Source organism: Ixodes scapularis, unplaced genomic scaffold (genome assembly GCF_016920785.2).
Source record: "Ixodes scapularis isolate PalLabHiFi unplaced genomic scaffold, ASM1692078v2 PGA_scaffold3__209_contigs__length_174095766, whole genome shotgun sequence".
In the NCBI taxonomy this organism is placed as follows: Eukaryota; Metazoa; Arthropoda; class Arachnida; order Ixodida; family Ixodidae; genus Ixodes; species Ixodes scapularis.
The window spans coordinates 73,572,275-73,694,465 of record NW_024609868.1 but is presented as its reverse complement, the minus strand read 5'-3'; the positions used below and the strand labels follow the sequence as shown (position 1 = coordinate 73,694,465).

Genomic DNA, 122,191 nt, shown 5'->3' with positions numbered 1-122,191 from the left:
GGTCACGTGACCCAAAATTCCCCCTCGTAGGGAAATCCGGTTAACCGCGGTTAGTTAACCAGCTTCGAGCAAACGGGCCCAGCTCGTTTGCGCCCTTACCTTTTGTTCATTTTTTTCTAGTTGGCGTCAAATTTTTGTGGTTGGCTATGTGGCTATTTTGGGCTATTTCTAAGAATGCGGCGAACTTTTGTCGACCTCAAGTTCGACGCCGAACATTAAGGTTCGGCTAGTTAATTTTCGAACTTTTAATCAGTTTCGGAGAAAAAATTGTTTCTTTTGGTTAGCCGAGAGGAGGAAGAGGAAGGAGAAAGACTTCAAACTTCTACAAACTTCGGGGTTTTCACAAGGCGCAGTGAACCAATGCTTGCAGAGTTCATGCGGCCTCCCTACAGTGCAGTGGAGCAAACCAAACAGATTGGCTATTACCACAGACCCACAGGTAGCGTGCCTTCAACCCGGACGCATATGGCACCCAAGTTTGTAACAATGAGAAGTCCGCAGTTTTACTGCGGAACAATATACTACCTTCCAGTCGTTGTCCAACCCAAGAAAGGACAACACAATCCAATATAGCGTGAACATGAATGAGTGACACTAATATTCTTCACAAAGAAAAAGAGACGGGTGGGATATTTGTAAGGACCCGAGATATTGGGGTTCTGGTTTGAAATACCCAGCGTTCTGACTGTTCAGCTTCTGTATTTTGTTCTTTCACTGTATGATCATATCTCCCGGACTTCACAATAAAGGTGTCTGTGTTTTGTATTTCTGAAAACCTACGAAGAAAGATCCAGTTTTGTACGGATTTTCATTCTTTCGAAGCTTTTCTTGAAAAATTCACAAGTAACATAATGTACACAAAAGACGGTGCATCTGAGGGTTGAAACAGAGATTGTAACGTGTACGGTATGAGTGTGAGATATTGTTAACATAAAGCTTAAAAATTGTTTTTAGTCTTGGCTATTTTGGGCTATATTTTTTTCACGGCTTTGGCTACATTTGGGCTATACCTCCCAGTCGTTTGGCGGTTTTTGGTGGGACCATCTGGCAACACTGACGGCCGACGTTCTTCAGGCCTCCGAACTCGTACAGTGTTCTTGACGTGACAGCGCACTCGCCATCCCTGGAGATGAAGCGGGAGATAGCCCCAGACACACGGGGAAGTGATCACTTCCCCATCCACATCACCATCAAGGGGTGTCAGGGGGCAAGGAAAGTCTTGCGTACGTGCACAAACTGGGACGTTTTTTGAGCAGCGCTGGATTTGAGCTAAGAAGAAATTCCAGCAGCTATAATTCAAGCGTTACAGATGGCCGCACGCACTACTTTCGTCACAGAATGGCTCCCAAAGCCGGACCTCACATTTTTAAACTTTCAAGCGGCACGAACCAGGGCGCAGAGGAGGTACCGCCGGACGAGAGAGCCCGAGGACAAGACCAATTTCAACAGGGTTTCGGCCAAGCTGCGAAGACACGCAAAGGTGCTGGTCAGGAATCGATGGAAACTCATGTGCAAGAATGCCAACGCACACTAAGCTGTGGACCGTCCTAGGGACAATGACTGGGAAAAGCCGTTCAAGACATACCCTGCAGGTCTTAACGCTGGCGGCCAACGAAACACCAGAAGCAGCAGCGGAGATTCTGTGCGCCCTGTACGCCCCGGCAGAGGCGGCGGGAAGACCTGGGGAACCATACACCGCGTCGGGACCTCTGGATGCCCAGTTTACAGTCCAAGAACTTCAGAGTGCCCTTCGCAGATGTCGGAAGAAGAGCGCAGCCGGACCCGACGGAGTCCCGTACCAGGCACTCACGAACCTCACCGAAGAGGCCCAAGATGCCCTGGTCAAATGGTTCAACGCTATATGCAACTCCGGGGACGTCCCAAACGAGTGGAAAGAAGCAATGGTGGTGCCTGCTCAAGGCAGGGAAACCGCCAGGAAAGGCGGAGTCATACCGCCCAGTTTCCCTAACCTCGTGAGAGGATGGTGCAAGCTCGGATATGCTGGTACATGGAAGAACATCACTGTCTCCCGAATTGCATGACCGGTTTTAGGAGAGGGCTGGCAGCCCAAGACAGTATCCTGGACCTAACAAGTGATATTGAGGACAACAAGAACAGGCGGAGGAACACGATTGCGGTGTTCTTGGACGTGGAACGAGCTTACGACAGCGTGCCGCTCCCTACAGTCCTTAAGAGAATGACTGAGATCGGCCTGACCGGTAAAATTCAAAAGTTCCTGGCAAATTTTTTAACCGGGCGAAAAATTCAGATCAGGTCCGAAGGTACAGTGTCCTCGCCAAGGGTGCTGCACAGAGGGTTGCCACAGGGAAGCGTGTTGAGTCCGGTGCTCTTTAACATCGTGATGGCTACACTACCGAACGCCATCCCACCAACCGCACTCCCGGTAATGTGTCTATCTATGCAGACGATGTGTGACTCTGGGTGGCAGGAATATACACAACACAGATACACCGGAGCATACAAGCCGTCGCGCAAGCAGTAGACGAGTTTTTGGCTGAATCGGGGTTGTCCCTGTCAAAGAGCAAGACAGTCTGGATGCCGGTACGGGTGAATGGAAGAAGGTTTCAGCCGCCAGGCATCGTGTTAGCGGGGGAGAACGTCACAAAGGTCACCAAGCAGAGGTTCCTGGGAATCGTCATCACAAGCAGGGTGACGTGGGCACAAGCCGTAAAAGCGACATCGGAAACATGCAGGCCTGCCATGAATGCTGTTCGCCGTATGACTGGAACCGCGTGGGGATGCACGGAGCGGACCATCACAGCTGCCCACACGGCGCTTTTAACGTCAAGGGTAATGTATAGACTCCCATACATGGCTCCATCTCGGACGGACCTGGAGAGGATGGAACAGCGACATCGGCATGGACTACGAACAGCACTGGGGATTTTCAACGCTGCCAGGAACGACGCGGTAGAGCCCTGCACGGGCCAGATTTTCTAGGCCCGGCCCGACCCGGCCCGGCAGAGGCACGGCCCGGGCCCGGCCCGAGCCCGACAGAATATTTAATTTCTAGGCCCGGCCCGACCCGGCCCGGAAGAGACATAGCCCGGGCCCGGCCCGGACCCGGCAGAATTTTTAGACAGAAGTTCGAGCCCGGCCCGAGCCCGACAAAAATGTTTTAAATATAAGCCTGAGTCCGGCCCGAGCCCGACAGTTTATATTCATGAGCCCAAAAAAGTTTGCAGGCTTTAACCTAAAGACTGTCTAAGCATAAAGCGAGCATATTTGATTTAAATTTCTTTTGGACTTGGATCGAGATTTTTTGACACAATAAATATCCCGACTTGGTGCATTTTCGAGAATATTGGCGAACTATGCAGTGTATAAGTGATTTAAAGAAAAAAAGTGCCGTATTCTTTATTTATGCATTTCTTGAAGAGATATCGGGCTTCTCGTTGTTCGATTCGTTTCAGAGAACTTTCCTCTCTACATCTTTTTGTGAAGAAATAATCAGAATCAGGCTAGTGCATATTCAAAAAGCTGTATAAGCATAAAAATATCTAGTTAGCTTATCTTTGGCGGCATAGTAAGGCTCCCTGCACGAAAGCAAAATCAAGCTCACGTTGTTTTTCTTGTGTTCAGTTTGAAACGCAGAGGAAAAATACACTCATGTTGTACCCTGCGACTGGAGTGTCCTCGGTTTCTTGACCGTACTTTACCACTATGGTGGAGGAATCTATACGTTTCCTTTTATCCACGTGAAAGCTTTCCAAGTGCAAGACGTCTTTTTTTTTTTTTAACAGCAGTTTAGTAATTTTGCATTTCGCTTGTTTGTTTACATTGAACCGAGAAGATAAATGAGCACCTTGTTATTAACAATTTAAAATTTGTGACACACCATTGCTCAGTCACGGCCCGGGCCGGCCCGGGCCGACACGGCCCGGAAAATATTTTGTTCAAGCCCGAGCCCGGCCCGGGCCCGAGAAAATGCGTGCTACCCGGCCCGAGCCCGGCCCGCGGGCCGGGCCGGGCTCGGGTTTTCGGGCTGGCCCGGGCCCGTGCAGTGCTCTACGACGCGGTCCTTCTGGAGGCGGGGACAGAGTCGCTCGCAAGACAGGCCAAAGGAAGGAGACTTCACCAGCTGGCGCGATTATCTATGACCCACCCGGGCAGATGGTTCCTACATCGAGAGAGAGAGAGAGAGAATAAACATCTTTATTATGAGAAAGCGATGGGGAGGAGTCCTTAGTCCAAGACGCCTTGAGCCTTCCCTGCTTCCACAGCCCTCGACACGAGCATGAGCTGGTCATCGAGGTTGGAGCTGGTCAGTGCTCTCTCCCAAAGCTCGTATGACGACTGGAAGGGGTTAGACGATTGTCCAGGTTCGGATGAAATCGCTATGGAGCGAGGCGGTAGAAGAGTTCCACAATGTCACGGACCCACTACCGACGAGGACGGACAAAGCAAGGATGGCTCCATGGGACGTAATCAAGGTGTCCAGTGACGTAAGAATCAAGCACCTGCGTTCCAAGAAAGATAGGCCAGGCATCGCTATCAGAGCAGCAGTTGAAGCACACTTGTAAGAACACCATAGGGGAAAGCTTCGAATATACACGGTCGGGTCCGTAAACAAAGCAAGAACCTCCAGCACTGCGGCCTACTGCATACCAGAGAAAGGCTGGGAGTAGGGCGGGAGACTTCAAGCACCCACATCCTCCACGGTGGCCGAACTGGTTGCCATCGATAAAGCCCTCCAAGCGGCCATCCTGTTGCCACCACAGGGAATGGTGGTGCTCACCAACTCAAGATGCGCCCTTCAGAACATTGCAAAAGCAGAGTGCGGGGACCCAGCAACGACCGCCGTAAGAAAGTCACTAGCATCGTTGGAAGCACGCGGATCCACAGCGTGGCTCCAGTGGATTCCAGGGCATGCGGGGATCGAAGGGAATGAACAGGCAGATAGGCTGGCCGCAGCTGCTCACTTGGAAATCCCGGCTGTCCCGTCACCAGCAAATCCGCAACAGGCTGCACTTGACGTCCGCTGGTAACTTCTAAATGCAAGTAACGAGCCGGCGCTGCCAAAAGGAGCCCTGTCTGGATTGTCACGGGCGGCAGAGACCCTGGTGCGACGCCTGCGCACAAACACGGCCCACACGAAGGCTTTTCTGGTCAAGATGGGAAAACGGCGGATGTCAGAATGCTCGCAATGCGACGAGGAAGGGACTGTGCACCACATTCTCCGCGTCTGCCCGGCATACGAAGCTCAACGAACTGTGCTGTATGAACAAATCGGCATGGATAATCCGGGAGCAACAGCCGATATCCTCTTCCCAGATGGACCTCGAAGGAAGTGCCAGAAAGTGTTCTAGGCAGTGCTGCGCTTCCTGCGGGACATTGGCTTGATCGACCGACTGTAGTTGTATCTAAAACATAACAAAAGAAAGATTTTTTTTTAACAGCTCTTTAAGAGCTCGTCACCTGTCCATGCCAGCTAATTGGGGTTAGGCTAACCTACGTGACGTAAAACCTAAACGGCGCACCACCACCACCACGAATAAATTTCAGCTGTGTTTGAGACTGTGTTTGTGTGTCCCTTCTCTCAGGGTTTTTGTCAACTGTCCATAAATTATTTTCTTTTTTACGGGTATCCCATGTTCTCATTTTATACTTGCGGCGTCATTAATAGGCAGAATGAGTGATTACTAATTTCTGAGCAATTAGTAGTTATGCCCAATAAACTTAATGAATATTACAAAATAAAGGACAATTGTTTTTAACGAAGTAGCAAATTCTAATTGTGTTACATTGCCTCGTGTGACGCACAATCCGCTAAGCTAGGAAGAAAAAAAAAAGTCGGTGAGCTTTTCTTTGCATAAGCTCAAGGGCCGGTGAGATTTTCTCCGCAACTGCCGGTTTTGCGGTGAGCTTTTCTCCGCCGCCCGAGCTTCTCACGCGAATAGTTCGCTGTACAAAGCGACGCTCTTCTCATTTAGAGCCCAGGCTGATTCCGCACTAATTGATCGAACGTCAGTTGCCGTTGTGAGCAAGCTTCCCGGAGGCCGTCCGCGACGATCATTGCCGAAACCGTACACATCCGGGTATTTTCCCGGCGTTTTTCTAGGAACCTTGAACCACCGAATGCCATACCGCCAGCTCAGCGCTTGACCGTACTATAAGTTACACCTCATAAACACGCCTAGCTTTTTGTGTTTTTTTTTTCTTTTTACTCGGGTGCAACAAGTTCGTCCGCCAAAGAAAAACATATGCCTTTTTTTATATTATCATTAACCTTGGTTGGATATACGTGTGTCGTCCGTCCGTTCCGGGCACGTGTGTAGGTATAGAGCGTCACAAACGACATAAGGAATGGCCTTGTGCAAAATTCGCCGTTGGTCAACGATATCTGGCACCATGTGGTAGCGAAATCACGGATGGTGCATAACCACGTGTCTCGAAGAGACGCAATCTAGTATTATCTCAATATCTAAAATTCGTACAAAAAAAAAAAAAAAAGCCAGTTATTCGCTTGGCTTTATATAGTCAATAATTACGTGCACTGAGTGACGCACGGAACTGTCCTTCGCTCTTTTTTTTATCTCAACTTTGAAAACGCTGAAGGCCACGTGTGCCAGTTTAAAGCTGCAGAGAGAGTGGATTCAATGGGTCAGCACGTGTGGCGGAAGTATTCAGTTTCTAGAGCAAAACGCTTGTGTGCTGGTGTGTGCAAATTCGAGATAATTGTTAAATGGTTCATTAAATACCGTGCATAAACAAACAAACCAAAAACACGTGTGAACACGTGATCAGGCATCGCCCAGTGAAGGCAAACTTCTAACTAAGGGGCCTCAATACCTAGCTCGGGGCCCCGCTGCTTAGGACGTCTCATTGCGCATGCGCCGGATTTCTGCGCAGCGCAGCGCGATGCCCCAAGCAGCTCGAAGAACCCAAAGCGCTGGGCGCCCATCTTCTAAAACTCCCTATTAACTGCGTTGCGGATATGTTCAAAAACTGGGTGTTAGTTTTCATCAAGGGGTCATTCATGTATCCGCTGTACAGTACGACTGCTAATCTGAGGTCTTTAATCTGCATCGTGCAGTACAATAAAAACGCGAAGAAATGCCGGTACGATGCTTGTCCAGATCAAAACGGTCAGGTGTGTGTATTGAACACAAGATATCTGGGTTCTGCAGCGCGAGCTTTCAATCTGAGCCCCGAGCGCGTCATTGCAACGATGTAACAAAATTTGTCAAATTGTGCTCCCAAATCAAGAGTTTGGAATGTAGTCTATTACGAACAATCCTCATTATTTGCTGTTATTCGTATATTTAATGGGCAAAATAAGAAACTATTAACTTACGTTTTCGTGTTTCTTTTTTTTTAACACCTTGTTTTTTGTTCAATATATTGCTTGTTAGCGTTTCAAAACCAGTAGAAGGCTATGACATTAAGTAGGATTAGTAAAAAACGCTGTTCGGTCGAGATTTTATAACTTCGTGAACAACGTTTTTGACATTTGGGTGAAGTAAAGAGTACGCGTGCACAGCGACGTGCACAGCAAGGTTAGAGTGTACTAGAAAGTACGAGAGGGACGAGCTAGACTGCTAGAGGCTCCGCTCATGCTTTCAGTTGCACCTCAAAATGTGGAAAGCGATCAGGGAATATAGCTATTATATATAATACAATAGCTATCTTTATTACCGTAAACAGTGCGTAGTAATAAATGATTTTATCTGTAACCCCCAAACGGTGTTAACTGGTGTACCACAGGGCTCAGTTCTTAGGCCCATCCTTTTTTCTCTTTGTGTAAATGATTCTCCGTTGTTTTTAAAATACTCAGAAGCATTAATGTACGCCGACGATACGGCACTGATTTTTGCTGGGAATAAGATAGGCGAAACGAAGGAAAAAATCAATGAGGAATTGACTAGGCTACTGACATGGTTCACGAGGAATCAACTTATACCCCTGTCAGACGGCAGCTAAAATGGCATTTACGCCAAATGACATTCAGGTTTTCAAATGACATTCATGATGGGACCTGCCAGACGACAACTAAAATGACATTTAAGTGATGTCTATTACAATTGCGATCGCAAATTCGTCTCGTGCACATAGAACACGTTTTCGTCAATAAACAATTTTAACACGGCAAAACACTTGTTTTTGTGTGTGTTGTCTGCTGGGACAAGAAAATATAACAAAAAACTGGGACAGAAATTTGCGCTCACTAGTTTCTGACGAAAAAATAAAGCGAAGCGTGGGGCGAAATCCGTTAGCCAACCTAACGTCGTCATAAGCCGATCCGTAAGCCGAGCCTCCCGCGCTCCGCCACTACAGCTGACAGCTTGCTCGCACAGTTCTTTCGTTAATTTCGGTAGTGCTTGCTTGCTCTGGCTGTCCCTCACGCTCGATCTTCGGCTGCCGTGTTCACTTCTACGTCTGCGAGGGATCTTGGATGCCGTATTGCGCTTCCGCCGTCACTATCACGGCGGTATGGATTGATCTTGGTTCGAGCGTCTCCGGCTGTTGAGAAGGCCGTCCATCATCTTCGTCGTAGACGGATTCCGCGAGCTTCGGTTTGAAGACAGGCTACCGTACCTACTAACGTACTGCGTCTTCAAGCAGGCGTTTGGCTGATGTCGGCGACGTGATCAGGCACCTTGTGAATGTGTGTCGGTGTTACATAGAGTGCTTGGTTCGCCAGGTGACTTGCGTGCACCTAACCACCCCAGTAACCAAGTGAGTCGGCGCTGCAAAGCTATACTCTCCTGCGGAGGACAGAGCCATCGCCAACTTGCTCGTCGTGAGGCAAACCACTGCCAAGTGATCGCACCCCTCCGACGCGACTGGCCGATGATCTTGAGCGCCGCCGCGACCGCTGAACGGTTAAACACACATGGGATAACCGAACTGCCCCAGGACTCCCTCAGGTCATAGGGAATCGCTGTAGGAATGCAACCTGGGACATCAAGTTTCAGCACCAGCGGCTACCAAAGCACAATAAATATAGTAAGTACCCTTTTTAGCGAAAACCAAGAAAAAAAAAAAGAAATAATGTTTAAACTAGTAGAAATAATATCCCTACATGTTTTTTTAGCTCTTAGAAAATGCAGGCAATCTTGTTTCAAACTCACAAAAGTAAAAAGATAAAAAAAATTCACTTGTCTTCCTTTTACTGAATGTCACTCAAAACTAACTGATATAGCTCCTGTCAGCATTCTAAAGTTATTCGTTAACTCGTTTTAATGTGAATAAAACAACTGGATTGATCATCTTCCCAATTGTGCATCTTTGATGAGGTGAAAATAACTGAATAACTGTTTCTAAATACGAGACAAGAGTGCCAGCTTCTAGCACTGTAAATACTATGTTTAGAAGCTATAGAATGTTTGCCATTCTGTGAAGTTTCCAAGAAATATTCCAAGCTAGCTGTGTGGTGAAATTTTGACTGCTCTGCTTCCCCATTGAATCTACAATTTTGAGAATAATATGTCTAAGGTGTAAGATATTTTATGCCTAGAGGACTGATGCATCTGTTGCAATGTTTCTATCCAACTACAGTGATTCCTCTGGCTCTCCTAGACCACTGCTACCAGTTCCAGTATCTCAATGTTGGGATGCTGAAGCAGTTTCGTGACCATCTTCCGGAGGTTGGCACTGGCTAGCACTCGGGAAGCAGTGACGCCCCAGGCACATATGGCCACAGTCAATGGGACCGCCGTGTCCCCACGGATCCTGTGTAACCACGTGTTCCTGATAGCATTCAACATGCTCGAACCTTGCCCAACCCAGGACATCATCTTGCAGGGAACGGCACGTCGATCAGTCAATTCCGTACATGCGACGACCCTCCCAGACTTCTCAGCATCACTCCCAACTTCTTGTAGTGATGGATAAATTTCAGCCTACTACTGACTTGGAGAATTAGAGTGGATACAGGGGCTATGGTTTCATTTACTTCATGTGCAAGTGAAGCTGAAGCTATGAGCATGAGCATGTTGCCCTGAACGATGCTAACACTACATGACCGTGCATGCTTGGTAGCGACATTGAAAGCCTGGATCTTGCACTTAAAATGAAACGAAATCTTGCGTCGTGAGTGTTGTGTGTGCATCTGGCATCATCGGCGAGTCGGCAGAAGTCAAGCCAAGGCGAGTCAAGCTGGTTTTACCGAACCGTTTGTCATTCTGGGGACTCGTCGTAAACCACGTGTCTCTTGTCTAACTCCTCTTTTCTGCACGGCCAAGTCGGCCGCCTGAATAAAGCTTTGGGCAACAACGAGAATGAAGAAATTCAAACTCCGAGGCACGCAACCACACTTTTTTGAGCAACGACAGCTTCGTGGCAACTTGGCAACGACGAGAGCATATGGCGAAAAAAGACGAGCCTAACGTTGTCATCAAAGGGCGGCTGAGACATCTCGAAGAGTTCGACCCAAAAAGATTGAAACATGGCCCCTGTACCAGGAGCGACTAAACGTTTTCTTCATTATACTCCACATCGTCGAGGAGTCCCCAATATGCGCAGTCCCGTGTAGCGTTTGTGGACCGACAATCTACTCCGTCGTATGCTCGTTGTGTGTGCCAGTGGACTCCCTATGCGGACATTGTGTTGGAGCTCACCGTCCACTTCACACCGTGCCTGTCAGTGATTGTTCAGTGCTTAGCGTTTCATAAGTGCAGCCAACAGCCTGGAGAAAGCATCTCGAATTTCGTCCCCGCCCCACGCCGCTTCTCCGAACACTGCAACTTTGGTGAGACCTTGTCAGCCATGCTATGGGACCGTCTGGTGTGTGGTGTCCTGGACAAAAGGGTGCAGCGTCGTCCGCTGGGCAAACCAGTGCTGGAGCTCAAAAAGGCGTTTGAGGCTGCAGATCCTTTGCCTTTGTAGGATTTGCAGCAACGACATTGATTTCCGTCAACAGCCTAAAGGGGCACTCAAGTGGATTCTGAGATTGTCTATTTATTGGCGTAACTCAATCTATGGGCTTTAAGCATTCTAAAAAACCCAAGATAGCATTCAAGGGCAGCCGATTTTCATAGTAAAAATCCAATTAAAGATTGTGGCACGCCACCTTTTCTGTGCCGTAGCGCAGAACACCAGGGGGTGCCACCGACGGGAAGGCAGCATGGGAGGGCACGCGACAGCCAGTCACAAGTGACGGCTTCTCGGCGGACTGATTTTTCAAAGGCGCACATGTTTGAAAATTTAGTGTGCCGGGAAGCCATTATTCGTAATTGGCTGTCATGTGCCCTCCCCTGTTGCCTTCCCGTCCGATGGCACCCTCTGGCGTTCTGCGCCACAGCGCAGAAAGGAGGGCATGCCGCAATTTTTAATAGAATTTGAAATAGCGAGATTGACCGCCCTTGTATGTAATTTCGGGTTTCTTAGGATGCTTAGAGTCCATAGATTGAGTTATGACATAAAATAGACAATCTCAGAATCCACCTGAGTGCCCCTTTAAGACGATGACCGCTTTCTTTATTGAAAGTAGCTACCCACTCAGCGTTCTGTGCAGTGCGAGCAGTCGCGTCTCTAACATTTCGCGCCACAACGCTCTATTTCCCCAACCAAGATCTAAACCACCATGCAACACCCTTATCATCACGTTCCATCCCTCCATACCCAGGCTCAGCAGACTAATCATCGAGACCACTTTCCACCTGGTAGACTTACAGTTATTTCTAAAGCACCCGCCCTAACTTCCTATCGAAGCCCAACTTACGATCCCTTCCAGTATGCAGCAACCATTCCGAAACCCCCTCATCTTTACGTTCCATCCCTCCGTACCCAGGCTCGGCAAACTAATCATGGAAACCACTTCCCACCTCAAAGACTCTACAGTTATTTCTAAAGCACCCGCCCTAACTTCCTATCGAAGCCCAACTTACGATCCCTTCCAGTATGCAGCAACCATTCCGAAACCCCTCATCTTTACGTTTCATCCCTCCATACCCAGGCTCGGCAAACTAATCATGGAAACCACTTCCCACCTCAAAGACTCTACAGTTATTTCTAAAGCACCCGCCCTAACTTCCTATCGACAGCCCAACTTACGATCCCTTCCAGTATGCAGCAACCATTCCGAAACCCCCTCATCTTTACGTTCCATCCCTCCGTACCCAGGCTCGGCAAACTAATCATGGAAACCACTTCCTACCTCAAAGACTCTACAGTTATTTCTAAAGCACCCGCCCTAACTTCCTATCGAAGCCCAACTTACGATCCCTTCCAGTATGCAGCAACCATTCCGAAACTCCCTCATCTTTACGTTTCATCCCTCCATACCCAGGCTCGGCAAACTAATCATGGAAACCACTTCACGCCTCGAAGACTCTACAGTTATTTCTAAAGCACCCGCCCTAACTTCCTATCGACAGCCCAAGTTATGATCCCTTCCAGTATGCAGCAACCAGACCACAAAGCCTCAGACTTTGCTCCCTGGTACCACGCCGTGCGGCACTCCCACATGTCTTGCGTGCAAACACACCGGCCCTCCTTACAACCTGCCAATGAGAATTCCTCCGGCCCTTCAAAAGTGTCACAAATATTAGATAATGCTGCTCTCCAGCTAGTGAAGGCACATCTAAGATATCATAATGACCACTGTGCCCAGTTACGCCAAACGCTCACCGTCGCTAAGACTCCTCAAGTCCCTTGAGTCATCTTTCGATTCACACTCATGCAAACTTGTTGACAAAATTCTGGAAGTCAACTCATATCTCTATGCCGATGGTCTCACCTGTAAATCAAGGAAACTATACACTCTCTTGCCCCGAAAAGATGAGGCTTCCGTCCAACGCATTGATGATGTCGCCATACGAGACGATTTACCCCTCACTGCCCCTGAACACGTTATCTTATCGAAGGGCCCGTCCTTCGTTCCTGCACTTCAAAGCCGACCTTACCCTTTTTTGTTTTTACATGTGGACAGAAAACAATTCTGATGCCTACTTTTAGATGCCCACTTCACCCAGCATCCATCTAACTTTAATTGCACCATGTTCGACACCATTAACCCAAAGACTATTATCCGGACCCTGCTTCCCGCCAAACACCCTGAAACTGACAGTTCAATCAAAGCATGTCGTAGCATTCTTGCCAACTCCTCTAGCAAACTAATCTCTAAATACCGCAACGCAACCCCACAAGAAGTTACTGCTCTAAACTCGCTTCGAAACCGCACTAACCTCGTAACCAAGCCAGCCAGTAAGGGTGGAAACGTGGTGGTCTGCACTCTGTAACGCCTACCCCTCCCTCAAGTTTACCTCACTGATATCGAAATGCGCTGTCAACTTCCTAGACTTAAAAGTCACTAGTGACGGTCACAGGTTCCACACCTTTGTGCACTATAAACCCACTGACAGCCATAGCTACCTTCTTTACTCCTTGATCCATCCTAGATCCCAAATCAACTCTATTCCCTTCTCACAATTTCTTCGCCTCCATAAGATTTGCAGCGACGAAATCAATTTTCGTCTTTAAGACGATGACCGCCTTCTTTACTGAACGTAGTTACCCACTCGACCTTCTGCGCAATGCGAGCAGTTGCTTCTCCAACATTTCGTGGCACTGCTACTGTGACTCGCATCTTCCGAGTGCTCTAGTGGGGCATGTCGGGCTGCTTCAACGAGCCGAAACAGCTTCTATGGCTATGTGGCCTTTTCCTTTTCACACTTGTCAGCTCAGCTGCACGTTACTGTGCAGCTGTGCAGCCCTTATACCACTGCTTCGTCGGGCTGTTCTGGTACTTGTGGCATCATCACTGACATCGCCACTAGTCTCAGGTATCTTGGCGTCAATACCAGTGACAGCCTTGATGCTGGCTATTGGACTGTCATCGTCAGCCTCACACAATTATTTTATTGCTGCTTTTCTAGAAGGTACCTCACCCAGGTTGCTTTCTGCGATACTTTTACACTGCACGTCTGAAAACAAGTGAGGAGAATGTCACAAAAGTGGCCATGACTGCAAGAAACTGCCACTTATTTAGAGACAGTGATCCCGGGAACTTGTAGATTCCTTTGTAATGTAGCCAGCTCACTACTTTGCCTACTGCTATGGTGGCCCCCAGCAGCAATGTTTTCTGGAACACGTAAATATCTCAAGTAGCAACTGTGCAGCAACTGTATTCAATGTATATAGGCAATGCATTATTAAACAATTTGTAGGATGTTTTGGAATAAAATTGTGCACGTATCATGTAAACACACGTAACATATTTCGCTTTGAAACAGTATGGGATTATCCAACATCAAAGAAAGCTAGAAATAGAAACATTGAGAGACTGACTTCACGCAGCATTTATTTTTATTTCTTTTTGGAGGATGTCAATGGGAATGTAAAAGCCGGTCAAAAGTCAGGGTGACGAATACCTACACTACGTTTATTAGAACAGGGCATTTACAAGATTTGTATCACTTAAAGAAAAGTAAAATCTTTTTGTCGTATTGTAGTGAGTGCGCAGGCGAGCTGGTGGAAATTAACCATTATGATGTTAGCCTGAGACTGAGGCGTGAGAGACGTATCGACTGTTCCTTTTTCTTCTACTTTGAAACTTCCTCTTTTCCTGCCTCAGTCTCAGGCTAACATCATAATCTTTTTGTCGTATTGCATTCTTCCCAGAATCTCTACTTCGCGGCAGCCAAGTAAAGATTCAGCCAACTTCGCAAGCTTTTGCCAGAGCAACAAACGCGAAATTTAAAGCGCTGCTAGGCGAAGTCAGCTAGTATGAACCACGACCAAGCCGGCCGTGCAATGAACTCCTTCGAGGTACGCAGTACTCGTTCGAGGTACGCAGTGCTGCGACGACCCACACACACAAAACGAATACTAGGCGGCCGTCCGCTCCGATAATTGTTTTGCGTACTCCTGTTGGCTATGCCCACCGTTTAAGTTATATCTTACCCAAAAATGTTCCTTGAGGTTTCGGTATTGTGATGGAGCGCGACGTATATCTCGAGGAAACGGAGGGCTTCTCAAATCGCCCGTAGGCCGGTGCAGAACCCGCCGTTCCGCTTCTGCTACCGAAGACCATTCGAGGTGCTCGTCTCACATAGTTTGAGTACCGACGTCTCGCGGGACAGGTCGCCTTTTTTTGTTGGCAGGCGCTCCTTCCGATATCGTAAAAACGCGTAAATGAGGAGCGCTTCGCAAGTGGAACCAACGAACCGAGAGCCGACGGAGGCGAGCACACGACAAGTTCAGCGGTTCAGAGCCATTAGGCCTACTGGGTAACTGGAGTCGTGAGTAGGTTAAACAATTAGGAACGTAAAGTGCGTGCGAAATACGCGTTAAAGAAATTATTTTCGTAATTAAAACGATGTAAAAATTGTTTCCGTAATATATGCCTTCTTTTTTTAAAACAATCCCGTAATATGTGTCGAGCGCTGCCATCGAGAGTACGCTTTGCGAGCCGTAAATGAGTTTGGGGAACTCTGTTTACCCGAAATGGCATTTAGGTTAAATGCCATTCGAGTTGCCGTGTGGCAGTGCCTAAATGACATTTACACTGAATGTCATTTGGTGTAAATGCCATTTTAGCTGCCGTCTGACAGGGGTATTACAATCAACCTAAATGAATCCAAGCATACAGTGTTTCACCCCAAGGAAGGGGCGATTAATTAAGACGAGATAGTTATGCAATTAGATAATACAGAATTACAATATGCTACTTGTTATAAATATTCAGATGTTCTGTTTGATTATGATATTTATTTATTTATTTATTGTACTTTTCCGGTGCCCCTAAACAGCCCATAGGCCTACATAAGGGTGCACCGTTGACACCTACATGCAGTTTTGCATAAAAAAGATGCACGCAAACGCATACATAATTTGAACAAACAAAAACGGGAAATATAAATGTAAATGAGAAAAGTGCATAAAGTTGAAAACAACACTGTTTGCCAAAAAGACTGATACAAGATATGCACTGGAAAAGCCAAATTAAGCACGTGTGTTCAAAAATTGAATATGGTTGTTATAGATTATTAAAGGTGCGCGAATGTTTTGATTTATTCATTTTGCGCATACTCTATTTTGCCTTCGTGCACAGTCAGCTGGTTTATTGCATTAAATCCTGGCGTAATACTTACGCTGCATACTTAGATCCGGTAACTCGCTTGCAAAAACGAGGAATACGATTTATAACAATTTCAAGGAACACTAACCCTAGTAGACCTCTTTTCCAATCGCTAAACGTGTTGCCATTCAGTTGTATTTACAAATTAAAAACAGCTCAAACAGTTCGTAAAATCATAAAGTCTAATGAACCCCTTTCTTTGACCCTATTTTGATCTCCCAGAAGACAAACAAGGGCTGCAGCGAATTATATGTTTAATTTACCGCCATGCCATAATGCATATGGACAAAGGCTAATTGAATTTTATGGTGCTCTAGTTTGGAACGAAATACCTGTTAATATAAAGTTAGAAAATAACTTTCTGCCCTCCTTAAAAAGATTCTTTTATGATTAGGAAATGCAGTTAAGCTAATTACTTTCTAGAACGTGATTTCTTTTGTTTTGCGCATTACATGAGTGTATTGTATTCTGCCGCTTTATAACGTATATTGCGATTGGACCCCGGACTAGCCCTATGGCTATGGGTCCAAACAGTTTTTGTGTATTTTGGAAACAAATTTGGAAATAAAGCATTGAATGAATCAGTTAGGGGCTATATTGTATTTTTTTATGATTTTCACATCAGAGGTAACGTCAAAGCACAACGACACCACGACGTGTTGTTAAGATGATGCCGCGACGTCATCGTCGACTACGACGTTACGTGACGCCGAGATGCCGTCGTAAGGCCGTCGTGACATCCCGTCGCGTCGAAGACGACGCTGTTTCGCGACATCAAGTCGCCGTTGTAACGTAGTCGTGACATCGCGTTGAGGACAACGCCGCTACACGACATCAAGCCGCCGTTGTGAGGCAATCGTGACATCGCGTTGCGCTGAGAACGACGCCGTTACGCGACATCAAGTTACCTTTGCAACGCGGTCATGACGCCGCGCGCCGCGTCGAGCACGACTCGGACGTGGTCGTCGATGCCAACGTTGACTTCGACGCCCCGCGCAACGTCAAACATCGCTACGACGTCACGTTAACGTCGTCCTGACGTCATCGTTAACGTCAACGAAGCCTTGACGGCGTGTAACGACGTCGCCTTCGCCAGCATCAACGTCGACGCGCAGTCACGACGAAGTCTTGACGTCGTGTAACGTCGTCGACGATGACGTCAACGTCGGCGTCCTGACGTTGTCGGGACTCCTTCGTGACGTCGAGTTGCGTCATGTCGACAAGGGCGTCGACGAACTGACACCAAGCGTCCTTATGACGTCGCACTGAAAGGATGCCGTCATCTTGACGTCCCTTGACGTTGCCGTCATCGTCATCAACGTCAACGTTGACCATGTTGAAATAACCTGAGACTGGGGTAGAGAAGAAGCATCAAATCGTAGAAGGGACAAAAAATAGACAGGACGACGTCTCAAAACGACGTTTTTGAGACGTCGTCCTGTCTATTTTCTGTCCCTTCTACGATTTGATGCTTCTTCTCTACCCCAGTCTCAGGTTATTTCAACATGGTTAATATTCACCAGCTCGCCTGCACCCTTACGATTTTTTCTATGGTCAACGTTGACATCGTCGTCGTTGTCAACGCAATATGACGTCAGAACGCTGTCTTGATGTCGTGTAACGCACGTTGTCAACATCGATGACGACGTTGACGTCAAGCGTCGTCCTGATGTGGAATGGCGTTGTGACAAGAAGTCAGGTCCGGTCGAGCTTGGGTTTGGAACGAAACGCGTTTTTCATAAAAGACGCCAATCCCAACCATTTCGCTCGTAGGGCCCGAGAGGGCGCCACGAGCGAAGTGGCTTGGATTAGCCGGTTTTTTCCACATGCGGAGATACCTAAATAGCACTCCGGTGGCCCCACTCGTCAGGGTTGCCAGGTTGGGCTATAAGTAGCCAAATTGGGCTAGTTTTATTTTCAGTTGGCGGGAAAAAATGGTAGTTGGCCATTTGGCTAGTATTGGGCTATTTCTGACCTGTGCTGGGCACACCAAAATGCCTCAGAGCACTTGGGTTTATAGGTTCTAATGTGGTATTTTAGAGTACAGCAAGCAAATTCGCCTGCTCTTTGCGCACCTTGCGAAATTGTTTACCCCCGAAACTTGTCCGAACGCAAGCGTGTGCTGTTATTTCACTATCTCAACCAGTGACGGCGCAATTCCTTGCGGCCCCAACAGCACCTGCTCTGCGCATTCTTTAGGTTTGCGTGCACCTATACTTTGTGTTTAATTCTGCATAGTTTTCCCGGGATGTCATTCTGGTCACCATGCCCCGATACTAAGCGTCCTCTTAATACAGTGGAAGGTACGTTGCCATGCGCGTGTGCGAGGGTTTCAAGAGGTTCGCCGAAGGTGAAAGGGACGCCATTTCTGGGGCATTTCGGCACCGTTGCAGAACACACAACACGGTGTTCATCATTTATGCTATAAAACCTTAAAGACTAGAGACAAAAAAAAAAAAAAACGCGACGACACGTGTATCGTTTTGTCCGCAGTGATGTATTAGTGCTCTGCCGTTGGTTCTGCGAAAAATAAATTAGGTTGTGTGTATGTCTATGCAGCCTAGAACTTGGTCTGCCTGAACGGGCCACGAGTCTCTCAGCTTTAGGTGAGAAATTAAACCAGCGCAGTATAACCGGTAGCCTGGGGTCTTTAAGGCCACGGTCCCACTGAATGTGGCAGTTTAGGTACTTTTTGGCAGGTCATTAATCATCTCCTTTTAAATACTGTTTTGTGGGATTGATGTCATTCGAAAGGCGATGCAATCATCTTTCATTTGATATTATGTATGTGTTGGTTTTTACTGTTCATGTGCATTTGTAGCGTTGCGAATATGAAGGCGCGGACCCTCACTTGCTCCGCTAGTTCATGTTTTATGAACGATCTAATAAAGATAACACGGTTCCAATATAGCAGTTTTGTTAAGATGATGTCGGAGCAGAATGTAACGATACACTTTTTCAGTATTTGCACTACTTTGTTTTTTTCATCCCTTCAAATAATGCCCTAAAATTGACATTTTTCAGAACAAATATGTTTTTAATGATAAGCGCTAGGACAATGAATTTAGCTACAGATGTAATGCTTATTATTGGTATTATGCAGAAAAAAAGTTTAATGTTGTGTAATTTTTTTTGTTTGTTTAGATATTTTGTATTAAACGTAACACTTTTTGGTGCTTCGAGTCATGGTACTTCAAATGCCGCTGAGGAAATAATTAAACTATGATAACATATTTTGTAACATTTAGAGCTACGATGGTTGCCCAAGAGGTGGACGATGGCTTTTCTTTTCATTTTCAAAGTCATAACGCTCCAGGAGCCCTTCAAATTTACCTGTTTTTGACGCATATCTTTTTTGGACATCAAACAGATTTATTGACGTCTAATAACATTTATTGTTTGGAATAGATATACATTGCAATGTATTAAATTTTCACAATGATATTGCTTTGGTTTTTTAATAGGTGTAGAGCTTAGATAACTTTAAAAACAATTAAAAACTGTTTGGGTGTTTTGTTGCGCTACCTGGCGGATGGCAGACAAACGACTAGTGATGCAGGTGGTGTGAATATTTCTATTTGATGTATAAAAATGTATTGTTTATTTTGTGTTTAAAACAAATGTGTCAAATGGTCAGTTTTTTCAGGTTATTTTGGGCTATTTTTGGGCATTGACATTTGGCTGTTTTTGGGCTATATGTCGTAGTAATTTGGTGGGTCAGAGTACAAACACCTGGCGACCCTGCCACTCGTCCCTTCTAGTACGCTCTAGCAAGATCTGTGAGCGCACGGGTGCCCATATTGCATTGGTTGCAATACCTTAGAAAGTTGTCTCTACCATGCCTTTACTTATTGTCATTGTTTTCATTACGTTACTGGCGTATAAATAAGAAAAAGAGTGGCCAAGATTTAGTGTGGTATTAAAAAAAAGGAAGGAACAAGTCACTTATGTTCTGGATCTTTTGAATTAAAATATTCTGCTTTGAGAGTTGAGACTCTTATTTGATCAAGCACGCTTCGTTCTCCTATAGAGTTGTACAGTGCTCACCAAAAGTATCCGGAACACGCGAACGGTGTCTTATCTCATGAGAGCTTGATCCTTGTAGCAATTACAGGACTGCTTTATGTGGTGGCGCTCATGGAACGGTTCAAGCAGGGGCGGCCGCCGCTCGGTCAGGACAGAAATTGCAGATCGGCTACAACACAGCAAGTCTGACAGCAGGGTGATCTGCGCTTTTCGCTTCATTCAATAAAAACACCAGCAGCTTACCGATTGAATCATCCAATCACTATTTCAACAGTTACCTATGCATCTTCGTGCAAAAAGGTGGCGATAAGTATAGGCCTCCTGCACTGAAGCTTTGAACAAACTGTGGCGCTTTCTCCTTGGGTATAGACCCTTTCCGAAATTCAGTGCCATCCGGTGGTTTGTAAAGCAGTTTAGGTTTTGCGATATCAATGGCGGAAATGAACTTGTATCGGCACCGTCACTTTCCCAAGTCAACAGCACGCGAGGAATTGCTCAGTGTGAGCTCTTTCTCGAACACTTTCAGGTCGATGGTGACCAAGGGCCTGCATTCAGAACAAAGCTCCAACCCACTCAGATGCCTCAAGAAAATTCTATACACCAAAGTGCTTTAAAGCCGATTGTGTGCCACCCACAGATTGACTGAATCTGAGTTGTTATAAATAAACGCTTACGTAGCTCTTGTGTTCCATTCCTACGCCGCGTCGTACTGACCCCCCGAATGTACAGGCCTCGCAAGATCCGCTGAGGAGCATCTTCAACGTCTTCCTTTATCAGTCACTAGAAGGCCGCCATTTGTATGGCACAGATGCCGTTACACAGATGATGATAGTGATCAAAGTGGCCAGACTGAATTTCGGAAAGGGTCTATTGCAAGCTCACCTGATTGGGTTTCGCGCTACTTGTGGCGCCTTCGATGAGTTTTCTTTTCCTTCTTTGTATTGCTGAAGGACGGGAAAACGCCTTTTGACGTCCAAAATCGGCTATATTCAAAGTCGTAAAACAACTTAAAATGAAGGATTCATGCCACCACCCGTAGGGTGAGAGTCACCCATGTCTTGGCGATGGCGTCAGAATCTCAGGCGTCGCATCTTTGTGTTTCTTGTTCGCTTGCTTTTTTTTTTTTGTGTGTGTGTGTGTGTGTGTGTGTGTGTGTTACTTAGAGGTAATAGAACGACGTTTCTTTGCTCACTTTTAACCTGTACGTGTGCAACAACAGCGTCCGAATTCTTGCTGTTTCTTTGCATTTTCGTTGTGATCGCGCTCCGCACCAGAGCAGACAAGCTTATACACGGTGGGAGTTCGTACCACGAGGGCGCCACAATATTTCGTGTCCTAGTAGATTTCCGGCCGTGTATTTATTTGTTCCTCAGCAACACGCAGCGACCGGGTAAAAAGATTTTCCTTCGAAGAAGTACCTGTAATACGCTTTTAAGTATCTGTGCGCTTTGCAGAACGTAGTACAAACAGAAGGATGTGTGACAAAACTAAAAAAAGAGGAAAAACGGAAGCGCGCAGAGGTCCGCCGATAGCGAGCGGCAGCGAGATTTTTGCAAACCAACATCAGTTCACTCTTAAGCTGAGACTATAAGCTCCGCCTTCAACGCGAGCTTTCTGCCCTTGCTAACACGAGTGTGAACGCGCAGGCACGCGCTACCAAAGCAGTGGGGAAGTCAGCGAGCTCGCGCTGAAGAAGGAGCTTCTAATCTTAACTTAAGTGCAAACGCAGTATAGTGTGGCTAGTTTGTAATACCCGAAATGAGTCGCTTTTCGCGGCGCCCCCTGGGCAGGCAGGGGGCCTATGCGCCAAGAAACTGAAGGTGAGGGGGGGACGTGAGCGAGGGGGGCGCCAGAACGCCGAGCTCTGTATGGAGCTTGGCGACTAGACTTAAAACTAGCTGCCTTCAGTTTAGACTTAAACCTAGCTGCAGTAAAGACATATTTGTCTTCACTGCGCTCGTCGAACGTATTCTAATGCAAAAGCTAAACGCAAGACGCCGGTGTTCCGCGTTCTAACACGTTTGACAAGAGCTCGGCCAGCTCGGCGTTCTGACGTCCCCATGCGTCTCCTTATTTCCCTCAGTTTTTCGGCGCATAGTTTGACCGACCGACAAAATTGTTACTGTGTCAATTTTTATACAGTGAATGACCTGCTTTGCTCGGGCTGCTTCATTGAGAGCTACGTCATGAAGCAGTTCTTCGGCTGCCGCCAGGATATCTCTCCCAGTGAACACTGTACGTGCATCAAAGCACGGGCACCAGGCGAGGAAGGATATCGCCATGTCCAAAACACTTCTACCTGCCAAGGTGAACTAGGGTGCCTACATCTCTCTCTGCCTCAGGGTGAAGACATCGTTTGTTGCACCGAGTGGACCAGCGCTTGACACGCTCGCGCATTCGGTACGTAACTTAGCCCGTAAAATGGAGTCTAACCATAGGCAAGGTCACGCGATCGAGCTGGGTCACACGAGACTGCACGCACTTCAAAAGACATTAAAAAAGAAGGATTGCGCGAAAAACCGGCTGAGATGTCAGCCCTCAAGTAGCCCACTTTAACTGCACTTTAACTCAAAGCAAGAGTGCCTGTGTGTATGAAAGCACTCTAAAATTAACATCGCTGAAGCGCCTCTATACTCCGTTTCACCTTATGTTGTACTGCAGCGAAGGCTGGAAGCGCGAGCTCATAGCGTTGACAGCTGCTCTTACTGCACGAGAGCTTGTGCCGCCGAGATCTGCCCCAGAGCAAGGTGCTCGCGCTTACAGCCTTTCCTGCGGTACAACATAAAGTGAAACAGAGTATAGCGTTTTTCTTCACGGCGGCTACATCGCTCGTGCCTATTGGTGCACGTGGCATTCTATCCTCGTGCTCTCGAAACAGGACACCGACCACATATCTGCTGCATCGAAGATATTGCCCATTGCGACTATCTTTGTACTATTATCCTGCCTTTTGAACGTCTTTCAGAAAAATCGAAGCCCTCACATTTGAACGTCGACGAAGCAAACCCCTTGGAACACGGCCGCTGGTTTCCGGGACACAGCAGACGCGTTCCGATCATGCCGGGCGCCTCAAAAAGCGGTCAGTACCCCAGCTTCACCTTTAACAATCTTGATTTATACGCCTATTCAAGGCATAGTTTATTTTGGATAGTGTAGGGTCAATTTACTAGGCTTACAATATTTTATTTAGTGGGACTTGAACTGGTTGAGGTACTCATGGAGACAAACTAGTCGCCTTTCCTTGAGGTGGGAAGAAATGAGCATCGTATGGGCGGTTTAATAATAATAACAATCTTTATTTCCATTAAAAAAAATGGTGGAGCAAACGGGAAAAAGCTTCAACAAGAAGCTTGATTAGCCCTCAGCCCCATCGGCAGCCATTGAGCAAACAGTTTTCGTGCAATGAAAAAAAAAACAAAAAACAATATTATACAGAAAATTGTACATTAGCAATGGAATAACAGAAACAAGACACAGAACGCTCAAATATGTAAAAATATGTTACGCAACTCTTTAGGAGATCTTGTTGCTAGATTTCTGTTTGTTTTTTGTTTTTTTCTTCTTCAAGGCTGTTTAGAAGTTTTGAGATTGTATACCGAAGCATTTGCTTCCCATAATTTGACCTGCATGTGGGAACCTTCCAATATTCATTATAGCGTCAATATTCATTGACAATTGTATTACAGTAATCGACACATCGGTATACATGGTTTTGCGCAAAAAAGACAAACACAAGAGAGAAACAAACACGAGCGCACGAGCACGAGTGTGTCCGTCTTTTTTGCGCAAAACCATGTATCCAAACGTTCACCAACTCGCCCAAAAACAAACTATTTTACAGAAGACATCGGTAGTTCAGCGTCATGTTACAGTACAAATCACTTCATCCAAACTGCGAGCTAGAAACGTACCTTTCGTGTAGAGCTGGTCAAAATATTAGGCGCTCGTAAAAATCAGCCATCTGCGCTAAATTGTTTTCTCAACCTTTAAAGTTTTTTTTGCTTAAGTTCTGCCAATTGAAATGCTCAGCGAGAGTGACCAAGAATCCACTTGATCACGCCACCCCGCCGCCTCCTTCCACATGATAACATCCTCCTGCTATGGTCAGCGTCCACATGGCAACGAAGTGTCTTATCTACGGAGGAACGCGCGAACGCAGCACCTGAAGCCAGCAACGACCTTTGATATCATCCAAATGCCGTGTGCTCAAGTGAACACGGCAACGCTAGTTAAACTAGTTAAAGCGGATGCACCACCGTTGTGGAAGTCGATTCTGAGGGGGCGGTCCCCTGGAGAACCTCTGGCGTTTCCGACGAGGCTTGCTACACACCCGCGCTTGAGATTTTGAACTTTCGGTAGACCGTACGCTAGAGGTTCGCTTTGCTAGCATGGGCTTGCGCCGTCACTTCGAAGCATGGATTGAGCCCGTGCCCGCTGCGTACGATCTACTAAAACTCTGTAATTATAAAAAGTTTTGATCGTACGCTACGGAGACCGGGCCCAGCTCACGTGTGCTCAATCCATGCTTCGAAGTGACGGTATACGAGCACCCGCTATCTCAGCGTGACTCTAGAATATGGTGTTACACTTTAATATAGTCTTTTGGCACGGTTCTTTTGCACCCGTTTCCGGGTTGAGCGCCGTCGGCGTCGGCGCAAAAGCGCGCGTTGCATTATGGGACGTTTCCCCGCTAAAGTTAGCGGAGAAATTTCCCCATTAAATTTAGCAAGAATATTTTCCGCTAAGTTTAGCGGGACGATTTCCCACTAAATTGAGCAGGAAATTTTCTCGACAAATTTAGCGGGGAAATTTTCCCGCTAAATTTTTCGGGGAAATTGATGCCACGTAATCTCAAACACCAATTCCATTTCCCCGCTAAATTTAGCAGGGAAAATGACGTCACGACTTTGTGTCACGTCAGCCATGAACAAATTCAGCGGCAGAAGGACACGAGGAGGAAGGGAGGAAGAGGAGGGAAGGAGCAACACCTCCTAGAAGACAAGGCCGTAGCGCTCTTCTCGTGACGTCGCGAAGAAAGGCCATCGGGGGCGCGCGGCGAAGCGAAGGCTACGCGCGTGGATCGACCGTCGTAACGCGTTTTTAGTCACATACGCGTGTCTTATTAGCTAAAATGAAAGCTGCACATATCAAGGGGTCCCGAAAACATTTTATTACACGGGCAAAATATTACACCGCTAAATAATCGATATGAAATGGTACGAAATATGCGTATAAGAGAAAACATTGAGTCACGCAATTATTGCTGTAGGAATGCATATTTTACACAGAAATACTTCGACGAAATGGCAAGACACGCAGTGACTGGACACAGCAAAACAGATCGCAGTTAAAAATCAGGTAGACGTAGTCAACGCGGACACGGCTAGATAAGTGTCACTTACGATCATGTAAGCGATGTTATCGCGTGCAGTCACTGAATTCTTGTATCATACCTCGACCACATGGCAAAAGTAATGTAATTTTGATCGAATGACATTATGGGGTCGACAAATGAGCTTTGGATTAAGTCCCATATCATTGAAGAAAATATATTAACCTTTCCGTGTGGCAGAGGTGCTAAACTTACTATTTACAGTCAACTAATTTACTTCTCCCTATGCACTCGAGCCGCCTTAGAACAAAATATAACTTGTTTTGTATACAATAGTACTAATACCTTAATATAGTTAAGATTCTATTATAAAAACGGTAAAGGCAATAAAAAAACATTAGCATAAATAAACACAAGCACAAACAACGCACTTCGTATAATCACACAAACTTGTTATTCACCTTCCAGTGAAAGCTAGAATATTACTACGCATATTTACAAATGTCGACGTAACCGCACACAGATAGCGACGAACAAAAGGTCATTCGATCAGGAAAAACAAAAGCAAAAAACAACCTGACTGCAGCACTTTACTCGCGTCCCACATGACCAACAAAGCCCATAAATAAGCTGTTTCTCACCTGTCGATCGTATCCATTGGTCCCACAATATCCGTGACGAATACATTTGAACACGAACTTTAAGTCTTTCTCTGTCGAGAGAGAGGTCTATCGATTAATCGACCAGAGTCTTCGTTGGCTAGTTGCCACACATGTCACTCAAACCGTAGCAGGACTTGTTCCGTGAATCCACGTAAATGCAGTAGTATCAAGCGAACACAGAAAAGCTACTGGAGACTGCGGTGACGACCAACAAACGACGGGAAGGATCAAAACCACACACACACTCAAACACACACACACGCACACACACGCGCGCACACACACACACGCACGCACGCACGCACACGCGCGCGTACGCACGCACATACGCGCACGCACGCACGCACACGCGCGCACGCACACACACACGCGCACGCACGCACGCACAGACAGACAGACAGATGAGAGCAGCGGGCGACAGCAATGTGAGAGGCTTGACGTCGTCGACCCATCTCTTGCTCGCGTGCGCTCGCCTGCCATGAATAGATATTTTTTCGGTTCCCTTCCCTTCTGAAAGTCTCAGCGTTCATTTTTAGACAGTCTCAGCTGCTCACACACAACGTAAATTTACCAGAATCGGAGCCCGTACGAGGGAAGAAAACGTCGCCGCGGACCGGTTCATTCGAAAGTGTGGGGATCTGCGGGATTGCACGTAGTCCCGCGGTTACGGGGATAATCGTAAATATAAAATTGGTACAGTCTCCGGCGATATGAAAGACCCACTGGGAGTGCGTGGCCGAGGCGGTGGCTGGCGGGGGCGCTGCGAGCGCTCCGGGCAATTCCATTCTGCTTCGAGGGGAGGACGCTCACTCAAGCTCAGCACAAAGTGATAGGAGCGCGCTTTAGCTGAGCCCCGAGTGAGCGTCCTCCCCTTGAAGCAGAATGGAACTGCCCGGAGCGCTCGCAGCGCCCCCGCCAACCACCACCTCTGCCACGCGCTCCCAGTGGGTCTTTCATATTGCCGGAGACTGTACTTTCAACCTTGGTAGCGCGTTGTATATCATGTCTATATTATATATATATAATAAATTGTACAATACTGCGCTTTTAGGACATATATTAATGTCGGATAAACGCTCACGAACACCCCGCGCAAGAAACGTTTTTTACACGTCAATGCCAGAAACGTTTTCTCACGTAGTTGTGCTACGGACTTCCTTTTTCGACATTGAGCGCTACGGCCTTCTCTTCTAGGAGGTGTTGGAAGGAGGATGAGGTAAGAGGAGGAGAAGAGGGTACATAGGAGGAGGAGGGCATACCCTCCCTTCCGTACTCTCCCCTCTTCCTCCTTAATAGCTGCGCTCTAGTTTCGCATTACAAAGTGTTGTAAACGTCTTTCTTTTCTTTTTTTTTTTTCTTTTTTTTTCTTACTAGTTGACTAGTTTAATAGGGTAAATAAAATCACTATACTCACAAAGTGAGAACGGCAGGGCGTGTCTTTCGAACGCCTGGGCTCCAGCACGCGCCATATGCCTTCCGTCGTGCTTTGACTGCGCACGCGCGCTCGATGTGCGCGAGACGCCGAAGCGTTGTCAAGGGTAGAAGGCTCGCGCTGGAGGCGGGGCAACTGAAGCTCCTCCCTACCGTTCTCACCTTGTCAGATGAGAAACTTAGTAACTTCTGACATCTAGTCAAGATGTAATACGTTCAATAAAAAGCCAACAGGAAGTATCTAGCTTATCTATTGACAATGGCTACAGGGAGTCAACTGAACATTTTCAACAAAAGTAAACAGGGCGTCTGCAGTCTTTCTGATGACACTGTCAACAGGACGTCAGCAGAAAAAAATCAACATAGAGTTAATAGAAAGTCAACGGGTTTTCTTTTCAATCAAGCTGAAGAAAATCATCAGAAACGTTGCAACACAAAATGAACAAACTATCTGGTGACCATGTCAATAGAAAGTCAAAGTCAAAAGAAAGTAAACTGAGTCAACAAGAAGTCAACGCGTTTTCAAGAAAATGTCGAAACGCATTTTTATAGGGGGACGGGCACGCGCTTCGGAGTATGCATCGAAGTGCCAGCACGAGCTCCCCGGCCGCTACGAAGAGCGTGGCCTGAAAACAAGGTCTACTAAAACTCTTTATAATAACAGACTTTTAGTAGACCGTTTCCAGAGCTACGCCTTGATAGCGGGAGCCCGTGCCGTTACTTGGAAGCATGAATTGAGCACGCGGCCGCTGGGCCCGCTCTCCGTCGTACGATCTACTAAACCTGCATAATAAAAGTTCTGCGTGCGTAGCAGAGCGAAGCAAGGGGGGATAGCGCGTAGCGCAGTCGAAGCCTAGCTTAGAGCCGGAGCTTGCCTTGCCGCGCAGGTAGTATAAACGAAATTTGGAGGATGGCGCGGCTGTAACTGGCTGAAGATGCTGCGTTTGCGCGTGCCTCTGCTTTCATTTGGTGGCCATAACAGACGGACTTTAATGTGCGGAGGACGACGTTGCGGGGGGGTGTCGAGATCGGGTGCGTTTATGGGCTCGTTCGCCGTGCTTTTTAATTGGTGGAACAGGAACAAACAATCTTCAAAATAAGAAACTTCATCTTTTGGCATAAGTGTTCTAGCCAGATGCCTAGAAATATAATTTTATGGGGAGTTCAGTGTCTCATCTAAACAAATCAAATTCCAATTGTCATACTTTATAAAAAATTATGCAATAACACCTAAAACAAAACAAAAAAGTCAGGTTTAAAATAAAATGCTTGCTTACGCACCGGGAAAGTGCTTTCAAACACTTTCCTCGGTTTCCTTACGTACAGTATGGATCGGTTCAAAGCTTTTCAGCCTCATCTCCAGAAGCACTTGCTCGCTGAACTGCATTGACTGGCCCTCCAGCCGCTTTGTGCGGGTTTAAGCCCAGAGGAATTTTTGAAAGTGTAGATAAATAAAAAGAGACTAAAAGCCGCTCGTATAACCGGGAGTAAAAAATGTCGATTGCAAGCACACGGTTGCAGCACGAGCTACATCTCTTCATTTTTTTTTTTTTTTATATTCCAGGGCTGGACAAAAAGAAGGCGTCAGCAAAGACGCTTGTAACTCTGTTTCCAAAGGTAAATTTTTATTAAGACCCGAGCGAAATGTTCGATGTGTAATGATCTAGTTACACTAGTGCTCTTAACTGTCATTAAGCCAACGATCGTTGAGATTTTTCAACTGTCATGGAGCTCAACTGAGTTCTCCGGTGTTACACGGTACTTAGACCTAACAACTCTAGTTGAGGTGCGCGTCAAGGGACTGTTATGTCCAAGGAGCCAGCCAAATGGCAGTTGGGAGCAGAGGACAAAAGACATACGAAGTGAAGACGTTGTTCGAGCAGTGCGTCTGTCGCCATGTTGGCGTTGCTCACCGCGTTCCGATAATAAACGGAATTATGAAGTAAAGACTGCTAAAAATGGACGTCAGCCACTCGAGCAAGACTTGCCAGCTTCCATTACTTGTGGTCCAAGGCCCTGGATGCAACTTGCTTTGACGTAACTGGTTTGGACCACTGGGCATTTAGGTCACTGTGATTCAGCAAACCACACACAATGGCAGCATTACACAGCATTTACAAAAATTTCAGTCAGTCTTTTCCAAGACCACCAGTGGTCATGTAGGAACACCAGTATACCTGGATTTGAGAGATGAAGCGCGACCCAAGTTTCTGAAAGCGCGGCACGTCATCTTTGCGCTCCGTTCAGCCGTCGAGACAGAGATTGACCGCTCGGAACATCAAGGCATTTTGGAGCCTACACAACATTCTGACTGGGCCACACCGTTGGTGTTGGTGAGAAAAAAGGATGGAAGCATTCGTCTCTGTAATGACTATCGCAGCACAGTGAACGAGGCCACGAAAAAGGCGTCTTATTATTTGCCAACGACGGAGGAAGTGTTGAGCAGTCTGCGGGGAGGAACTACATTCAGCACCCTCAACCTAGCGCAAGCCTACCAACAACTTCACGTGACTGCAACTACGGCTGAGCTGCTCACTGCAAACACAGTAAAAGGACTGTACAAGGTGAAGAGGCTTCCTTTCAGTGTGCCAGCAGCGCCAGCAATATTTCAAAGGTTCATAGAGACCACCTTGAGTGGGCTAACCGGTGTCTGTGTGTACTTCGACGACACCATTGTCAGTGGTGTCACGGAACAGGAGCACAAGGAACGATTGTCAGCCGTGCTTAAGCGACTGGCAAAGGCAAACTTGTGGCTGAACAAGACTAAGTGCCGCTTCAGTGTACCGGTAGTACAATTTCTGGGCCACACGATTGATGCTAAGGGCGTACACACCACAGACGAAAAGGTACAAGCGATAGTGGAAGCACCCGCTCCGACTACTAAGCAGACTCTGCAGTCATTCCTGGGCATGCTGGCCTTCTACGACCGTTTTTTAGAACAGATAGCCACAGTAGCATCCATATTGTATGAGCTGCTACAGAAAGATACTCCGTGGCAATGGGAAGAAAGACATCAGAGAGTTATTGAAGAGCTCACGAAACTGATCCTGAAGAGGACATTCCTGGCGCACTACGATGAGACAAAGCCACTACTGATCTCATGTGACGCCTCACCATATGGTGAGGCGTCACATGCGGTGCTAGCCCAGCAGGACAGTCAAGGCAGGGAAGCATTGGTAACCTTCGCGTCCCGGACATTAGGTGCTGCTGAGCGCAACTACGCTCAACTTGATCAGGAAGGCCTCGCTGTGGTGTTCGCAGCCAACCAGTTCCAAAAATATATTGCGGGACGACCGGTAACCTTCGTGACCGACCACCAGCCATACTGGGAACTCTCGAACCGCAGAAACCGGTCCAAAGATACTTTCACCCCGCCTGACACGCTGGTGTCTAAAGCTTGCAGCCTACGACTACGACCTAAAATACCGAGCCCGCAAGTTGCATCAGAACGCAGGCGCGCTAAGTAGGTTGCCGTTACCAGATCGCATCGAGGAACCTTACGTTCCTGGTGACATCCTCATGTTCGAAGCCCTTTCAAGTCCGCCCCTTACAGCCGAGTTGGCGGCAATATTAACGCTGGAAGATGCCATCCTGTCCAAACTTTACAGAGCAATTCAAGAGGGCACGGTATACAGCAACTGAAGGGAAACGGCTTCACCGCTTATCGAAGAAGAGCCACAGAGTTGGCGATTCATCGCGGATGCATTACCTGGGGCGCAAGCTTCGTCATGCCAACAGCAGCCCGCAAGCAAGCAATGACACTGGTTCACGCAGGCCATCGAGGAGTCATGGCCATGAAAACCTGTGCGCGCAGTTATTTATGGTGGCCACGTTTGGATGACGACATTGAAACAACAGTTGGAGCATGCAAGCCATGCCAGCGCACGCATACGAATCCGGCAGAAGCTCCGATTCCTTCGTGGACGAAACCATCGGCACCACGGCATACGCTCCATGTAGATTTTGCTGGTACCTTGGAGGGACGTACCTTTTTGGTAGTTGTGGATGCCTATACTAAGTGGGTAGAGGTGAGACAAGTAGCTCGTCCCACATCGGCATCGGTCATTGATGTACTGCGCTCACTGCTCGCGACATTTGGGATACCACACAAGGTGGTGTCAGACAACGGAACAGTGCTCGTGTCTGTCGAAATACAGAACTTTTACAGGGACAATGGAGTTCGGTACGTAACTTCGGCTTCATACCATCCCGCTACCAACGGGCAGGCAGAGCGATACGTTGGCGAGTTGAAGAGAGCGCTGGCCCGAGAACCATTTGCATCGGTGGACTTGAGACTTTCACGGTTCTTGTTCCGTCAGCATAGTAAGGTTCACCAAACAACAGGTGTTACTCCAGCTACGGCCATGTTTTGTCAGGAGCTACCAACTCTCCATGATCACCCCGTACCGACAGCAGAGTCACCAATAGTAAGAGAAGTTATTGTCAAACAGGCAACCGCAACCTGGAGAAGAACTAATGGTTTGGCAGTTTCTGAAGAAGCCCAACTGGATTCCTGGCACCTTAGTAAGACCAATGGGTCGACGTTCGTCGCTTGTTAAGTGTGCAACTGACGTCACTCGCCGACACTTAAACCAGATTCGCAAACGTCGCCTCGAAGAAGATGCAAATAATGGGGCATCAGCGACGCTCACATAGGGCATGGGCCAGGACGATGAAGAACCAGAAACTACGGCACCAGAGAGGCAGCTAGACAAAACGGCTCCGCACAGATCTTACTGGACGAGATGGCCGCCCCCCAGGTACCGCGTCTGAGAGGGGAAAGGTGTTATGTACAAGGAGCCAGCCCAATGGCAGTTGGGATCAGAGGACAAAAGACAACGAAGTGAAGACGTTGTTCCAGCAGTGCGTTTGTCGCCATGTTGGCGTTTCTCACCGTGTTCCGATAATAAACGTAATTATTAAGTAAACAGGGACATAGTTGAAAACGAAAAGGAAACCAAAACTGATGTCACATTATCTATAAAAGAAATAGCAATGCCAATTTATTATATGCCCACTTTTCCTTCATCATAAACGCTTGAAACATTCTTTTTTAGTAAAGCAACGACAATTAGAATTGTTCACGTGAATTAAAGCGAGAGAGACACAACGAAAGTCTTATCGGCCCCGACGCCACAACGGCCCCCCTCGCCGAGCTTTGGATTCCGCGACGAGCCGTGATCGTGCTAGCGGCAGCTCTGGCCCCTAATCATGCCTTCTTCGACAATATTTGTTGCAACTGTACTCTATAGATACCTCCCCCAATCTTCCGCAATAGCATGTGCTTTGCTGGCGCTGGCCATGGGCGGCGATGTGGCCGACGGCTCTATCTGTAGCTTTATTGGGGCGAACCCCCATCAATTATACTCCGTTTCATCTTATGTTGTACCGCAGCGAAGGCTGAAAGTGCGAGCTCATAGTGTTGATAGGTGCCCTTAAGGCACGGTCCCACGGCAGCCATCTTGAACAAAGCGTTAGTTCAACCAATAGATGGCGACACGCACCCGTGGGGTGGCCGAAACACTGGTTCACGGTGGGATGGCTCGAGCACCATCACGTTCCCCTCGTGGCCTTGCTCGCGCCGCTGCCAGCTGTGCTCAGCCAAGCTCAGCTGGTTCAAGAAGCGTGGCCTAGTTAACTCCTGTATGCGAGAATGTAAGGCTGGGTATAAATGCGGTTCGGCAGTTGTCACGGGTTTTCGCAATAAATCTTACCAAGAAGGAATCACTTGTTGATTGACGTATCAATATTATATCATTGAAAATTTCTTCTGCAGGAATGCACGCTCAGTAGATTCAATCTTCCAAAATACCAGTGGAAGCGGACGTCAAGTAAACTGCTTCGCGATTTACGGTGCTTACCTCACCATTATAATGACGACTGAAAAGTGACGTCACAAAATATTGTGTTTCACGGGATCCGGAAGGTGTTGTAAAGGTTGTTACATTATAGGGGGGGGGGGGGGGGGGGGGGTTCCCAGAAAACAAACGCCGTTCCAATATTTTCGGAAGTACCGACACACATAATGTTGTAAGTACAGTTTAGGAGGAATATGATGAAAACCATCTGAAGAAATAGGAAGACGTTTATTTGCAATGAAGAGGCTATGAATGAACGGCGTTTAGCGACGGCAAGTTATGAGCGTTCGGGAATTTGTAAGTTCACGTGATTGCTAACTATGGACATGCGGACAATGAAGACCTGTTTTGTCGGGAGATGGAGTAGCGGTGATGACCTGATATCGGACGACTCGTGGCAGACGAACAAGCAAGTTTCTTCTCAGCGAATGGTAAGCGTCCAGTATCAAGCACAGCACGTGGCTACCGACGTTGTCCACTTTTCGAAGACTTACCGCTTTCGGCAAAAGTGCTGGCACCTGGACTAACTTTGTGGAAAGACTTGAAGTCTTCCTCGAGTCCAGCGCCATCATAAACAGTAATTGAAAGCGATCCATTATTCAGTCGGTGGGTGGCGAAACGTATGCGCATCTGCGGAGTCATTGTCGATGCGTACTCTAAGTGGTTGGAAGTTTACACGATGCCTGCCACGACGTCCAAACGCGTCATTGACGTTCGACGCTCTGTTTTTCCTACTTTTGCCCTACCGAAAATACTTTTCTCTGATAACGCGCCAAATCTTGCTTCAAATAAAATAAACAAGGTTTTGAAAAGAAAAAAAAAAAAGAAGAAAATCGGCATCAGGCATCACCCCTAGTGCACCATGCCATCCTCCAACTAACGGGCAAGCAGAACAGATGGTGTGCGAAATGAAGAAAGCCCTCTTGAAGCTTACGGAAGAAGCAGTTCAGTGAAGAATCGCCAGGTTCTTGTTCCAGCAACACGCGACGGTCTCATCTTACACGGTAAAAACACCCGCCGAAGCAATGTTCGGCGGACGAAGAGCCACACCCCTCGATCTCATGATACTATGGCCTACGAACGAAGGTCGAGAGATGCCCACATCGGGAGTAATGGCAGTTTATTCGGTTGGACAACTCGTCCACGTAAGGAATTTTAGCGGAAGTCGGGCCTTCCATGTAAAACTTGAGTATAGAAAAGGCTCTTTGTTGGTTGACCAGAAGGTGTCATCCCTCTGAAGACGTTGGATATCAATGCCCTTCAGTGTAAATATAAAGAAATCACAAAACTCTCTTTGTGTATTGTGTAACTGCCCTTGTACTTAATAGTAGAAGTATAGTGGTGATTTGGACCTTTCACACCAGGCTCAGTTTTTTTTTTTATTTTTCGCCTCATACTTTTTTGCGGTTTCAGCAGGCTTCAAGAATCTTTTGGAACGGGGACACTTTACGTCAACGAAGCCATTTGTTCCAAGTAGTCAATTAGGGAGTGTTGCTAGCAATCCGTCTTTCATATTAACGAATGAGCCGCACTTCTGCACAGTGCAGTTTTCCTGTTCCACATACAGTTGTAAAGCAGCATCGTCATTGATTCTACCATATTGTATTGCGGATGAAGAAAGGTCTTTGGGTACACGATACTTGAAACAAATCTGGCAATGTACGTTGCGGTTCGACACCCACTAATGCCGTCCTGCTTATAGAGCCTCATCATTCAAACATTACCTTGTCACCTCATATTGCTCTTCATCAACAGTAAGTACAATAGGCTACCGCCATATTACAATCCAAGAATTGAAAAATTGAGTCGTTCAGTCCTTCAATATGTTTATCGTTTATATAATGTTATTACGTTATATTACCTCGAGGCGATCGACGCCCATCGTCGATCTTAAAATACTTGTACCTGTATATAAATTAGACGCACAAAAGGGGGGGGGGGGGATCGGTGGCCGAGTGCATGGTCTATACTCTGTTTCACTTTATGATGTATCGCAGTAAAAGGTACAAGCGCGAGCTCCTTGCTCTCGGGCACATCTCGGCGGCATAAGCTCTTGTATGCTAAGAGCAGCTACCAACGCTATGAGCTCGCGCTTCTAGCCTTCTCTGCGGTACAACTTAAGGTGAAACGGAGTATAGCGCACGCCAGCTCGGAGCACGTGGAGCGAAAGCTCGCACTGCAGAACCCACCCCGCCCCTGCCCGTTTTGATCTGGATGAGCATCGTACCGGTGTGCGGTCGTGTATCACTACTGCGTGGTGCACGTTAAAGACCCCAGGTTTGCGGTTGTACCGCACTAGCTAAATTGTTCATCTACAGCTGAGACACCAGACGCCCACTAAGGCAGACTAACTTCCGGCTGTATAGACATACACACAACAATTTGCAATTAGACGCACAATCACAAAGAACACAGCATGCCGCCTCTTTTCTTTGGATCGTATTTTTTTTTAAACCAGCGCAAGCTCGAGCGTTCTTTCTTTTGAGACGGTAAGAACGGTTTCACATAAAACCCGCGTTTTTCCTACCCGGCCGCTTCCTCCTCTCATTATGTGTAGTTGGTTATAACTAAATAAGGTATAATAATAGTGTATTATTCATATTTAGTTTCAAATTCAGTCAGGGGAAAGGAGATTTGAGGGAAGTAAAGCCAATAAATGAGCTGTGCTTAGAGTATCGGCACTCTCTTCCCTGACAGTGTTGCGAACGCCGCCATTTTCGTGCTTGTGCAGAGCAGGCGCAACTGCCGATCGTCATGATTCAAAAGTGCGACGTCCTCAGCATGAGATTCTGTGTTAGGAAGCTCATGTAATGTTGCTTTGCTCTGTCGCAAACTGTTTAAAGTGGAGGACGGAAAATCGTTTCTTGTGATTTCAGATAAAGCTTCAAATAACTGGCAACCATGATTTTAAGCCACAATATGGCCAAGTGTCGCTACTCTGAAGCGTAGCTTATTTAATGACACTATTCATGCTCTTGTTCAAGAGGCTTGTAATACCTGGAGGGGCCATGACGTAAGCCCCGTGGATTCCACAAGCCACTACCTTTTGACACCTGCCTCTTCCTCATTGTTCCCGCTTGTGCCAGTAAATTAGCTACGGTTCAGAGTAACGACATTTGGCCATATTGTGGCTTGAAATCATGGTTGCCAGTTATCTGAAGCTTTATCTAAAATCACAGGAAACGCTTTCCGCCCCTTACAAATGTTTAAACAACCCGCGACAGAGCATTGCAATATTGCCTCAGCTTCCTTGCACCGCATCTAATGCTGAGGAAGTCGTACTTTTGAATCATGACGATAGGCAGTGGCGTTTGCTCTGAACAAGACCCAAAATGGCGGCGCCCAAAACAATTTTGGGGAACGGAGTGACAATACTTTAGAGCTCATTTAGTGACTCTAGGCATGAAGTGAACTCGGGTGTATTCTTTTCCTCTTCGTCTTTATTGTTTATTGATTTCAATCATATCGAATAATGAACACATTATATCACGCTACGCTTGTGTAATTATTTGTCTGAGATTTATTGACCTGACCCAGTACTTAAACCATTCATTTATCGATAGTAAATCTTCCAATATATTTTTTTAAATGTGAAGGTAAAAAAAACACGGAGATTGTTGATGACAGAGACGCCAACGCCGCCCTCGGAAATTTTTTGAACATTAGAAATCAGCAGTTTGTCTGCCATCCGCCAGGTAGCGCAACAAAACACCCAAACAGTTTTTAATTGTTTTTTAAAATTAGCTAAGCTCTACACCTATTAAAAAACCAAAGCAAGATCATTCTGAGAATCTAATACATCGCAATGTATATCTATTCCAAACAATAAATGTTATTAGATGCCAATAAATCTGTTTGATGTCCAAAAAAGATATGCGTCAAAAACAGGTAAGTTTGAAGGGCTCCTGGAGCGTTATGACTTTGAAAATGAAAAAAAGCCATCGTCCACCTCTTGGGAAACCATTGTAGTCCTAAATGTTATAAAAGATTTTATCATAGTTTAATTATTTCCTCAGCGGCATTTGAAGTACCATGACTCGAAGCACAAAAAAGTGCTACGTTTGATGTAAAATATCTAAACAAAAAAATTTTTGCACAACATTAAATTTTTTTTATGCATATTACCAATTATAAGCACTAAACCTGTAGCTAATTTCATTGTCCTAGCTCTTGTCATTAAAAAAATATTTGTGCTGAAATATGTCAATTTTAGGGCAATATTTGGAGGGTTGAAAAAAACAAAGTAGTGCAAATACAAAAAAAGTGTATCGTTACATTCTGCTCCGACATCATCTTAACAAAACTGCTATATTGGAACCATGTTATCTTTAATGGATCGTTCATAAAACATGAACTAGCAGAGCAAGTCGGGGTCCGCGCCATCATATTCGCAACGCTACAAATGCGCATGAGCAGTAAACACCAGCACACACATATCAAATGAAAGAGGATCGCATTGCCTTTCGAATGACATCAATCTCACAAAACAGTATTTAAAAGGAGATGAGTAATGACCTACCAAAAAGTACCTAAACTGCCACTTTCAGTGGGACCGTGGCCTTAATGCGCTAGACCTAGTGCCTCCGAGATCTGCTCCAGAGCAAGGAGCTCGCGCTTGTAGCCTTTTCTGCAATACATCATGAGGTGAAATAGAGTATAACTAGAGCTTCGTGTTTTCGGAGTTTATTTTTCGTCAAAATCAGAGGGTGTTTTTCGGTGTTTGTTTTTTGCCGAAGATTCGGAGCTTATATTTTTTTATTCCCAATTCTCCAAAATTCGGTGTTTAATTTCGCTTTGTTTCCTATTAAAAATAAATAAATAATAACCGAATGTAAACGTATGCCCGATAAAAAATAAAACGCGCTTGTATCAATTGAAATATCTTCAATGGAACTCGGCGTTGGTGCCATTGCCATTGACAATACTTATTTATCCACGACAAAAGTCACACACAAGTGGCGCTTCGATAAACGCCGATACCTTAAAATCAATAAACTCCCGGAGGTAGTCGCTAGGAGGCTCGTAGTCATCCCACCCTATTCCATCAACCAAGCCCGCGGCCGCGCGAGGTAGAGTGGTTAAGGATGTAATAGAGTTTCAACTGCCCCTCTTCCCAATTTTATACAATCCCTATGGTCCATAGCTTTCACTGTTACTAAAACATACCCTTTCACTTCTCTAAATCACAAATCGCATGGCCCAAACTGGAAACCAAAAGAGTGGCTTTTGCCGTGCCCCGAATGCACAACGAACAACCTGTTGCCCTGAATCAACCTTGAAGAGACAAGCGGCAAGACCCCTTTTGACAACGGTCCGAGATTTGAAGGATAATTATGGTGGAATTTTCCCAGTATCATTGGCTCTGGCTGATCAAACTGTAAAAAAAAAAGTCTTACTTTTTTTTTTTTTTTTTTTTTTTTTGCCGGGGGGGTGGGGGTGGTGGCATTGACACATAAATATTCGGAGACCATCGGATAAATCCGAATTGACCAAAATTTTACCGGTGGGTGTTTTTCGGAGTTTTTCGGATTTATCCGAAAACACGGAGCTCTAGGCCAGCTCAGTTGAACTCGATGATCGTTAGCGGCTGAAAGAGAGTTTGCGCTGCCGTGTAACTCCAGTCGATCGCGATTAAGTCAGCTGTCGTTTGTTTATGACAGAGGTCTGTCCTTGGGACGCAAAAAGCAAAAATCACTACGTCGGTAGTTGTCGGCGCAGGGACGCCCTCGACCCTCGTCGGCTCACTGGTGTCGCCCTTGAGTGCCCTTTGCGGGGTCGGGCTAGTGTCGGCCTCTGCGGGGTGCCCTCTCCCTGCCGGTTCTTCCTGGGTTGTTTTCTTCGTGGCGCCCAGGTTTATTTTTTCCATAGATTAGTTTTCACTTGGCTTTTTACATAAATGTCCCTTTTGATTTAAGGATCGAATTCATTTATATTCAATCGGCTTTAAGTCTGCAGCGCCTGACGGTGGGAACGGACGCAGGGGACAATTATTTTTCAGTCTTTTACATGCAGCCCGGAACTCAAAAGCGGTCGTTTGTTTAATGACAGTTAAGAGCCCCAGTGTAACTAGGGTATAAGAGCCATCATTTAGTATATTTTTATAAAGCAGTATACTGGTTTTTAACCCTGTCACTGTCGGGTTTGTTGTCCCAAACGGAGTATGAATGGAATATATCCGGATCTTTAGTCGGTCCAACTCTGCAGATTCCCAAGACGGCCACCGTGCTGCTAGAGTTCTTCATCCGGCGAGAGAGCAAAATTTCCGTTCTTCGCGACCCCCTGTCCCACTTCTGCCAAGAGGAAGTGGTCCTCCACGCGCAGGAGTGTCTGCTCAAGCTTAACAAGCAAGTGATCACCTACCAGGACATACGCGACATGGTCGAGAACCTCGTCGGCCTTCACAACATGGTGAGCCGAGCTAGCCTCCAAGTGTTCATCAGTTAAACTATATCGACAACATTATCCTCGTTAGGCAGCCTCCCACTCCAAAATGAACCTTGTGAGTTCAATTTCCCGCAGAACACGAAGACAGTCAAGCGCGGTTAAGATGGAAGGATCCCAGCGAATGAAGAAGCTCAGAATACGATTCCATCTGAAAACGTTTATGTGCGCAGGGAAATGCCATGCGCGATGTCCCTGCGCACATCATCCTTTGTTTTTGACTAAATCGTATCTGGACTTTGACATTTGCTAAGATTTTTGTTTTAATATTTTCGCTTTATAAGGCTGGTTTCGAAAAAAACCTCCAGTGTCTTTTGTTTGTCAGCGCCGGGGAGACAGGGAGAATGCGGGGGAGGGTGTGACACGTACGACGCTCCCATTGGTTCGAAGCGCTGAGGTCAGCCCAAGTCAAACTCTCCCTCTCTTTGTCGCTGACAAACTGATAGACCCTGTCGGGTTTTCGTCAAAACTAGCGTTTTCGTTTTCGTTAAAGGAACGTCTTATAGCTATCGTAGACCCAGAAAGTAAGAGGCGCCGCGGCGCTCTGCCGTCGCTGGTTGTTCCTCGCTGATTGGGTTTCCGTAGTAGCGGTACTTCGGCTGTGAGTTGTGCGTGTAGTTAAAACGATGGATGCGGTTGCCTCCACGAGTGATATGGATGACCGTATCCAAGGGCGTCGACGTACTCTGAAAGTAAGAGTAGAGAAAAGGGGTGAAAAACATTACAAAAAAGATCCATTGGTGGATTCTTAATGAATGCGTTAGCATGACCTTTGGGAAATGCCCCACACACCCGCCTTTGAGAAACACTAACGCTGACCCCGTAAAGGGGCAAAAAAGATGCACCAAAATATTGAAGGAGCAAAAAAGACCAGAAGAGTGAAGGGGCCAGCGTTAGCGTTTCCTAAAGGCCGACGTATCTGGCGTTTCCCAAGGGTCATGCAAACGCATTCCTTAAGAGTCCACCGATGGATCTTTTTGTTTACCATGATTGGTTATCTGCGTGCTCTACAGGAAAGTGAACTCAAAAAAGTTTCTTAGAATGCACTTGCAAATGGAAGGATAAAAACCGACACCTTCGAGCTCAGAAACTCAGAAGCTTCTGACTTTGAGGCACAGCTTCAATATCTACTCAGTTGCCTTCGCTGACCATATACGAACAAAACTTAAAGCGGCACCTCTGAAATCAGCATTCCTCGCTTTGAACACGCATCGCCTCCATAGCTTTCTAGTAATGTTCCGGTCACTGTGAAACCTAAAAGTGCAATTTCTAACATTTGAAAGCGTTGATCAAGCCGCAAATTGAGTATGTTCTAATCCCATTCCCAATTGACTTTCTTTTTTAATTCTCGACACGCACAGGCCCTCCTCACGCAGCGGCTAAAGCTTGAGCGAAGGTTTCAGTACGAAAGAGAGAGGATTGCGCTACTTCGTCGTGTTGCCACGGCGTCTCAGATGAGTTGCGGAGGAGCCAGGAGTGGTGGTGCAGCTCCCGTTCCGGACGCGAATGGTTATTCGAGCATTCGCCGCTTGATGCTGTCTTGGTGTGAAAATGTTCCATCACGTTATCCGGGGAATCGTGCGCCGCTCACCTCAACTAAAAAATCCTGATCGGAAGCAGAGGGTAACAGCGAGGCACCATGACAGAACAGCACACGACAAAACAGCACGCGGCAAAACAGAACGGCGTCAAAAGAGCACAGCGACAGAACAGCACGCGTCAAAACAGCACGGCGTCAAAACAGCACAGCGACAGTAGAGCACGTGCCAGAATAGCACAGCGTCAAAACAGCACGTGAGTAAGTGCCTGCTGGTTTTCGGTGTCGTTACATGCTATTACCTATAATGTAAAACCTTTCCACCCCATGCAATAGAGTTTAATCTCTTGTCGTTTTCCAGCTATCGATTGTTAATTCGTTGGCTTTAGTTTATAACTAGGGTTCTGTATTTTCAGTACTTATTTTTCGTCACATTCGGGGGTTATTTTGCTATGTTTAATTTTTTGCCAGAATTCAGTGTTTTAGGTGTCTATTTGTGATATCACTAATAGACATCGTCCCACAAATCAGGGTTTTTATGATATCCCGAAGGAAAAATCCATCAATGTAACCCTGTTTGGCAGTCAATGTTTTGTAGTGGACCGCTGACTGTGCCTGACTGTACGTCAAACATGTCTGATTGGCCAACAAGTTGCTCTGACCGAAAGTCAAACTCCAGTCAGACTCCACTTGTCGGCTTTCTGATGGTTTCCTGGTGGCAGTCGGCCGCCGCGAAATGCCATCAAGATGTCTTGGTGGCGATTCTGATTGTACATCGATTGGCTCTGACTGTACGTCAAAAAGCTTTGACGTGCAGACAGACGTACGGTCAAAGGACGTAAAGTTCGTTCGGATACCACTATTTCGTCAAATCTATGAATACGAAAAATAATCTATGCACAAGGAAACGATTTCGGGACGTGAGCCCGTAAAACCGCTGATGTTAGAGATATGACACGCAGCCGAACGACAACCTTGATCAGAAGCCCGCCGAAACGCCGAAAACGCCACTTCGCTTCGCCCATAGAGGCTTCGCCGAGCTTTCATGAACGATCGCTCTCGACTCGTTTTGTTTTCCCGCTTGCTCCAACCTTTCGATCCTGCCCGGGCTCTACAGTGTTTTATGTTTAAGTAGAATTTCTACTCGACAAGACCCAGCCTGTTGTGAGTTCCGACGATGTAAGGGACTTTAGCGGTGTAGTTGAAGACGACAAGGTGTACCAGGTCTACTGGGCCGGAGACGCGCGAACAGAAGGATCGTTCTATGGCGCGAAAGTACTCTACATGGCAGGTGAGTGTAACTGAAGTACGGCGAGTGATGTACGAGTGCTTTGCATAACATGCTGAAGTCTTAACTGCATTTGCAACCGAAGCATCTCGTATAAAACAAATGGTGAAATCGAGCTTTCTAAGCAATGGCGTAGCATAGGGTTTCAGGTGTCCGATTTGTACGCAAGCGGTCGCGGGTTCGATCCGCGGTGGTCCTGCTTTTTTTTTTTTCTTTTTTTTCTCGAACATTTTGTTTTATCGAGGCATTTGGCGATATTTATGAGTGCGTATAGCTTTACTCCTATAAATGCTGCCCTTGTTGATGAAAATCCCTTGGCTGTGGCAGTCAGACGTCATCTGATGGACCATCAGATGACGTCTGATGGTCCATCACGTTCCATCAAGGCTGCTGACTGGCAGTCAGTGTCCCAAATTACGTATCTTGATGGAATTTTCAATAGGGGAGCCCCGATAAACTCACAAATCGCGGTTTGTTGTAGCTCATATGATAAGAGCAAAGGTATATCTGACGCGCTCTAAAACTCACGACGTTATATGCGTTATTTATTACTAAATAAAGCACACAGAAACAACCTCCGAAGGAACAAGCAGGGTCGCGGACAGTTCGATGCCGTCGGTGCTTGGGTTAGACACAAAAAAAAAAGTTATTTAAAAAAGTTTCCTGCCGTGAAACTCCGGTGTTTTTCTCCTTCAAAGCGAGCTTCAATTCGGTGTCTTTCGGTTTTTAACAATTTAGAGAAAAACCCTTTGGGGGGTATTTTTCGGTGATTATCGGTATATAGCGAAAAGAAGGAACCCTATTTATAACCATACAAATGCGGCGTTCAATTAGCCGACCGCAACTGAAAGAAAGAATGAACATCACAACGGACGAAAGAAAAGAGAAATCTAAAAACGGTTTATTTGACATGCGCTCTTGTTTTACGTGTCTCTTACCTGGAGTTGGAAAAGCGACAGCCCAGAAGTGGTGTCGATGAGTGGCTGTCGCTCTGTTGCACGGATAATTCCCAATCGCGTACTATCGCGAGGTGTTGCATCTCTGAGTGTCGAAGATCAGCTGCAACTCATGGAAGTGGGGACAGCTTGGTGGTGCAAAGGGTACGGTTTTATTGTTTTTATGTTTCATATTTACATTTTACATTCAACAATTTTTATTTAATCGTAGTTTTCATTAAAAAAAGAGCACGCTTGCCTTGGACAACGATTTCATTTAAGTCTCAAGATATTATGTGATATTAATCTCTACTAAAGGAGCGAATTTTAACATGCGCTGAATACCTCCCACTGAAACAAAATATTCAAGTGGTCTATGTTGATTATATTCACGATATCTCTAATGTGGCTTAAAATAAAACTAATAAACGTTGAATAAAAGTTGCACTGTCCCGTGCGTAAAAAAGTACTGAACATTAATACGCTATTTTATTATTTTGCATTAGGCAATGGAGGGAAGCATCAGCGATCTGCCAAACATGAAAAAATATATAGCAGCCCCCGTGATGCAAACAATAAAGATAAAATCTGCCACTTCCAGCCTCATCAAATTAAGAATCAATCGCGAGAAAACTGCAAGGGATTCAATTCCATTGGCATGAGGTGGGAAGGCTCTATATTATAAGTAACAAGATATAACAACACTGAAAACCATCAAGCACTTAAGTACATGCTGTTTTGACGCTGTGCTATTTTGGCACATGAACTTCTGTCGCTGTGCTGTTTTGACACGTGCTGTTTTAATGCGTGCTGTTTTGACCGTGCTGTTATGTCGCGTGCTGTTTTGTCGTGTGCTGTTCTGTGGCGTTCCCCAACAGCGATTATACCATGCAGCTGAAACCCATCGCCCAAATTGCGTAACATTGTTCTTACCCCGTCTTGTAGTGTGTGAACAGTCATGCTTCTACGTTTTAGTGGGCAAGAATAGAGTTGTGCAATGTTGCCACATTAGTGATGCAAAACTATCGACAAAGTGACTATCGATACTATCGATAGTTTTGGAAAAACTATCGATAGTGTCGCAGAACTATCGATAGTCAACTTTCGATACTACTATTGATAGTTCTTCGATAATCGACTATCGATAGTACAATCGATAGTCAACTTTCGATACCACTATTGATAGTTCTTCGATAATCGACTACCGATAGTACTATCGATAGTCAACTTTCGATACCACTATTGATAATTCTTCGATAATCGACTATCGATAGTACTATCGATAGTCAACTCTCGATACTACTATTGATAGTTCTTCGATAATCGACTATCGATAGTACTATCGATAGTCAACATTCGATACTACTATTGATAGTTCTTCGATAATCGACAATCGATAGTACTATCGATAGTCAACTTTCGATACTACTATTGATAGTTCTTCGATAATCGACTATCGATAGTACTATCGAGTCAACTTTCGATACTACTATTGATAGTTCTTCGATAATCGACTATGGATAGTACTATCGATAGTCAACTTTCGATACTACTATTGATAGTTCTTCGATAATCGACTATCGATAGTACTATCAATAGTCAACTTTCGATACCACTATTGATAGTTCTTCGATAATCGACTATCGATAGTACTATCGATAGTCAACTTTCGATACCACCATTGATAGTTCTTCGATAATCGACTATCGATAGTACTATCGATAGTCAACTTTCGATACTACTATTGACAGTTCTTCGATAATCGACTATCGATAGTACTATCGATAGTCAACTTTCGATACTACTATTGACAGTTCTTCGATAATCGACTATCGATGGTACTATCGATAGTCAACTTTCGATACTACTATTGATAGTTCTTCGATAATCGACTATCGATAGTACTATCGATAGTCAACTTTCGATACTACTATTGATAGTTCTTCGATAATCGACTATCGATAGTACTATCGATAGTCAACGTTCGATACTACTATTGATAGTTCTTCGATAATCGACTATCGATAGTACTATCGATAGTCAACTTTCGAGACTACTATTGATAGTTCTTCGATAATCGACTATCGATAGTACTATCGATAGTCAACTTTCGAGACTACTATGATAGTTCTTCGATAATCGACTATCGATAGTACTATCGATAGTCAACTTTCGATACTACTATTAATAGTTCTTCGATAATCGACTATCGATAGTACTATCGATAGTCAACTTTCGATACTACTATTGATAGTTCTTCGATAATCGACTATCGATAGTACTATCGATAGTCAACTTTCGATACTACTATTGACAGTTCTTCGATAATCGACTATCGATAGTACTATCGATAGTCAACTTTCGATACTACTATTGATAGTTCTTCGATAATCGACTATCAATAGTACTATCGATAGTCAACTTTCGATACTACTATTGATAGTTCTTCGATAATCGACTATCGATAGTACTATCGATAGTCAACTTTCGATACCACTATTGATAGTTCTTCGATAATCGACTATCGATAGTACTATCGATAGTCAACTTTCGATACCACTATTGATAGTTCTTCGATAATCGACTATCGATAGTACTATCGATAGTCGATTATCGAAGAACTATCAATAGTGGTATCGAAAGTTGACTATCGATGGTACTATCGATACTACTATCGATAGTACTATCGATAGTACTATCGATAGTCAACTTTCGATACTACTATTGACAGTTCTTCGATAATTGACCATCGATAGTACTATCGATAGTCAACTTTCGATACTACTATTGACAGTTCTTCGATAATCGACTATCGATAGTACTATCAATAGTCAACTTGCGATACTACTATTGACAGTTCTTCGATAATCGACTATCGATAGTACTATCGATAGTCAACTTTCGATACTACTATTTACAGTTCTTCGATAATCGACTATCGATAGTACTATCGATAGTCAACTTTCGATACTACTATTTACAGTTCTTTATAATCGACTATCGATAGTACTATCGATAGTCAACTTTCGATACTACTATTGACAGTTCTTCGATAATCGACTATCGATAGTACTATCGATAGTCAACTTTCGATACCACTATTGATAGTTCTTCGATAATCGACTATCGATAGTACTATCGATAGTCAACTTTCGATACTACTATTGACAGTTCTTCGATAATCGACTATCGATAGTACTATCAATAGTCAACTTGCGATACTACTATTGACAGTTCTTCGATAATCGACTATCGATAGTACTATCGATAGTCAACTTTCGATACTACTATTTACAGTTCTTTGATAATCGACTATCGATAGTACTATCGATAGTCAACTTTCGATACTACTATTGACAGTTCTTTGATAATCGACTATCGATAGTACTATCGATAGTCAACTTTCGATACTACTATTGACAGTTCTTCGATAATCGACTATCGATAGTACTATCGATAGTCAACTTTCGATACCACTATTGATAGTTCTTCGATAATCGACTATCGATAGTACTATCGATAGTCAACTTTCGATACTACTATTGACAGTTCTTCGATAATCGACTATCGATGGTACTATCGATAGTCAACTTTCGATACCACTATTGATAGTTCTTCGATAATCGACTATCGATAGTACTATCGATAGTCAACTTTCGATACCACTATTGATAGTTCTTCGATAATCGACTATCGATAGTACTATCGATAGTCAACTTGCGATACCACTATTGATAATTCTTCGATAATCGACTATCGATAGTACTATCGATAGTCAACTTGCGATACCACTATTGATAGTTCTTCGATAATCGACTATCGATAGTACTATGGATAGTCAACTTTCGATACTACTATTGATAGTTCTTCGATAATCGACTATCGATAGTACTATCGATAGTCAACTTTCGATACTACTATTGATAGTTCTTCGATAATCGACTATCGATAGTACAATCGATAGCCAACTTTCGATACTACTATTGACAGTTCTTCGATAATCGACTATCGATGGTACTATCGATAGCCAACTTTCGATACTACTGACAGTTCTTCGATAATCGACTATCGATGGTACTGTCGATAGTCAACTTTCGATACTACTATTGATAGTTCTTCGATAATCGACTATAGTCAACCTTCGATACTACTATTGATAGTTCTTCGATAATCGACTATCGATAGTACTATCGATAGTCAACTTTCGATACCACTATTGATAGCTCTTCGATAATCGACTATCGATAGTACAATCCATAGTCAACTTTCGATACTACTATTGACAGTTCTTCGATAATCGACTATCGATGGTACTATCGATAGTCAACTTTCGAGACTACTATTGATAGTTCTTCGATAATCGACTATCGATAGTACTATCGATAGTCAAATTTCGATACTACTATTGATAGTTCTTCGATAATCGACTATCGATAGTACTATCGATAGTCAACTTTCGATACTACTATTGATAGTTCTTCGATAATCGACTATCGATAGTACTATCGATAGTCAACTTTCGATACTACTATTGATAGTTCTTCGATAATCGACTATCGATAGTACTATCGATAGTCAACTTTCGATACTACTGTTGATAGTTCTTCGATAATCGACTATCGATAGTACTATCGATAGTCAACGTTCGATACTTCTATTGATAGTTCTTCGATAATCGACTATCGATAGTACTATCGATAGTCGATTATCGAAGAACTATCAATAGTGGTATCGAAAGTTGACTATCGATAGTACTATCGATACTACTATCGATAGTACTATCAATAGTACTATTGATAGTCAACTTTCGATACTACTATTGACAGTTCTTCGATAATCGACTATCGATGGTACTATCGATAGTCAACTTTCGATACTACTATTGACAGTTCTTCGATAATCGACTATCGATGGTACTATCGATAGTCAACTTTCGATACTACTATTGACAGTTCTTCGATAATCGACTATCGATGGTACTATCGATAGCCAACTTTCGATACTACTATTGACAGTTCTTCGATAATCGACTATCGATGGTACTATCGATCGCCAACTTTCGATACTACTGACAGTTCTTCGATAATCGACTATCGATGGTACTGTCGATAGTCAACTTTCGATACTACTATTGATAGTTCTTCGATAATCGACTATAGTCAACCTTCGATACTACTATTGATAGTTCTTCGATAATCGACTATCGATAGTACTATCGATAGTCAACTTTCGATACCACTATTGATAGCTCTTCGATAATCGACTATCGATAGTACAATCCATAGTCAACTTTCGATACTACTATTGACAGTTCTTCGATAATCGACTATCGATGGTACTATCGATAGTCAACTTTCGAGACTACTATTGATAGTTCTTCGATAATCGACTATCGATAGTACTATCGATAGTCAAATTTTGATACTACTATTGATAGTTCTTCGATAATCGACTATCGATAGTACTATCGATAGTCAACTTTCGATACTACTATTGATAGTTCTTCGATAATCGACTATCGATAGTACTATCGATAGTCAACTTTCGATACTACTATTGATAGTTCTTCGATAATCGACTATCGATAGTACTATCGATAGTCAACTTTCGATACTACTGTTGATAGTTCTTCGATAATCGACTATCGATAGTACTATCGATAGTCAACGTTCGATACTTCTATTGATAGTTCTTCGATAATCGACTATCGATAGTACTATCGATAGTCGATTATCGAAGAACTATCAATAGTGGTATCGAAAGTTGACTATCGATAGTACTATCGATACTACTATCGATACTACTATCAATAGTACTATTGATAGTCAACTTTCGATACTACTATTGACAGTTCTTCGATAATCGACTATCGATGGTACTATCGATAGTCAACTTTCGATACTACTATTGACAGTTCTTCGATACTCGACTATCGATAGTACTATCGATAGTCAACTTTCGATACTACTAGTGACAGTTCTTCGATAATCGACTATCGATAGTGCTATCGATAGTCAACTTTCGATACTACTATTGACAGTTCTTCGATAATCGACTATCGATCGTACTATCGATAGTCAACTTTCGATACTACTATTGACAGTTCTTCGATAATCGACTATCGATACTACTATCGATAGTCGATTATCGAAGAACTATCAATAGTGGTATCGAAAGTTGACTATCGATAGTACTATCGATACTACTATCGATAGTACTATCGATAGTACTATCGATAGTCAACTTTCGATACTACTATTGACAGTTCTTCGATAATCGACTATCGATAGTACTATCGATAGTCAACTTTCGATACTACTATTGACAGTTCTTCGATAATCGACTATCGATAGTACTATCAATAGTCAACTTGCGATACTACTATTGACAGTTCTTCGATAATCGACTATCGATAGTACTATCGATAGTCAACTTTCGATACTACTATTTACAGTTCTTTGATAATCGACTATCGATAGTACTATCGATAGTCATTTTTCGATACTACTATTGACAGTTCTTTGATAATCGACTATCGATAGTACTATCGATAGTCAACTTTCGATACTACTATTGACAGTTCTTCGATAATCGACTATCGATAGTACTATCGATAGTCAACTTTCGATACCACTATTGATAGTTCTTCGATAATCGACTATCGATAGTACTATCGATAGTCAACTTTCGATACTACTATTGACAGTTCTTCGATAATCGACTATCGATGGTACTATCGATAGTCAACTTTCGATACCACTATTGATAGTTCTTCGATAATCGACTATCGATAGTACTATCGATAGTCAACTTTCGATACCACTATTGATAGTTCTTCGATAATCGACTATCGATAGTACTATCGATAGTCAACTTGCGATACCACTATTGATAATTCTTCGATAATCGACTATCGATAGTACTATCGATAGTCAACTTGCGATACCACTATTGATAGTTCTTCGATAATCGACTATCGATAGTACTATGGATAGTCAACTTTCGATACTACTATTGATAGTTCTTCGATAATCGACTATCGATAGTACTATCGATAGTCAACTTTCGATACTACTATTGATAGTTCTTCGATAATCGACTATCGATAGTACTATCGATAGCCAACTTTCGATACTACTATTGACAGTTCTTCGATAATCGACTATCGATAGTACTATCGATAGCCAACTTTCGATACTACTATTGACAGTTCTTCGATAATCGACTATCGATGGTACTATCGATAGCCAACTTTCGATACTACTGAGAGTTCTTCGATAATCGACTATCGATGGTACTGTCGATAGTCAACTTTCGATACTACTATTGATAGTTCTTCGATAATCGACTATAGTCAACCTTCGATACTACTATTGATAGTTCTTCGATAATCGACTATAGTCAACCTTCGATACTACTATTGATAGTTCTTCGATAATCGACTATCGATAGTACTATCGATAGTCAACTTTCGATACCACTATTGATAGCTCTTCGATAATCGACTATCGATAGTACAATCCATAGTCAACTTTCGATACTACTATTGACAGTTCTTCGATAATCGACTATCGATGGTACTATCGATAGTCAACTTTCGAGACTACTCTTGATAGTTCTTCGATAATCGACTATCGATAGTACTATCGATAGTCAAATTTCAATACTACTATTGATAGTTCTTCGATAATCGACTATCGATAGTACTATCGATAGTCAACTTTCGATACTACTATTGATAGTTCTTCGATAATCGACTATCGATAGTACTATCGATAGTCAACTTTCGATACTACTATTGATAGTTCTTCGATAATCGACTATCGATAGTACTATCGATAGTCAACTTTCGATACTACTGTTGATAGTTCTTCGATAATCGACTATCGATAGTACTATCGATAGTCAACGTTCGATACTTCTATTGATAGTTCTTCGATAATCGACTATCGATAGTACTATCGATAGTCGATTATCGAAGAACTATCAATAGTGGTATCGAAAGTTGACTATCGATAGTACTATCGATACTACTATCGATAGTACTATCAATAGTACTATTGATAGTCAACTTTCGATACTACTATTGACAGTTCTTCGATAATCGACTATCGATGGTACTATCGATAGTCAACTTTCGATACTACTATTGACAGTTCTTCGATTCTCGACTATCGATAGTACTATCGATAGTCAACTTTCGATACTACTAGTGACAGTTCTTCGATAATCGACTATCGATAGTGCTATCGATAGTCAACTTTCGATACTACTATTGACAGTTCTTCGATAATCGACTATCGATCGTACTATCGATAGTCAACTTTCCATACTACTATTGACAGTTCTTCGATAATCGACTATCGATAGTACTATCGATAGTCGATTATCGAAGAACTATCAATAGTGGTATCGAAAGTTGACTATCGATAGTACTATCGATACTACTATCGATAGTACTATCGATAGTACTATCGATAGTCAACTTTCGATACTACTATTGACAGTTCTTCGATAATCGACTATCGATAGTACTATCGATAGTCAACTTTCGATACTACTATTGACAGTTCTTCGATAATCGACTATCGATAGTACTATCAATAGTCAACTTGCGATACTACTATTGACAGTTCTTCGATAATCGACTATCGATAGTACTATCGATAGTCAACTTTCGATCCTACTATTTACAGTTCTTCGATAATCGACTATCGATAGTACTATCGATAGTCAACTTTCGATACTACTATTTACAGTTCTTTGATAATCGACTATCGATAGTACTATCGATAGTCAACTTTCGATACTACTATTGACAGTTCTTCGATAATCGACTATCGATAGTACTATCGATAGTCAACTTTCGATACCACTATTGATAGTTCTTCGATAATCGACTATCGATAGTACTATCGATAGTCAACTTTCGATACTACTATTGACAGTTCTTCGATAATCGACTATCGATGGTGCTATCGATAGTCAACTTTCGATACCACTATTGATAGTTCTTCGATAATCGACTATCGATAGTACTATCGATAGTCAACTTTCGATACCACTATTGATAGTTCTTCGATAATCGACTATCGATAGTACTATCGATAGTCAACTTGCGATACCACTATTGATAATTCTTCGATAATCGACTATCGATAGTACTATCGATAGTCAACTTTCGATACTACTATTGATAGTTCTTCGATAATCGACTATCGATAGTACTATCGATAGTCAACTTTCGATACTACTATTGATAGTTCTTCGATAATCGACTATCGATAGTACTATCGCTAGTCAACTTTCGATACTACTATTGATAGTTCTTCGATAATCGACTATCGATAGTACTATCGATAGTCAACTTTCGATACTACTATTGATAGTTCTTCGATAATCGACTATCGATAGTACTATCGATAGTCAACTTTCGATACTATTGATAGTTCTTCGATAATCGACTATCGATAGTACTATCGATAGTCAACTTTCGATACTACTATTGATAGTTCTTCGATAATCGACTATCGATAGTACTATCGATAGTCAACTTTCGATACCACTATTGATAGTTCTTCGATAATCGACTATCGATAGTACAATCGATAGTCAACTTTCGATACCACTATTGACAGTTCTTCGATAATCGACTATCGATGGTACTATCGATAGTCAACTTTCGATACTACTATTGATAGTTCTTCGATAATCGACTATCAATAGTACTATCGATAGTCAACTTTCGATACTACTATTGATAGTTCTTCGATAATCGACTATCGATAGTACTATCGATAGTCAACTTTCGATACTACTATTGATAGTTCTTCGATAATCGACTATCGATAGTACTATCGATAGTCAACGTTCGATACTACTATTGATAGTTCTTCGATAATCGACTATCGATAGTACTATCGATTGTCAACTTTCGAGACTACTATTGATAGTTCTTTGATAATCGACTATCAATAGTAGTATCGATAGTCAACTTTCGATACTACTATTGATAGTTCTTCGATAATCCACTATCGATGGTACTATCGTTCTTCGATAATCGACTATCGATAGTACTATCGATAGTCAACTTTTGATACTACTACTGACAGTTCTTCGATAGTCGACTATCAATAGTACTATCGATAGTCAACTTTCGATACTACTATTGACAGTTCTTTGATAATCGACTATCGATGGTACTATCGATAGTCAACTTTCGATACTACTATTGACAGTTCTTCGATAATCGACTATCGATGGTACTATCGATAGCCAACTTTCGATACTACTATTGACAGTTCTTCGATAATCGACTATCGATGGTACTATCGATAGCCAACTTTCGATACTACTGACAGTTCTTCGATAATCGACTATCGATGGTACTGTCGATAGTCAACTTTCGATACTACTATTGATAGTTCTTCGATAATCGACTATAGTCAACCTTCGATACTACTATTGATAGTTCTTCGATAATCGACTATCGATAGTACTATCGATAGTCAACTTTCGATACCACTATTGATAGCTCTTCGATAATCGACTATCGATAGTACAATCCATAGTCAACTTTCGATACTACTATTGACAGTTCTTCGATAATCGACTATCGATGGTACTATCGATAGTCAACTTTCGAGACTACTATTGATAGTTCTTCGATAATCGACTATCGATAGTACTATCGATAGTCAACTTTCGATACTACTATTGATAGTTCTTCGATAATCGACTATCGATAGTACTATCGATAGTCAACTTTCGATACTACTATTGATAGTTCTTCGATAATCGACTATCGATAGTACTATCGATAGTCAACTTTCGATACTACTATTGATAGTTCTTCGATAATCGACTATCGATAGTACTATCGATAGTCAACTTTCGATATTACTGTTGATAGTTCTTCGATAATCGACTATCGATAGTACTATCGATAGTCAACGTTCGATACTTCTATTGATAGTTCTTCGATAATCGACTATCGATAGTACTATCGATAGTCGATTATCGAAGAACTATCAATAGTGGTATCGAAAGTTGACTATCGATAGTACTATCGATACTACTATCGATAGTACTATCAATAGTACTATTGATAGTCAACTTTCGATACTACTATTGACAGTTCTTCGATAATCGACTATCGATGGTACTATCGATAGTCAACTTTCGATACTACTATTGACAGTTCTTCGATACTCGACTATCGATAGTACTATCGATAGTCAACTTTCGATACTACTAGTGACAGTTCTTCGATAATCGACTATCGATAGTGCTATCGATAGTCAACTTTCGATACTACTATTGACAGTTCTTCGATAATCGACTATCGATCGTACTATCGATAGTCAACTTTCGATACTACTATTGACAGTTCTTCGATAATCGACTATCGATGGTACTATCGATAGTCAACTTTCGATACTACTATTGACAGTTCTTCGATAATCGACTATCGATGGTACTATCGATAGTCAACTTTCGATACTACTATTGACAGTTCTTCGATAATCGACTATCGATGGTACTATCGATAGTCAACTTTCGATACTACTATTGACAGTTCTTCGATAATCGACTATCGATGGTACTATCGATAGTCAACTTTCGATACTACTATTGATAGTTCTTCGATAATCGACTATCGATAGTACTATCGATAGTTTTGCACCACTAGAGCAAACACAGTTGCCGCACCGCCACTCGCCTCCCTTCCTTCTTTCTTCGCCCAAACTCCCGTCTTTGTCATCACTGAAAGCTGAACCAAAGTTGGGGTGGTAAGTGCTTGGGCTAGTTGGTGTCCCATTTAAAAAAAATATAACGCTAGAAAAAAAGAAGAGGGAGCGACGCAAATTACTAGTCTCGCAAAAGTATCGATAATAAACCGTACGATAGTCGACTATCGATAGTTTTCTTATAGTCGATTAGCGATAATTTTCCGATTTGCGACTATCGATAGTACTATTCACAGCTTTTTGATAGTCGACTATCGATGGTACTATCGATAGTTTTTCGATAGTCGACTATCGATAGTTTTTTTACTATCGATATTCAGATTTCTGGCGACTATCAATACAATCGATAGTACTAACGATAGTTTTGCACCACTAAGCTACACACCAATAACGTTCTGATTGGTGTGCGATGGGAGCCGTATTCTCGGAGCGGTAAGCGGCCGCTTCAATGTGCGTCAAGTCCAAAGCACCAGCAAATGTAGTTCGTTTCACCTTAAGATGTACAGCCCCCAACAATAAGAAGGGCCCGCTCGACTAGGCAGTTATATGTGGCTATGCTGGATTCGCTTTGCCTATGCCCATATTGCTTGGAGTGAGAAAATAAATGGACATTTATTCTATTCCCTCTCTGAAACTAAAAAGTGACTCTGAGCAAAGTGTGCCGAGAACCGCCGCATAAATTGTCTCGGCGAATGGTTCCTTCATATTGGGGGATACTGTGCCACTGCTAAGGCTAAAATTGCAAACTCGAAAGTTCGTGCAGCCGTTGTGGGTCCTTAACACCGCGTTCCTTGAGAAGGAAGCTAGCGCTTTTAGCGTCCGCTCCTCGGCTGTGTTCGTATCAGCTGAAGCACATTCAGAGCAGTTCGTGCACTTGTTGCGTCATTCGTCCATAGACGCCTTTCAAAAGTGTGCCCGTTGTTGGAACTTGCGGAATCTCTGAACAATGGTGAGCTCATAGGACGCCACCACAGTTGGAACCCTATAGAAATGCTACACACCATGTCCACTCTCTGACGTCACGCCAAGGTGGTGGCGCTGTTGGCGGTACTGCGCATGTGCTGATGCTTCATCTCACACGAACCTGGTTCCTGTGCACGCTCATGCCAACACCAAGGCCCGTTTTCTCGAACGCGAACCGTGGGTTAAAGTTAACTAATGTCCCTAGAAGGGGGAATTCTAGGTCACGTGACTAGGAGAGCAGGGGCGCCGAGGGAGGAGCAGTACCTACGAGCAAAATGGCCGCGACGTCGCTTAATGAGGGCTAATAGTTCTGCATGGTTCTGCTGAACATTCATTTCGATCCGGCTGTTATATTAATGACGCACCATCAACCTATTAGCACGTCAAGCAAAGCGGTAGTTCAGAGGGACTACTAAACTAACCGACGGCAGCATTCCGCGAACGCATCACTCTTCAGCAGTCCGTGATCCAAGACATATGACGGTACATAAGCCTTGCAAGTGTTTTTATGGTGAGTAAAAAAATGTTTTGCGAACGAGTGTTGGTATATATTTATACTAACACGTTTAATTTGTTACACAATGCACGCCAACTCGTGAGCAGCGATTACTTTGCGGAGAAAGGGGGTTATCCTCGATAAAGTCTTCGTTCCGGGTGAACAGCTGGGGCATTGTACTGTTTTTTTGTTCGCAGTGCGCCGACACTATGCCGAAAGCATCGAGGTTTCCACATATCCCCGGTGGCCAGCAATTCAACGGTGACGAGAAGCTTAGCTTCTCGTCACCGTTGGATTGGTTGGGCAAACGGAAGAGAAGGCAAACAGTTGAGATCAGCAGGAATCACAGAAACGTGCGTCGCGAACACTGTAGTCGCAAGGAACAAAAACGAGACTACAGCACCGGTGTTGCCAGACTGGATGGCACACGGTAAAGTTATGCGTTGTTTATGGCGAAACATATTGAAGGAAATGTTTTTTACATTTTCGAATATTCGTCGACAAACTCTAGCATAGTAGCTGAAATTTCTTCGTACCATCTGAAGCAAATAAATTGGTCTTCAAGTACAACATTACTATATTTTGACTTAAAATACCATACTGGATCGATAACAAACAACGGGGAAAGAGGATAAACAAAATGACTGGCTTGTTTCACCGATAGATGGCGCATCTTACTGCCCAATCAAAAATAATTATTGTTCAATATCCAGCCGTTTATTACAGTACCTAGGTACTTTTCCCTTCCTAGGCACCGTGGTTTACCAAAATGGGTTTCCCATCGCTTCGAGAAAACCGGCTCTGGTGTGGGCGAACGCGGGTTTTTTGGTAAATAGCGTGTTGGTGTATACATACTCACGTGTGAAGTTATAGAGTTCCACACTCCGAAGCATCAATTGTTCCGCCATTGTGAAGTGGTTTAGACATTCTAACAATCGGCACGTGTCTCTTGAAAACTTGCCTATTACCTACGTTAGATCGGTCAACCAACCCTTGCTGACTGCTAGCTGCGCCGAGCATCGAGCAGACGCTGATGAGCGTTGTGCGACGCAGTGCATCAAGAAAGACCCAGATGTGGCCAAGACTCTAGGAACGGCCGTGCGCAAGCTGACCATCATTATCGGGGAGGTGGCCACGTTGCTCGAGAAGCTTTCCGAGGTCCCTGTCACGGACTGGATGGCCATCGGCGACGCCATCATCCACAAGCTTGAACGGGTCACTACTTTTTTTTCCTCGAATGCACGTATGCTGTCCTTTTTTTTTTTTTTTTTACATGAATCTTAACTTGTTTTTTTATAAAACCATCCGTTTGTGTACGACCTTTTTTTGCGCATTAATAAATAGGATCCATTCACGCAGTAGCGTTTCAGTACCTTAATTACTGGCAGGCTGAGAACGACAGACAGGTCCTTCAGTTGTCCCGCCTCCAGCGCGAGCTTCCTTGTCTTCGAAAACATTTCGCCATATCATGAGCCTCAATTGCGCATGCGCAGCCAAGGCAAAGGGCGCGCTCTGGAGGTCGGGTGTCCGGAACAGACGCCCTGCCGTTCTTTTCCTGTCGGCGACAACACGGTGCCTTGTTGTGTACGCGTCGCTGGACTGCCGGAGCGGCATCTATGGCAGTCGGTCAGGAACGCATCGCGTCGAAGCAAGCAAACGAGCGGGACAACAGATAAGAAAGGACGCGCGTGCTGACCGCGGGGGTCTCGGCAGCAGGCGCCGCGCCGTCAAGGAGCGCGGCGATGCAATGCGGTTGGCGCTTCCGCGTTATACGAACCTTTTTCTTTTGCCGACGGCGCATACTTACTTTAGGCTTAGTAAACGGAACACGTTAAGCGGTGAGAACCAGAAAATATGCAAGAGACTCGCTACTGTTTATTTATCCGTGGGTATCAATCTCCTCCCCTTTCCCTGTGTGCGTCTTACCCCTTATTGACGTCCATCACTAACCAGGCAGCGGCGTCACTCTTCGCACGACAGCGTCGTCTTCCGCCACGTTTTCGCGCTTTTGGGACGGTAGCCAGCCCCGCCCCACGGCGCAACCACTCTTGTGAATACATCAAGTCACACCGTCGTTCGCTGATTGCAAGCTAAGGCTATCTCTGGAAATTCGACTGCATTACTGGGGCGGTTGCTAAACATGCCATTCCGTTAACACGCAGCGCCTAGCTCCCATCGTCTTTTAAACGCACTACGGAAATCGGATGTATGTCGGGTGAAGGAGGACCAATAAACTCAAGAGTGGTTTATGTTGGTTCAGCATTTCGCGATTTTAGAATGCAAAGAAAACCTGACGATACCAAAACAGGGTGCGAGTCAAAGTCAAAGTCAAATTGGACGTTTGAGTGATTTATACAGCGTAAGGTTGGTCTGCCAGTAGGGGCGACACTGGTTTACACTGTAGATGAGCAATTTAGCCAGTGCAGTACAACCGCTAGCCTGGGGTCTTTAACGTGCACCACGCAGTAGTGATACACGACCGCACGCCGGTACGATGCTCATCCAGATCGAAACGGGCAGGGGTGGGGCTCGAACCCAGGATCCCTGGGTTCTGCAGCGCGAGCTTTCGCTCCACGCGCCGAACCCAGGGATCCTGGGTTCGAGCCCCACCCCTGCCCGTTTCGATCTGGATGAGCATCGTACCGGCGTGCGGTCGTGTATCACTACTGCGTGGTGCACGTTAAAGACCCCAGGCTAGCGGTTGTACTGCACTGGCTAAATTGCTCATCTACAGTGTAAACCAGTGTCGCCCCTACTGGCAGACCAACCTTACGCTGTATAAAGTGCGAGTCGGCCTTGTAATATGTGTTCACTTCATTTTCGTCGAGTTCTGAACTCGCAGCGGTGAGAGCGAGGGAATTTGACCACTTCCAGGACGCACGGAGTGTTGAACTCGGCCCGGGCGTAAATCCGAACGACACCACAATTCCCCGTACCCGAGGTGCAATGTGGGATTTTCCGGAAAGGTCTTATTTCCGGGACGTGGCGCAGCTTCTATCTTGAAACTTTAGTGCAGGAGGTCCATCGGGGTGAGCAACATGCAAAGGCATTTACCATCTTTTCCGATGACTCAACTATTCTCCACTCCTCAAAGAAAAAATCTTTTTTTTTTCGACCTTCATCACTGCGTCGCGTAGGCAAATTAATTTTGTCATGTTTCAAACCATACTAGTACGTGACGCATTGCACGTAGAGTATTATTTACACCATTGTTAGTTTTTTTTTTGTTTTTTTACAAAGTAACGACGCAGGTGCTTTTCTAAGGGAAGGAACGAGTCAGGTATTTTTCGTACTTTCCAACGAAGTAACGAGCTACGGTATTCAGTTACTTCCGGAGAGAAGTGTCTATAAAAAAATAACTTTTTTTTTTTTTTTTTAGCCACACAAAAGTAATTTGCCCGTCGCAGATAGCTCAAACTCTGTAAGAATGTAACGCTAGCGAGGGTAATGTAAGGGGAAAGTTTGAGCAGATGACCTAGATTACAAGACACAAAAGAAAATCTAAATTTGTTTATGAACTTAGGTCCACCTCAGCCTAATATTCATAAAACCAAAAAATGACATTGTAATCAACTGCAGCAACTATTCCCGCAAAAAAAAAAAAAAGTGAGAAAAAAAGAAGGAAGGAACTAATGCTTTATGCGCCCACAATGTCATTTTGGGCTGAATAAACATTAGGCTTACGCACTGAAAAAAGGGCGTATTCTTATATAATACACCCCAAAACTTCAGTTCGACGTAAGGCGCATTGACGTTGAATCGACGGTACCAACTTTTACGAGTGGCTTGATAGCCGAGTTGAACAACTTATGGAAATAGCTAATGCACGTTTGACTCACTGGAAAAAAAATGTAGAGCCATCTGAGACTTCACATGAAGATGGAGGACCAGCGAAGCTGTTATTTTTACGACGTCTAGGACAATGTTTAGTAAAGGACGACGTCTCGGACGACCTCAAGGACAACTTCTAGGACGACCTCGAGGCCGATGCTTAGAGATGATAACGAATAATGCCAAGGAGGGCTGACTCACGCTGGTTGCCCCCTTTTAATTTTTATTTATTCATACTTGCCACGACCAATGGGGAGTTTTCTTTCAACATCTGTGGACGCATTTTATTTCAGATCCCACAGCATAACAGCTTAGCTGTAAAAGTAATCGGAGTTTTCTTGGCCCTAGTGCAAATCATCAGTATTTTTCTATGTTGTTGATGCGTACTTTAGCAATTTAATATGTTATATCGCAACGTCATCAAGCCGTAAAAATTGGTTCCGTCAGTTCGACTTCAGTGCACTGTACGTCGAACTAGCGTTTCTGGGGTGTTATATGTGACAAAGGGTCTAATGGCTATACCCTTTTCTTTTTGGTGTACGTGAACGTGGGCTCGTGGACAAACCTATCTTCTCTCCTATCTTTTGAGAAGAAGGTGACCTCATGTTCTCAAACTGTCGCCTTTTGTGAACACTGCCAGCGTTGCGTTCTTGCGTAGTCTCAGCTTTCTTCGATGCGTATAGTTTATTGTTGAGGGCTGAAAGACCGCGTTTCATTTTCTCCATCAGGCCCTTACACCACAAGTACTCAACCCAGTTCTCACCTAAGCTCGCGCCTGTAAACAGCGCGTCGAGAAAACGTTAGGTAAACCATAAAAAGATGCATCAACGGTACGTCAGTACAGCCACAAGTATCCATGAAAGAAAATGTTAAAACTCAAGAAAATATATTACCGACAACAAATATTGGAAGTGCCTACCGCGTCATCCAAAAGGCACATTCAAAGTAACGAGGAAATAACACGTTGCATTCAAGCTGCGTTAACGTGTTCTTTTTATTAGCAGTAACGAGTAACGTGCTTAGTTACTTTTTGGATAGGGGTGAGTAATGAGTAACAGTATTTTTTTACCATTTGATTTCAGTGACGTGTACATGTCAGGCTACAACCCTGGTTTTTGTATCTTTCCCCAGATGAACCTGCCGGAACAGCCCTCGCTCGGGGAAGTCATCCCAAAGATGCGGGACTTTAAGAATATAAAAATGCTCGGCGCAGGAGGCTTCGGGTGAGCTTCGAACATTTAAAAGGCTTTTACATTCTCTGAGACCGAGTGGGCGTCCATCGAGACCTTGAAATGCCATTCCGTGTCAGTGCGACCTCATTCTCCATTTCCCTTCGCCTCGCAGGGGAATGTGAGCAATAAATGTGAATGTGAGCAACCAGACATAAGCTGCGTTTACATGGATGCGACCGTTGCGCATCGAATCGAGATTTGACCATTTTGATTGGTACCAGATAGGTAGAAGAGGAAGAAGTAGGAAGACAGGCTGCGTGCGATTGATTCCTGCTCGGTTCGATGCGCTACGATCGCATCCATGTAAACGTAGCCATAAATATAAATGTGAGCAACCTAGACAAACTCATAACCTTCTTATTTCAAGTTACTTTAATTCTCACTCACTCACTCACCCACTCACTCGCTCACTCGCTCACTCGCTCACTCGCTCACTCGCTCGCTCACACACACACACACACACACACACACACACACACACACTCGCTCGCTCCCTTCCTCGCCCGCCCGCCCGCCCGCCCGCCCGCCCGCTCACTCACTCACTCACTCACTCACCCACTCACCCGCTCACTCACCCACTCACCCACCCACTCAACTACTCACCCGCTCACCTACTCACCCGCTCACTCACTCACCTACCTACACACCCACTTACCCCCGCCCACTCGCTGACTCATTCACCTACCCACCTACCGGGTATGCGATATGCAAGTTGTTGCAAACCCTATACTCCGTCTCAGTGAAACCGTGCAGTACAGCCAAAGCTACAGCGTCGAGAGCATAGGCCCACCTGTTCAAGAGGAGGGAAATGAGGAACGGGAAAGAAGGGCTGGAGTTCCCCCGTTCCTCCTCTCCCTCCTCTTGAACACGTCGGGGATACTTTGTAGCTTTGGCTGTACTGCACCGTTTTAGTGAGACAGGGTATAGGTATGCGAGCTTTGCTTTTTACGTAACGACTGCATCTTAAACTAGTTTCCTGGTGCTTGAGAATACATGTTACGAAAGGTGATTGATTCTGCTTAATTAAAATCGAAATTGAAATTTAAGTGAAAATAGTGAGTGATATCCTGATAATCATTATATAATTATAGTTAATGTTTTATGATATTTAAACAAAGAAGTTAAGTGATGCTGCCCTCGAAGGTGTAGGATCAATCAAACAACCCTTCTTTTGCGATGTCTAACGCTTTCTCATTCGTTTTTTTAGTTTGTGCAGTTCGTACCCAGATTATTATACAATATTGAAAGCGTGAACAAGTAACTGAATAGTAGAGTTACAGTTTTAATCACCTTTTTAATCATTCTCTGAACAATTTTCGAGTCCCCGTGACCCTAGGCATGTACGACGTCTCGTTTTCTCAATATGTGGAGCCAAACTGAAGGCCCGTTTACAAGCGTATGTTTGCTTAGGACCGAGCACTTGTGATATGAGGAGTAAAAACACTGGCACGCTGGCGGCATCAATGAGGTGACCCTGGAACGCCATTTCACTAGAACGAAGGTGTTGCGTTACTTCCGAGAACAAATGTACGTACTATAGAAATGGTCGTTGATGATATTCTCAAAAACTTTTTTTTTCAAGCCAACAAAAAGAAAGACATATGTCGTGAAAAGAAAAAACATTTTACGGAAACAGAAGTTTCCCACGGCTACCCAATAGATGACGCCAGTCTGTATTTTCGTCATAAAAATATTTATGAAATTGTTTTTCAGGCACGCGTTTGTAAGTAGAGGTATCGCGAACAGGTCGAGGTTCGAGTTCGACGACGTTCCACTTTTTCGAACATCTTGTGAAAAGTTTGACAAAAGTTCGACTGAGGTACGACTGCTATGCGCATGCGCGACATGCTGGACAGCTCTCTTCGGATTGGATGGTGATGGCTAAGGGATGAATTAAGGGCAGCACTGATTGGTCACTTCAGTTAATACAGCACAAAAAATATTAACTTGTAAGGTGATTAGAATTCGTTTATTTTAATTGCAATTGTTCATAAAATTAAAATAACCCTTTACATTAAAAAAAAATTCTCCAAACCTAGACCTGCTTGTATCAAGGTCTGGCCACACTGTACGCAAAGTCGAACTGGTCGATCTGGTTAACAGTTCGAAGGTTCGTCGAACCGGTTCGAACCACTCGAACCCCGAAAGTTCGACTTAAAAATCTGGTTCGACAAAAGTTCGCGACACCCCTAGTTGTAAGCAGTCTGAAGTGTGTGAACCAGCCATAACAATCTCTTCAAAAACAAAGATGGGCCTTTATCTGGTATACAGCATCACACGGCATTCATTATTTTACTTTTTCCCCTCAAACAGGGCTGTGTACTTGGCTAACTTTAAGCCGGCCAATTTTATTGCCACTATCAAACTAGTGGCTAGGGACCGCTTCACCAGCAGCAAGCAAGCCGCCATGGACAAGGTGGTGGCGTCCGTCATCAGAAACCCTTTCCTAGTCAAGTATTACAGCTGCTTTTGTGTCAAGGTAAGTTCGAATACGTTTCTAACTGTTCAGCGAGACAGCTACACATGTCTTGCACGTGGCGTCGTATGATACCTTACACGCCGTTGCTCCGTACCATCTCGGCAAGGCTTGCCGAGTAGAACAAATTCGATGGTTTTGGCTCATTTTTGTCTTCTGCGCATGAGAAAGGAAGTAGAGGTGACGTCAGAACGCCGAGCCCTGATTGGCTGATCGCGACCGCCTATCTGAGCGTCGTCTGCTCCTTTGCAACGTCGTCTGACCGCACCGTCGTCTGCGTCTGTCTCACCTTTCCTGCGACTTTCGGAAGTGCAGGTCTTTACGAGCGAGCTCGACTTGGCCTTTCAGAGAGGGCAGACGAAATAACTCGAGCGGTACGTTGTTTTTGTCTAACAACTAGCAGACGCGCATCAAGGAGGCAAGTCAAAGGACTCACTGGCGTGGTGTCCCGAGGCGCCGAGGTTTGTTTGCTAAAAACCGAGAAGGGTGAGCGTGTTAGTGTACGCAAGTTCCCTCCCAAATACTTTTTCCTTCCTTTCGTGTGCGGCGAGACCCCTCATTCTTTAACGGCGTCAGCGGGTTGGCGTCGTCTGCTTTACGTCTGCTGTCAAAGCGATGGCTGCTTTACCTTTCCTGCGTCTGTCGGAGATTCACCGCTTTTTCACTGGCGAGAGTCACCGTTGCCTCGGGAAACAAGGAGATAACAAGAGGAAGAAACTGACCTCTTAATCTAAAATTGAGGTCAGCGATCAAAGTATAATACGGGAAGGGTTGACAAGGGTCGCGCGGGCATATTCCATTCAGCACGCCAGCCGGTCGTGGGCAGACTGTCGCCGAGTCGGGGAGTGCCTGCTAGACCTAACTGCCGTGCTCGCTTGGTCGCGTTCGGTGGAATCGTGGCCGTTGGAGCTTTTCCCGAGTATTTGTGGATCCAGCGTTCTTGTTCGTAGTGGTCTGTTTCAAGTACATTTTACTTTTTTCTTGCTGCTTGAAGTCGGGACGCGTCAGAAGCGCGCGTAAAAAAATAAACGTCCGTGGGTCGTCGCGACCGCGACGCTGTCGGCCATGCTGATTTGATCGTAAGGAGTGCGTAAGACAGCTTCGGAGCTGTCGTAGGATTTTGTCGTAACCTGAGCAAAACTTACGAAAATTTCGTTTCGTGAATACGAATTTGTTCTTAAGTTTTGTCTTACGGACATTTTTGGCGGAAGGTCGTTTCGTGAATCTGGCCTCTGCACTTCCGAAAGTCGCAGGAAAGGTAAGACAGACGCAGACGACGTTGCGAGCAGAAGACGTTGCAAAGGAGCAGACGACGCTCAGATAGGGGGTCGCGATCAGCCAATCAGGGATTGACGTTCTGACGTCACCGCTACCCCCTGCGCAAGAAGCAGACGAACTTGCCCTCCGCATTGGTTTAGCAGATAGAAGCAAATGCACAAACTCGAAGAATACCGTGACGAAGCGCCTTTTTGGCACTGCTCGATTGTCCCCTACCCAGATCATATACCGTTTGCCGCGTTCGGACTTGAGTGAAACGGAGTGTTTAGTAACTCTTCGTGGGTAACATTTTCCTATTGTCACGCATGGGCGGTGCGGGTCTTGAAGGAGGCGTACGTCACAGTCATGGAGTATATTGCCGGTCTGGACCTCATGCACGTCGTCAGCGAGGAAGGGTTCTTGGAGACCGAAGCCGTGAAGATCGTCATGGCCCAGCTGATTCTAGCGCTGGAGCATATGCACCTCCGCGGGTTTCTTCACAGAGACATCAAGGTGTCAAAGTGAGTTGAACCACCCAAGTCACAATGAGGGATGTGTGACTTACACCAACCGAATACGTAAAAGTTGAGTACAGCTCAATGTCAGCTTTTGTAAGAGCAGAAATACTGCGAGGGCCGAAGAGATCTAACCCATTTTAAACGAACCGCAAAAATCGTTTGCTTAACGAAAGGTATGGCTAAGTAGTTAGGGTATGGAGTCAGAATATCATCAGCTAAACTTACCTAATTCAAAAAATAAAAACAAGAAAGAAAAAGAACAAACCTGTTTCATGCAATTCACGGCAGCGTCTCGTGGAAATTGCGGGCCGTGTGCGATGTGCTGCCGACAGATGCCGGAAGCGTCGAGGGCGCTCCGGCGCCGAGCTTACCAGACGTTCTTCCGAAAGTTTTGGCTACACTTCCATCTGCGCAACGCGAGTATCTTTGGTGAAAGATTTTATATTTGGGCTATCTTTTTAAAATAAACTAAATACCAAAAGAGGTGTTTAAATCATTCAGGGTTCCTCATTTCTACCTTAGAAATAAACGGTCGAGGATCCGCATCCTCTAGTGCTTCACATTACGCCATCTGTCGACAGCGTATGCAAGTGGCCAGCCTCGTATGGAATTGTCTGCGAAATAGTGCGGTAAATTGCCCGAAACAGGCTCCACTTTATTTATTTTTATTTTTTTTTCATTTTTAGACGAGGTAAGTTCGTTTGTTAATATTTTGACTTCATACTTCCCCCACCTAGCCGCAACAATATGTAGTAAATCGCGGCGCGCTACTTTGAGAAACCGATTTTTGCGGCTCGTTTAAAGTGAGTTAGATTCCTTAGGCCCTCACGGTATGTGCCACAATGGTTCAGAGAAATTGTTACTTTTTATTCGGAGGTGCAACCCACTTAATTCGAACTCCTAAAATGCACACACTATTCTTGAGCATTCCGCATCAATATAAAATGTACAATATTTTTTTTCTTGTTTTGCGATTAAAAGGAAAGTACAGATCATTCCCTCTCCTTTCTCGACACCAAGTGGGGAAAGGCTACGAGAGTTTGTATACAAATATATTATATACATGTACACTTCTTTTTTTTTTTTTAACTTTGTGATATATAGATAATGTTCGAACCATACGTAGTCGAGAAAGCGCTTTAGTGGGGCTTTAAGTAAAACTGAGGTTCCTCAGATTTTTAAAGCGCTTTGTTTTGTTATTATTCGCGCTTGCAAGCTTGTTTTATATACCTATTTTGAGAGTATATTAAATTTAACTGTGTAATCATTTTTTTAATGTTGCCCTAATTACGTTTTTCGAAAAAAAAAAAGACGACCGCGCTCTTCGAGTGAGCTTTGTATCCGGCAACCCACAGTGGGTCCTTCCAGACAATCTATTTCTCAACTATTCTTTAACAATAATCTTCCGATTCATTCAAAAATACCCAGCAAGCTAACCTTCAAGAGCGATATATACCTTCAGTTTCCCTTCTTCAGGCTTAGTACTTCCTTGTTCGATCGAGCACAACTACAATTTTCAGCATGCTGATTCTCCCCGGTGGACGTGTCAAGGTAATAGACTTCGACACGACAAAGGTCTGCCATGGACATTGTAAGTACACCCACCAGAAGTTCAAGTAAGGTTATGGAACTGACCACGACTAAGAGAGCGTCCTTCCGCCTTCCGCCGCAGTTGCCAAGCGACCCCTGCGTGGCTACTTCCACAGGACGCCCTTCGAGTTTCATGACGGGGAATCAGCGGGCACTGTCCCTTACATGGCTCCTGAAATCCTTAAGAAGAGGCCATATGGTGAGTTAATTATGGTTACACATGAAGCGTTTTAGTAGACCGTTTTTTAGCTCTGTTTATTGTTCTCCACATTGCGCTGGTGCTAGTGTTCATGAGCGGTATTATCATGTGTTCTGAAAAACCTTGACTGTGCTACTTTGTGGAAAAAACATTTCGTCGTATTGAGTGAGTTGAAAGGCTAGGGATTGTATCGCCTTGACTGACAGACGTTTGCCGTTGGCCAGCTTGCATTTGTAGTGTGAACTTAATTCGACGCTTGCTTTGCCGCAGTTTTTTTACAACAAAACATAAGTTCAGTGAAGAACACATCCCATACTGGTACTCTTTTTCATTTATTCAGTTATTTTATTATGCATTTATCAGAGAGAACTGCCACATATATCGGTTATACATTCAGCGAGGCTGAAATTTTGGAAATGTATCAATAGACATTAGATAAATTCATTCACATTCTACTATAAATTAAACGAAAAGTATATATAGGGAGGTAGAGTTAATTAATATAGAGCACGTCGGCTCCTCTAAAGACCTCTCGGTAGTGATGACAAACGTGTTAAGCTGAGCTTTACCAACAAAAAAAATAATAAAGGAACGACGCAGAAAAAAATAATCACACCGTAAACAGTACAAAATAGTGATTAAGGAAGAACACTGATTACTGCTAGAATCTCACGATGTGGTACATACACGCAAGCTAGTACGTAAAGCAGAACAAACAATTAAAATGTATTGGCTCCAGTTATTTAAAAAAAATTAAAGTGAAATAAAACAATCTTTGTATTTATATCGGTGCTACAGTTGATCATCGTATAATCAAAACACAAAATCCTCTTGCGCATCTTCTTTTCTTTTTTTTTCTTTTTTTTTTACGGGAGCAATAACGTTTTATTAGGCTTTGATGATGCAAACCAGCTGCACGATTGTAAAGCCTTCTGTAAACATGTGCGAGGATCACATACTCCACAACATCAGGAGGAGTCGCGTGCGCTTATTCAGCTAATTCAGCCCCTGGGTTCAAATGTTGTCACTGATAAAATCTGCCTGTGGACTCCATTACAGCAACGTCATTAGATGTTCGTGTTTTCCGTTAAATAGGACCTCGTTTGGACCTGCTTTAAGGTGATACTGGCAGCGTCCATATAGCTAAAGTACTCTCAACATTGTAAAAGGCAAAAGCCAAATAGAAGCGTCTCAAAATATGGACAATCTAAACTTTTGGCTCCGCTCAGCTAACGGGACGTCAAAAGATTTTGAAGGTGAAATATTAAGTCTGAACTGCAGTAATTAATAATTTCGTAAGTGTATCTATTTTTGGCAAGGCTAGAATACCCTCGTGAAGGCGACCGAGTTGAACATAATTACTTAAAATCGAAAGAATAAAACAGGGAGGACAAGCACATAAACAGGAAGAAAGAACAGGAAGAAATAGAAACTAATAAGGCATATAGTACATACAGTTGCTAGAATGGGTAAAAAAGAAGACCGCTGCACTCATGAGTGAAGATAACAACTAAGACCAACGTGGGTTGTTCTCTGCTTGTCCTCCGTGTTTTATTCTTTCGATTTTCAGTAAGAATAACCAATTACAGAAAATTAGAAATAATTACAATTTTTCGTTTTTCTAGGTATGACATTTTTCAGAATGTATATTGACGGTGTCACGCATGGTGTTTCTACTCAAGCTCCATAATCACAAAGGACAAAAAAAATGTATGGCACCCAAATGTATACTGAAGAGAACAATCTTTTTTTCAATATGAATAACACTTTCGACGAGGTAATTTTACAACAATGCATTTTCTTGCTCCAATCAACGTGGGCCTGGCCAAAGCGAATCTCGCACATCCGCCTGAGACTGCCTCGTTGGATTTTTTTTATTCAATACTGCCAGCTGTTTTTTAGCAGCCAGGGCAAGAATGGTTACATAGAGTTGTTTCTTTCATTCATGGGACATTTCTTCACATCAACAAGAGCATCCAAAAGAGAAATCAATAAGGCAAGAGAAACCAATACAGTTGCCAGAATGGGTAAAAAAGAAGACTGCTACACTCATGAGTGAAGATAACAACTAAGACCAAACAAAGTTGTTAGCAAGGGACACAAACATAAGGAGCCACAATCGCCGGTAAGATAGGCCAAAAATAGCGGAATGTTGCTGTGAACTTCCTTCTAGAAGTGACAATATAAAATGCAAGCAAAATAACACTTCACTCAAGATTAGGTACCAATACAAGACACAAAGGCATCCGATGACATTGTACCGACCATGTCACGCGGAAGGTCGTTCCATTTGGTTATCGTTCTTGGAAAAAAAAAACGATATACGTTTATCCCGCACTCAGGCATCAGTATTGTTTTATTGTGTTAGTTTTGAGTCGGTCGCAGAGCGATAAACTGCATAGAGTCGGGGAATTTAAATCCTGGTCTTGTTATTGGCTATGCTAAAGGTGAGCTTTAGTCGATGAAGCTTCCGGGGGGATTAATGTAGGGAGCCCAGAACGGTTCAGAAGTTCTGTCGCCGAGATGTTTCTACCTTAAGCGTGATAAATGAAGCGAAGCGCCTTCCTCTGTACGTGTTCAATGCAATCGGTATCGGTTTTTGTGTGGGGGTCCCAGACAATGTCATCGTGTTCTATTACCTGTCTTACAAGGGACCTGTAGGCCACCAACTTCGTTTTGCTAGTGCCATGTTTTAGCCTGTGTCTTAAACACCATAACCTTTTAGTAGCCGCCGAGGCAGTGCTATTAATGTGGTGCTTCCAACTTATATTAGAAGTTATAATTATTCCTAGGTACTTAAACTGCGTGACTAGGCTAATCTCAGTATCATTAATTTTATATATGTACCTCTGCGGTTGTCTTTTTCCTGTTATTGACATATCTGCGCACTTAGCGGTATTTAAACTCATTGGCCAAGATGACACGATCCGGAAATGGCTGCTAGGAAATCGTTTAAAGTTATCTGGTCGCCTGTTGACTGAATATATAAATGCGCGATGCAATCGTCTGCAAAAAAATGGCAGCGAACAGGTGAGTTGTATGCCAAATCGTTGAAATAAATTAGGAAGAGGAGTGCGCCCAATGTGGAGCCTTGAGGGACTACTGAAAGAACGGAATGGTGCTAATGGCGAGTTGGTCGTTTCAATTTGAACGTACTGCTGTATCTGTGATAAGTACGAGTCAATCCACCGAAGTAGTAGTAACAAATTTATTCCGAAAAAGGGTGGCACTTGGCCTGTTTGGGAAGGGGCTAAAGGGGTGTTACGAGTTAGGTGCGGCGCACTATGGAGGCTTCCATCGTAAACCGGACACACGGAAAAATAAAAAAACGGACAAAACAACAACAAGTCTCAAACACAGCTTCTAGTTTATTTGAACACCTCCGCTCTTATATATACACCACAATCCTCCTCTCCAAAGGTCGAAACACCTCCTCTCCACTCCATCAACGACATCTCAAACTGAACCATGCTACCTCCCTTCCTTTCATACCAACCAAAACTGACCCAGACGACCTCCTTTCAAATCCATGAAAGGAGGTCGTCTGGGTCAGTTTTGGTTGGTATGAAAGGATGGGAGGTAGCATGTGTCATTGGTTCAGTTTGAGATGTCGTTGGTGGAGTGGAGAGGAGGTGTTTCGACCTTTGGAGAGGAGGGTTGTGGTGTATATATAAGAGCGGAGGTGTTCAAATAAGCTAGAAGCTGTGTTTGAGACTTGTTGTTGTTTTGTCCGTTTTTTTTATTTTTCCGTGTGTCCGGTTTACGATGGAAGTTCTTCACCAGCTCGCCTGTGCTTTTACCCTTTCTTCTTATGGAGGCTTCACAGGCGAAGCTCCACAGCGCGAGCAAGGTCGTTTTAGAGCGCAGCTCTTAGGGGCCCGTTCCCGGCTTGAGCGGCGTCGGCGTCGCCGTCGGCGTAACCAAGATCATCCCAAGGTCACGTGACCCCTCCCAAGCTCCCAAGGTCACGTGACCTTGGGGGTCACGTGGGTTCATTTTGGGGTCACGTGACCCCTCCAGGTCACGTGACCCCTCCCAAGGTCATCTCAAAGTCACGTGACCCCAAGATGACCCCACGTGACCCTTTAAAGGTCACGTGACCCCCAAGGCCACTTGACCCCAGTTCACGTGACCCCTCTGAGGTCACGTGTCCTATCTGAGGTCACGTGACCCCCAATGTCACGTGACCCCTCCCAAGGTTATCTCAAGGTCACATGACCCCAAGGTGACCACCACGTGACCCCCAGATCACGTGACCTCCTAAGAAGGAGGAGGGGTCACGTGACCCCTCTAAGGTCACGTGACCCCCGAGGTCACGTGGTCTCTTCTCCAAGGTCACGGGACCCCCCGAGGTCACGTGACCCCTCTAGGTCACGTGACCCCCAGGTCACGCCTCCCCGAGGTCACGTGACCCCCTCCCTGAAGTCACGTGACACCCCCCCCCCCCGAGGTCACGTGACTCCGGACCATATTAAAGAATGAGGGGAGGAGGAGGAGAAGGAGGAGGGGTCTACCCTCCCCTCGGTACCCTTCACTCCTCCTCCTCAAGAGCTGCGCTCCAATTCGGCGTTACAGGGATTTGTAAACGGCTTTCACTTTTTTTGGTTCTGTACCGGAGTAACCCACCCCTCGTAGGAGGTCACACCTGGTGGTCGGTGCTTCTCTCTGACGTCTTTTAGTCCGTCACACTCCCAGATGAGATGTCTGATGGTCGGTGCTTGATCTGCGGAGCAGCTGCTGCAACGTGTGATTGGAGGTGGTGGGGGATCGCCTTCTTGATTGCACAGTTGGTTGTACCGCCACCTTGCCACCATGTCTTCTGTGATAGCGAAGCCCGTTCGCGCTTTAACAACAAGCACTTGGGCCCCCTGAGGTAGACCTTGTAGGGTTCGGTGCTACTGCTCACCCGCAAGAAGGACCAACGAGGCAGATATCATAGAACACACCTTTACTGTCTGGCGGCAGCCAACCGACTGCCGAGCCCCGAGACTCGACCGTGGCTCGCGCGCACGTTGCTGGCCGGGCGCGGAGCGCGAGTTCTTTTGCGCGGTGACGGGCCGCAAAGCCCACAAACTCTCCCCCCCCCCCTCCCCCCTTCTCTGTCCTCTGGCTCCGTGGCTGTCCTCTCTGGTTGTTGGTGGTAGAGGAGGAGGGGTTGTGACGGTGCAGGCGGCCGGATGCGGTTCGTGGAGGCCGCCTTCGGATTGGTGATGCGATTGTTGCAGTTGCCAATGAAGTCCCGATCTGCATCTTGATGTCGGAGAACTGTGCGTTGTTTAGGTGACGCACTGCTCTCTGCCTGGCCAGGTGGTCCTCCATCTGCACCATGACACAGCCGTTCTTGTTCTTCAGAACGTGATCTTGACGACGTTGCTGTACAGGCAGGGCAGGTTGAAAAGCATCAGAGTGTTCATCGTCTCAGAGTTAAACACCATCACCAGAAACCCCTGATGCTGGTCCGCCGCCTGATTACGAGTGGACACGTCTGGGGCCGTAGCTGGTAACGTCGGGCTCTGGTGGACCTTCGTAGCGATCCTGGTCTCCATTTTTGTGTCCCGTAGCCGTCGTTGTAGCCGCAGCCGGGGCTGCTGATCTTGCGGCATAGCTAGGGCCGGTAGAGGGTCCTCGGCCGCCCACTGCGTTGCCGTAGTCCCCGAAACCACGTGGCTCATCGAAGGGGTTGAGAGAACCTCCGGCAACGGTTGAGGCGGTAGCGAGACATGTCGAAGGTTCGAAAAGAACGAAAGGAAAAAAAAAGAATCAACAGTTGTCTTCTGGAGAGGCTTCTACAAGAAAGCGTCGGTACGTTGGGCGCGGCAATAGACTGGCTAAATTTGCGAGCACACTGTCGGTGTATATCGCACAGAACTACGCGCACAATCTGTATGGTGCGGAAGCTAGTTCTCGTCAAAGCCTAATGCAACGCGCATTTTCTAAGTCTTCGTCTTCGTCTTCGTCACCAACATCAAAAAGAGTCCTCGCAGAATTAAGTTTATTTTTAATTATAACCCGGATCGGCATCACTCTCCACCTGCGAAAGAACTTCGTCATCCAATTCATAATACCGTTTGAGGTTGGTGACATGAACGGGTCCAGCGAGTCGTCCAGACTCACAATGAACAAGCGTGTACGTAAGGCGTGAGGCCTTGTTTCGCACTCGATACGGACCATCCCACCTGTTTGCCAGGGAAGCTGTGAAACCTCTGGAGGCGTCACTAAGTGGGTGTGTCCGCCGGAGTACAAGATCTCCAACTTCGAATTGCACGTCCCGGTGGCCACGATTGTACTGCTCAGCCTGCTGAAGCCGTGCGGCGTCCAAGCTCTCCCGGGCATCACGAACGATGTCCCTGAGTCTGCGTCGTAGGCTTCCTGCGAACTGACCGTATGAGCGAGCAGCGCCACGGTTGTTGGTCGTGCAAGTGTTTTCCAGCGGGAAAGTCAGCTCTTTTCCGAAATTAAGGCAAGCTGGCGTAAAACCTGTAGACCGGTTAACGGTTGTGCGAGTTGCGAACGCGAGCTCTGGGAGCTTTGCGTCCCAGTCAGGGTGACGCTCGGCGTGAGCTATTAACATCGATTTTAGGTTTCGGTTCACCCGCTCTGTGATGTTTGCCTGTGGGTGATAGGGAGACGTCCGCTTGTGTTGTATGCCCGATGCGGCACATGAGTCTCGGAACACTTTGCTGGCAAAGTAAGTAGCGTTGTCGCTAATCAATTTCGCCGGAAATCCGAAGCGTGTGAACGTCTCCATCAGACACGACCAGATTCTTTTGGACGTCAGCGACCGTAATGCAAATAGCTCCACCCACTTGCTAAAGTGATCCGTGACAACCAACAAGTACTGGTTGCCACGCGGACTGCGTGGGAAAGGGCCCATGACGTCGACAGCAACGCATTCCCATGGGGATCGACTCACGACTGGCTGCATGAGACCAGGGGGCTGACCACCGCGCGGTTTGGCTTTCTGACAAACCGGGCATGAACGAGCGTACCTGAGCACGTCCTGACGAATTCCTGGCCAAGTTTCAGTACGGCTTAACTTTTCAAAAGTCTTGCAGCCGCTACTGTGACCAGCCAAAGCAGAGTCATGGTAGTATCTAATGAAGGACGTGCGAAGTCGGCGAGGTATCACGGCTCGAAATGGAGTGTCTGTGGAGCCACCCTCCTCGTCGTCGATCTGAGGTATGTACCGGAGAAGCAGACCGTCTTCGGCCAGCAAGTACGAGTCAAAACCCATGTCAGCGTCTCTGTTGCCACGTCGGTCACGTGAAGATAACCACTCAGAGACCCTGCGACAAAGTCCATCGTTCTGCTGTGCAGCACGAAGCTCATCTCGGCTAATCAAAGTACCCCAGCGCGAGCCAGCATCTATCGCAGCCACAACATTGGCATCCTCAGGCACGTGCTCTTCGCCGAGCGGAGCGCGCGACAAAGCGTCTGCAACTTTGTTTTGGGAGCCTGGCTTGTGCACAATGGTATAGTCATATTTCTGAAGCGTAAGTGCCCAGCGTGCTAATCGTCCTGCCGGATTTTCCAGCCGCTGAAGCCAAGACAAGGCGGCATTATCCGACTGGATCACAAAGCGCGCGCCATCAAGATACATGTTGAATTTCTGCAGGGCGAATATGATGGCTAGGCACTCAAGCTCGCAAACGTTGTAATTCCGCTGAGCTGCTGTCAACGTATGGCTAGCAAACGCTACGGGTCGTAAGACACCATCAAAGTCTTGAAGCAGCACAGCGCCTAAACCGTAGCCGCTCGCATCGGTTTGCAGCACAAACGGACGGTTGAGGTCTGGGAGCTTCAAAGATGCTGTCTCAGCAATAGCTCTGGACAGTTGAAGGAAAGCATTTTGCTGTGCCTCCGTCCAACGCCATTTGACGCCTTTGCGCAGCAGTTCGTTCAGAGGCCGCGTTATCTCTGCAAAGTGGGGAATAAACTGGCGGTAAAATCCAACCATGCCAAGAACTCTCTGCAAACTCTTTGCACCATGGGGGGGAGGAAACTCAGTTATGGCCCTCAGCTTGTCCTCATTAGGGCGAAGCGATCCATCGTCGATTACAAAACCGAGCAGGTTAATCTTAGATGTTGCCAGTTGCATTTTTCCCGGGTGAACTGTCAAACCAGCATTCTGCATGCGTTCGAGAATAGTCCGAAGGTGCACAAGATGTTCTTCAAACGTGCGTGAAAAGACTACTACGTCATCCATATATGCCATGGCGTAGTTGTGCCGTGCGTCTCCAAGCACAATGTCCATAAGACGCTGGAATGTGGCAGGAGAGTTGCTCAAGCCGAAAGGCATGCGCACAAACTCGTACAACCCTCTGTAGCATGTGAATGCTGTTTTCTCAATGTCAGCGGGCTCGACCTCTATCTGGAGGAAACCGCGACTGCAGTCAAGAGTCGTGAAAAAACTCGCGTTTCCCAAGTTGTACATGATCGACTCAATCGAGGGGTACGGGTAGGCGTCACGAACGGTTACCGCATTCAGGCGCCGGTAGTCGACGCAAAGCCGAGCCGTTCCATCCTTCTTGGGGGCAAGGACGATCGGGAAGGCCCAAGGGCTCTGTGACTCACGTACTGCACCCGTGTCGATCATCTCTTGGAGCGCCTTGTCCAGCAGGGCTCGCTTGTGTACGCTGATTGGTCGAGGGTTGCAGCGTAGAGGCCGTGTATTCCCGGTGTCAATTGAGTGCTTTAAGACACCGGTTCTGCCGGGGTTCTCCGTGAACATCGTTGAAAACTCCTCAAGGAGTCTTTGGAGACGCCGCTTTTGCTGGTCCGTAGCAGGACACTTCTGCAAAGAATCGCTTACCGCACATGGGAGTCGCAAAGCAGGCGTTCTAACGCCAACGTTATCGACACTGACGATACAATCCTCTCGTCTGGTAAATGGAATCAGTTGCGCGTCACTACCCAACCGGTAGCCTTTGTTCGGAAAGTCCAGAACCAGGTTCTCCCCGAAAATGAAATCTCGCCTTAAAATAATCGGTACCGTGAGACCAGGTAAGCAAACGAAACGCTGACGGCGTTTTTTCTCGTTAAACCCGATCTGTAACCTCACGGCTTGACTCGCGAGCATTTCTGGTCCTGACGCTAGCTGTAAGCGCACGTTAGTCTCGCGCAGGTTGGCTTTCTGCTCTTTGCACCGTTCAATCAGGTAGTCCCCAATAAGCGACCGACTCGCAACGGTATCAATCAGCGCTGCCACAGCTATTCCGAGCACTGTAACTGTCATACGAGGCTCAATTAGCTCAAGGTCAGGCTGAATTCGACATACCGATGGAAGTTTTGCCGAGTTGTCCATGGTCATCGCGGCCGGCAGGCGTTCAGGGGTCAACGCCACCGGCCGTACTCGTTTCCCGAGGCTGCATTGCTGTTGCGCAGTAGGTCGGGGCAGTCACGCCGGAAGTGGCCATGGCGACCGCAGCCGAAGCACCGCAGCGAGTTGCGCCGGTCAGGGCCGTGCGTCTGGCTTGCCTGCGCTTGTCGTTGCGGCCCTTCTTGGTGTCCCTCGTTGGACCAGCGATCGGCGCCCCGGTTGGCATTGCGGGGGAAGGACCTTAAACGGCTTTCACCCTGCCGTAGTCTCGATCCAGCCGGCCGGGCACGTAGCCGGGGGTCCGAACCATCGAGTGGTCTCCCGCGCTCCCATTGCCCGAAGGCGTAGGAGTCCAGCGCACGGGGGGGACAGACCGCGCCATCCAGGGTTTGGCGCTGAGTCGGACCTCTTCTGGGCCCGGGAGCTCGCCAGGCACAGGACGGCTCAAGAGCTTCTTCAGGCGGTGGCGGAGGCCGATACTGCAGCTCGGCCAGGAGCGTCTCTTGTATGCCGTGAGCGTCCCGGGCCAGTTGCTCCAGGGTGGAATACGTGCGGCCATGCAGGTAGGGCCGGAATCTTGGGTGGCTCTGCTGCATCACCCGAGCAACCCTGTCCGACTCCGACGTCGTTGGGCAGGCTCTTTCATAGAGCTCCTGCATCACCCGTACATATTCGACGAGGGTCTCGTCCGGGTGCTGGGTCCGGCGCTCCAGTTCTCGCTGGACTCGAGACTGGTACCCAGGTGGAAGAAACTCATCTTGAAACTTCCGCCGAAAGTCTTCCCAGGTGAGGAAGGGGGCCACGATGCGCCACCAGCGGGCGGCGCTAGCCTGGAACGCCACGGGCAGCACCCGCGCAAGGACGTACTCGTCCGAGGCTCCCGTGGCGAGCTTATAGGCCGCCAGCTCGGCCAGGAAGTCGGCCACGGACTTCCGGTCGTCGTAGCCCGTGTACAACGGAACCGGCACTTGGGGTCGTGGCCCTTGCCCTTGGTGTCCGTGGTCAGCCAGGACCAGGCGTTGCGCGACGGTGTCGCACAGGTTGGCCACCCGAGCCATCAGGTCCATGGACGTCGGGTCAGGCCCTTCTCCGGTCTCGCCTTGGTCTGCTGCGGCTCTATGGCGGGTCTGCATCGCAGTAGCAACCGCAGAAAAACAGGCAAACAGAAAAAACAGAACAAAACAAAACACAAAAGAACGGAAAAACACGCAATATACTACAATATGCAGACTATTCACAACGGCCAAGCCCCGATGGCAAAGATGGCGTCCGGTGGCCGAAGCCTAGTCGAACGACCACGTAGGCCTATCGGGGATGGCGAAAGCGAGAAAACCGGTCGAACACGCCTAAAACGGGCTAAAAGCCTGCGGTCCAACCCGCGGGCGAGCAGTAGGCCTCGCGTGGAGCGCCAAATAATGTAGGGTTCGGTGCTACTGCTCACCCGCAAGAAGGACCAACGAGGCAGATATCATAGAACACACCTTTACTGTCTGGCGGCAGCCAACCGACTGCCGAGCCCCGAGACTCGACCGTGGCTCGCGCGCACGTTGCTGGCCGGGCGCGGAGCGCGAGTTCTTTTGCGCGGTGACGGGCCGCAAAGCCCACAACCTTTAGGCAATGGATTTTTGAGGGGTGGTACATGACCTTTCAACCGGTTTTTCCGAATTTGCTTTCGTCGTCGTCGTTCTTCCTCCGGGCTGTGGTCAAGCGATGGACGGTAGATCGGCACTCCCTGCGAGCGGCGAGAAGTGCAAGCCTCGCTCGCCAGGACGTGCGCGGCCTCGTTGTCCGCTTGACCGGAGTGCCCAGGTACCCACTGGATTTTTACTGCGACGTCTTTTTGTGCTTTTATTATGTTGCAGCCGCTTTTTATGGCGTACTTCGTGGTTCCGACTCTGGGAGGACCGATTAGGGCGTGGATAGCTGTGGAACTGTCACTGCAGATCGTGACCGTCTTGGTTTGCTCGTTCACAATTCGGTGGTCTGTGAGAATCCAATTTACACCGACTTGAAGCGCCCGGAGCTCCACTTCGGTGGTGGAGGGTGTCTCGTTTAGGTGGTAATTTTGTAGGCGATGATAGCCGTCTTCGGTTCTCGCCACAACGGCAGCGATCTGAGTGTGCGGATTCCAGGATGCGTCCGTAAAAAGCCGCATCTCCGTGGGGTCTGTTGAGGGCTCATTGAGTGCGCAGGCGATAGTGGCGCGCTGCGGGCCATAGCGTTGGTCGTTGGTTTTCCGGCTGAGTGGTCTGCCGTCCGTGACGGGGAAGTCCATCCACGGCGGCACGTGCGGTGGAACCTCGTCTAAAATGGCAGCCATGGTGGGGTCGTCTGAGAGAAGGAGGCGCTGCCCCTGAAGAGTGAGGGGACGGCGGTCCTGGGTTCCCTCGCGGCAATCTTGTATAATGAACCTTAGAGGTGGAAGTCTTCCGTAGCGATATAGTTCTTCCACTCGGGTGTGGCGAGGCAAGCCGGTGATCACCCAAAGGGCGGCTCGGTAGAGAGCCTCCAGTTTTTCGACTTGGGTCTTTGTCAGTTGGAAACACACAGCTCCGTACGTGGCCCGAGACACAAGGACTGCGTACACGAGAGTGCGCGCGATTTCGGAGGTGGCGCCTCCAAATTTAGTTGAAATTCGTTTAATGATATGCACTATCTTTTTCCAAGTGGGCGTCAATTGCTTTAACCATTCGGCTGCACCACCACGCTCGGAGATGGGTATACCAAGGATGCGTATCCAGCCTGTGTCTGATCGCTTCAGGGACGCGCCTCCAATGGTGAGAGTAACCTTGGCTTGTTCCATCCCAGAGCCTCCCAGGAGAATGTATTGCGTCTTCTGCACAGATATCTCCATTCCTGTATCTTTCAAGTAGTCGTGCAGCGCCGCCAGCGCCGCCTGGAGTGCTGCGACTGCCGATTCGGTGTCCTCGTGATCGTCTGCTTCTGTCCAAATGGTAATGTCGTCGGCGTACAGCGTGAACCGTACGCCATGGATGAGTTTAAGCTTGCGGGCAACTCCGGTCATGACTACGTTGAAAAGGAGTGGGGACAGGATGGCTCCCTGTGGCACTCCAACGCAACTTGAGAAATGCTTCGGTTCAGCGCGCCTGGAGCGGACTTTGAAGGTTCGGTTGCAGAGGAAGCTCTTAATAATATTCAGCATCCGCTTGCCCGGGTACGCCACCCTTGGGCCTCTTATAACTGCTTCGTGGGGGACCGAATCGAAAGCTTTCTTTAGATCCACCGCAACGAGGATGCTAGGCACAGTCCGCAGGTGTCCCCATTTGGTACTAAGGAGTCTTCTCAGAAGGTAGATGCTGTCTTGTGTGCTCAGGTTCGGACGGAAGCCAGTCTGGTGAGGATGGAAGAAGAAGGAAACCTCCTCTAAGTGATGGTTCAGACCGTTGAGGCATAGCCGCTCGAGGAGCTTACAGATCGTCGATGTGAGTGACACCGGACGAAGGTTTGGAACCTCGTTGGGGCGTTTACCGGCTTTAGGTATGGGGGCCACGACGGCGTGCTTCATCCAAGGCGGAAGTTGGCCGCTCACCCAGATCTCGTTGACGGTATCCAAAAAGGTGTCTTTCTCCTGTGCGGGGAGGTTCCGGAGCATGGTCCAGGTGATTCCACCTTTTCCTGGTGCGCTCTGGACCCGGACTTGCTCAAGAGCAGTGTGCAGTTCGGCTGGCGTGAATGGGGTCTCGAGCTCATTTGTCTCGTCCACCGGTTCGGGTTCGTAGATGGAGGCAGGGGGGTTGCGTGCAGCTTGCGGGAAGAAGGTACTAGCGGCCTCCTCTTCAAACTCTTCGTGACTCATACCCTGGGTCAGCAGCACCGTTTCGACAACTCCTCGCGTTTTTTTCCTGTCGCTGAGGGCTTGGTAAGTGCCCCATAGCTTGCGGAGGCCGGTGTCTTTACCGAAGGATGCGCAGTGCTGCTCCCATCGCTGTCTACCGAGGTGTTTGGAATGGCGGCGAATCTGCGCTGTCTTGTGACGAACGCGAACTAAGTCTGCGTGGGTTTTTCCTTTCTGCAGATATTGACCGTGTAGCTGCTCCCGAGTCGTCCAGAGGTTGAGGAGATGTTTATCGGGAGCTGGAGTTTCGGCATCCAACTCAATCGAGCGTGTTGCCGATTACGATGCTTGAAGAATCTTTACAGGAAAGGAGGCCTCTTCCAACTCTTGGATAAATTCACGGTACTTATCCCAGTCCACATACTTCACTTTCTTCCTCCTCTCGGCCATTCGACCTTGAGGCTCAAGCCAAACGGGAAAATGGTCGCTGCTCCAGGGGTCCCCGTTGGAGCGCCACTCTCGGATGGTCTCCTTCGTAGCCCAGGTCAAGTCCGGTGTCGTGTTTCGCTGTCCGGAATGGAGACCTAATCTAGTAGGGTAGTCGAGATCATTTATAAGAAAGAGGTCCGCATCGTTCGCTTCTTCCTCGAGGTGCCGACCGCGCGGGGAAGTCCATCTGTAGCCCCATGATGTGTTGGCGGCGTTGAAGTCGCCGCCCACCACTACCTCGTCCAGTGGATATAGGGTGCGTAGTCTACTGAGCCATTGGTAGTTATCGCTTCGGTTTCTGCCGCTACCAGGACGGACGTAAGCGGAGGCTACAAGGAGCGCGCGGCCGCGTGCGAGATAAATGCGCACGGCCACCACTTCCTGGTACTCTGTGCCGAAACTTGTGCTGTCTATCTAACAGTGATGAATGTCTTTTCGCACAAACACCGCTGCCTGGGCCACTATGGTGGGCGGACCTTCGGAGGGGTGATGGAGAATACTAGGTTGGAAATATCCTTTATACCCGTTTCTGCCAGGTGCGGTTCCTCGCGTTTCTTGGAGAAGGAGCGCGAGAGGTTTGTTTTTTAGTGTCCTTAAACGCTCACTTAATTCACTCGCGTTGGCCGCGAGGCTACGGCAGTTCCATTGGAGGAGCACCGATTTACTTGGCGCGGCCATGATGGCTCTGTTGGGGAGTTACCGAGGAGGTCGTTTATTTATTATTTAGGAATACTACTGGCTCCACTCAAGGAGTCATGGTAGGAGTGGGTACAAAACATGTATACAAGATGCAGATTTATAAATGAAAACTCAATTAAGTATGAATTCAGGAGCAGATACAAAATTAGCAACAGTTGTGTTAACGACGACATCATTTGGTAGCTCGTTCCATTCTTGAATTGCCAGAGGGAAAAAAGAATATCTAAAACAGTCGTTTTTGAACCTGTATGGTTTTAACGATCTTGTATGGTTTAGACGTGAGGACCCGGCCGATAATGGTTGTATATAGCTGGAGCTTTGAACATGAAGAGTGCCATTAAGAATATTGAACAACAATTTTAATCTATCAATTTTCGCTCTCATTTGCAACGGTTGAAGCTTCGCTCTAATAACTAATTCGGTGGACGATGTTTCTCTACGATAATCATTAAAAATAAATCGAGCAGCTAACTTTTGGATACTTTCAAGCTTGTTAATACCGTTTAGTGTGAAAGGGCACCATACTGAACTAGCATATTCGAGCACAGGCCTAATGAAACTTTTATAAGCAATAAGTTTAGTGTCAAAATTAGCATATTTTAATTTCCTACGACACGCAAACAAAGTGCCCCTCGCTTTGTTAACCGTTAATTCTAAATGCTGGTTCCAGTTCAGTTTATTGTTAAAAAGAAGTCTTAAATACTTGTACTCCTCGACCCGATTTACTGGTTGTCTATCCAGTAGGTAACTAAATTGAATTGGCTTTTTTTTACAGGACATTGTCATGACGGCTGTTTTAAAAAAGTTTAACTTCATTTGCCATTTTTTAGTCCAACACAGTATCTCATCCAAAGCCTGCTGCAGTTTAAGATTGTCGGTATGGCTTTTTATTGTTTTATATATAATACAGTCGTCAGCGAACAATCTAATCGGGACATCAATATTGGTTGGAATGTCATTAATGTAAATCAAAAACAAAAGTGGCCCAAGTACGGAACCCTGGGGCACTCCTGAAGTAACGAGCACTTTGTCCGAATCAACTTTGTTGTAGTGGACATATTGGCTTCGGTTTGATAAATACGCGGTTATCCAATTTATAATTTCTGGCTGTTTGAAGTGTTCCGCGAGGAGGCGCGGGAGCTGGTTGCGGAGCGTTTGGGCAATCATTTCTTGTATTTGTGATAGCCTGATGGCTTCCGCCGGCTCGGGTGTAGGTGTTTCGGGGCGCCTGAATGGAGCAGGTGACTGGGATAAACGCCGCTCGCGGTTCATCAGCGTACGCCTATAGACGCCTCCCCTCGCGGAGCTGCTGTTGGTGCTCCCTCTCTTCCTCCTGTTCTTGTTTTTTCTGGAGTTGATATAATTCCTTTAGTCGTTTCTGAATCTCATTGATTCCCGTAGTGAGCTCTTGGATCTCTTGCTTGGTGCGGGCGGACGCCTTCTTGGACCTCTTCGGCTTGCCGGATGTCGCAGTCGCATATGTCGTACCAGCTGCTGCAGTGGCACTAGTGCAAGACGTGGCGAAGTTCACCGCTTTGTGCGCAGGACTGCGGTACGATCCTTTCAAAGTCACCGGCGTAAGAGTCGCGTCCGGGAACAGTGGTGGAAAGTCGGTGCTGAGGTATAACGGTGTCGGAGATGATTCACAGAGTGGCGCAGCAGCTGCGTTGGCGGTGCGCCGGCGCGATCGGCTACGTGACCGGCGCTCCTTGCGGCTTTTGTTTTTCTCAAGTCGGCGTTCACGTTCTGGGCATTTAGGATCCGTTGCTAGGTGACCCTCCGCCGCACACAGCGTGCAGTAAGCAGCGGGGGTTGCGCTGCTTACTGCACATTGTTGCCTACCGCATGTCTTGCAAACCGCGGCGTTGGGGCAGTGTTTCTGGAGGTGACCATCTTTGTGGCAATGAAAGCACACTAGCGTTCGCGGAACGTAAGGTGACACGCCGCAGAGTTCCGTGAAGTAGCGCACCGTCTTGGATAGTCGGGGTGTGTCGAAGGTGGCGATGGCGAAATTGCTTCGTCCCATCCGTTTGACGTCGAGGACCGCGGAGCGTTCGCAGTCTACATTATCCCTGAGCAGTTCGTTAGTCCCCACCGGGTCGACACGAATAACCCCACGAGACGTACCGCGGCGTCGGAGGTGCAGGGCTTCGATTTCGAAGGGCGTGCTGCTCTCCCTCGGGATCTGGTGAAGTTGGCAAATCCGATCGGCATGAGTGCTGTTGTATGCGGTGACCGTGATCGAGTTGCTGCGAGCGTCCCTCTTGGTAGACATGTTCTTGCCAAGCGATGGGTGCGGAGCGAGCTTAATTAGAGCCTTGCCAAGGTGACTTTTAGGGATTTCCGTGAATGGATGCTGGCCTCGCGGACGAATCAACACGAGGAATTTGTCCTTGGTAAGAGTTTCGGCGGTGGCAGTAAAGCACTTTACAGGCAAGCGGCGGCGACGTTGCACATAGGTCCAGCCTGCGTTGTCTTCGCTTTCAGGGGTCAGTGAAACGGAATCTTCGGCGTCGCTTTGAAACTTCCTCTTTTTGGTCTCAACGGAAGGGGTCCTGGAGTCCTTGGGAGCATCGGTTTCCATTGCCGAGTCCATTGCGGCCGGCGTGGCAGCCGGAGCGGGAGCAACGCTCCTCGGCCGGCGTTAGGCCTATGCGTGGTCGGGTCAAAATACGGTCGTAACTTGCACAGTTCCAGACGGATTGGGTCTAAAATTACTCGATGCGTGCTGTAGTACGTTGGAAAACTCCACGTCAACAAAACTGGGCCTACCTTGGTGGTTTCCGTCAAAAAGATCGTTCGACAAACGGAGCTCGTGCTCAGCGCGTCCGATCGCTGCGCTTCTCGAAGCGCCGTCATCATCCACCGAAGAATTTGGTCGTTTTTAAGTAAATGTCGAAGTTTTAACATTAAGTTATGGTGAGGCACCCGGTCAAAAGCTTTTTTCCATATCCAAAGAAACAGCATCGATTTGTCCGCCCTTGTCCAGAATTGACAAAATTTCGTTGCTCATGTGGAGTAGCGAGACTGTTGAAAAGCCACGTGGAAAATTGTGCTGGCTAACCAAGAAAAAGTGGTCCTCAAAAAGGGTGCTCAGGCGTTTCAAAACAAATGTTCCACTACTTTACTTGCAGTACACAACAAGAATATTGGCCGATAGTTAGAAACGAGGAACTTATCACCTGATTTAAGGACATGGGTTACTCCAGTGTTGTACACGTTCTTCAAGAAGAAGAACGGAAGCTCGTTCCTTGTTCCTCTTGATTTCTGGAACGCGTTCCCGTTACAAGTTCCGTCTGCGAAAAAGGAACTTGTTCCCATTACAGCTTAAAAATGAAACGTATCGTTACATATACGTTACATACTCAAATTAAATTTGTATTTTGCAAATTAACACGTTTACTTAGATCAAAACAAGTTATATATATATATATATATATCTTATCACATAGCAACATACGAATTTGAATGCCGCGATGAAAGGACACCAGGAGAAGAAAACACGCGAAAGCAAGGTTTCATTTGTTGATAAATTCACTTTTAAAAATCTCGGTGTTTTTCCGAATTCACGTTTGTGGTGGGCTATGCAGACGAGCCAAATATACTGTTGCCCCACATTGCACGAGCGTTTTACAACAACCTCCCACATTTCAATCGAACAAGCTCCCGTGTTCGAACTTAACATTTTCTTCTCGATGTTGCTGTCCGCGTGACGAGCAAATGGAAAAGAGAGTAGGGCTTTCGGAAGGTCAGTCTTGAGAACCACCAATCCCTCTTCGTGAAGGTTGAATTCGTTGTCCAGATTGAAGGTGGGAGAAGAGGAGAGGGAATTAAGGTTAATTCTTTTGCATCTGGCCAATCTTTGGCGTACAAGGGTGCGTTTAATGTCTTGTAACCTGATCTTTTGGTGTAACTGTAGGTTTCTTTGTAGAAGTTCAGTGATGACTGCAGTCGGCCTGAGATTTCTGGGTGTATGAGGATTCGTGGAAGCAAAGAAAGTAGCTGAGTTTAAGACGTCCCTTTTTCTGTCTTTTCCTTTGACTACATGTTTTGATTTCTGTACCGCAGTCGTGGGCACTGAAAAGAGAATCAATGCTCACAAGTTCTCCGGCACCCTACTGTTACCGAGCGAAGATCCCACAAAAATAAACCCTAAATAACAAAAAGAACTTAACGAGATCCTGCTCTTTGTAAAGATATTGTTTTAATACTTTTTCTATTTACCCTTTTAAAATAAAATAAAAATTATCCCACTGGACGAAAAAAACGGAACGCCATTTCTTCTTCCGTTCCCGTACAAATGTAACGAGTTCCCGTTCCAGTTTCACCGATGCAAAATGGAACGGTGGCGTTGCCTCGTTCCTCGTAAAAGGAACGCGTGCCAAGAACGCCGTTCCTTGGAGCACCGTTCCTTGGAACGCCGTTCCTTGGAACACCGCTCCGTACAACACTGGGTTACTCTAGCAATTTTCCAGTCTTCGCGAACTTCTGCATTTTGTAAGCTTTTTTGAAAAAGGATATGGAGGTATTTTGCACAGAATTCGTCATACCTGTAAAAAAATGTGTTTGGTATATCACCTTGCCCGGTCGCTTTCTTTGTGTTTAAGTGAAGCAAACCAGAGAAAATTCCCACCTCGCTCATAATCAGGTCTGGCATTTCACCACCAGCGCCTCGAAACTCGATAGCTTGGCCGTTTCTGCGAAGGAACACGGAAGCGAAGTAATCATTAATGGCTGTCGCGACGTGGTAGGGGTCTGTAATTTCTACGTTGTTCTGCGCTAGTGTTTTTTACATGGTCGTTTTTGTGTGTAAGGTGCATCCAAACTTTTCTCGCGTTGTTACAGAGAAAGTTGTGCATTTTAACATCATAGAAGGGGTATTTAGATAATTTTATTTTCGTACGTAGCTCGGTACGTATAGACGGTAATATGCTGTTTGCAGTTTGGGTACACGTGCGTGCGAGTCGTCTTGCACGATATTTTAACTGAAGTATTTCACGTGTTAACCACGGGCTCTGATTATTTAGTTTTATTTTCTGCGTTACGTACATCTGGATACATTTATGAACTGCATTTTTGTAGCGCAGCCATATCCGGGCAACAATGGTAAGATCACTGCCATATATTTTAATAAAATTGTCGTACTCTAGTTCAAGAACGTCCAGGATGCTTTCTTCTTGAGCTGCACTATTGAAATCGAGGTAAGGCTTTTTAAGTTCACACGCGGTTGCGCCAACATCTTACTTTTTAGGAGCACCAAATTGTTATCCAAGATTCCTGGTAATATGTCGACTGTTAATTGGAATTGACTAACACAATCAGAAAGAAAAACAAGATGAAAAATTGAGCTGGAGCTCGATGTAACACATATCGGTTTATTAATAACCTGGTTTAAATCGTAACCAAGGGCCGTATCTAGGCGCAAATCTGAGTACACACAGGGATATAAAACAAACAGAAAGTCCCAGTTTATCTTGGTCAGGGTAAAATCGCCACACATTATGGTGTGAGCATAGCATTTGCTGTGCTCGCACACGAAATCGTGCAATTTTTCTGAAACAGAAATACCAGAATTAGGAGGACTGTAGAATGCACAAGTAAGTACGCTAAGTTGACACAAGTGAACTATAATGCAGACCATTTCAATGCCCGTGTTGTGAGGAACCTTGATATACCCTAAACCCTTCTTTAACACTGTTGCAATGCCTGCTCCCTTTCAGTTTTGGTCTTGGCGAACTATTTCGTGCGATCTTGGTATCACTGCTGAGTCGGGAATCATTTCGTGAAGCCACGTTTCGGTGACGACTGTAACATCTGGGTTATATGTAACAAGAATACTTTTGAAATCTTCGCTTTTATTAAAGGCTTCTGGCGTTGGAATTCAACAAGAAAAACAGTTTTAGATTAAATTGCTGTGTTGGTGTTACTATATTCTTGAGATAGATGGACTGATCAGAAAAATATTTGGTTGGAAACTGGCGTCATATCGCGGACTGGTTCTCTCTCGTTCAGAGTATCGTCCCATTTAAATAGCTCTCCGTTGATTCGTATTCTATCAAATGAGGGAGAAATTTTGTACCCGTTTGTCTTGTGCGCTTTTGCACTTTCCCAGAGCTTTTTTTCGAATAGCCTGTGCACGAGGCGAAACGTCTTCCGAGATTCTGTACACTATGCTCTTCAATATTTCGCAGTTCTTGAGTATCCTAGTTTTGTCCCTTCCGCCAACCAGTTTAAAAATGACTGGCAGGCATTTACCAGTGACCGGTCTTCCTATTTTATGTATACGTTCAATGGCAACGTCACGTACTTCTAGTAAGTCTGCAAGTATATCATAAACGATAATTTTATTGCTCCTAGTTCGGTTTTACAAGTCAACTACTCTTATGTGAAGACTGTCTACTGTTCTTTGAAGCTCGTCGACTTTACGCGTGTACAAAGAGATGGTTGACGAAAGACCGTCTAACTTATTATCAATGGAGGTCAGCTTATTAGATGTTTCCTTTAGTCGTTGTGTTACGGTGTCAGATTTACTCTTTAGTTCACGAACGTTCTCAACTATGATCTTAAGCATCTCTTCAGTGGTTGGCCCAGGCTTTGGCTCAATTTCGCCACATAAGGGGAACGAGTCAACAAGGCAATCGTACGCTGACCCAAACATAAAAAGCAGTGATCGTGGGCATGGCAAAAGAAGACATACGCTGTTGCTACGATAAGTGAGAACCGGACGGTTGTCTCTCACCTGAACGAAAAAGAGGAGGGGATTTGTGAGACGCATTGTGTCCCAGCTTTTGCCCCGCCCACTGATTGGGAGCCGTCGTGCGGCAAAATTTCTAATCTCGTAAAAAATGACGTAGAAAAACGTGATGCACGCTGCGCCGTAAGCGTTGGAATCCAGCCAAGACTCACGTGGTTGCTGCCAGTAACGTAGCTTGTAGCGTATTCTTGAGAAGAAACATGATGTTTTTGCTGTGTCTGTCTTTTTGGACCCATGGGACGCCTCGCTTGAAGAGTGCTCGCGACTGACAAAAAGCAAGGCCTGAACAAAAAACAAGAAGGATTTGTGAGACGCATTGTCGCACAGCTTTCGTCGCGCCCACTATTACAAAGTCAAACACTACTTTATGTATACGCCGTAGACTTTACGGTTTTAATCGAAAAACACCGATAAAACATCCGTCGTTGTCAAAAACACAAAACCAGTTAAAACCGAATAACACCGATCAGCATCCTATGTTCTAAATAATACAAGATCACTTCAAACAGGAAAACACCGATTTCTTGACATCCTTGTTCCAAATAAGATTTTTTTTTTTTTTTTTTTGCGAAGTCTTTGTTAGATCAGAAATCTTAGTTTTTCGTGATCTTTATATTTTTTTCCCGGATAATTACTGTTATTGGCCTCTGTCCGAAGCAGAATGCCGAAATACACCGATATCTTAAAACTAAATAAGTACCGAACAACTTCCGCAGATTACATACACACCGGAGAGGCTACGGTAAACTTAGGTGTATAATGGCGTTGACCGCAGGACGGTCAGCCGACTGGTGGTCCGCCGGCATCGTGATGTACAAGCTGCTGACCGGCCGGGTCCCGTTCCGCGGCAAGAACCGGGAGATGATTCGGGAGCGCATCATCACGGCGCCGCTCAAGTGGCCCCGGGCCGAGGAACACCCGCACTCGGCCACTGTTCCGGCCAAGGACATGACATACCGTATGCTCAGGAAGAACCCCGTCGAGCGCCTAGGCTCCAGCAGCTATAACGACCTCAAGGCGCACCCCTTCTTCGACCGCTTCAACTGGAAGCTGCTGTACACCCAGACTCAGCTCTGCGACATCCCCAGCATCGCGAAGATCCTCAAGAGCAAGCAGAACGAGAAGGAAGACGACGGCGAAAAAAAGCGCAGCCACCACCAGCAGATCGACGACATGACTGACATAGAGGCCGAAGCCCAGAAGCCCCTTCTCTGCTACGCCTCTGCCAGCTTCAGAAAACTCATGAGTTCGGTACGCTTTGATTCGTCCTATACGCCTGTCAGAGGGGCACGTTAAAAATGCCTTCGAAACGAAATCGTGACACGCCGAGAGACGCGGGATCGCCAAGTGATTTGGCAATTCTTAAAATAAGATCTTTCTGAAAGAATTTAACGTGGCCGCCTGACAGAGTATTAAGGCCTTCTTGCGTGGCGCGACGGGCGTTCGTACATTAACAGAAATCATCGGCTCAAGGCTCGTCCAACACAAAGTTGAAACCGAAAGTTTACGGAGCTCGTCGCGGCCTCGAAAAAGGTACGCGAAGGCGAACACTCTTTAAAACGGTCTTCAATGTCCCTCTTTCCTTATCGTAAAATAGAAACCAACACGCTCAACCATCTACATTGTTGTTCTTGTTGTTGTTTTTATTTAGTCAATACTGCCACTTGCCTTTTGGCAGCCAGGGCAGGAATGTTTACATGCAGTTTTTTTTTATATATACATGTGATATCTTTTGACATGAACAAAATCGTCGGAAAGACATACTAATAAGACATATCGTACATACAGTTGGCAGAATAGGTAAAAAAGAAGACTGCTACACTCAGGAGTGAAAATAACAACTATAAGACCAAACAAAGTTGTTAGCAGGGAACGTAAACATAAACATAAGGCGCCACAATCGCCGGTAAGATATGACAAAAATAGCGGGGTGTTGCTGTGAACTTCCTTCTAGAAGAGATAATGAAAAATACAAGTTAAAAAAAAACACTTCACTCACAAGTGAAGTGTTTTAGATAGATAGAAGATACCAAGACATCCTGGGATGTTGTACCGACCACCTCAAGCGGAAGATCATTCCATTCAGTTATCGTTTTCGGGAAAAAAGAAAGCGATATGCGTTTGTCTTGCATTGGAGGCATCATTATCGTTTTATTTTCTTTATTCCGAGTCGGTCGCGCTGTGTTAAACTGCATATAGTCAGGGAAATTCAGTCCTGTCCGGTTATTGACTATGTTAAAGACGAGCTTTAGTCGATGAAGCTTGCGGTGGGATTAATGTTCAAAACGGTTCACAAGTTCCGTCACCGGGACGTTTCTATCCATGACGTGATAAATGAAACGAAGCGCCTTCCTCTGTACGCCTTCGATGCATTTGGTATCGCTTTTTTGTGTGGGGTCTCAGACAACGTCATCGTACTCTAGTAGAAATCTTACAAGAGATTCGTAGGCCACCAACTTTGTTTTGCTAGTGCCATGTTTTAGCCTGTGTCTTAACAACATTAACCTTTTTGTAGCCACAGAGACAATGCCAATAATATGGTTCTTCGAACTTAGATTAAAAGTTATAATTATTCCTAGGTACTTACTCTGCGTGACTAGGCTAATCTCAGTATCATTAATTTTATATCTGTACCTCAGCGGTTGTTCTTTGCGTTTCATAGTCATATCTGTGCACTTAGCGATATTTAAACTCATTTGCCAAGATCGACCAAATCCGGAAACGGCTACTAGGAAATCGTTTAGAGTTATCTGTTTGCCTGTTGACTGAACATATAAATGGGCGATGCAATCGTCTGCAAAAGAAAATGGCAGCGAACAGGTGAGTTGTATGCTAAATCGTTGAAATAAATTAGGAAGAGAAGTGGGCCCAATACGAAGCCTTGAGGGACTCCTGAAAGAACTGGTGCTAGAGGCGTGTTGGTCCTGTCTAGCTGAACGTACTGCTGTCGATGTGATAAGTATGAGTCAAGCCACCGAAGAATTTGGTCATTTTTTAGTAAATGTCAAAATTTTCACATTAAGTTACAGTGAGACGCCCGGTCAAAAGCTTTTTCGAAATAAAAAAAAAACGGCATCGATTTGTCCGCCCTTGTTCAAAAGTGACAAAATTTCGTTGCTCATGTTGGTTGTTATTATAGGTGAAGCAGGGCAAAACCAGAGTGAATGACGATTTCATGGAATCGAGTGAGTCCAAGTCCTCCGGAATAAACTACACCACCCCGTCGGCTGCGTCTTCAGCTAGCAAAACTGGGGTATTGAATAGTAAGCTATAATTTCTTATCAATGTCACTTAGATCTTGTGGTTGTTGTTGTGACGTTGTTGTGGTTTTTGTCCCATAATGATTGCTTCTTTTTTTCCTTCTTTCTTTTTTCTATTGGCGTCTTTAGGTTCTGAGTTTAAGGAAAGCCGAAACCTGGGAGCGGAAAAGATCGATCTGATTCTTTTTCGGAAGAAGAAATACCTCAAATTTTGGAGTTACGGATTTAATATGCGAAGAATTAAGGGGGAAGAAAATAAGCACCTCATATTTGTTGATGTGAGTGCGCCCTTTGTCACTCTTTTTTCGAGCTCCGGTACTGTCTGAGTGGCATTCCCTTTCCAAGGACTAATAGCATTCTTCTCCGACTGACAACTCAGCGTACATTTTGTCAAAAATGGGGTGATCGCTTTATAAAGCATATCCGTTCAATTTGCTCTGAAAGTTTGCGGATAGTCACGAAAAATACGAGCAAACGAAAAGGCACGAGTCACACTGAAATCAAGCTGGCGTCATTAGCCGAGTGCCTGTCTGAGTGTGACGATCACGAGCTCAAATTCCTCGCAGATGCAGAGAAAGTTTAATTTTTAGGATTTACGTGTAAAACCTGCAAAAGGAATCTGTCCAACATCTAGCATATTCCAGCAGAAGATTGATTGAGGGTGAGTCTAACACCACCAGTGAACTTACTTTATGACACGTACCGGAAATCTCAGTCACACAGCTCCTGTCACTTTGCAAGCCCCTTGGTCTGGATAAATACCAACCCAGAAGCGCTTTCAAGCTTGAACCTGACGTCTACCTCGCCATTCGCTTGTCTATATTTGCATAAAACAAAATGTTCGTCTACCCTTCTTCTCTACAAAAAATTTAGTATTTTTTTTTTACAGCGGAGTTGTTAAGGGCTATATTCCCCAGGATCGTGTCCGGTACCAAACAAATGTCGACACAACACTCTGGTTGCCGTCGTCGCTCATAGATGATGGTAGCTGTCCTAGGTGTTGTGTTTGCCGGTTGTCTACTTGCCGCCGTCGTGGCAACCTTTCCAGCCTCAGCCCCCAGACAACAGGTAGCTGCCGTCGCTCATAGATGGCGGCAACATTTCTTCGGGGGAAGAAGAACGCGAACGGAAGGATCGGCGATGTGCGCAGCAGAATGAATGGTTCCGCAACCGCCGCGAGGCCGCTATCGCCTAAAGTTCCACTGCGTCGAGCGCTTCAGATTCCCCTGCGAAAGAAGAGCAGATCACTCGCCTGGAAAGCAACCGCCGAGAACAGAATTTACAGATCCGCTGTTCTTCCTTTTTCCCCAGAGTGAAAAGGCTAAAAGTTTTTTTGTTCTTTTTTTTTTTCAAGTTTTAATTAATTTTGTACCCCCTCTTCCATCACGAGCAAACTTATTTTGTCACGATTAATAATCCATGAAGAAGTTCTCAATCGGGATCACTAAAACTGATCTTCATGCCCCAGACGCAATAAAATTTAGCGGCGCGCTGGCACTCAGTCTCCGTTCCTAAGAAACAAAGAAAGGGGGGGAGGGGGGAGGCTTTTTTCCGTTTCTTAGGAACAGAGATTGCGTGGTAGGTGGAAGGAACTGCGTTTTAGTGCTATCGCACCTTCACTATATTTGACGGAATGTCTAAGTCTGACACATGTGTGTAAGAAGCGGTACTTTCATATCTTTCATAAAGTTCCAGACTTCAAGTGGGAACAAGAAGGAACAAAAATAGACAGTCTAACTCCTTTAGACGTTAGTCTTCTAAGTCAGCAGCCTCGTACAAATGCTTTTAGCTTATACACGTTTGCAAGAAAGGCTCCTGTGCGCTGCCATTTTGAGCGATGCTGGCGCCCCGTACCGTTTCCGCCATGCTGGGGTGCGCCAGGGGCACGTCATTGGGGTGCGCGATGACAAGCTGGTGCCGTTTGCTGCATCGCCGATGGCTTACGTTAGCGGCACACTTACTGTCTCGGAACGCAGGAAGAGGTATCCACACAGAATCGTAGCGTCACATATTGTAGGACGGGGCATCTTTCAGGGTTGGAGCTGACTTTATAACGATCGCAGCCTCTGTTCGTGCATGTTTTGGAAGTCAGAGCTGCCGCGAGCGCAGCCATCATTGATGCAAAGGCCATGCGACTTTTGGCGCATTCTGAAGAGAGCGCCTTGAGACTTTAGATCTTTTTGAAAATTTTCGATTTGTTACCGCTTTAGGCATTTTATTCAATTGTCCTTGCTATTTCGCTGTCGAAGACGACACGTGTGCGTTTTATAATTATTTTTTTTTAATTTCTTTCTGCGCTCAGTGGTGTACGCTTCGGCGAGAGACGCTTGGCAACATTGTACGACAACCAGCGAACGTCCTGGCTGGAGAGTAGGTCCGCCTCACCTTGGCGCGCGGTTCGAGGTTAAGCCGGGATCCCACTTGCAAAGGTGTATACCAATAAGAAAAAAAGCTACTTATTATTTTCTATTTTTCACTTTACGATGGCCAAACCTACAGGTCGCCAGGTACCAAAATTATGGGCCAGTTGAGGACCAAGTGTTGTTCCGACGTGACTATCGGTTCTCTGGGTCTTGCTCACCGATATGCACGTCAGAGCGATATACCACCGGGTTTCTAGCTAACCGGTTTGTGATTGGATCTTACGGTCCATCGCTTTGTCAATTAGCGCTACACAAACTATAATAACCAAGGCCCGTGAACAGCCTTTTTTTCCTCCACGTGACGTCATTAGACTCGGACGGTGCCAACTAGGAAATTGGACCCGAGCGCCGACTCCCAGCGTCATTCGACGCATCGACTAAAACACGAGGCCCATCCGGACGCCGACGTAGCTGCGCTCACCAACCAAACTTTGTCAACGCTCGATTTCACTGTGATGGCCTCGAAATCCTTGTGTTCAGTATTCGATGATTCTATGCACTGGCGGCCATAGCTGTGTGCGTGAATGCTGAGCCCGTGCTAATGGCGAGCTTCCACAGTTATTTTGCAAAGCTCATTTCGCACCATCAAGAGTGCCGGTCTTAGCAGCCTATTGATTTGAGCTCGTTCTGAGCATGCGCTCTAAACAGCAACCACAAATAGGGCGTCCATTGAATACTCCCTATTAGCGGCGAGATGTTTCGGTGGCGCCCTCGTTCGGTTACCTTTCGTGACGTCATTACCTTGTGAACAACAAGTTCGATAGTGTTTGTAATGCGCATAGTGGAAGCCTGAAATCATAGCGCTCTCAAGGAAACACTGCAGACACCGTCAAAATTGAAGTTCTTACATTCCTCTTATTTCCGTCGATGAGAAATCCTTTGCTGACGTCATTGTCACCATGCGGCCAATCGTGGCAGGCCGACCATAGCGACGCTTTCGATCGCTCACGTTGCCAATAGTCGTTGACAGCCTTAAGCAACGCAAAGCGTGATTTATTATTTTCACACTTCTTGCTTCTTAATTCGTTCTTCGGCGTTTGTATCGAACAATATCAGAATTTAAATGGATGCGGGAATGCATCGGGCAAGGCAGGCCCTTCATTTCTTAGGTTCTTCGCGAGTATGGATGAATGGGACTCGCCACACCCTGCGTTTCTTAAGCTGTCAGTGACCTGCAGCGGTGGTGTAGCTTTTTGCACATTGTTGGGTGAGACAAAGTGTAGTTCGCATCGCGGCATTGACCTCCGCTCGACCTTCTTCGACCAGTCGGTGGTGGCGGGCAGCCCGGCCGACAAGTCCCAAGTCCTGCCGCTGGACGTCATCCTGGGCGTGAGCGGGGTGGCCATCAAGGACGCCAAGGTCGGGCGAGTGAAGAAGCTCATCGCCAGCACGGGCGACCAGATGGTGCTCTCAGTAATGGCTTCCAGCCCGTACCGGGCGCTCACGACCAGGAGGGATATGATGAACCTGATGCGCAGCGTCCCCAAGGAGGCCGTCGTGGTCAAGAGCGGGGCTCTGTCGTGCTCGGGCAGCAGGCCCTACGGTCTGGGGTTCCTAGAAGCCAGAGTCTGGGACGACAAGGCCAGGCAGTTTGGCAGGGCCTTCGTCCTTTCGGTATGGTCCCCCTTTATTTGCTTGGTCCTCGTGTTACTTGCACGATAGTTCAGTAGACGATTCAACGACCTGCCATAGTTAATTTGTGAAATAATTATAATTATTGTCACTAGGCGTGATGGACGTCACTGCAACTGTCGTCAATCACGTCAGCGCTTATTATTAATAAGACACTAATCGCAACAAAAAAAAATCAGGACCACCATAATTAGTCGTCCATGTTTTTTTATGTTATTTGTTAGATCATAGTGCAATAAAATATTGATTTACAAGATTTTATGAGAAGGATATTATTACCGAAAGGGCTGCCTAATAATTGATAAGGCCATGACCACGTGACGTCTCAGAAGGCTTGTTTAACTATATTGATGCCATATCTAAGAAAGATCGTTTAAGCTGAACTTTAGCTCCTGCGTCTAGTTCCTCGGGTGTAGAACTACTATAATTACTTGCTCGAAAATAGTTAAAAGTCAATCCGGAGTACAATGAACCCAATGAATCTAAACATTTAACTTCAGTGCCCGTGCTGAGAAACCATAGTGATCTTCTTGTAGAATCGTTTCAAGATACGAATTAACCAACCGTCCGATTTTTCTTTGTTATTTTTTCAGCATTCCAACATAAAAACAGTGAATAACAATCCACTCTTCCCGGGAGACGTTGTGACCCACGTAAACGGCACCGCACTGGAGTCCCTGACCAGGGAGCAAGTGATCCAGTTGCTGAGCTCGGGGAAGAACGAGGCCACCCTCTCCGTGGTACCACTGTCGCCGCTGCGTGCCAAACGCATCATGGTCAGCAAACTCCAAGAGACCACGATAAGCGACGCCAACATTCCCAGCAGATCGACGGCCGCCGAAATCGCAATCGACTGATGACATGTTCCCCGGGCACTAAGGTCTCCACACAGAAATTTCAGCGGGTTTCATAGCGATTTGCGTGCTCAGTTCAGCGATATTTCCTTTATATTTACGAAACTAGGGCCCCAAACAGACAAAGCCTTTGCACTTTTGTTTTAATTATTGCTAACCCACTGGCATTTGTTAAATATTCAAGCCAATGGCATCATTATACGCACTGCTGTAGAGCAAAAGATGCGGCGCCGATAAACACAATAGGGCTAGTTGGAATAGGGCCACAGAGGCTTAGGAAGCCAAGCGGACAATGGTGTTCGCAGAATGCGGCAGGAAATGTTCCTCGCGGCGAGAATCAATTGCACCCGGGAAGAAAACGTCACGGGTCACGTAGACGGACACGAGAGATTGGCAGGTTTTCCTCGTCCGCCTTCTGACGCCGGACAAAACAGCGATCATTCACACGGACCGCTGGCAGCAGCTTTCAAAATAAAAGCGAACGTTTGTTGATATTTAAACGTGTTTTGGTTTCTCATTTACATTTCGCATTCGCAAATATGCCACGAAAGTGCGTCGTCCGTTTGCGCACCTCGTGCGTGTGTCTACTCACCAAATGCCGCTTGCATAGTTTCGTTTTTTCCCAACCTCAACCAATGAACGCGCACATGGGCTGACTCATCATCGCGCTTTCCCTGCGTGTTCTCTATATTACACTTTGATGGACTTGCCCCTTGCCTTCCAATGCACCAAAGACGCATTATAGGACGATTCCGCGCCGTAGAGAGTTTTTGTATTTTTTTAACAATGCAGAAAGGGTTTATCTACTAACAACTGTAAGTGACGGTGATACATGCATGATGACGCAGAGTGACTTCGTACTTCTTTGGCGATCGGCTCAATATGTCCCCTCATCGATGATGGTTACTTTCCTTCAGAACTGAGTTAAGCCATGGTATCCCTTCTTCATTGACGCTATGCCTAAATCTTGCGTAATTTGGGTATTTAACAACATATATCTGTTCAATGTCAATCATCCGGGGTTTCTTTAGCTTTCACATTGTAAAGACATATTGTCAAGTCTAGTTAACATGCTGAAAAGTACTCAGAAGTTTCTAGCTCCGCTCGAATGTAGTTAAAAGTCAATACGGATTTCAACGAACCTCCTGAATAAACACATTTAACTTCGTGCCTGCGCAGAGAAGCCACGGTGATCTTTTGCGGAATCGTTTTAAGATACCAATGAACCGACCGTCCGATTTTTCTTTGTTATTTTTTTCAGCATTCCAACATAAAAACAGTGCATACCCCACCATTTTTTACAACTGTCATACCATTTGCTTAATTTCTTTTTCTTGTGAAAGCAAGTCAAGATCCAACTCACTTTAATAAAAAAAAATCCCCTTATACACTTTTTTTTTGCTTTAATTTAAAGTCAAGTACAGTAGCTAGAGATGAGTGCTAGAGTTCGCAAACGGCGCCCAGGCAGTATAATACCCTAGTTACAATAGCGCTCTTAACTGTCATTAAGCCAACGACAGTTGACTCAAACGCGATCGGCCAGAGTTACACAGCGGCGCCAACTGCAACTGAGCCGCTAACGATCATTGAGTTCAACTGAGCTGGCCTACCTCAGTGAACTGATGGGGGTTGGCTTTAATAGAGCTGAAGATGGCGGCGTCCGCCCCATCGCCGCCCATGGCCAGCTCCAGCGAAGCACTTACTATTCCGGATGATTGGGAAAGATATCTCGAAAGTATCGTAGCAGCAAATATTCTCGGAAGATGTATGATTCGGGGCCAGAGCTCCCGCTTGAGCGATCACGGCTGGTCGCGGAATCCAAAGCTTGGCAAGGGTGGCCATTGTGGCGTCGGTGCCGATAAGACTTTCGTTGTCTCTTTGCGTGAAACGTTCTTATTATCGTTTCTTTATTCTAAATCCGAAAAAACAGGTCATTTTATTTTTTAATCATTTCTAATAAAATAATGTGCGAATATGATTTATTTGCATCACTATTTTAAAAAAAAGTGATGGGACATTAGTATTGGTTTCGTTTCGGTTTCAACTGTGGCCCTTGACGCGACTCTCAAATGGGGTTGTTAGACCTATGTACCGGACAAGTTAGCTGAGCTCAATGACAGGTGGGTTAATAGGGAGTTTTAGTAGATCGTTTTCAAAGGCCCGCTACCGCTACGAGCGCGCGCTTCAGAGCATGCATCGAAGTGGCAGCGCGAGCTCCCGCTACGAATAGCGTGGCCTGAAAACACGATCTACTAAAACTCTCTAATGACAGATGAGAGCACTAGTGTAACTAGGGTATAAGTCATGCTGCCGCTAAGCTGCCGTGCATGCGTCAGAGCGAGGGGGGGGGGGGGGGGGGGGGGGGGGTTCGCGCGTGGCGGGCAGACTTGTGCCTATCTCATATACTCCACTCAAGATACTGTATTTAAGATACTTTTTGAAATATCTTGGTACCTTGCAAATGCCTCTAATCGAGAGTACTTAATACTCTATCCTAATTCCATTTCTGAGTATCTTGTACGCATTATCTTAAGTACATTTTTGACGTTCCGCCATTTTTCGAGTTTTTCAGTATGAAGTGGCGTGGGCGTGGCACGAGCAAACTTGAACATTCTTTCGATCAACCAAATCCTGCTGCTAGCTCCGATTAGCTAGGGTGACTTTGATTGAGCTCGGAAAAACATCCCTTTTTGTGCCGATTGTAACTCATATTTCAGCCCAAAGTTCGTACAACGAAGGTTTTCCCCTCGCCTTCCCAAAGGCGTTTTTTGTTTCCTAGGGTTTCCCGAAAAGAATCCTCAAACAAAATTGGTGGTTTTATGGAAGTAAAGATTGCCGCTCTGAGGAGCAACGCCAGACCGGGAAACGACCTACGACAACAATTCAGACTTGAGTGTCAAGAAGATAACAGACAGAAAAAAAAAAAAATAAAAGCACACCAAAAAAAAAAATTGCTTTGCTTTACGGCAAAACCTCGAGGTTTTCTTTCGTTTCTTTTCTTTTTGTCGTCAGCTCGGTGAAACAACCTACTGGGCCCGTTTCCTCGAAGCGCTAACCGCGGCTAAAGTTAGCCGCAGTACCTAGGAGAGGGATTTTGAAATCACGTGACTGGGGCTCGGTAGGGATGCGGGGAAACATGGCGGTGCCCCAGTGAGTCAGCGCCGCTCGCTTTGGAAATAATATGTCGTTGTAGCTGCAATATCGGGAGCGTTAGTCAGCAACGAATGGTGCAGGAGGCTTTAGCTTTGCTTTCCCTCACTTAAACCGCAAAGCATGGGCAATGACATCGCCACATTTTTTAGATAGTCTTTCGTTTCTGGGCATTCCTAAGCCTAAATGAACGCGATAATTCTCGGCATGGCAACGTCTTTGGAAAGCGGATTGTTGATAGCACACAAAAGCTGACAGCGTCCCAACAGACCTTTTTCTAAATTATCCAAGCACCGAGGTGCATGCCACGACTGTAGTTGCACGCGTCGCACGTGCTGGCGTCTGCAGTAGTAACCGTTCTAAAGCAGAAAGTATAAAACAAATTTTGCCTTGCACGCGCGTTCGCTAAAGTCTTATTATGATTTTTTACTTCGAATCTTTTATAACAGAAAGGCCAGCGCGCGTGGACCGTAGAATTACACTTCCAGCGTTTTCCTCGCGATGCTTGGATAATTTAGAAGAAAGTCTGTTGGGACGCTGTCTGCTTTTTTGTGCTATCAATACCTGGCCAATTGAGCAATTCGCTTTCCAAAGACGTCGCCATGCCGACAATTATCGCGTTCATTTAGGCTTAGGAAGGCCCAGAATCGAGACACTATTAAAAAATGCGGCGATGTCATTGCCCATGCTTTTCGGTTTAAGTGAGGTAAAGCAAAGCGAAAGCCTCCTGCACCATTCGTTGCTGACTGACGCGCCCGATATTGCAGCTACAACGACCTATTATTTCCAAAGCGAGTGGCGCTCACTCACTGGGGCGCCGCCATGTTTCCCTGCATCCCTACCGAGCCCAGTCACGTGATTTCAAAATCCCTCTCCTAGGTACTGCGGCTAACTTTAGCCGCGGTTAGTGCTTCGAGCAAACGGGCCCTGGTGTTTCACCGAGTTGCCGAGCAACTGAAACGGGCGTTTACGAACCTCTACAAAGACCATTGCTGGAGAGAAGGACGCTGTAAAATCTAATATGGCAATTAACTGTCCTGTTGTGGTAATTATGAAGTGAAATAAACGCACTAAATGGAAACATAAACTGAAGGTCGTCTATGGCGGCGCCCATGCAGAGCTACTTAAAAGTATATTTAAAAATAAAGACGTGTGGAACACACCGGCGGGCGACCAAAACAAGTACCCGGTAAGTTTGGCAATGATGATTATCATAATGATGGTGATATTTCAGTTCCCTTTGAATTCGACGCAGTCGCATGGCCGCTTCGCACGCTTCGCGGTCGCACGCTTCGCAGTCGCCACGGCCATAGCCTCCTCTAAACTCACAAAGCCTGGCAGTTCGATGTCGGAGCCATAGAGTACCCGGTCGCAGATTTGGAGCGCGAGGATTTGGTAGCACAGAGCATTTGTCGGGTAGGGTATAGTCTGGTATTCAGCGCAAATCTTTGGCAGCGGCGAGGACCCGAAACATGGTTTTCAAACCTGACGAGAAAAAAAGCGGTAGCCCGAGGAGCGCGAGAAGCACGAGCGTAAATTCCATCGCTCGGGACCAGTGTGTTTTGGCGTCTCGCCGCAGCGGGGTGGCCCTTAGATGACTTGGCTGCCGCTCTACCTTTTCACTTTCGGCGGCCGCGTCATGCGACTATCTGCCAGGTTTTGTCACTATAGAGGAGGCTATGCTACGACCTACCGCTTCAGCAGGGAGAGCATAGAAACAGTCTTCCAGCTGAGTCTCCTAAGTTCGTCGCTAGACGCTCGGCTCAGTGGTGCCGAGAGTCACCTGACCACGGCTAGCGGACAAAACTGGCTCCCCTACACGGCAATGAAGGAGAGATTTTGCTCGGAATCAGTCGTTCCCAGCGTTTTTAGGTTAGGGTTAGTGCCACTAATACCCCTGTTATACCCCTGTTACACGGGCACACTTAACCGCGGTTAACTCAGTTTTAACTGCTGTTACGCGGCACCACAGATACCGCACTACACTCTCAGACAGCTATTCCATAAGAAGTGAAGAGAGCACGTGCACTGCTTTGATGGGTGCTCAAGATGTTCGAGCGCATGTTCGCCCATAGCTCTGACTGCATCGCCGCAGAATGTTGTCCGCAAGTATTGTGCGCTAACTGTGGCTGCGAGATGTTCGAAGCTTTATCTGAAACCACAGAAAACGCTTTTCCGCCTTCCACAAATGTTTCAACAGTTCGCGACAGAGATAATCGATATTGCATGAGCTTCCTAACACCAAATCTAATGCTGAGACAGTCGCATCTTTGAATCATGACGATCGGCAGTTGCGTCTGCTCTGCACGTTGGCACACGGCCAACCAACCCCTTCGCAAAACTTGTAAATCAAATCATTGCCGCTGCACGAATTGTGTTTAAAGATTACGAGCGCACCAAAGCAAAAAATAAAGTGCTAGTATATTATACAAGGTTTTCTCGCCACGAAGTGCACCTATGCGTGGGTTTAGCTCTTTTCTCGGGGCACGCCTGAAAACACAGGTCATATAACGGAAGTTTGTGTTCGCGCGTCCGGTTAGTAATGTAGATCGCTAATAAGGAACAATAGGGACTTTTAGCAAACCGTTACCGTGTTAAGCGTTCCGCACTCTACCGGAGGGAGCCCTTTGCAGCATGCTTTTATGCGCGCGCCTGGGTGATACCATGACCGCGGGGCGCGCGCTTAAATCGCTTCGGGACACCAGCGCCGCCTCTCGGAGCGCTACAAATGGAGCCGGCACCTCCCGGTAGTTTCCCAACTGACCCTAATCTCCAAATCTAAAAACGTTAATTTTTCCTAAAGCAAAAAAAAAAAAAAAAAAGCAAATTTGGTTGCGGGGATATTTATACAGCGTGTAGTTGGTCATGTTCCTAAAGCGTGAAACACATGTAAGCAAGAACTCTTCGCCTTGCAATACGCTGCCGTCCCGTGCGACGCTTGCTATGGTTACGCTGCTTGGCGGTTCGATGCGACGTGATTTTCGCTCACGTGCTTTTGAAGTGCAGCCCCGCCCTTGGTTAGTGTTATTCTAAACCAACAGATGGTGGTGGGATCGCTTTCCTGGCATGTACAGCAATGCGAAAAATCGTGTGTGGTGGCGCCAGGCTCAGTTTCGTCGACAGCACCACCGTAAAACGTTTCGTCGACAAACTTTTTTTTTGCTGTTCCGAAAGGAATGCCGGAAACTTAAGGTACAAGCGCTTGTAAAAGATGACAAAGACGATGCCTAGCGCAGTTGCTCTCCAAGGTGAGCAACTGCGCTATCCTCTCGCTCTCATCCGTGCCACATGAAATAAGTAAGAGCGCGCAGGACTTCACGCGCGGCCTATTCAGATATTTGCAAGTTCCGATGCCCGTTTATGGAACCGAAAGTTACTGGAAGAAAACAAAAAACGGTGGAGAAAAATATGCGTAGCCGCAAAACAAAACTTCGTTCCAATGGTGGGTTGCGGAAAAGGGCGTAAACACTGATTTTTTTTTCTTTATATTGGTTATTTTTAAACAAAAATACAACTTGCAGCTTTTTATTGCAACATTACAACCCTAATATTTCACTTGAAATTAAACATGTTCATTACCCTCAATTAGTCAAAAGGAAAAGTGATGTGGTGTTTTACTGGCTACTGCGGCTTATACGCGAGAAAACTGTTTAGTCGCACTCGTTTCATCGTCATTTATTTTTAAGGGCCGTTTAAAAAGGACGTTACATAATAAGGGGGCTGTCAACAATGTCAAATAAAAATAAGTAACAAAAACACGAAAACCAGTAACACTCGCACTATTGCGAGCACGCTGCCCGCGAGTAAACCTAAAAAAAAAAAAAAAAAAGCTACATTGCAATTCAAAAACAGAAAAACACGAGAATTGGTAACATATAAATAAAACATTACATCAAGTTTAGTCTTATTACACGAAGTAAACCATAGTTTATATCAAATGTGCAACTTAATGTATTATATAGCTTCTCTCGAGCGGCCGCCACATCCAAGGCCTCGGAGGCGGTAGATACCACTAGACGAGATTTGTCGGCAGCAGCCGACTGGTCCTCACACGCAAAATTCAATTGTTCTTTTATCGATGCCAGCAGACAGATACCTGGGGTAAGTTCGTGGCCCAGCTCTTTGCATAAAGGAGCGGCTTCCAAATCTCATGGTCTTTGGTCACATATTGGTTTATGTGCATGCAAAATTTTATTACAGACATAACATATGCAGAACTATAGTGTTATTTAATATCCAGAAGCTAGATATGCTAAAGTCTAAAAATCTTATGCGGTCTGGTAAGTACAGTACATTAAATACCCGGTGTTTTGAGGAGGAAACAACCGTGTTTTATCGCCGTAAAGTAAACTAGGCGTAGCCGAATGCTCAGTTTCTTTCAAAGTTTATTGCTTGCGGCTAAGCTCCGATGCCAATTAGCTTGAAAACCGATTTTATGCCATTTTCAACGGTAGAAAGGCTGTGTGCACCGCAAACAGGCCTCGTTTTTTCATTCAATTTTTTAAGAGCTTCAGTGTTTTGACGTGTGGACTATCTATGCTATGTTCAGGTGGCTCTTGAGGATTCTACCAAAAGACGCGACGCGCGGAAAGATACACTTGCTCTGGAAACGATCCTGCCACTTCTTCAAAACAGTCGGAGTGCCGGCGGCCAGCCCGCGAAGGGTTTCATTCGATGACGTGCAGACACCTCGATCACGTATGCTGCCGAAAGCGTAGCCCTCAAGAGCAGCGCATCATGTTGAATGTTTTAAGAATCTAAGCGCGCCGCGCAGGCGCAGAGGGCGCGAGGAGGTCCAGCTGGCGGAGCCAGGAGCTGGGAGAGCGAGCTGTCGACTAAACGTCGCAACATCTGTCGATGAAACGAGCGGGTGCTTGTTTCCACGAAACGATCTGTCGATGAAACATCGCAGTGTCGACGAAACGATTTGTCCGTGAAACGTCGTTCGACGAACTGATTGCCACCGCATTTTTGGTGCTCTCTTGTTGCTCACAGACCCTTGCCTTACTTTTGTGGGCGAGCTTGAGTGCTTTCTGGCGTGATGAAGAATCTTAGTGCTTTCATGACAGAACAGTCGGAGACCTCTGTCCAGCAATCGGCTAGAAGTTCCTCCAGATGTTCTGCTATAAACCCTGGTGAATTTACGCCTTTTAAAAGAAGAGATCTGCGAAAACCTCATTTGAAAAGGTCTGCAGCTGATAGGAAAGCACAGAATTCGTAAAACAACTCATCTATCAGCTGAGTAACAAAAAAAAAATATTTTTTGTCTACGAAACATTGAAGTTTCTGCTGATCAAAACTGTGGTGGTGCGATGTCTTTTATAAATGTATGTTTTTTTCATTGTGCTCTTTCTTGCTTCTCGTGCTACCTGTTCTATTGTTCCGTAAATCTTGTTATCTGTATTTATCTTCCATTTTATGTATGAGATCTGTGTAAATAATAAAGAACGTATGAAAAGTAATCGTGTGCTCCTTGCCTCCTACCCACTTGAGGAGCAGCATCTCTGAAGTTGCGCTACAGTGGTTTATGAAAAATGATGTAAAATAAAAGCCCCAGAAGACGAATGAAATCGACGAGAAATGAAATCAGGAAAGCAAACCGGCCGGGGGGGGGGGGGGGGGGGGGGGGGGGGGGCAGGGCAGGGCAGCGAGCGGGGGCGAACCGGCCGCCTGGGACGCGACCGGACAACTTGCGCCATCTAGGCGCAAGTAAAGGCGGCCCAGCAGCAGAGGCGGCGATTGCAACGCCTTGTTTTGAGGCGGCGGAAACAACAACCGTACGTTTGAGCGCAGAGAGAGCGCCCCGAAGGAACATTGATGTTAATGGCTCTACCCGTCCTAGTTGCCGGAGGGGGTGATCAACATATTTGACGTCGCCGTGACGTCACCCTACTTTTCTGGGGTTTTTTTTCGCTCATCGCTCGCTCTTTTCTCGCTTCTTCGCTCGCTCGGGCGCGCGGAGCGCGTTACAATAGCGTCTGTCTCAGGGTGAAGACATCCATTGTAGCGCTGAATGTGCCAGGGTGGGACGCTCTCGCGCTCTCGGTGCGTGGCTTGGGCGGTAAAATGGCGTCTATGCATTAGCCAAAGCTACGCGCTCGAGCTGAGTGACACCAGATCAGTTACTAGATCGGTTCAGTTGACAAGCTCCGTATTAGCCGCGCTTCGGAAGGCCAGCCCCCTACGTTCGCGCGAGCGTGGTGGCGCTGTCGTCGCAACCAGCCCTCCCGGTCCGCAAAGCCGGCCAAGCTCTGGGCAAGCCAGCAAGCTCGGGACGCTGGCTTTTTCATTGCGTAATGAGGTGGTCCGTCGCAAGTCGGCGGCACGTCGGCGGCCCTTGCGCATTTCTTTTTAAGAAATGGACTCTGCAAGTAGATTCTGCTGCTGCCACATGATTACAGATGTCCACGCTTACAATTCCTTCGATTTTTTTTTTTTTTTTTTTTCGGTGTAATGCAACTGATAGGAGCGTATGTGTGCCTAGCTTTGGCTCGAGCTTCCGAGTGCGATTTTCTGCTCGTGTAATATTAAAGTAAATGGGATTTATGTCATAGTTTACGTCTCTCATATTCGTCTATAACCACGTTCCACAAGCAGGGCCTCGCATGCGCTGTCAGCGCCGTATCCAGTTCTCGATAAACGCTCGTCACAGGAAGACGAACAAAACACGTTTTCTACCTTTTGTTTGCTGCCACAACAAAGCTTCGGTAAGGATAAAACTGTCGATGAATACTGTGCAACGTTTATTTCCTTCTCCGTGAAAAAAATCACTGTCAGAATACAAAACACCAAGGCTGAAAATACCTGTATGTGACGATCACGGAGCCGGGCTTTCTTGTTTGCTACCTTCTGCGTCTCTCGATTGGCGTCTCTCGCGTAGAAGTGCATTCGCGTTACAACAAAGAAGCTTAGTAGTATTGGGCAGTGAAGTTTTAACAATGCTCTTTACACTGTAGGAAATCGCGTACCGCCGCCGATTCGCCGTTTCCCACGTGGTCCGTCAACAACCCGAGTCCAGCCTGGTTCTTTCACGGGAGCGGGATTCCGCTCCCAGTTTATTGGTACAATAACACACAACGCTACAAAACACTCAATCTAAAATACAAATACAAGCTACATTACACAAATATTTACAACAGCACGTTAAGCCCAACGCTAAACACAAAGAAGGCCTTAGGCCTCGCGTCCCGCGATATCCTAGGTCCGGTCGCCACCCACTTGCCTGCCTGCGTCTCGGTCTCGTCCGGAGTTCTTAGAGGCCTCTCGCCCCCTGCCCCACCGAGTATATATCTATCGATGGGCGAGGAGGGTTCTCCTCGCCTGCCACGGGGGCGCCTGCAGCGCCCTCCAGTGGCTAGGAGAGAATGCCGAATTCGAGATCCCGATTGACCCCGCGGCAACACGACCATGTGATCGTGTCGCGGCCAAGATTGGCCGAATGGTTTGATGGGCGCCCTCGTGAATTCACGGTGCGCCATACTCCCCTCTCCTAAAAATCGAAGTACGCCGGAATTCAGACGTACGGCTAGGCTGCTGAAAACACCGTCGCTTGGTTTGGCCTGGAGACCCCCCCACACGCACACACACACCGCTGGTCCCAAGGGTCGTCCTCACTGAGGTCCATCAGTTCGCCCGAGACCTGGGGTGCGCGGCCACCGCACACCTCACAGTAGACTTTGTCGACTTCGGCTTGGCGACAACCTCCGGGGCAACGGGGGTCCTTGAGCAGTGTGCCTGGCCACCATAAGACTGCCCCCCCCCCCCCCCAGGAAGTGGTGCACTGGAGAGGGACTGTGGTTGTGACCCAGCTGCGACGGCCCTCCCGGAGCGATGTGGGGCTGGAAGTTCAATGTCAGTGAGAACTGCACCCCGGCGTCCTGTGTGGCGTCGCGGACGTCCAACGAGGCTCCCCGAGCTGTGGTTCCGGCCGGAGAATACACTGCCCGAAGACGAGGAGTTCAGCCCAGGCTGGTGTTTGTCCAAACGGCGACTCCTCCTTTCATCCTCTCCCAGAGAGGACCATTTGGTGCACACCAAGTTGCGTCTCGAAGCAGCAGCCGCAGGGGCGATGACGCACAAGATGGGAAAAGTCCAAGGCGCGCGCCCAGTGAGGAAGCAGTACCGCAATACCAACAGCAACGCCGCACACACACACACACACAAAAAAAACATTCCACAGCAAAAGCAAGATACAAAAACAAACTCTGAGGGTTCCAAGACGCCCCTCCCCCGCCCACAAAGAAAAACAAAAACACAATGCCGGGAACGCGGATTTCGGATCGTTCCCCCCTCTCCTTCCCTTTCCCGGGCCACGCACTCTACAAGGTTCCGATCCCATCGGGTTGCCTCCGGCTACGCGTGTTGTAGCTGTGCCGCGGTGGTCCCAGGAAATCCTGAGATCGTTGGCGCCCGCGAATGCCCCTTTGCGGCCGCTTGACCGGCTCATCCCCTTCCCTGGGGAAAAAGGGTTTCAGTTCGCCGATGTGAACTGTCCCGCGGACGAGATCAGAATTCTGGTCCCTCAGCGTGTATGTCAGTCGAGACTTCTTGGAATCGATGACAAAGGGGCCAACCCACTTGGGGGCCAACGCCGCCGAGAAGAACTTACTCGCATCGCTCTGCACGTGACTTCGCCGCAGAACGGTGTCGCCCACCTCGAACTGCGCATCGCGGTGCGCTTTGTCATAGGTGTTCTTCTGCTCCGCCCGCGCGCGAGCCCTGTTTCCGCGGGCGGCGTCCAGCGCCCGCGACAGTCGCTCTCTTGTGCGCGTCGCGAAATCCTCGTGCGAGGGCACCGCTCTGGCCGCGCTCTGTCGCGGGCGAAGAACCGCATCGGTCGGCGTAGAGAGTTCTCTGCCGAAGTTCAAAAGCGCAGGCGTGAACCCAGTGCTGCGGTTGAGATTGGACCGCAATGCAAACGAAATCGAATCCAAGTGCAGATCCCAGTCCCGCTGCTTACGAGCATACGCCCCGAGCAGCGGCTTGATGTCGCGGTTCCGCCGCTCGGTCACATTTGCTTGGGGATGATAACACGAAGTCTTACAATGCTTAATCCCGAGGGCCTGGCAGGTTGCCGCGAAGACTTTCGAGCAAAATATCGAGGCGTTGTCACTCACCAGTCTCTCGGGGAACCCGTAGCGACACCAGACCTCGGACAGCCTGCTCAGGACTCCCTTGGCTGTCACCTTCCGCATTGGAAACATCTCGACGAATCCGGTGAAGTGGCAGGTCACTACCAACACATGTTGATAGCCTCCGCTGGACCGCGGCAGGGGCCCCATCAAGTCGCAGGCCGCGATCTCCTATGGCCGCGTACTCACGATGGGCTCGAGCAGGCCGGGTGGCCTGCCCCCCCCTGGGCTAGCGCTCTTGGCACACTGCGCAGCTCCGGACATACCGGCACAGCTGCCCCTTCATGCCCGGCCAGGTAGCGAAACGGCGCAGCTTATGCCACGACTTCGGTGCACTGCCGTGACCGTCCGCATCGTGGTAGTGACGCAGCGCTGCCACTCTGAGATCGCGGGGAATCACGGTCTTGAACGACTCACTTGAATCGCTCTCTTCCGGGAAGTAGAGCAGCAGGACGCCGTCCCCATCGATCAGGTAAGACTCCAGCTCACCTGCTTCGATGCCTGACTCCTGGGCGGTGGCACTTGGCCCTCTCGGTGTTCCGGAGTGCCGCAGCGTCTCTCCGCCTGTCTGGTCAGGATCCATCTCTTGCCTGAGCCGGTCGAAGATAGCGCGACAAAAAGAATCGCGCTGCTGCGCTTCGAACAGTTCCGTTCGGTTGAACGCCGGTCCCAGTGAGGTAATCGCCTCAGCCAGCTGCGCGACGCCGCCACGCTCGAGGCGGGATTTCCCGTCTCCCGGGGGATGGCCCCGCCTCCGCAGTCTGCTGTCTCGCGCGGTGGGGGATCCACGGGTGCGCGGGAGAGCGCGTCGGCCAGCACATTTGTCGTGCCCTTCCGGTACCGAATCCGGTACTCGTACTTCTGCAGTGTCAAGGCCCAGCGCGCCAGTCTTCCGGCGGGTTCCTTGATTCGGGAGAGCCACGCGAGGGCCATATGGTCCGTCTCGATCGTGAATTCCGTCCCCTCGACATAATGATCGAACTTCTTAAGAGCAAAAATGATGGCGAGGCATTCGCGCTCACTCACCGTGTAGTTCTTCTCTGCCGGGTTCAGCGCCCGGCTGGCAAATGCCACCGGGCGGATCTCTCCTTCTGTCTCCTGCAAGAGCACCGCGCCGAGTCCCTGGTCGCTGGCGTCCGTCTGGATCGTGAAGGGCCTATTCAGGTCTGGCAGTTTGAGGGATGCTGTACGCGCCAAGGCCTCGGTCAGCTGGAGGAACGCCTCCTCCTGCGGCGCCTCCCAGCTCCAGGGAGCCGCTTTCCGCAGCAATTGCGTGAGGGGTGCCTGCGTGGCTGCGCAGTTCGGGATGTAGGCTCGGTAGTATCCTATCATGCCGAGAAAACGGCGCACTCCCCCGACATCGGTAGGGACTGGGAACTCCAAGATCGCCCGCAACTTGTCCGCGTCGGGGGAAACTTTTCCTCTCTCGATCCGGAATCCCAACAAGCTGATCTCAGAAGCTCCAATTTGGGCTTTAGTCGGGTTAAGTGTGAGGCCGGCGATCCGCAGTTTGCGCAACACGTCCTCGAGGTGACGAAGGTGGTCCTCGAAAGTTTCCGAGTACACAATGATGTCGTCCAGGTACGCGAGCGCGTGCTGCCACTTGGCATCTCCGAGCACCCCGTCGATCAACCGCTGAAATGTCATCGGTGCACCTGTTAATCCGAACGGCATCCGAGTGAACTCGAACAAGCCTCGGTGACACACGAATGCAGTTTTGCTTTCGTCGCCCGGGCTCATCTCCACTTGAAGGTAGCCTTTGCTTGCGTCGAGGGTAGTGAAATACTTCGCCTTCCCCAGATTCGAGATGATTTCTTCGATGCTCGGAAATGGATACGCATCTTTTACGGTCACCGCGTTCAAGCGCCGATAATCGACGCAGAGTCTCGATGTTCCGTTCTTCTTGGGCACCAAAACCACCGGGAATCCCCAGGGTCCTGATGACCGGCGACTGATTCCCGACTTCAGGAGCTCATCGACTGCGGCATCTATCGCTTTTCGCTTCGCCAGGCTCACAGGACGCGGATTGGACTTCCAAGGGCGTGCGTCCCCAGTTTCAATGCGATGTTGCACCTGCTTAGTGCAGCCCGGCTGTTCGGTGAACATTTCGTCAAAGCTGTGCAGCAAAGCCGCCAACCTCTCTCGCTCTGGTCGAGACAGTCCATCGGCATTGGCCAACGGGTGGCCCATTCCGTCGCAGTGCTCGGCGGAGCTCGGAGTTGGGTGACTCATGGCGTCGTCGCGGTCGGTTCTTTCCTGTTCTGTCGCTTTTCCCAGCGCTGCCGCCATGGCCCCCATGGAGTGCTCTCGGAAACTTGAAAGGGGTGCATGTGCCCCCTCTCGGTACCCGCCACTTGCCACGTCAATGATGATGCCGGTGTGGGCCAGGAAATCCCGTCCCAGAATGATGGGTACTGTCAGCCCGGCCAAATGGACGAACCGCTGTCTCTGCGCCCGTTGATTCCAACGTACCACGAGACGCACTGCTCCCCTCGAGGTCGTCGACCCACAAGCCAACTGGAAAGTGGTCTCCCCATGCCTCACCCGAACGGACTTCTGTTGGAGATGCCTGAGGACCTCGTCCCCAATCAGCGACGCACTAGCCCCGCTATCCAAAAGAGCTGCGAACTCCTTTCCCGCCACCGTCAGGGAAATAAATGGGGCCGCGGTGCTTGTCACTGTTCCGACTCGATACGCCGTCGGCACGCACACAGTCGATGGGGTGTCGGGGACCCGCTCGTTGGTCTGTTTCGCCGCCGATAACTTTATCGGCGGCCTCCTCCGTTTCCCGGAATCTCCCTTGTGCAGTCGCGCCTATAGTGCCCGATTTCGTGGCACCGAAAGCAGCGGCCTCGCCAACCTGGGATAGGATTCTCCCCAGTGGGACGTGCGATGCGCTCACCCCTTTGTGGCAGCGGGTCGGCGGCAGACTGCTCCTGGGCTGCGGCGATCCGTGGTGCGCCGGTCGGCCAGAATTCCGCCGCGTGGACGGCCGCGCTCCCTCGTCGGCGTGATCCCGGCTCCAAGGCGTCATCTGTGAGCTCCCAGGGATTCCCGCTCGGTTCTCCGCTGGCCGCCGCCATTGCGGCCTCCCCCCGTCGAGACCCACGTGGCACCGGCCCGTGCCACGCGCATCGGGGTTCGAGCGTGTCGATTGGTGCTGGGGGAAGGTGGTACCTGCGCTCCGCCAGTATGTCGGCCTGAACCTTGTGCGCCTCCTGTGCGAGCTCACTCAGACTTCCGAATGGGCGCCCACGCAGATACCGCGAAAAGGTGGGATGCGCCTGCCTCACCACCCGCTCGACCTGCTCCTGGTTCGTAGCATTCGGATCGGCGATCTGCAGGAGTTCCTGCATTGCCCGCAGGTACTCAGCAAAGGGCTCAGCGGGAGCCTGCGTTCTTTCCTCCAGTTCCCTGCGCATTCTTGGCAGGTAGTCTGCCGGCAAGAACTCTTGCCGGAAGAGGGCCGTGAACTCGTCGAGTGTTCCGGCTGACTCGCCCACAAGGCGATGCCACCTGGCTGCTGGGCCTACAAGAGCCACCGGCAGAACCCTGCCTAGCGTCTCCTTCTCGGTCAGGCCGGTAGCCTTCCGATATCGCTGGATTTCCAGCAAGAAGTCGGTCGCGCTCAGAGCTTGATCGCTGTGTCCGCTGTACTCCGGCACCGTAATGCGGATGAGGGTTTTCGGCGGTGGCGTTTGCCTCTGCATGCTCTGTAAGGCCTGAGCGAACGCCGCAACCAACGTCGTGGATTCACGGGACATCTCCGTGCTTTGCGGCATAGACACTACTGGCGATACCGTCGGCGTTTCCGGACTCCGCACTACGGTCATCTCCGCGGCGTTCCCCTCCGCCAACCCCGAGAGCCGTCGCTCTTTTTCCGCTTGTGTCGTCGCGACGTCAGCCAAAAACATTAAATCTGTTAGCGCGAAATTACCCGCGGCCATCCCGAACACTTGTTTGGACGTGCCTTTTCCAACTTCACAGAGCTGCGGTATAGACCCGCCAACCAGGGGGACCGCCCCGCGTGAACTTTCACGCAGTGTCTTCGACGGACGTTGCGACCGTAATTACGGCTCGCCTGCCCCAACGTTGATGCGCCATTTGTAGGAAATCGCGTACCGCCGCCGATTCGCCGTTTCCCACGTGGTCCGTCAACAACCCGAGTCCAGCCTGGTTCTTTCACGGGAGCGGGATTCCGCTCCCAGTTTATTGGTACAATAACACACAACGCTACAAAACACTCAATCTAAAATACAAATACAAGCTACATTACACAAATATTTACAACAGCACGTTAAGCCCAACGCTAAACACAAAGAAGGCCTTAGGCCTCGCGTCCCGCGATATCCTAGATCCGGTCGCCACCCACTTGCCTGCCTGCGTCTCGGTCTCGTCCGGAGTTCTTAGAGGCCTCTCGCCCCCTGCCCCACCGAGTATATATCTATCGATGGGCGAGGAGGTTTCTCCTCGCCTGCCACGGGGGCGCCTGCAGCGCCCTCCAGTGGCTAGGAGAGAAAGCGGCGTGTCGGGAGCCGAATTCGAGATCCCGATTGACCCCGCGGCAACACGACCATGTGATCGTGTCGCGGCCAAGATTGGCCGAATGGTTTGATGGGCGCCCTCGTGAATTCACGGTGCGCCATAACACTTTAGCCTTCCTATCCTGTGTCATATTCTCAGGGACTAAGTGAGGCAGTTAAGATGTATTTATTTTAGCTTTAAATAAATCGCACCATTAAATCAATAAAACCATGTTATCATGAATTTATTTTGAGCAAAACTGCCACGTTAAGAAAACAGTAGATAACATAAAGCGAATTTAAAATAACTCGCTCATATATAGATAAGTCCACAAGCATGTTGCTGTATGGGGCACATGGAGCATGCATATATGCTTACAGAAATGAACTCATTTCACATAATGATGTTTTACAGAACCTGTAGCAGGTTCTGTAAAACATCAAGTCTAATATCTACCGCACGTTCACACGTAGATCTCCAAAGCACACAAGATCTCCAAAGCACACACGAATCCGCGCTGATCATCTGATTGGAAGTGATGTCTTGAAATTCTTACCATTTAACCACGTCTTCGAAATGGTGCACGCACATGCGAGGGACCGAGGTTGTCACACGGGTAAAGAACGCACGAAAGGAATAACTTAGGGGCTTTCACCACCTCAGATGTTCTAGTAGTAGGCCACGAAGTAGCCGAACACAAACTCAAAAACAGCCCGCCCTTCGAATGACGAAGACGCCTTAAAATGGGCATTTTTTTTCTAATGCGGCTTTGAAATGTGAGTAGCAGTATACGCTTGAGCTTCGGACACAAAGACAGAACAACAGAACAGAAAAGATCACGGTGCTTTACTCCGCAAACGATCAAAACACAACGGCCCATATGTCGCAAATCGTTAATGATAGACGCAGCCATTTCTCCAAATTGCTTGCCTTGGACCCGAATGTCGAAAACTGACAAAACTATGAAGGCACCGTGGGCGTGAATTTACCTCAAAAGTCCCAGGAAATGTATCAATCCGGACATTATCACACTGGCAAAAGCCGTTTGTAATACACATTGTGAACCCCCCCCCCCCCCCCCCCCCCAAAAAAAAAAAGAAAACCGCATCTCTACGTGGTGAATGGTGTTGATTGGGGCGAAGCTCCGGTGGTGCTTGTCTGCGTAGACGGTGAGCCGCAGCATGCCGAGCCTTTCGTTCGTTTTCATCCATGTCAGAAAGAGAATGTCTGGTATGGAACGTGGTTATATACGCATTTGAGCATTTGACCACAGCGTGACATGGATGAAAACGAACGAAAGACTCGGCATGCTGCGGCTCAGCGTCTACGCATACAAGCACCACGAGAGCTTCGCCCCAATCAACATCATTCACCACGTGGAGATGCGTTTTTTTTTTTTTTGCCCTACACGAGCACGGGAGCACGTGCTCACGTGCTCGTGACCCGACGGCAGACAGACATACGGACATGGCTAGAGGCTAAGGAGCTTCGCCCCTAAAAGATGTGTTTCACAGCAAATTCACGGGTACCGAGGCCAGTACGACCGAAGGAGTCGGGCGGGCTGCGACATGAGCGCCGCTACGCAGCAGTGAATGGCAGCGCGTCACTTTTTTGTCGGAGCTTGTCAACTTAGCCAATCCAGTAACGTTGCACCGGATTGCGCGCACTTCAAAATGCATAAAAGAACGATTGGGCGGGAAAATGGCTGAGATGTCACCACTTAAGCGAAAGCGCGCGTGTGTATGAAGACACTCTAGTGGAATATTTTTCTATATCCTGAATTTGACATCCCTGGTCCTTCGTATGTTTCTCTCTGTACGAGCTTTCTTCAGAACGCGCGCGGCTGCGCCAGTTCTCGTGCAAGGGGGCCAATTGCCTACGCTCCGAGCTCACGTCTCCAGCAATTTCAAAAAAAAATTTCAAAGACGCGTCCCGAGACGTAAAAGAAACTCTTTACTTCTTGCACGTAAGGTAAATGCTTGATTATGCGTGCGTTATTTGGGATCCCTACCAGCAGTATCTGATCGATAGATTAGAGAAACTTCAAAATCAAGCAGCGCGATTTGTTAGTAACAACTACGATCCATACGCTAGTATGACAGAGGTTAAAACCATGCTGGGATGGGAGCCCTCGGGCATTCGAAGGCAAAAATTAAGATTGAAGTTTTTTCATCGCATTTATTATAATAATACTGGTATTAATAAGAATGAGTATCTTTTGGGGCAAACGTATGTTTCAGCTAGGTGTGATAACTCTAGAAAAGTTTTTCAATATTCCTATAAAACAAACAGCTTCTGTCATTCTTTTTTTGTAAAGACAATTAGAGAGTGGAACTTGCTGCCTGATGATGTGGTGAGCACCTTGGACAACAGTGTATTTTTTTCTCGGCTGTATATCTAATCTGTGCGGACAAGTTATCACTTTGTGTTTTTTATGTATGTGTGTTATTTCCTGCCCCTCCTACAATGATGCCCTCGAGGCGATGTAGGTACTCTGTAAATAAATAATAAATAAATGTGGTCAGAACAAAACGCGAAAATTGTCCTGAGCCAAATGGCGAGACACGTGCACAACAGAGCAACCGACGCGTTGAAAAATATAAAATTGTCCGTGCGCCGTTAGCACCCCGCGGGGATTTTGAAAGCCAATTACACATATTTAAATGTGCACAGATCTATATGACGGGCCGGCCCTATTGTCGTGCTTGCGATTGGCTCTTTGTGGATTTCCAAGAAAATGTGATGGCGTGATAGACTTGGGTTTCCAAAGTTCAAGCTTGAGGAATTAAAAACCTCAAAAATCAAAAGAAAAATAACTATTTTTTGGACGGTCAGGTGTCTCATTTAGGTAGCTGGGTATTTATTTTGACCAAAACCACGAGACTGGAAAACACAAAAAAAATATTTTCGTCCAAAAATGAAAGCCGTTTACAATTCCCTGTAACGCCGGTTCGAGCGCAGCTCTTGAGGAGGAGGATGGAAGTGTACTGAGGGATAGGTGACTCTTAAGGACACGTGACCTCAGGAGGGGGTCGTGTGACGTCAGGGGGGTCACGTGACCCCAGGGAAATCACGTGACCTCAGGCGGTCACGTGACCTCGGGGGGGTCACGTGACCTTGGGGTGACCTTGGGGGTCATGTGACCTCGCGGTTACGCCGACGCCGACGGCGACGCCGCTCAAGCCGGAAACGGGCCCCTAAGAGCTGCGCTCTAAAAAATGACACTCAGGTTTACATATTGAGTTTGGTAAACCCAAAGTAGGACTCGTGCGGGACTCATAATAAAAAAAATGTCAAGGTTTTTAAAAATTAAACTTGGATTGAGCGCGTTGGTAATAAATTCAAGAATATACGAAAGAGTCAGACGAAGAGGACGGACAGGAAAAACATCTTTCGTGTTTGTCCTGTCCGTCCTCTTCATCTGACTCTTTCGTATATTTTTTTGAAAATTAACTCGCAGCACTAAATCATAAGAATTATTTTTTTTTATTTATTTAGAGGATACTACAAGCCATTGAAGGCCCAAGTAGGTGTGGGATACAACATATACATTCACACATACAACGAAAGCAATAACAATAATATGAGTTCAGTGATAATTGCAATGACTGGCCAGGGAAAACATTTTGAGTCTGTGATACCTTTTGCACAGAGTTTAAGCAATGTTCCAGTCTTACTTTGGTGATTTATGTGCGCAAATAGTGGTGCGCAAAAATGAGAAATATGCAAACGGGTAGAGCTTGACGTTGTATAAAATATAGTGTATGCACCCACATGGTATGCTTATTAAAACTGAAACAGAGCTACATTTTACACGAGCGTTGAGCGTATCGAAAGTTAAAGGTGCATCTAAAGCTAAAGCTTGTGCAAATATACTGCTCAGACCGTAATGTTTGAATGTTCATTGTACTTTATTACCCTCAGAGTTGGTGTAAGTTGTCTGCTGATTGCTTACAACAGAAAGAAGGAAACATTCTAACTCTGGGTTGATAGAGAAACTCCACCTGCTGACAGCTACCAATAATCACGGCGCCGATTATGAGCGAATTCACTGCATGCCAAGGGTCGCGTGCTTAGAACGAGTTTTTCCCACGTGATTTCATACAATCGCACAATTTTTCTTGACAAAGAACATTGCTTGCTCACGCAGGCGGCCACATGTGAAGTTAAGAATATTTTGTATTGATTGTAACACACGTAACAAAGAGCTTTTTTTTTTTAACAATTTGCGAAGTAGAATGTTTCTGGGTTATCTTGGCCTCAATGCATGTAGCACACAAAAGAGCACGAGCTGAATCGCAGTGGGAAACGAAAGCAATAAAGATAACCGAGTGTTTAATCACGTGAAAACTGAGGGCATTGCACATATGCAGATGGGAAGCTTTGTTTTACTAAATACATTACCAGTAGAGTATTTGGTTTTATCGTGGGAGCGAAGCGGGAGGTACAAGCGCGTGCATGCTGCCGTGAACTATTCTTAGTGAACAATCGCATCGTTCAAACCATGGAGCTCGCTTTTATAACTTTTGGTGCGCTCAAACCTTCTAAAACACAATCATAATCAATTCTATTATTTCATTTCTTTCTATTAAGTGCGCTCTTTTTTGTTTTGTTTTTTTTCTTTTGCGTTTACGTGCCATTTTCTTAATTAAAAAATATTTTTCCAGACGAAAAAAAAATAAAAAGGAACGCGAGCACGCTAACACACTTTAAAAATGCAATGTAGCGGCTCAATCAAAATTAGTCGCTAGTTTTTTAGAGAGCAGGAGTTTCGTAGGGTGACATTGTTACCCGTTGTAGATTATCAAAAGTGCAGTACAACTGTTAGCTGCGGGTCTTTAACGTGCATCAGTATATGTGATACATGATCACACGACGGTAGGATGCAGATGGGCGACAGAACCCAGGGTCCCTGCTAAAGCCCCTTGATAAAAGCGTTTTTGTACAAGTACCGCCAACCATTGTTATGGAAACGCGCAAGACACGTGCCACGAGCGGGAGCTCCGAAGCCATTCGCTTTCAAGGGCTAGCGATTTTAGTGCTGCGGCGCTATTTGCTTCCAAGTGCCGCTCGAGACGCGGGCCTCGTGCACTGGCACATTTGACGTTACTTGAAAGACCAACTCAGACCCATCGAGGGGCTTTAGTTCCTAGAGGTTCTGCAGCAAAGAAAATTGTTGTGTCTATGTTTATATCGCCGGAAGTTAGTCTGCATCAGCGGGCGTCTGGTGTCTCAGCTGTAGATGAGCAATTTCGCCAGTGCGGTACAACCTGCCTGCGTGGTGCACATTAACCACAACAACCTGCGTGGTGCACATTAAAGCCCCCATCCTGGGGGCTTTAATGTGCACCACGCAGTAGTGATACACGACCGCACGTCGGTACGATGCTCATCCAGATCGAGAAGAGAGAGAGAGAGAGAAAAAAACTTTATTTAAGAAGTGAGGTCGTTGCTTCGTTCTTGGGCGGAAACGGGCAGGGGTGGGGATTGAACCCAGGATCCCTGGGTTGGCAGCGCGAGTTTTCGCTCCACGTGCTCCGAGCTGGTGTGCGCTAAAGATGCATGTTTCAAAAGTAGCGCAAGGTGCATCGATGCACGATGCACGTGCAACGTGCAGCCCTTGGGAAGATCATGGCAGCACAGCTCATGCACCAACTCATGCACTGAGCTAAATTTCAGACGCCATGTTCTACCCAGAAGTGGCGCGCGGCACGTGTCTCAAGCATTGCCAGAACAATAAAGAGATAAGATAATCCGCCAACCAAAAATTGAAATAGTAGCGACCCTACGTTTCGAAACCGTTCGTTTCTTCTTCAGGGGGATGAATGAAGGACAGCAGCTTCTTCTTCTTCTAGATGTTGAGCGACTTCTTTTTCTTTTTCATTGGTCTTAGTAGGCTGGTCGTGCCGTGCGCAGTCTGTTATAACATCTTGGAGGCCGGTAATATATAAAGTTGGAAGTGCCCCTAAGGACCTATTGATGTTGTTAGAGGTTGTTTGTATGTACCATGACTCTACGAGGTGTCTTCTACGTAGATTTGATGCCGTGTCTAGGATGCTTGCGTTTTCAAAGGCAATGCGGTGGTCGAGGGTCTCGCAATGTTCAGCGAGAGCACTGCGTTCTCTGTCGAAGTTTCGCACGTCGTTTTTATGTTGGCGGAGTCGATCGTGGAAGTTCTTCGATTCGCCGATATAGGAGGCGGGGCATTGGGAGCATGGAATCTTATAAATGACGCCCTGGGCCCTGTCCTTCGGTGGCTTGTCCTTTGGGCGGGGTAGGAAGTGCCCAAGAGTTGATACCGGTTTGTGTGCAACCATAATATGTTCCTTTGCGAATAGTCTGGATAGTAGTTCGCTCGTTCCTTTCACGTAAGGGATGCTGACACGTGCTAGCGGTTTGGAAGCTGTTCTTGCAGGTTGGTTTATCCTATTATGGTTCTGACGGCGAACCACATGGCGAATGAAATTACCGGTATAGCCATTCTTTTTTTAGGTCGCTGATGATTGTTTGTTCCTCTTTTCTTTTGTCGTTTTCAGAAGAGCACACAGCCTTAGCTCTCGTAAACAGTGTGGAGACGACAGACGCCTTGTGGCTAACCGGGTGGTTGGAATCGAACCGGAGGTAACGTCCAGAGTGAGTTGGTTTCCTGTGCACGGTAAATTTTAGGGCATCACCTTGTCTTCTGACCAGCACATCGAGAAAGGGCAAAGTGTTGTTGTGTTCGCGTTCCACGGTGAATTGTATAGCCGGTTCTATAGAGTTGAGGTGGCCGAGGAAGTTGTCCACTTCTGATCCTTGTATGATGCAGAAGCAGTCGTCAATATACCGTAATATGCCGAAGAGAACGTGGAGTGTGTGGAACGACACCATCGGCCAGGGCAATCGGCGGCCTCCTACTGTCTGACCAGCAGCCTGTTCCAGTGAGGGCAGCGCATAGAAACCTACGCTGCCCGGCTTCCTACTGCGCGAGCACTGGTTGCGGTGATTCTTGGGGCCGCCGACGGAAGCCAACCGCTCCCGCTCCCGACTTCCAACCACAACCGTGGGCCGACAACAACAGCAGAAGACACACTGCTGCACAGGAATTTAAAGACATGGTGACTGATGCGTTTTCCTTTCTTTCATTTCTTTAACTAAGTTTTCCTTTTTTTGTATAAGCATATGAACTATTTGCTTTTTTTTTGTAAATACAAGCTTTTATGAAAAACGAAGGACATTGTATCTTGTCGATTATTAACCACAAAGAACCCTGTGACAATTAACTGTTTTCCTTTTTTTGTATAAGCATATGAACTATTTGATTTTTTTTGTAAATACAAGCTTTTATGAAAAACGAAGGACATTGTATCTTGTCGATTATTAACCACAAAGAACCCTGTGACAATTAACCGCATTGCCTTTGAAAACGCAAGCATCCTAGACACGGCATCAAATCTACGTAGAAGACACCTCGTAGAGTCATGGTACATACAAACAACCTCTAACAACATCAATAGGTCCTTAGGGGCACTTCCAACTTTATATATTACCGGCCTCCAAGATGTTATAACAGACTGCGCACGGCTCGACCAGCCTACTAAGACCAATGAAAAAGAAAAAGAAGTCGCTCAACATCTAGAAGAAGAAGAAGCTGCTGTCCTTCATTCATCCCCCTGAAGAAGAAACGAACGGTTTCGAAACGTAGGGTCGCTACTATTTCAATTTTTGGTTGGCGGATTATCTTATCTCTTTATTATTTACCCAACCAGAGAGAATTCTCTCAAACATGTTTACCTTAAAGTCTCTTCACGATGACTTTGGACAAAAGACTACCCAGCTAGCGAAACGGTACGTGAACATCTACCGCAACATCTCTTCATTCAAGACACACTTGAGTTTCACGAAGGCTTGCCGTGATGCTGAAGTTATTCCTCGAAGCTTACGGTTGAAACGGATTGTCCCAACACCAGAGGGTCATAAAGTTTTGACGCAAGCGGAGCATCGTCTGGTAAATGCTCGCATTCACGAATGCAACGCTATCCTTAAACAGAAACAGCTAGACTTGTTTTATGTACGTCAACAGCTTGAACATCGAATTCCGCACATGTTTTCATCAGTACAAGCTTTTGCCGAAAAATGCGCCGCAACCGCAACTCAGAAACACCAAATCTCTCAGGAAAAAAATCTGTTGACTCTGAGAAGACAGAAGGAGACGAGGCGGTACATGAATAACTCCTCTTTTGTCACCAACTTGTCCTCGAGGTCACTCTCCCAACGTGAAATTGATGTCCTCGCCAGGGGTCATAACCACAAC

At 46.6% G+C, this 122,191-nt stretch overlaps 1 protein-coding gene across 1 annotated transcript; it reads left to right on the top strand.

Annotated features, from left to right (window-relative positions):
* The first annotated feature begins 1,309 nt into the window (after positions 1-1,309).
* LOC121048606 lies at positions 1,310-97,096 on the top strand. The gene is made up of 15 exons (XM_040505122.1): positions 1,310-1,486; positions 1,593-2,004; positions 29,061-29,113; positions 39,559-39,762; positions 57,818-57,979; positions 61,727-61,818; positions 64,141-64,306; positions 65,909-66,081; positions 67,599-67,669; positions 67,751-67,867; positions 89,700-90,175; positions 92,064-92,187; positions 92,314-92,462; positions 95,874-96,221; positions 96,833-97,096. The coding sequence occupies exons 1-15, from the start codon at positions 1,310-1,312 to the stop codon at positions 97,094-97,096; spliced, it is 2,988 nt and encodes a 995-aa protein (XP_040361056.1).
* The last annotated feature ends 25,095 nt before the right edge of the window (positions 97,097-122,191 follow it).

Excerpts from the sequence above, each read along its gene's own strand:
- LOC121048606 (XM_040505122.1), top strand. The coding sequence starts at position 1,310 with ATGGCCGCACGCACTACTTTCGTCACAGAATGGCTCCCAAAGCCGGAC. Across the intron at positions 29,114-39,558 it reads TTGTAACTCTGTTTCCAAAG|ATTCCCAAGACGGCCACCGT; the intron begins GTAAATTTTTAT and ends CCAACTCTGCAG. Across the intron at positions 57,980-61,726 it reads TCATCCACAAGCTTGAACGG|ATGAACCTGCCGGAACAGCC; the intron begins GTCACTACTTTT and ends ATCTTTCCCCAG.